Source organism: Nycticebus coucang, chromosome 22 (assembly GCF_027406575.1).
Source record: "Nycticebus coucang isolate mNycCou1 chromosome 22, mNycCou1.pri, whole genome shotgun sequence".
Taxonomy (NCBI): Eukaryota; Metazoa; Chordata; class Mammalia; order Primates; family Lorisidae; genus Nycticebus; species Nycticebus coucang.
In genome coordinates, this window is record NC_069801.1 from 34,035,073 (window position 1) to 34,147,784 (window position 112,712).

The 112,712-nt window shown below is 42.1% G+C and overlaps 1 protein-coding gene, 2 non-coding genes and 1 pseudogene across 7 annotated transcripts; 3 read left to right on the forward strand and 1 right to left on the reverse strand.

The window, feature by feature from the left end:
* Positions 1 to 17,395: 17,395 nt before the first annotated feature.
* Positions 17,396 to 17,500, reverse strand: LOC128575661 (U6 spliceosomal RNA). The gene has a single exon (XR_008377082.1). It is a non-coding gene; the product is annotated as a U6 spliceosomal RNA (small nuclear RNA).
* Positions 17,501 to 35,724: 18,224 nt separating this feature from the next.
* On the forward strand, positions 35,725 to 99,413 carry SMAP2 (small ArfGAP2). Of its 5 annotated transcripts, XM_053576258.1 has the most exons (12): positions 35,726 to 36,257; positions 44,363 to 44,467; positions 46,835 to 46,938; positions 75,544 to 75,677; positions 77,508 to 77,593; positions 78,681 to 78,759; positions 86,879 to 86,965; positions 87,968 to 88,049; positions 89,158 to 89,267; positions 90,366 to 90,531; positions 90,985 to 91,301; positions 98,033 to 99,413. In XM_053576258.1, the coding sequence occupies exons 5-12, from the start codon at positions 77,511 to 77,513 to the stop codon at positions 98,156 to 98,158; spliced, it is 1,050 nt and encodes a 349-aa protein (XP_053432233.1). In that variant the 5' UTR covers positions 35,726 to 36,257; positions 44,363 to 44,467; positions 46,835 to 46,938; positions 75,544 to 75,677; positions 77,508 to 77,510; the 3' UTR covers positions 98,159 to 99,413. The 5 variants fall into 5 exon arrangements, with proteins under 5 accessions (XP_053432231.1, XP_053432233.1, XP_053432234.1 ...); XM_053576259.1 differs by lacking the exon at positions 46,835 to 46,938; XM_053576256.1 differs by lacking the exons at positions 44,363 to 44,467; positions 46,835 to 46,938 and having other exon boundaries at positions 35,725 to 36,257; positions 90,988 to 91,301.
* Positions 79,164 to 81,159, forward strand: LOC128575019 (E3 ubiquitin-protein ligase ARIH2-like; annotated as a pseudogene).
* LOC128575633 (U6 spliceosomal RNA) lies at positions 88,460 to 88,563 on the forward strand. The gene has a single exon (XR_008377060.1). It is a non-coding gene; the product is annotated as a U6 spliceosomal RNA (small nuclear RNA).
* Positions 99,414 to 112,712: the final 13,299 nt, after the last annotated feature.

The following is a 112,712-nucleotide window of genomic DNA, read 5'->3' on the forward strand; positions in this document are numbered from 1 at the left end:
TTTAACAGGTCTCTATTCTGTGTATCATAGTCTTTTCTCTGGCCCTCAAATATTCATGTCTATCTCACATATAAAATATATTCACCTTATTCTAAGGTTCCCAAAGGTCTCAACCCCTTAAGAGTATCAACTCAAAAAGTCCACAGTCTCACCTAAATCTCTTCAGTTTGAGAATTTAAAATCTCATCATTGAAACAGTCTAAATTAGGCATGGCAAGAAGACTCAGAACACAGTCTCTTCTGGGGCAGAGTTCCTCTTCATCTGTGGACATGTGAAACTAGAAAACAAACTGCTCCTGGCTCAGCGCCCATGGCTCAGTGGTTAGGGCGCAAGCCACATACACTGGGGCTGGCAGATTCTAACCAGGCCCGAGCCTGCTAAACAACAATGACAACTGTAACAACAGTAACAAAAAAAATAGTTGGGTGTTGTGGTGGGTGCCTGTCGTCACAGCTACTTGGAAGACTGAGGCAAGAGAATCATTTAAGCCCAAGGGTTTGAGGTTGCTGTGAGCTGTGATGCTGCGGCACTCCACTGAGGGCAACATAATCAGACTCTGTCTCAAAAAAAAGAAAAAGGAAAACGAACTGCTCCCAAAATACAATGGTGGTATAAGATAACAGTTAAAGACATCCCCTTGCAAAGAGCAATTTTGAAAATTGAATTAGACAAACTCCATGAGGTTTCAAGTCCTAGGAATAGTACTTTGTAGTTCAAGGTTTTGACTTTGGGATTATAGCTCTACCCTGAGTCCTTCTTCCTTTTCCTTTCTTTTATTAAATCATAGCTGTGGACATTAATGCGATCATGGGGCACCATACACTGGTTTTATAGATCATTTGACATATTTTCATCACACTGGTTAACATAGCCTTCCTGGCATTTTCTTAGTTTTTGTGTTAAGACATTTATATTCTACATTTAGTAATGTACCCTTGTAAGATGCACTGTAGGTGTGATCCCACCAATCACCTTCCCTCCCCTCCCTCTCCCCCTTCCCCATATTCTTAGGTTATAACTGGGTTATAGCTTTCATGTGAAAGACATAAATTAGTTTCATAGTAGGAATGAGTACATTGGATACTTTTTCTTCCATTCTTGAGATACTTTACTAAGAAGAATCCATGTAAACATGAAAGAGGTAAAGTCTCCATCTTTCTTTAAGGCTGCATAAGATTCCATGGTGTACATGTACCACAATTTATTAGTCCATTCGTGGATTGATGGGCACTTAGGCTTTTTCCATGACTTAGCAATTATGAATTGAGCTGCAATAAACATTATGGTACAAATATCTTTGTTATGATGTGATTTTTGGTCTTCTGGGTATATGCCTAGTAGAGGAATTATAGGATTGAATGGCAGATCTATTTTTAGATCTCTAAGTGTTCTCCAAACATCTTTCCAAAAGGAATGTATTAATTTGCATTCCCACCAGCAGAGTAGAAGTGTTCCCTTTTCTCCACATTCACACCAACATCTCTGGTCTTGGAATTTTGTGATATGGGCTAGTCTTACTGGAGTTAGCTGATATCTCAAAGTAGTTTTGATTTGCATTCTGATGATTCTCTGATGATTAAGGATGATGAGCATTTTTTCATATGTATGTAGGCCGTGCACCTGTCTTCTTTACAGAAGTTTCTCTTCAAGTCCCTTGCCCAGCCTGAGATAGGATCACTTGTTCTTTTCCTGCTTATGCGTTTGAGTTCTCTGTGGATTCTGGTTATTAAACCTTTGTCAGAGACATAACCTGCAAATATCTTCTCCCATTCTGAGGGCTGCTTGCTTGCCTTACTTACTGTGTTCTTGGCTGTGCAAAAGCTTTTTAGCGTTTTTTAGTTTGATCAGGTCCCAGTAGTGTATTTTTGAAGCTGCTTCAATTGCCTGGGGGGTCCTCCTCATAAAATATTCGCCCAGACCGATTTCTTCCAGGGTTTCTTGAAGAAACCCTGCACTTTCTTCTAGTATTTTTATGTTTTTTTGTAGGTAATTTATTTTCTTCCTTTTAATTAATTATAACTTTAACATTATTACCATGAACATAGACAAAGTGACAAAAATTGTTAATAAAAATAATAAAAGTTGTTTTTAAGAAATATTAGTAATATGATCTATAATATAATTTATTTTACCATTCTTTCTTTGAATGTGTATACCCCAAATGACAGATACATTAACTGATAAAACTTTTACATGCTATTTTGTTTGCTGAGCATTCCTTTTAATGACTATAACTTTGTTCTAGTTAGTAGAACTTTCTATATCTCAAGTTTTATTACTTCACATAGATATTTATTTATTTATTTTTTATTAATATTAAATCATAGCTGTGTACATTAATGCGATCATGGGGTACCATACACTGGTTTTATCTTCTAGTATTCTTACAGTTTCATGTCTTAAGTTTAATTTAATCCAGTGAGAATCCATCTTAGTTAATGGTGAAAGATGTGGGTCCAGTTTCAGTCTTCTATAGGTTGCCGGCCAGTTCACCCAGCACCATTTGTTATATAGGAAATCTTTTCCCCACTGACTGTTTTTAATTGACTTGTCAAAGATAAAATAATGGTAAGTAGCTGGGTTCATTTCTTGGTTCTCTATTCTGTTCCATACATCTACCTCTCTGTTTTTGTGCCAGTACCATGCTGTTTTGATCACTATTGATTTATAGTATAGTCTGAGGTCTGGTAGCGTGATTCCTCCTGCTTTGTTTTTATTTCTGAGTAATGTCTTGGCTATTCAAGTTTTTTTCTGATTCCATATAAAACGAAGTATTATTTTTTCAGGATCTTTAAAGTATGACAGTGGAGCTTTAATAGGGATTGCATTAAAATTGTATATTGCTTTGGGTAGTATGGACATTTTAACAATGTTGATTCTTCCCAGCCATGAGCATGGTATGTTTTTCCATTTGTTAATATTTTCAGCTCTTTATTTTCTTAGATTTCATAGTTCTCTTTATAGAGATCTTTCACATCCTTTATTAGATAAACTCCCAAATATGTCATCTTCTTTGGTACTACTGTGAATGGAATAGAGTCCTTAACCGTTTTTTCAGCTTGACTATTGTTGGTATATAAAGGCTACAGATTCATGAGTGTTGATTTTATAACCTGAGACGCTACTGTATTCCTTGATCACTTCTAAGAGTTTTGTAGTAGAATCCGTGGTGTTTTCCAGATATACAATCATATCATCTGCGAAGAACGAAAGTTTGATCTCTTCTGACCCTATACGGATACACTTGATTGCCTTTTCTTCCCTAATTGTGATGGCTAAAAGCTCCATTACGATGTTAAAGAGCAGTGGAGACAATGGGTAACCTTGTCTGGTTCCTGATCTGAGTGGAAATGATTTCAATTTAACTCCATTCAATACAATATTGGCTGTGGGTTTGCTGTAGATGGCCTCTATCGGTTTAAGAAATGTTCCTTCTATACCAATTTTCTTAAGTGTTCTGATCATAAGGGATGCCGGATATTCTCAAAAGCTTTTTCTGCATCAATTGAGAGAATCATATGGTTATCGTTTTTTAATTTGTTTACATGCTGAATTATATTTATAGATTTACATATATTGAACTAGCCTTGAGATCCTGGGTTAAAACTGATTTGGTCATGATGTATAATTTGTTTGATGTGTTGCTGGATTCTGTTTGTTAGGATCTTGTTGAATATTTTTGTATCTATATTCATTAGTGATATTGGTATGTAATTTTCTTTTCTTGTTGGGTCTTTTCCTGGTTTGGGGATCAGGGTGATGTTTGCTTCATAGAACTTGTTGGGTAGTCTTCCTTCTTTTTCTATATTTTGGAACAGGTTGAGTAATATAGGTACTAGTTCCTCTTTAAAGGTTTGGTAGAATTCTGACGTGAAGCCATCTGGTCCTGGGCTTTTCTTTTTAGGAAGATTTTTGTATGGTTGATGCTATTTCAGAACTTGATATAGGCCTGTTCAACATTTCCACTTGATTCTGGCTAAGTCTTGGAAGGTGACATGCTTCCAAGTATTGGTCAATTTCTTTCAGATTTTCATATTTCTGAGAATAAAGTTTCTTGTAATATTCATTAAGGATTTTTTGAATTTCTGAACAGTCTGTTGTTATTTCGTCTTTGTCATTTCTGATTGATGAAATTAGAGATTTTACTTTTTTTCCTGGTTAGGTTAGCCAAAGGTTTATCTATTTTAAAGACCTTTTCAAAAAAACCAACTTTTTGATTTATTGATCTGTTGTTTTCAATTTCATTTAATTCTGCTCTAATTTTGGTTATTTCTTTTCTTCTACTGGGTTTGGGATTGGAATGTTCTTCCTTTTCCAGTTGCTTGAGATGTCCCATTAAGTTGTTAACTTCCTCTCTTTCCGTTCTCTTGAGGAAGGCTTGCAGTGCTATAAATTTCCCTCTTAGGACTGCCTTTGCGGTATCCCAGAGGTTCTGATAATTCGTGTCTTCATTGTCGTTTTGTTCCAAAAATTTGGTAATTTCCTTCTTAATCTCATCTATGACCCAGCTATCATTCAGTATAAGGTTATTTAACTTCTATGTTTTTGTATGAGTATGCAGATTTCTGTTGTTACTGAGTTTAATTTTTATTCCATGGTGGTCCAAGAAGATGCAAGGAATAATTTCTTTTCCATTAAATTTACTGAGGTTAGACTTGTGACCTAAGATGTGGTCGATTTTGAAGTATGTTCCGTGGGCTGATGAGAAGTATGTGTATTCAGTTTTGTTGGGATGAAATGTTCTGTTGATGTCTGTTAAATCCAAATGTTGGATGGTTAGGTTTAAATCTAAAATTTCTTTTCTTTCTTTCTTTTTTTTTTTTTGCAGTTCTTGGCTGGGGCTGGGGCTGGGTTTGAACCCACCACCTTCGGCATATGGGACCGGCGCCCTACCCCTTTGAGCCACAGGCACTGCCCTAAATCTAAAATTTCTTTGCTCAGCTTCTTTTTTTTTTTTTTTTTTTTGTAGAGACAGAGTCTCACTTTCTGGCCCTCGGTAGAGTGCCGTGGCCTCACACAGCTCACAGCAACTTCCAACTCCTGGGCTTAAGCGATTCTCTTGCCTCAGCCTCCCGAGTAGCTGGGACTACAGGCACCCACCACAATGCCCGGCTATTTTTTTTTTTTTTTTGGTTGCAGTTCTGGCTGGGGCCGGGTTTGAACCCACCACCCTCGGTATATGGGGCCGGCGCCTTACCGACTGAGCCACAGGCGCCACCCTTTGCTCAGCTTCTTATTGGAGGATCTATCCAACACTGCCAAAGGAGTGCTAAAATCTCTGACTATTATGGAGCTGAGGGAAATCAAGTTGCTCATGTCTGTTAGAGTCTCTCTTATAAATTGAGGCGCATTCTTGTTGGGTGCATAAATATTAATAATTAAAATCTCATCATATTGAGTATTACCCTTAACAAATATAAAGTGACCATTCTTATCTTTCCTTACTTTTGTTGGTTTAAAGCGTATTGTATCTGCAAATAGAATTGCAACACCTGCTTTTTTTTGATTTCCATTTGCCTGAAATATGGATGACCATCCTTTCACCCTGAGTCTATATTTATCTTTTAAGGTAAGATGAGATTCTTGTATGCAGCAGATATCTGGCCTGAGTTTTTGTATTCATTCAGCCAACCTGTGCCTCTTTAGAGGACAGTTTAAGCCATTCACATTAATGGAGAATATAGATAAGTCTGGTAAAATTTTGAGTACCAAGTTTTTCTAAAGTCCAGTGGACATTTTTAACCCTTTCGCCACTGTGGAAGTTGGAGTTTGATCAAAAGTTTCTGAGTGAGTTTACTTTTGTGGTAGAGGATTGGGCTGGTCATTATGGAGGATAGATCTGAGAATATTGTGAAGAGCTGGTTTGGTTATGGCACATTTCTTCAACATGTGAAGTCATTAAAGTATTTAATTTCTCCTTCATAAATGAAACTCAGTTTAGCTGGATACAGGATCCAGGGTTAAAATTTATTTTATTTTAGGAGATTAAAAGTTGATGACCACCCTCTTCTGGCTTGAAAAGTTTCAGGAGAGAGATCAGCAGTCATTCTAATATTCTTCCCCTTGTAGGTTATAGTTTTCTTATATCTGGCTGCTTTCAGAATTTTCTCCTTCATATTAACTTTAGTGAAGTTAATTATGATGTGCTTATCGTAACTATCAAATTATCAACTTATTGGGGTTGAGTCTGCTGGGGTTCTGAAACTGTCTGCTGTGTGAATTTCAGAATCTCTTGGCATGTCTGGAAAATTCTCTTTCATAATTTCATGGAGAAGAGCCTCTATGCCTTGCAAAGCCACTTCATCACTTTCAGGGATTCCAATGAGGCAGATATTAGCCTTCTTCGAATTATCCCAGAGCTGTCTGAGAGAATGATCCGTTTTTGCTCTCCATTTCTCTTCCTCTTTGAGAGTTTGGGAGCTTTCAAAAGCTTTGTCTTCAATGTCAGAAATCCTTTCTTCTGCTTGTTCCACTCTGTTACTGAGGGATTCTACTGTATTTTTTCAGATCTTTGAGGGCTGCAAATTCTTGCTTCAATGTGTCAAAATCTTTGGTGGTTTTGTCTTTAAATTAGTTGAATTCTTGACACAACTTTTGAATTGCTCCTTGAATTTCTAATTCCAACTTTTGAATTGCTTCTCGAATTTCTAATTCCAACTTTTTCTCCATTCTATTAATCTTGTTTGCGATCCAAATTCTGAATTCGATTTCTGACATCTCGGCCATCTGTTTATGAATGGGATCCTCAGTTACATCTGCCATATTTTTCCTTGGTGAGGGGTTGATCTACTCTGGTTATTCATGTCACCAGAGTTTTTCCGCTGATTCCGCCCCATGATTATTTTACACTGTTTGACTAGATGAGTGGATAAAGAAAAGTTGGGTTCAGGGCTCCAGGAGTAGTGATTAACCAGTCCTTTGCCCAAAAGCTGTGACTGGTCTCTGTAGCTTTTCCCCTGGAGTTTTGCCAAAGACCCATACAGTGCTACGGCCTGAGAATCTGGGGACCTGCTTGGTGTGGTGGGGCTAAGTGTCTCTGTCTTGTTTTCAGCTGGTATCTGTCTGACCCTAGTGAAACAGTTACTCTGGGTTGAAGTCTCAGTGTGGAGAAATACCAGTAATTAAGTCACCCTGCCCCCCACAGGCAACAATTGGAAAAGGAAAATCAAACCTTCCTACAACCACACACCCAGGGCACCACTTGGATAGTCCTTGGATGATTGGCTCAGTTCCAAAGGTCCAAATTAATTGTCTCAGTCAGCACCTGTCTCAGGTGGGAGAGTTTAAAAGGTCTCTGGCAACTACCCTGTTTCCCCGAAAATAAGACAGTGTTTTATTTTAAGGTGTGCTCCCAAAGATGTGCTAGGTCTTATTTTCAGGGGATGTCTTATCTTTCCTGTAATTAGGTCTTATTTTTGGAGGATGTCTTATTTTCAGGGAAACAGGGTAGATCCCAGGGGTCTGCTAACAACTCAAATATGACTTGCTGTGGTGCTCCATGAGGTCAGGAGGACCCACCCAGCAAATAGATTAGTCTGGGAAAGTTGATGCCTCCTTCCCCACCATGCACCTCTGTCACACTCAGTCACTGGTAACCCCACAGGGCTGTGACCCAGTTGCCTCCAATGGGCAGATACTCCAGGGTTTGCACCTGCCTGAATCACAAGGAGATCTGTCTCCTCAGCCAGGCCACTGCTCTGTGCCACTATCCGGCAGGGGGAGGTGAGGCCTGACAACCTTGGGCACTTGATGGAGTCTGGGGCTGTTCACTCAGTTCCAGCCCCACCCCTGATTGATGTTACTGACAGAACAGAACGACTTTGCAGAATTTGTTTCTGTCCCGGCTAAATTGCCCTGCAGAAGAGAAGCTGTTTTGAGTTCACAGAACCTGCGCCTGAGGCCCTATCTTTGCTGCTGCAGGTTTGTATTTGCAGCAGGGTTAGCTGTCAATTCTAGCCTCCTGCCCTCCTTTGTCTAGGTTGATGATCCCCTGAGGGCTGGGTGCATCTTAGGCTCAGTAAAGTGGTCCTCTGGGTCAGCCCCGCCCTGGGAGTGAGCCAGCACTGTGCATGTGTTTTCTAGGCCCCCCTCCCCCCGGGGCTCCACCCAGGCTGGTACCACCTCAGGCAAACCCTTTACTCACGGAGCCTGCGTTTCTGTCCCAGATCTGTTCTGCTGGTGGTTGCCACCTGAGTAGATGCCTGGCTTTCTCTGGTTGCCCAGAGAGACAGGGGGTGTGACTCTGGAATATCCAGGGGTGAGCCCTATTGTTGCCAGAAAATGGCTGCTGCTCTGCACCCTGGGTCACTGCCACTCCTTTGTGGTTCCCTCTCAACCGACCTTCCTCTTCTCACTCCCATGCTGCAGAATCAGCACTGACCAGCAGCAGTCCAGGCCTTGTGCATACCTCTCGAGAAAATACCCACAAATTGGCGGCGCCTGTGGCTCAAAGGAGTAGTGCACCGACCCCATATGCCGGAGATGGCAGGTTCAAACCCAGCCCTGGCCAAAAACTGTAAAAAAAAAACAAAAAAAACCCAAAAAAACCCCCCCACATATCTGAACTCCTGGGGGACAGGCCTCCAGACCTCAGAGTGAGAGTGGAGGGGAGTGCTGGGAGCTCAGAATTGCAGGTAGAGAATATATACAGTTTTACACAGTTTTATGCCTGGCAGGAGAGGGCCATGGCACCCTAGTAGGGGAAGTAGGTCCAGTTTTTAGAGGGTCTCTCCTGTGGAATATAATGGGAGGACTTTTGAACTCTGCTTGTTTGTTTATGGGGTACTCCGAGCCGTTCTCATGGGGGAGGGGACTCCCATCCGCTTGGTGATGGATTTTGTACCTTTTGTTTGTATCCTTGGAGTTGCAGCTCACCTCAGCAGGGTTGATGTGCATCCTTCAACCTTCTCTCTTGGCGCAGCTCTAATCCATCAGGTTACTTGCTAAATTTCTGTCCTTTAACTCTCCTTCTGAACGGGAGCCTCCATGGAAAGCTGGCTTCAGTCCCTTCTTCCTTTTTCTTGAAAGTTTCAGCACAAGTTTACAGCTGGGTAGTTTTATCAACTTGTCTCCTGCCTATGGAATTTTGAGGATCTTACAATGTTCTTTCATTTCATATTCTCTCTATTTCTTTCAGTCCAAGCTGCAGTGTTTCTGCTGGTATAAAATTCTCAAGAACCTTGTGGGTCTCTCCTATTATGTCCTGGGGATTCACTCCATTAGACAAAAGGCCCCTTCATAGATCTCCAGATAATCTCATTTCTTTCTTTTTTGTGTGTGCTAAGACATTTATAATATATTTTAGTTGTTTTGAAATGTACCCTTGCATTGTGTACATTAGGTGTACCCTCTCTCCCTCCACTTGCCCTTCCCGCTTTCCCTTCTCTCCCCTCCCTCCCTTCTTTCTTTCTGGACTATCTTCATGTTTCATCATTCGTATGAATGTGTAAGTATTTATATATTGGTTTCATAATAGTATTGAGGACATTGGATAATTTTTTCCATTTTTTTTTAATATATTCTTAAGTTTAATATCTACTGCTGAATCGTCCCATCAAATGACTTAGTCAGTGTATGTAAGTAACCATTTTCCTATAATCTCCATTTTTATAACAAGTGCCCAGATGATTTGGATGCAGGTGTCCCAGGACCGTTCGTTGAGGACAATCACATGGTGGTTGTGTTAGTTGACTATTGCCACAGCAACACTAGGCTCACAGAAGTTATCCTAAAACTCAAAGCCTTAAAATAACAAGTTGTTTTTGCTTTTGTTTGTTTTTTTTTATTTTGATAATATCCCGTTTTTTAATATCTTTTTTTTATATATATATATACATATATTTTTTTTTATTGTTGGGGATTCATTGAGGGTACAATAAGCCAGTTACACTGATTGCAATTGTTAGGTAAAGTCCCCCTTGCAATCATGTCTTGCCCCCATAAAGTGTGACACACACTAAGGCCCCACCCCCCTCCCTCCATCCCTCTTTCTGCTCCCCCCCCATAACCTTAATTGTCATTAATTGTCCTCATATCAAGATTGAGTACATAGGATTCATGCTTCTCCATTTTTGTGATGCTTTACTAAGAATAATGTCTTCCACTTCCATCCAGGTTAATACGAAGGAGGTAAAGTCTCCATTTTTTTTAATGGCTGAATAGTATTCCATGGTATACATATACCACAGCTTGTTAATCCATTACTGGGTTGGTGGGCATTTAGGCTGTTTCCACATTTTGGCAATGGTAAATTGAGCTGCAATAAACAGTCTAGTACAAGTGTCCTTTTTTTTCCTTCTGGGTAGATGCCCAGTAATGGGATTGCAGGATCGAATGGGAGGTCTAGGTTGAGTGCTTTGAGGTGTCTCCATACCTCCTTCCAGAAAGGTTGTACTAGTTTGCAGTCCCACCAGCAGTGTAAAAGTGTTCCCTTCTCTCCACATCCATGCCAGCATCTGCAGTTTTGAGATTTTGTGATGTGGGCCATTCTCACTGGGGTTAGATGATATCTCAGGGATGTTTTGATTTGCATTTCTCTAATATATAGAGATGATGAACATTTTTTCATGTGTTTGTTAGCCATTCGTCTGTCGTCTTTAGAGAAAGTTCTATTCATGTCTCTTGCCCATTGATATAAGGGATTGTTGGCTTTTTTCATGTGGATTAATTTGAGTTCTCTATAGATCCTGGTTATCAAGTTTTTGTCTGATTGAAAATATGCAAATATCCTTTCCCATTGTGTAGGTTGTCTCTTTGCTTTGGTTATTGTGTCCTTAGCTGTACAGAAGCTTTTCAGTTTAATGAAGTCCCATTTGTTTATTTTTGTTGTTGTTGCAATTGCCATGGCAGTCTTCTTCATGAAGTCTTCCCCCAGGCCAATATCTTCCAGTGTTTTTCCTATGCTTTCTTTGAGGATTTTTATTGTTTCATGCCTTAAATTTAAGTCCTTTATCCATCTTGAATCAATTTTTGTGAGTGGGGAAAGGTGTGGGTCCAGTTTCAGTCTTTTACATGTAGATATCCAGTTCACCCAACACCATTTATTGAATAGGGAGTCTTTCCCCCAAGGTAAGTTCTTGTTTGGTTTATCGAAGATTAGGTGGTTGTAAGATGTTAGTTTCATTTCTTGGTGTTCAATTCGATTCCAAGTGTCTATGTCTCTGTTTTTGTGCCAGTACCATGCTGTCTTGAGCACCATGGCTTTGCAGTAGAGACTAAAATCTGGTATGCTGATGCCCCCAGCTTTATTTTTATTACTAAGAACTGCCTTAGCTATACGGGTTTTTTTCCGGTTCCATACAAAACGCAGAATCATTTTTTCCAAATCTTGAAAGTACGATGTAGGTACTTTGATAGGAATGGCATTGAATAGGTAGATTGCTTTGGGAAGTATAGACATTTCAACAATGTTGATTCTTCCCATCCATGAGCATGGTATGTTCTTCCATTTGTTAATATCCTCTGCTATTTCCTTTCTGAGGAGTTCATAGTTTTCTTTATAGAGGTCCTTCACCTCCTTCGTTAGGTATATTCCTAGGTATTTCATTTTCTTTGAAACTATCGTGAAGGAAGTTGTTTCCTTAATTAGCTTCTCATCTTGACTGTTATTGGTGTATACAAAGGCTACTGACTTGTGGACATTGATTTTATATCCTGAAACATTACTGTATTTTTTGATGACTTCTAGGAGTCTTGTGGTTGAGTCTTTGGGGTTCTCTAAGTATAAGATCATGTCATCAGCAAAGAGGGAGAGTTTGACCTCCTCTGCTCCCATTTGGATTCCCTTTATTTCCTTGTCTTGCCTAATTGTATTGGCTAGAACTTCCAGCACTATGTTGAATAGTAAAGGTGACAGAGGACAACCTTGTCTGCTTCCAGTTCTAAGAGGAAAAGCTTTCAGTTTTACTCCATTCAGTAAAATATTGGCTGTGGGTTTGTCATAGATAGCTTCAATCAGTTTTAGAAATGTGCCACCTACGCCTATACTCTTCAGTGTTCTAATTAGAAAAGGATGCTGGATTTTATCAAATGCTTTTTCTGCATCTATTGAGAGGATCATGTGATCTTTATTTTTGCCTCTGTTAATATGGTGGATAACGTTTATGGACTTGCGTATGTTAAACCAGCCTTGCATCCCTGGGATGAAGCCTACTTGATCATGATCAATGACTTTTTTGATGATAAGCTGTAATCTATTGGCTAGGATTTTGTTGAGAATTTTTCCATCTATATTCATGAGTGAGATTGGTCTGAAATTCTCCTTTTTGTTTGGGTCTTTTCCTGGTTTTGGTATCAGGGTGATGTTTGCTTCATAGAATGTGTTGGGGAAGATTCCTTCTTCCTCAGTTTTTTGGAATAATTTCTGCAGTACAGGAATAAGCTCTTCCTTGAAGGTTTGATAGAATTCTGGAGTGAAGCCATCTGGACCAGGGCATTTTTTAATTGGAAGCTTTTTTATTGTTTCTTTGATCTCAGTGCTTGAAATTGGTCTGTTCAGGAGGTCTATTTCTTCCTGGCTAAGTCTAGGGAGAGGGTGTGATTCCAAATATTGATCCATTTCCTTCACATTGTCAAATTTCTGGGCATAGAGTTTCTGGTAGTATTCAGAGATGATCTCTTGTATCTCTGTGGGATCAGTTGTTATTTCCCCTTTATCATTTCTGATTGAGGTTATTAGAGATTTTACTTTTCTATTTCTAGTTAGTCTGGCCAATGGTTTATCTATTTTATTTATTTTTTCAAAAAACCAACTCCTTGTTTCATTAATTTTCTGAATGATTCTTTTGTTTTCAATTTCATTGATCTCTGATTTGATTTTGGATATTTCTTTTCTTCTACTGAGTTTAGGCTTAGATTGTTCTTCTTTTTCCAATTCCATAAGATCTCTTGTGAGATTGTTGATGTGCTCTCTTTCTGTTTTTCGAATGTAGGCATCTAAAGCGATGAATTTTCCTCTCAAAACTGCTTTTGCAGTATCCCACAGGTTTTGGTAGCTTGTGTCTTCATTGTTGTTATGCTCAAGGAAGTTAATGATTTCCTGTTTTATTTCTTCCTGCACCCATCTGTTATTCAACAGAAGATTGTTTAATTTCCATGCCTTTGGGTGGGGTTGAGCATATTTGTTAGAGTTGAGTTCCACCTTTAGTGCCTTATGGTCTGAAAAGATACAAGGTAAAATTTCAATTCTTTTGATTCTGTTGATATTTGTTTTGTGTCCCAGGATATGATCAATTTTGGAGAATGTTCCATGGGATGATGAGAAGAATGTATATTCTTTATCTTTGGGGTGGAGTGTTCTATATGCATCTATCAAGCATAGTTGTTCTAGGGTCTCATTTAAATCTCTTACATCTTTGTTTAATTTCTGTTTAGAGGATCTGTCCAACTCTGTAAGAGGTGTGTTAAAGTCCCCTGTTATGATGGTATTATCAGATATCATATTGCTCAGACTGAGTAAGGTCTGCTTCAAGAATCTGGGAGCATTTAAATTGGGTGCATAAATATTTAGAATTGAAATGTCTTCTTGTTGTATTTTTCCCTTGACCAATATAAAGTGACCATCTTTGTCTTTTTTGACTTTAGTTGCTTTAAATCCACATGTATCTGAAAATAAGATTGCAACTCCTCTTTTCTTCTGAATTCCATTTGCCTGAAAAATTGTCTTCCAACCCTTGACTCGGAGCTTTAATTTGTCTTTTGAAGCCAGGTGTGTTTCTTGCAGACAGCAAATGGATGGCTTGTGTTTTTTAATCCAGTCAGCCAATCTATGTCTCTTCAGTGGGGAATTCAAGCCATTAACATTTATTTATTGAGATAATTGATAAGTGTGGTAGTATTCTATTCGTCTTATTTGGTGAGAGTCCATTGCTTAGTTTTATCTTTTGCATCAGTGTGGAGGTTAGGTTCTGTCCTTTGATTTCTGAGTTCTTACTTTGCTGCTGATCCATTGTGGTCGTCAGTATGCAGAACAGGTTGAAGTATTTCCTGTAGAGCTGGTCTTGTTGTGGCGAAATTCCTCAATGTTTGAATATCCGTAAATGATTTGATTTCTCCGTCAATTTTGAAGCTTAGCTTAGCAGGGTACAGAATTCTAGGCTGACAATTGTTCTGTTTAAGTAGATTAAAGGTAGATGACCATTGTCTTCTTGCTTGGAAAGTTTCATTAGAGAAGTCTGCGGTAACTCTGATGGATTTGCCCCTGTAGATCAACTGGCGCTTACTCCTGGCAGCTTGCAGAATCTTTTCTTTTGTCTTGACTTTGGACAGGTTCATCACAATGTGTCTTCGAGAAGCTCGGTTAGAGTTGAGGCAACCCGGGGTCCGATATCCCTCTGAAAGCAGTGTGTCAGAATCTTTGGTGATGTTTGGGAAATTTTCTTTTCTAATATTCTCTAGTATGGCTTCCATTCCTCTGGGGCATTCTTCTTCCCCTTCTGGAATTCCTATAACTTGTATGTTGGAACGCTTCATAAAGTCCCATAATTCTGACAGTGAACGTTCCGCTTTCTCTCTCTTCTTTTCTGCCTCTTTTACTGTCTGAGTTATCTCAAGAACTTTGTCTTCTACCTCTGAAATTCTTTCTTCTGCATGGTCTAACCTGTTGCTGATACTTTCCATTGCATCTTTAAGTTCCCTAATTGACTGTTTCAGTTCCTTCAGGTCTGCTATATCCTTTTTATATTCTTCATATCGTTCATCTCTTATTTGATTCTGTTTTTGGATTTCCTTTTGGTTATTTTCCACTTTATTAGCAATTTCCTACATTGTTTCCATCATTTCTTTCATTGTTTTCAACATGTGTATTCTAAATTCCCTTTCTGTCATTCCTAACATTTCTATACTGGTGGAATCATCTGCAGTAGCTACCTCATGGTCCCTTGGTGGGGTTGTTCTAGACTGGTTCTTCATGTTGCCTGGAGTTTTCTGCTGATTCTTCCTCATGAGTGATTTCTTTTATCTGTTTCCTTGCTCTAATTTTCCTTTCACTTCCTCTTGCTCTTTAAGTTCTTGTGCCTGTGGACTAAGGGTTACAGGACCAGAAGGGTGAGAAGGTTGAAGAGCAAAAAAAGGGGATGAAAGAAAGGAGGACCGAGTGATAAGAAAAAAAGAAAGATAGAGAAAGGAGAGGGGGTGGGTATAAGGAATATTGACAAAAAGAAGAGAGGCACAGAAAGAGGGAGACAGGGCAATATAGGTGTACAGTAGGGTACTTTGACATAACCTTAAAAAACCCCACCTTCTGGGTTACCCAGTTGCGTGGTTCCCTTGAAGTCAGCAGCTCTTTGCTAACCTGATCAGACACAGTACCCCACCTCCACCAAGTAGAGAGGAAAGACAAAAATGCTATAAATCAAACCAAAACAAGCAAACAGAAAACTTTACGGGGATAAAATTGGGTGAAAAACCAAATGATATCGGTAGAAACACTAGGAAAAATGAAGTTGTAGTTATTAAAAAAGGCAGCAATGGGAAATTATAATTAAACTAGGAAAATTGAGAAAGAAAAAGGGATCTGTATGGAAAAGATTGAAATTAAAAAAACAAAAGAACATCAGCAACGTCAAAATAAACAAACAAAAAAAAAAACAACCAACAAAAAAAAAGAAAAAAATACACAACCAAAAACAAAGCAGTTTGTATATGTTATTGAATATTGTCTGGGCAACACGTGGTCTTCTGGGGTATGAGATGTTAGTCACAGTTCTGATACGACTGGAGGCTGCTGATTTCTCAAACCCCAGCCAGTAGACACCCTAAATCTCTCTTCAGCCTACTTAAAAGGCACTTTGAACTTGTAAACTTGCTGAGCAGAAGCTTTCCCAGCTTTCTCGCTGGAATCACTGCTGAAGTGGCTATCCACTTACCCAGTGTGCCAAAATTGGTCTCACTCTGCCCCTGAGGGTTAGGGCTGCAAGGCGGCTCAGACCCCACCCTTAGGCTACTTGGTTGCTGGGTTACCAGCTCCCACCTGTTTCTAGCTCTGCGACCCTGAGGGCGGAGCTTGCCGGGGCAGATCACTGACAATGGATCCGTGTGACCCACCGCCAAACACTATTAGCTCCGTCTGGCTCAGCGGCTCAGACTGGGGCCCTAGACAACGGCCAAAGTTCTCCGCACTCCTGCTCAGGCCTTCCCCAAGGCAGTTCAACTCAGTGCCATGTCCAAGGACATCAAAACAGTTCACAGGTAAGGCCTTTCTGGTTTGCAGTCTCGCTGCTACTGAACTTACAGTTGTGGGCGGGTTTAGACGGATTGAACACACGCGACCACTTGCCGGTTTTCCACTGTTTTAGTCCTCCTCTTGGGGTCCAGAAGTCTCTCGCTGACTCCCTCTATCCTCATAGGAGTGATGATAGGCAGTTCCCACCAGCCCGAGATGCCTGGAGTCCTATCTCCCCAGACTCACGGTGCCCAGATGCAAGGAAGCTGTTACTTGGCTGCCATCTTGCTCCACCTCTCCTTTTTTCCATTCTTGAGATACTTTATTAAGAAGAGTATGTTCTGGCTGGGTGCCTGTAGCTCAATGGTTAGAGCGCACTTGGGGATGGTGGGTTCAAACCCAGCCCAGGCTTGCTAAAAAAAAAAAAAAAGAAGAAGAAGAAGAATATGTTCCAGCTCCATCCAAGTAAATATAAAGGATGTAAAGGCTCCCTCTTTTTGTAGTCACAAAAGACTGCATAGTATTCCATAATATACATATACCACAATTTGTTAATCTGTTCATGGGTTGAGGGGCATTTAGGCTGCTTCCATGATTTGGCTATTATGAATTGGACTGCAATAAACATTCTGGTGCAAATGTTTGTTGTAAAATGATTTTTGTTCATGTGAGTAGATACCTAATAATGATGTTGCAGGTCAACTTTTAGTTCCTTGAGAATTCTCCACACTTCTTTCCAAAAAGTCTGTATTAGTTTGCAGTCCCACCAGCAGTGTAGAAGTGTTCCTTTCTCTCCACATCCACACCAACATCTGCAGTGTTGGGATTTTGTGATGTGGGCTAATCTTACTGGAGTTAGGTGATATTCCAAAGTGGTTTTGATTTGCATTTCTCGGATGATTAAAGATGATGTACATTTTTTCATGTGTTTGTAGACCCTGTGCCTATCATCTTCAGAGAAGTTTCTGTTCAAGTCTCTTGCCCACAAAGAAATGAGTTGTTTGTTCTTTTCTTATTGATTAGTTAGAGTTCTCTGTGGATGGATAATCTCATTTCTATTTTTGGCTTCTGTTGAGGTAGCTGAGGGGATAATGAGTCACATACTAATCTCTTCAAAAAGCCTTTTATGTGATGGAAGACTCTGACCTTTTGATCTTTCTAAGATATTAGCAAAAGGTCATCCAGCCATATTCTCAGCTTTTTCTCTAAAACACACATTCCTCTTTTTTTTTTTTTTTAATATGGAATACTTCATGAATTTGCATGATCCTTGAGCTGGGGCCTTGCTAATCTTCTCTGCATTGTTCTAATTTTAGTATAGGTTCTGCTGAAGCAAGCACGAGAAAGCCCACATCCTTGACAGTGAATTTCATTGTTCTAATATCTCTTGCAATCTGAACAGGCCGAGAATCCCCCAAATTGCCAAGTCCTGCTTCCTTTTTTGTTTAGCTGTTCTCTCAAATTATCTATTTCTTCTCACATTTTACTATAAGCAGCAAGAAGAAACCAGATCACACCCTTCAACACTTTGCTTAGAAATTTCCTCAGCTGAATCGTCAAATTTATTGTTTCTAAATTCTGTTTTCCGCATAACTCCCAGGCACAATTCTAAGCTTTTTGTCCCTGTGTAACAAGGATCCCATTTTTTTCCCAGTTGCCAATAACATTTTCCTCATTTCCTTCTGAGCCTTAACCCGCTGCATCTTTAACATTCATATTTCTATCAAGTCTGTTCATAATGATTTAAGTTTTCTCTGAACTGATTTGTAAATTTTTCTTACCATATTCCTCACTTATTTCTGAGTCCTCCCTGTCAGACATGTTCTTTGTTTTGTTTTGAGACAGCGTCTCAACTCTGCGCCCTTGGTTAGAGTCCTGTGTAGTCATAACTCACAGCAACTTCAAACTCTTGGGCTCAAGCAATCCTCCTGCCTTAGCCTCCCCAGGAGCTAGAACTACAGGCGTATGCCACCATGCCCAACTAGTTTTTCTATTTTTAGTAGAGAAGGGGTCTCGCACTTGCTCAAGCTGGTCTCAAACTCCTGAGCTCCAGCAATTCACCCTCTTCGGCCTCCCAGAGAGCTAGGATTATAGACGTGAGCCACCTTGCTCTGCCCCGTCAGAGATGTTAACATTCATATTTCTGCTCATAGCCCTGCTCGAGGAAACCCCTGTATGCTTTTTCTAATACGCGCCTTAAACTTTTCCTGCTTCTTCCCATTGTTTATTTCCAAAGCTATTTCTGGATGTGTAGGTTTTTGTTACAGCAGTGTTAGTTTTCTCTTGCTCCTATAAGAAATTGCAACAAACTTAGTGGCTTAAAACAATACACATCTGGGTCTCTGCAGTGCATTCTGATTACACGCCTCAGGCCCCGTGCTGAGGCGCTGCTGCTGCCTCCCTCACCACCACCGCTGCCATGGCTGACTAGAAGCATTTCAGGCATGGCTTATCCACTTAGAAGAATCAGAATAGTGTCCAATCACATTCTGAGTGTTATTATCCAAGAGGGAATGGAGGAATTCAACAGAAAAGCGACAGGAAGCACCAGAATCTAGGAGGGAGAAGGACACAAGGAGAGATGAAGCAGGAGCTGGGAGCGATTCCCAGTGTGGGGAGAGTGTGAGTGACAGTCTTTCTGTGGTCCGCTTTCCCACCATGAATCGTGCAGTCCAGGACATAAGAAAGCACGTGGACCCACTCAAAGCTTGACTCTAACTTTAGAAGCTGCCTGGAGACTGTGAGAAGGAACAGCTCCAGTATGGGAGCTCTCCCGGGTCTACACCCTTTCTGAAACCTAAGCAAGATGGCACTTTTGAACCTAGCTTCTTCTTCTTCTTCCTTTTTTTGGGGGCTTATGCGATTCTCTGGCCTCAGACTCCTGAGTAGCTGGGACTACAGGTTCCTGCCACAACACCTGGCTATTTTTTTGTTGTAGTTGTTGTTTAGGAGGCCCTGGCTGGGTCTGAACCCGCCAGCCTTCGTGTATGTGGCCAGTGCCCTAACCACTTAGCTACGGGCGCTGAGCCCAGCTATTTTTAGAGATGTTGTCTTGTTCTGGCTAAAGCTGATCTTGAACCTATAAGCTCAGGCAATCCACTCGCCTTGGCCTCCTAGAATGCTAGGATTACAGGTGTGAGCCACCTTGCCCAGCCCGAACCTAGCTTCTAACAGACTGTGTGCTGGGGTTCAAATGCCTGGTCCTAGGTATTAGGGACATTCAGGCTGTTACTTGTAGAACTGGAGCTTGAGTGAGAGATGAGCCCCGACAGGCCTGAGAAGTGAGTGTGGTGTGGTATTGGCTGCGGGTACTGTCACTGGAGAGAATAGTGTCCAGACAATCACATTTTGAGTGTCTCTGTAACTTGGGTGAGCCCATGAGTTTCCACAGAGGCCTAGTATTGAGCTGGGTGGGATCACTTAAGGCCAGGGATGAGTTACGGCTAGGCACAGATGGCTGGGTCTGATGTGTGAACCAGTTCTTTTATGATGGCCAGGACTAGGGAGAGAGCCCCACTGGGACTGAGGCATGAGAGGGACATGTGTTCCCCACCCACCAGCCAATGCTGTGGTGCTGGGGCCAGCCTCACCCTTTCCTTGCCAGGACCAGACCACAGTGTGGTGGCTGCTGCCCCTCACCTGAGCATTCCACCAGGAGCCTGATGATTGCCTTGCTCCCATCCATCAAGGTGGTGCATGCACTTGCCATTTGGGGGTCTGAGCTCAAGCTTGCCCAGTCTGGCTTTACCCAGCTCTATGTCCCTTCCCAGAGTGCATGGCCTAGGGCTCTGGGAATTGCACAACTTAATCTACCTATCCCCCAGACACCTAAGCACTGCTCCCAGGAGACTGAGGTTGGGCCCAAACACTTTTCCATTACCATCCCAGCTAGCTCCCACCTGCCAACATAAGCACACAACACTTGGGATGTAGGAGAGCATCTCACCATTGCTACCACCATCACCCAGCCATGCTAGCCACCCCGCGGCTTGAGAGCCCACTCACTTGCACAGCCCACTACTACCAAAACTAGCATTCGAGAAAGACACCTAGAGGCCAAAAATCAGCCCACCTAGAACCACAGGAGCCAGCGTAGGCCACCCTGGAGCACAACAGACATGCTTAACCCACTGCTGCTAGTGCTAAAGCCTGGAGACAGGCTCATTTGGCATTCCAGTCCCCAGCATAACTTCCTCACAGCCTCTACTTTTTTTTTTTTTTTAATTATTATTATTATTATTTTTTTTTGTAGAGACAGAGTCTCACTTTACTGCCCTCGGTAGAGTGCCGTGGCGTCACACGGCTCACAGCAACCTCCAGCTCTTGGGCTTATGTGATTCTCTTGCCTCAGCTTCCCAAGCAGCTGGGACTACAGACGCCCGCCACAACGCCCGGCTATTTTTTTGTTGTTGCAGTTTGGCCGGGGCTGGGTTTGAACCCACCACCCTCAGCATATGGGGCCGGTGCCCTACTCACTGAGCCACAGGCGCCGCCCTACTTTTTTTTTTTTTTTGAGACAGAGCCTCACTCTGTTGCCCCAGGCTAGAGTGCCCTGGTATCATAGCTCATAGCAACCTCAAACTTTTGGGCTTGAGCAATCCTCTTGCCCCAGCCTCTTTAGTAGCTGGGACTATAGGCATCCACCACAGTGCTTTCTTTCTTTTCTCTCTTTCTTTCTTTCTTTCTTTCTTTCTTTCTTTCTTTCTTTCTTTCTTTCTTTCTTTCTTTCTTTCTTTCTTTCTTTCTTTCTTTCTTTCTTTCTTTCTTTCTTTCTTTCTTTCTTTCTTTCCTTTCTTTCTTTCTTTCTTTTCTTCTTTCTTTCTTTCCTTTCTTTCAACATAGTCTCACTCTATCACCCTGGGTAGGGTGCTATGGTGGCATCATAACTCATAGTAACCTCAAACTCTTTGGCTTGAGCAATCCTCTTGCCTCAGCCTCCCAAGTATCTGGGACTACAGGCATGCACTACCATGCCTGACTAGTTTTTCTATTTTTAGTAGAGACAGGGTCTTGCTCTTGCTCAGGCTGGTCTAAACTCCTGAACTCAGGCAATCCACCCACCTCGTCCTTCTAGAGTGCAAGGATTACAGGCGTAAGCCATTGTGCCTGGTCCACAGCCTCCACTAATAATCACACCTAACACTGAGGAAACCATAGACATAACTAGTGCTATCTGTAGACAAATCAGAGACTTCACCCCTGCATGCACTGAGAAGCCAAACTAAAGGGCTGGCGGCATCTATAGCTCAGTGGATAGGGCACTGGCCGTATACACCAAGGCTGGCAGTCAAACCTGGCTGGGGCCTGCCAAACAACAATGACAACAACAACAGAAAATTAGCCGGGCATTGTGGCAGGTGCCTGTAGTCCCCACTACTTGGGAGGCTGAGGCAAGAGAATCACTTAAGCCCAAGAGTTTGAGGTTTGAGGTTGCTGTGAGCTATGATGTCACAGCACTCTACCCAGGGCAACAACTTGAGACTGTCTCAAAAAAAAAAAAATGAAAGAAAGAAAGAAAAAGCTAAAGGGCGGTGGCGCCTGTGGCTCAGTGAGTACGGCGCCGGCCTCATGTACCAAGGGTGGCGGGTTCAAGTCCAGCCCCCGGCCAAACTGCAACAAAAAAATGGCCAGGCATTGTGGCGGGCGCCTGTAGTCCCAGCTGCTCCGGAGGCTGAGGCAGGAGAATCGCGGAAGCCCAAGAGCTGGAGGTTGCTGTGAGTCCTGTGACGTCATGGCATTCTACCAAGGGTGGTAAAGTGAGACTCTGTCTCTACCAAAAAAAAAAAAAAAAAAGAAAGAAAAAGCGAAAGGGCTCTACCCAACCAACACCGTAGCCACATCTTCAGGAAAAAGTTCCAACCCTTGGCAACAAAAGGAAATTCAAAAATAGGAAGAAACAACTGATACAGCAGTTGTGCAGATAACAATGTAAAGACACAGGGAACAAGAAAAAGCAAGGAAATAGACACCCCCGAAAGGAACACAATAATTCTTCAGGAATTGAGCTTAACCAAAAAGTAATTTTTGAAATACTAGATGAAGAATTCAAATACTTACTACTTTTTAGGCCAGGTGCAGTGGCTCACACCTGTAATCCTGGCACTCTGGGAGGCTGAGGCGCGTGGATTGCTTGAGCTCACAGGTTCGAGACCAGCCTAAGCAAGATCGAGACCCCAGTCTCTAAAAAGAGCTGGGCATTGTGGTGGGTGCCTATAGTCTCAGCTACTCTGGAGGCTGAGGCAAGAGAATCACTTGAGCCCAAGAGTTGAGGTTGCCGTGAGCTATGACTCCATGGCACTCTACTGAGGGCGATAAAGTGAGACTGTCTCAAAAAAAAAAAAAAAAAGAAAAGAAAAACTGGTTTTAAGGGAGCTCAATGAAATGCAGGAGAAATTTGAGAACAAATACCAAGACCTCAGAGAAATGATTCAGGATGTAAATGAGAAATTTGCCAAAGAGATAGATATTTAAAACACATACACACACAGAGAGAAATTCTGAAAATAAAGACAGCATATTTTATTCTGTTGTCAATGTGATTTTTATAAAGTAATTTCTGTTTACAAATATTGTCTACCCTGAGAGTGCAGGCCCTTCTCAGGCAGGCTGCACTGGCAGGAAACTGTGGGGAGTGCAGTTTGCTTGAGACTTGGTCTCATAGCAGCCAGCTGTGGGATGGTGGACACACCTCCAGATGTGTGCTGAAAAGCCTCGTTTCCTTGGTCCTCCCCAACCAGACATGGGCTGCCACTATGTCAGCTCAACCAAAGTCAGCCCAAAGGCAGGGTGCATACTGGTGTCAACCTCTCAAAATGGTACCTTGGACCTGCAACCGGAAAGGTTGGGTCCTTACCTAGGCAAGCAAGATGGGCCAGAAATTGGAAAATGTTGTCTGTTTACATCTCAGTGTTGGCAATAGCCTGCAGCACAGTGGCGGGGACTTCCAGGAGTGTGTGAAGCACCTGGGCTCCTCTATGCTCCTTGGAGCCACTCAGTGGGTGCAGGAATGCCCGCAGTTCCCTGGTATCTAGGATCTCAGAATGGCACCTGTCTCAAGGTGCTCTAGGCTCAGATGCCTGTGGGATTCCATGTGGGTTCCCTTTCTGGAGCAATGTCTCTGTGCAAGCTCCAAGTAGCCCTCTATGCTAGGCCCAAGAACCACGCGGGCCAGGGGATTCTCCTGTAGCCTACTCATCTCAGAGAGTAGAACCCTGGGGGGCTCCTCTCTTACTGTTTCCCCACATCCAGGACCTTCTTCCAGGCGTTAGCCAGTCCCTGGCCAGGCAAGTTGCCCTGAACCCTTTCCTCACCCATTTTTGGTGCTTCCTATCACTTCCCTAGTGAGTCCTAGCGTTCTCTCTAAGACAATCTGTTCAAATGTGAGAATCTGCTTACCGTTTTGGTTCCTGTCTGTGGAAAAGGCTCATAATATCTGTGTCTAGTGGCCATCTTGATCTTCTATTGTGTTATTTAATACATAAAGTTACAAAACTTTATGGACATAAAATACAAAACTTCATATATTAACAGTGATAAAGCCAGGTAAAAAACAGGCCTGCTGTTCATAGTTAGTAATAATGACAGATACTACTTTTAAGCATGTCCAATATTCCAGATATCTTTTTTCCTTCTTTTGTCACCTGGGCTAGACTGAAGTAGTATCATCATAGCTCACTGAAACCTCCAACTCCTGGGCTGCAGTAATCTCTCTGACTCAGCCTCCCAAGTAGCTGGGACTACACACACACACCCCACCACAGCTGGCTAATTTTTCCATTTTTTTGTAAAGACAGGGCCTCACTTTCGCTCAGGCTGGTCTTGAACTCCTAGTCTCAAGCAATCCTTCTATCTTTGCCTCCCAAAGTGCTAGGATTACAGGCGTGAACCACCATGCCTTGCCCAGATGTCTTTCAGATACTTCTCATATATATTATTTGTAATAATAATGGATGAGGAAATTGAGACATGTAGAGGTTACATGATTTGTCCAAGGTCACCGTAAGTGGCAGAGCTTTTTATTATTAATATTTTAAATCCTTATGACAACTTGTATAGAATTACTTTCTCTGAAATCCGAACAGTAGTCTTCTATCCTATCCAAGTTCATTTTCAGGAGCACCTTGTTCAGTGCGATAGCTCCATGTTAGCAGTTGATTGGAAATGACAGAGGGCTGGTGACTAAAGTAAAAGGCGAGAATACTCTCCTACCTTCCCACTCAGTCAAGGCTGGTGAGTGGACAGTACCACCAGGAGATTGTGACAGTCCTCCCCTTGGAGGCTGGGGCGGGGTGGGGGGTAAATCTCCCACCAGTAAGTAGGAATAGATGTGTGACCATGAGTTCCCAGTTCCAGGAAGCTATGGAACTCAGCTGGGTGCTCTGAGTTCACCGAATAGGTCACAAGGGGAAGTCAACAGCTAGATTTCATTAGTGCCAGAGACCAGGCCAGATGAGCCAACAGAGAAGAAGCCACTGGTTTCCTAAGTCATGCACAGCCTTCAGCAGGGCCAGCAGAGTACCCCAACAGAAACACTTGTACCTTAGGGTCTACCAGCACCAGATGCGTAGGACTCATCTACACAGATCAGACCTACCGCACCTTGTTGGAGATTAGCAAAGGGTACATAGGGCAGTGCGCAAACCTGCGGTTTCTACCCCATGACACCGTAAGAGCATGATCATAGGAGGTCTAGGAATCAGTTAGGACCTCAAGAACAGAAGAAATTGGGCTGGCAACAGTGGAAGACTGTTTCCTGATAAGAGATAAAACCAGAAAGAAAACTGTATTCTTGATGCAAAACCGAATTTGTGCAATGATTTGCAAATCTGGGTCACTTCCTGTTTAGGAACCAGCTGTACAACATATTTGGATAAGTAGGGCCTCAACTAGTGAGTCAAGGGAAGTTCCCACCTAAATCAAGGGCCCTAACAAAGTTGGGGGGGCTTACAGTGTCTCTTGGATGACGGTTTCAGGTTTGTGGCAAGTAAAGGGCTTCTTAAACTCAGGCATTAATTGGAAAGAATAAAAATAGCACGATTCGCAAACAGGTTTAGTCATGTGAAGAACATTTCTGTATCTTCTTCCAAAACCATTTTTTTTCTTTTCTTTCTTTTTTTTTTACACTTTTTGGCGGGGGCCAGGTTTGAACCCACCACCTCTGGTATATGGGGCCGGCACCCTACTCCTCTGAGGCACAGGCGCCACATGCAAAACAATTTTTAAAAATACTCTTATTCAACATGATTTTTACATAGTAATTTATCTTAAGACAAAGAAAAATGTGATGATCTTCTTCCCCCACTCTGCTTGTTAACTCATTACAAATAATGATTACAAGCCTCTAGAATTAAGATTCTTATGAAGACTCCAAGTTGGAAGCACACCCAAATTATCCTGCTTCTTACCAGGAGTCACAGGGACACATTATAGGCAAGACGTTCCCTAGCACTCGGCCCACTCTCCTTGGAAAAGTCTGCTCCCGTTCAGTTTTCTGGTGCCTTCCTCGGGGTGCCATGCAGGAGCTTTGTTCACTAATGTCCCACCTCTTCCTCTTTCATCATTTAGAAGTGGTGAGAGAGCAGGACTGCGAGGTTATTGGGTAGAAGAGGGACTCTGTGACCTGGCATTTCTCACATCATGGGAGAAGGGGATACCCGTCTCTCTCAGAACTTGTTGGAGATTGTCCAACGCCGACACTGCACAGGAAAAGCTCTGGAGCAGAAGACGGAATCCTGACTCTAGTTTGAACTCTGTCCTGTTCTAGTTAACCTGGATCTAGAGTCTGCTCTGAGTCTGAATTTCTTCTGGTGATGAATACAAAATGTAATAACTAACTTCTTGACTGCTTAACCAAGTGATTTTTTTTTTTTTTTTTTAGTGACAGAGTCTCACTACTGCCCGTGGTAGAGTGCCATGGAGTCACAGCTCACAGCAACCTCCAACTCCTGGGCTTAGGTGATTCTCTTGCCTCAACCTCCCGAGTAGCTGGGACTACAGGTGCCACAATGCCTGGCTATTTTTTGTTGCAGGTTGGCTGGGGGTCGGGGTGTTTCAAACCCACCACCCTCAGTATATGGGGCTGGCGCCCTACCCACTGAACCACAGGCGCTGCCAGTTTCTTTTCTTTTAAAAAGAGATTCTTTTAGAATAATGAATTATGATCAAGACCATTTCATAAGAGGCAAATAATATTAATAAGAATGAAATCTGTCTCGTAGATCCTCCCATCTAAAGAATATGAAAGTTCTAAGTTTTGTTTTTTTTTTTTAGACAGAGTCTCACTTTGTCACCTTTGGTAGAGTACCGTGGTGTCATACTCACAGCAACCTCAAACTCCTGGGCTTAAGCGATTCTCTTGTCTCAGCCTTTCAAGTAGCTGGAACTATAGGTGCCCACCACAACATCTGTCTAATTTTTAGAGATGGGGGTCTTGCTGTAGCTCAGGCTGATCTGGAACTTGTGACCTCAGGCAATCCACCTGCCTTGGCCTCCCAAAGTGCTGGGATTACAGATGTGAGCCACTGCACCTGGCCCTTTCTTTTTTTTTTTTTGCTTTTTAGACAGAGTCCACTCTGTTGCCCTGGGTAGAGTGCCATGGTGTCATAGCTCACCACAACTTCAAAGTCTTGGGCTCAAGTGATCTTGTCTCAGTCTCCTGAGTAGCTGGGACTACAGGTGCCTGCCATGATGCCTGGCTAGTTTTTCTATTTTCAGTGGAGATGGGGTTTCGCTCTTGCTCGGTCTCAAACTCTTGAACTCAAGTAATCCACAACTTTTGCTTTCCTAGTACAAGGAACATGTAGGACTGGTAAAGCTTCTTTTCTCTGCTTTCTTCCTTGGTAGTTTATGTGATGTTTATAGCTATGGTAACCGTCATGTGACCATGAGGTGATTTGCATGGGCAGTGGTTCTCGAACTTGAGTGAGCATCCAGAGTTTTTTTTTTTTTTTTAATTAAAAAAAAGTTTTTAATGGACATATTCTCACTCTGTTGCCCAGGCTAGAATGTAGTTGCCCTACCTGAGCTCAAGTGATCCTCCTGCTTTAGCCTCCCAAGTAACTGGGACTATAGGTTAATTTTTTATTTAAGATCATTTTTAGAGGCAGGGTCTTGCTATGTTGTTCAGGCTGTTCTCCAATTCCTGGATTCAAGTGATTCCCTCATCTCAGCCTCCTAAAGTGCTGGGATGACAGGTATGAGCCTCTGTGCCTGGCTCCAGAGGTCTTCTTAAAACACAGACTGCTAGGCCCAGCAAAGTGACTCACACCTGTTATCCTAGCAGTCTGAGAGGCTGAGGTGGGAGGATTGCCTGAGCTCATGGGTTTGAGATCCGCCTGAACAGGAGCAAGACTCCGTCTCTAAAAATAGCCGAGTATTGTGATGGGTGCCTGTAGTCCCAGCTACTTGGGAGGCTGAGGCTAGAGAATCTCTTGAGCCCAAGGGTTTGATGTTACTGTGAGCTATGATGGCCACAGCACTCTACCAAGTGTGACAAAGTGAGACTCTGTCTCAAAAAAAAAAAAAAAAGAAAGAAAAAGAAAAAAAAATTAAAACAGACTGCTGAGTCCTATCCCCAGAGTTTCAGATTCATAGGTCTAGAGGAGGCCTGGGAATTTGCATGTTCCAGGTGATATTGATGCTGCTTGTTTGGGGACCACACTTTGAGAACCATTGAATATGAGGATGAAAATACAATAGGTTCAGGATGGCAAAGTAAAATGATAGAGTCTGGGGGCTAATAGCCTTGTTAGGTAGCTGGATCACTGTAAACCACTGCCTCGCCTCTGGATTTCGTGTTCTGTGATAAAATGAACCACTAGTTGGTAAGCCACTATTAGTTGGGTTTCTTATGACTCCCATTCAAAGGCATTCTGAATTTACAGAAAGCTGGGCTCTGTGGGGAGGGCACAAGGAGAGAAAAATCCAGAAGGATGCTCATTTGAGACTGACTTCAAATGGAGGGAAAATTGCCTCAAAAGAAAATGTTTTAAACTATCTCCTAGAGTCCATGAGTGTCAATAATAGTAAAATTGTGGGTTTAAAATATATTAAATTAATATAAAACAAATTTATCAAGGTAAAACACGTACATAATTTTAAAAGTCAAGTAGTTATAGAAGACTTATAATGACAAATAGTAAGGCCCTTTCTCACCCTTCCCCATACAGGTCCCTACTCCTCTGAGTCAACCATTCCTGGAAACTCTTATTTATAGCAGTTTCTATTAAAATTTATGAATTTATCTAAATGACATCATATACCACCATTACGTACCTTTCCAACTTTGTTTATTTGCTTCCTGCTATGGAAGATGAAGATTTAGATTTCTTTACATTAACATCCACCCCCTCAGACTTCAACTCCCCATTTCCCCAATATAATTAAATAACAGCACAGTATTTTGTTAAATTAGTGCTGGATGTTTATAATATTATATCTAGATATTATTGACAGCTGAGCCTTGTATTTATTCATTGATTTTATTTTTTCCAGGTTAAATTTTTTGTTTTCCCTGGAATCAGTAATTGTTTCATTTTGGGGTGCTTAATTCTCTATGAATATATGATTAATTCATCTCCTAAGCCTCTGGCAGAAGAGAATTTGGTCTAAGTTCCAACACATTAGCTAACCCACAAATTTCATTTTTCTTGGCACTGACCACTCTGAAGCTTCTGCCCCGCTGCTCCTATCTGGAAGAGGCTTTCTTTTTTTTTTTTTTTTGTAGAGATAGAGTCTCACTTTATAGCCCTCGGTAGAGTGCCGTGGCCTCACACAGCTCACAGCAACCTCCAACTCCTGGGCTTAAGCGATTCTCTTGCCTCAGCCTCCCGAGCAGCTGGGACTACAGGCTCCCGCCACAACGCCCGGCTATTTTTTGGTTGCAGTTTGGCCAGGGCTGGGTTTGAACCCGTCACCCTCGGTATATGGGGCCGGCGCCTTACCGACTGAGCCACAGGCACCGCCCTGGAAGAGGCTTTCTGTTATATACCCGTCACCCTGGAATTTCCCTTCACTATCACACTAGAATTAACCTTTCTCTTTTTCTTGTCTTGAGTGGTCTGTTTTCTGGATATGGGGCTCTCCTCTTTCTTGATTACATTGTCATTTTTGACAAAGTATACATGGGAAATGAACTGGTTAGGGTTCCAACAGGAAGCACACAGCCAGCGCAAAAGAGGCGTTTAATGAGAATTCAAAGGAGCTGCAGGCAGAGTTATAGAAAACCAACAACAAGCGCCATGTCCTTTGGGACCCCAGCAACTGCAGAAAGCTGTTACCCCCAAAGCCTGAAAGGGCAACAGGAGAGGGTGAGAAGCCTAGCTGTAGGAGTGGGCCACCTTCATTGGCACTCTGGCTGTCACAGGAGAGAGACAGTGGCTTTGCTGGCAGGAAGAGAGTAGAGAAAATAAATAACTCAACTTCCTCTTCCTGATCTCTGATTTCCTATTTGTTTCTCCTGTTGACTGAAAACAACCAGTGTTGATGCCTCTTGCGGCACAGAGCTTTTTAAAGGGCGGAGAGAAGATGTGGAGGGCAGTGGAACATAGCAGGCATAGGAGGTAAAATTTTGAAATCTACTGTATCTGAAAGTGTCTTTATTTTACACTGCCTCTAGAATAATCGTTTGGCTGGTCTGGCATTCTGAGTTGGCAGCTCTGTTTTTCTCAGAACTTTGGAGGCAATGTTCCATGGTCTCCCTGGCTTCCAGAGTTCCTGTTGAGAACTCAGTGTCCTTCTGATTCCTGATCCTTTTTCTTTTTTTTATGGTTTTTGGCCGGGGCTAGGTTTGAACTTGCCACCTCTGGCATATGGGACCGGCGCCCTACTCCTTGAGCCACAGGCGCCGCCCTCCTGATCCTTTTTCATGTGATTTGTTTCTCTTCTTTAGAAATGTTAGATCTCCCCTCCCCCAGTGTTGTGCTGTTTCAAGTTGATGTCCTTTGGTGTGGGAGATTTTCTTTCTTTCGTTTCTTTTTTTTTTTTTACATTTTTAGTACAAATTTTTATTGACATATAACAGAAATACAGAAAAGTATTCTACTCACAAATGTACAGTTCTTTGGATGTGGGAGATTTTCTATCATTATACTATAAAGTCCCCAGAGACGGCTTTGCCAAATATACTTGATCAGTCCCTTCTAGGCCCTGAAAATGCAGAAACTGTCTATATAAATGCCCACCCCACTCTCCTGTGTTCGTACATGGTTGCAATAAATACAACTGCTCCTGTGTGATATCTGGTCATTATTATGCACCTCTGGACAATGTAGTAAGATTGCCATGACTGTGAGTTGAGCTAGGATTCAGAGACTGATAGCACAGACAACTCTGCCTCTTCTCCCAGAATCTGTATTGTTTGATAGTCATGGAAGGGTTTTTTTTTTTTTTTTTCTTTTTTTTCCCAGGTTCTGGAACTGCTGGTGGAATCATGGAAGTTTTTATTGTGAAACTAAGAGAAGGGGAAATGGAGAAGTTTCATAGAGGTAGGGGCACAAGTTAAGAAAAATGGTGGACTGGGATGGCATGAAATCTCTTCCCTTTAGGCTCCTTAAGCCTCTGTGGTTAGAGGGAGAGGTTGAAAAGGTGGCCAAGCTGTCTTTAAGACCAATTTTTTTATTTTCTTTAGAAACAGAGTCTTACTTTATCACCTTTGCTGTGGCGTCACAGCTCACAGAAACCTCCAGCTCCTGGGCTTAGGTGATTCTCTTGCCTCAGCCTCCTGAGTAGCTGGGACTTCAGGCGCCTGCCACAATGCCCAGCTATTTTTTTGTTGCAGTTTGGCCTGGGCCTGGTTTGAACCTGCCACCCTCGGTATATGAGTCTGGCGCCCTACTCACTGAGCCACAGGCACCGCCAAGACCAACTTTGTAAGACTGCACACAAGCAAGGCTAATTTGGGGCCCAGAGGACAATGTGTGAAACAGAGTTGATGAGAAGCCATTTTCTCCATCTTGACTTTTTTTTTTTTTTTTAGAGACAGAGTCTCACTTTATCACCTTTGTTTGAGTGCTATGGCATCACAGCTCACAGCAACCTCCAACTCCTGGGTTTAGGTGATTCTCTTGCCTCAGCCTCCAAAGTAGCTGGGACTACGGCGCCTGCCACATTGCCGGGCTATTTTTTTTGTTGCAGTTTGGCCAGGGCTGGGTTTGAACCCACCACCCTCGGTATATGGGGCCAACACCCTACTCACTGAGCCACAGGCGCCGCCCTTGACTTTTTTTTTAGCCCCACCTCCATGCTCCCTCTTTGTAAGGGATTGGTGACCAATGTCACTTGGAATCCCCGTTGATAAAGATAGTGGTAGGCTCGTCATAGTGGCTCACTCCTGTAATCCTGGCACTTTGGGAGGCTAAGATGGGAGGATCCCTTGAGACCAGGAGTTCAAGACCAGCCTGAGAACATAGTGAGACTGTATCTCTACAAAAATTAAAAATTAAAAAAGACAATGGCTTTCCTGCAGCAGCAGGCACTATCAGCAATGGCACATGAAGTCTCTTCCAAGGGTGTCAGACTGGAACTGGACATATGGGAACCAGACTAGGAGAGGAGAACCACGTGGTTCATTCCCAGGACTCACAGAGCTGCTTACATGGAAGATACATGTTTTCAAGGCTGCAAAAGCAATCTACTGTGAGACAGTAAAGGCATTTATTTATTCATTTTTTGAGACAGAGTCTCACTGTGTTGCCCTTGGTACAGTGCCATGGCATCACAGCTCACAGCAACCTCCAACTCCTGGGCTTAAGCGATTCTCTTGCCTCAGCCTCCCAAGTAGCTGGGACTACAGGCGCCCGCCACAACGCCCGGCTGTTTCTTGGTTGTAGTTGTCATTGTTGTTTGGCAGGCCCAGGCTGGATTCAAACCCGCCAGCTCTGGTGTATGTGGCTGGCGCCTTAGCCGCTTGAGCTACAGGTGCGGAGCTCAGTAAAAGCTTTTAAATAACCACGACAAATTCTCTAGCTGAAAAAAAAGTTTTCACATTAGTTGAAGAGAGTTGATTTGCCTCCCTTCCTTCATTTACATGAGACCAGTAATACAGAGATGACAGCAAAATGAACAGCATAATTATCCAGTTGTTTTTTTTTTGGAGACAGAATCTCACTATGTCACCCTCAATAGAGAGCTGTAGCATCACAGTTCACAGCAACCTCAAACTCTTGGGCTTAAGCGATTCTCTTGCCCATCCTTCCAAGTAGCTGGGACTACAGGCTCTTGTCACAACGCCCAGCTATTTTTTTGTTGTAGTTGTCATTGTTGTTTAGCAGGCCTGGGCCGGATTCAAACCCGCTGGCCCTGGTGTGTGTGGCTGGCGCCCTAGTCGCTGAGCTACCAGAGCAGAACTTTTTTTTTAATGAAAAAGTTGTTTTGTGACTATTACCCTGAACACAGCAACTGGATCAGAAACTGTTTTAGATCAAAAGGTAACTCCAGAGATTTGGTCTCTTTGCTAAAAGATACACTAATGAAAATGTCCCATGACAATAGTCCAAAAGTACTCACCATACCACTTTTTTGTAGTATTCCGAGCATTATACTACAGAGGTTACCCTAATACAACAGTTTAAAAAGAAATAGTTGCAATTTTATTCTCTTATTTAAAGTGAGTTAGGCTTTTGTTAGTCGGGGACCAAATCGGCACGTGGCAGATGCAGGCGGGGTGGGGGCGGGGTGGGGGCGGGGCTGTTCTTAGGGGTAGAGAAGCCAGGGACCAATCAGGGAAAAGGACTGCGGGAAAATGCAGAACACTTGTCATTCTTGTACATCAATCACCTGGTAACACCTCACCTTCGGTAAGCCCTCCCCTAGACCAGGCCAGTAGAAAGAAACCACCCGGGAATTCTCAACGTCTTTCTGTACTGTGGAGCTGACCTGTTCCTCTCTCCGGAGTGTATTTTTGCTTTGTATAGTTTCCTTCTTTTCTTCAGTAAAAGTTGTTTGTGTTGAATTGCTTCCTGTCTGCGATCACTCCCATCACTCCGTGGCACTGGCCTTGCTTGTAATTCTTCCAAGCAAGGAACCCCCCCCACCCACAAACAGACAATAGTCTGCCAAGAGGCTGGGACCTGACAGTTTCAAAATACTCTGAAAAAGGGAATCATCTGGAAGTTGGGCTTGAAATGTGATGTCAGGATTCCAATTTTCTGAAATCCATAGATACATAATGCAATCAAACAGTGCCCAGTAGCCCCTGGGACAGATAGAAAATCTTATAACCTAATGTGAAAGAGTTGTATGATAAGATAACACAGTACATTGTGGAATAGAGTGAACATTTTTGCAAGAATTGAAGACAAAATTCAAGGCAGAATTCAAAACTTCAATAAAAAGTATTTGTACTTGCCATGAGAAAAGTTTTGCTTTGTCCATACCATTACACCTGGAATATGTATTCACTTCTTCTGCTATTAGTAGTGATAATACATAGTAAAAAGAGCTATTAGCCAATGTATCAGTTAGGACAGGCTAGGTTATGCTGTGGTAAATAAATAAAAATCAGTGACTTAAGGCAAAGAATGCTTATTTCTTGCTCTCCCACTCCTGGCCCCAAGTAATCCTCCCGTCTCAGCCTCCCACAGTGCTAGGATTACAGGCATGAGTCAGTGAACCAGACTGCTCATTCCTTGCTCATGTTACATATCCTTTATGGGCTGGCAGAGGGCTCTTGCTTATCAGCTACTCAGGCATCCAGACTAACAGAGCAACCAATATCTTTGAATGTTGATGGTTGACATGCCGGAAGGAAAGAGAATCAGAAGAGTCTCAAAGCAGCAAATAAATGCTTCAGACATAAAGTGACACATCTTTTCTATTCAAAATCATTGTCCTTTCCCAACCACGTGAAGGCCAGGAAATAAAATCTTAGCAGGTGCTCAGAGGCAAAAACCATGACTATTTAGTGAAGAGTATTAATTGTCTATTATTTGCTATGTTCCAAGAGTTGTTCTAAATATACTCCAGGCATTATCTTAACTAAGACTGGAAACAATTTGATGATATAGGTACTATTAACATAATCATTCCCATTTTATAGATGAAATAACTGAGGCACAGAGAGGTTAAGTAATCCAAAATCACAGACAGTAAGTGGTTAAGCTGAGGATTTAAACCCAGACATTCTGGCCCCACAATCTATGTGCTTAACCACCAGAACATGTAATCTCTTCCTAGATGGAAACATTTGACAAGCACTGTCATAGGTAATGGAGAGCCACTAAATGATTTTTAAGCCCTAGAGTATGATTCAATCAGATTTGCTATTTAAAAGCTCTCTGTAAAGAGGAGGGTAAAGGATGAATTTAACTAGATTTAGATTAAGGCAGGAAGACTATTTGCAGAACGAAGGGATGATGATGAAGAAGGCTTGAACTAAGGCACAATCATCATAATTAACTGGGTAATTTTGATCCTCTGTTTCATCAACTGGAAAATAGAGATGGTAATACCAATTTTGAAGAGTTTTTCTCAGGAAATACATCTTAATGAACTTGTGTGTTCATGGAAGTGAAGCCTCTTAGGCATGGCTAGAAAGATGAGATTTGGATACAGAATTGAATCGATGAGATGAAAGTAGTGAGTGGAGTCTGGTCTTGGGAGAATGTAAAGAGAGGAGTGGGTTTCACTAGAGATAACTCCAAGTGCCTTCCCAGAGGATCCTTTAAAAGCACACATTGCAGCATATCGTTACCTTCTTCCTTAGTACAGGGTCTGATACTTAGAAGTTTCTCTGTTAACAATGTACTCAGAGAATGAATGAATGAAAACACAAGGCAGATGGCAGGTGGATCTCTAAAGAAAAGGACAGCCACTGAGAAATTCTCTGAAGCAAGGGTGGCTGTGGACAATGATTTTGTGGTTTTAGATCCATGGACAGGAGAACAAAGATGTTTAATAATTATTTCTAAGTAGTTGCCTGTTCTGTGCTATGCTGCAATCACTTCCCCCAAAGTAACTCAGAAAAATTCTGCTACTCAAAACTCATTGTTTTGTGAGGATTTAAGGAATGAAAGAAGAAACAAACTGTCTAGGCACCCAGTCTGAACAATGTCCAAAGAAGTCCATAGTCTCAAGAGGAAAGCTATGAATATCGCTGGGAGCCAGAATCCTCCGAAAACTTGAGGAGGGTGTGACGTCCCTTTATCCTGGGTTATGGGATTAAACCCTTCTATTTGACTGTTGGAGGAAAAAATAAGCTGGCGGGGGGACTTAGAAGCCTCCACAACTCTCAGGTTACATAAGGATGATAAATACTGAACTCTGAGTTGTTGTGAAGATTATATTGGGATAATTCATGTAAAGCGCTTAGCACAGTGCCTGGTGCATAGTAAGAGCTCAGTAAATATTAGTTGTTGTTTTCCTTCAGTTTGTTGCATTCCTTCCACTCCCTTTCTGCCGGGCCCCATTCATTCTTTTCCAAGGACACGCAGGGGGCGTGCCCATCCTCCCTCCACCCCCACTTCAACCCCCGCCTCCGTTTCTACCCGAATTGGCGCCTGAGAGGCGGAGCCGAGGGTAGAGCCCAGGGCGGCACGGTGGGGGCGGGGCGCATGCGCGGGCCGGACTGGGCGGAGGTGGAGAGGAAGAGCTGCCGGAAGTAGGCTGCGGAGGTGGTGGCCCAGCAGGCAGCAGCTGCCAGGGAAACCGCAGCGCGGGACGCACGACCCGCAGACAGGCTCGGAGGTCATTTCTGTGTCCAGCACCCAGGAGGCCCGAGAGCTCTCTTTGTCTGGGCCAAAGGTCCCTGGTCCAGCAGCTCCCCTGGACTCGGGCCTTTCGCTAAGCCCGCCAGGGGGCGCCACACTGAGGGGCTGCAGAGTTGGGGGCAGGCGCCGCTGACAGGAGCAGGGGCGCCTGGCGGGGCAGGAGGAGAGCACTCTCCCCCGCTCAGGAGGTACCCCTGGGCGGGGGACCCGGTGTCCTCACCCCAGACTGAGGCAGGGGTTTCGGGGTGCAAGAAGGGCGCCTTGCCCTCTGCCCCCGCCGGCACCCTGGCCATGACCGGCAAATCGGTGAAGGACGTGGATCGGTACCAGGCGGTCCTGGCTAACCTGCTGCTGGAGGAGGATAACAAGTTTTGTGCGGACTGCCAGTCTAAAGGTAGCGCATCCCTCCTGGCGGGCGAGAGGTCCAGCCGCCGGGCTGCACCTTGGGGGTGGTCTGTGTCTGGGAGGTTTCTGGAGCTTAGGCCGCCCAAGTCATCTTTAAATGGTGACGCGCGCTCCTCTTGCTAATTGAGCCTGCTAGGTGTTCTGTAGCTTGGTTATTGCTGTGGAGAAGGGTTTTGAGGGTGTGTGGATGTGTGTCGGGTGCGGCGGAAGGTGATGGTGGGGGTGAAAGTGGCCTGGTGTGTTCAGGTGAGAATGTCTGTATTTCAGGACTCTGAATGAGTTCTGGCCCAGCTGTCAGCCCAGAGCTCACAGCCTTTGACTTGCAAAGCTGGGGATGAACTGCAGAAAGAGAGAGAGAGATGGGAGAAAGAGGAGAGGAGGAGGAGGAGGGAGGTGAGATGGTGGAGAGGAAAACTGCTGAAATGATTTTTAAAGGTGGTGATTGTTGCTGCGTGCTATGTGGTTAGCAACTCCTGTGATTTTGCAGCCTTGCTGAGATCTCACAGAGTGCTTCGGTGGCTTCCTTCTTCCTGGATGTGTGCAGTGGGAAACTGCCTTAAGCAGTGACACAGCGCGGATTTCTAGACAGCCTAGCCCTGGATTGTGGAGTGCGTTTGAGGCCTAATGTATGTGTAGTGGCAGAAACTAGCAGATTTTGGCTGTAGTGAATGATCCAATTAATTAGTGGAAAGAAGGGGAATTCGATGAATTTGTTGCCTCTCTGGTGATTATACTTCTAGAAGTCAAATACGATTGGTGTAAATTGGCAGAATCAATTAGTCTTTGTTTTCTGTGCCCTCAAAGATTCATTATTTGATACAATTAGAAGTCAGTAGAATAGGAAAACTTAGTGAAATGCTGGTACTTGACATTTATAGATACAAGCTTTTATACATATTTTGTTTCTTTATTTTATTTTTTAATTCTTTGGCAGGTAATGGAGGAGTGAGGAAAATTCTTTTCTCTTTGGTTGAGAAGAACCAGTTATATTTCGAAGGGTACTATTTATTTTTGTTCATAATGCCATGGATTTGCCAGGGTTGTTTGCCATATATCATCTTGGACATATACTATAAAAGATTTAAATGTATTTCTTTTTATCTGAAAATGAAATTCCTGCTTAATCAATACTTTCACTTAATTTTTATTTTAGAAAAATTAGATTATATAAGAAGAGAAGGGGAACGATACATAATTTAGGTGCTCACTAGTTTGTTTTACTGACCTTTTCCAGTAGACAAATGGAATTTGTCATTAGGAAACCAGGTCCCCAGACTTCTTTCCTGAATTTTTGGATTAGTATGAATTCATTTTAAAAAGTACTTTAGAATCAATTTATGTTGAGTAAGTTAATTTCTTATAGGTTGATTCTTGTGAGATTTTGTGCTAGATCTGTTGGAAGATTCGATTTAAAATTTAGAAATGTATCTTGGCTTTACTGAAATTCCCTTTGTCCTTAGTTGACAGATCTTGAGTCACAGTGAAATAACCCACTGGAATGAGCATTTTTACATTTGGGAGTGAGATGCCATTTTGCTGATTAGTGTCACCCCCTGCCCCCTCATTTCTCATATTACCCTTATACTTATTCATATTCCAATAAAATATAGCACATGGAAGAGAGAGGTTGATTCATCACTTCTTCCTCCAAATTTTCTGTTGCTTTTTATCCCTAGCCTTACTGAGGATCTGGTAATGAAACATCAGTGAATTCTTATTTTTTTTGAGACAGAGTCTCACTTTGTTGCCATCAGTAGAGTACTGTGGCGTCATAGCTCACAGCAACCTCCAACTCTTGGGCTTAAGTGATTCTCTTGCCTCAGCCTCCCAAGTAACTGGGACTATAGGCAGCTGCCACAAAGGCCAGCTATTTTTAGAGATGAGGTCTCGCTCTGGCTCAGACTAGTCTTGAACCTGTGAGCTCAGGTAATCCACTCACCTCGGCCTCCCAGAGTAATAGGATTACAGGCATGAGCCACCGCTCCTGGCAAACATTAGTTAATTCTTAATGAGAACTCGTAACTGCTGGCTTGTAAAGTTCATTAACTGCTGTTGGTGGTGGGAATCCTGGATCCTGAAATAATTTCTCTTTTTTTTTGAGACAGAGTCTTTAAGCTATTGCCCTAGATAGAGTGCCGTGGTGTCATTGCTCATAGCAACCTCCAACTCTTGGGCTCAAGTGATCCTCTTGCCTCAGTTTTTCAATATTTAGTAGAGATGGGGTCTTGCTTTTGTTCAGGCTGGTCTTGAACTCATAGGCTCAAGCAATGCATTTGCCTCGGCCTCCAGAGTGCTAGGATTACAGGCATGAGCCACTGTACCCAGCCTGAAATAATTTCTTTTAAAAAGTTAGTTTTACATTTTGCTGTGGTGGCTTTAGTGACTTATTTGGCCATTGTATTGAAAATAAGATGACATTGTAACAGTCCTCTTTAATTTATGTTAAATAGGCATTTGTTGTGGCCTCAGTTTATGAATTACCTAGTCCATTCCACCCTGCCAACCCCTTTCACTCATTTTCCCACTCCTATTTTCTAATTTTGGTTGTTGTAATGATCATATGGACAACTGTCAGATAATGGAAGGAAGAAACATTTGCATCACTAGATTAAGTTACCTGTTAGCTCTGATAAAAAATACATTTCATTGCAGGAGGAATCGAAAACCTGTTGGCTAAAGTGAGATTTGGGTTGAAGCTGGGTTCCATTTTTGGATATGGATCACAATTCCCTTATAATTGGGATCATACTGGTCCAAGATTTAGTCTCTAGTTCTACAGTTCCAGATGTTATCATTGTGCCTGGAATAACTACTAAGCAGCTTCTTCAGAGAGTGGTTTAAAGTAGATATTATCTTATTCACTATGAAGGAATCTACAGTTGTCTCTCAGTTCTGTGGAAGATTTGGTTCCAGGACCCCTCTAGTGTACCGAAATCAACAGATGCTTAAGTCTCTGATTAAAAGTGCTATAGTATTTGAATATAGTCTAGGTATATCTTTCCTTTAAATCATCTCTAGGTTTCTTCCTTTCTTTTTTTTTTTTTGTTGAGACAGAGTCTCAAATTGTCACTCTGGATAGAGTACTGTGGCGTTACAGCTCGCAGCAACCTCAAACTCTTGAGCTTAAGTGATTCTCTTGCCTCAGCCTCCCAAGTAGCTGGGACTATAGGTGCCTGCTGCACAACACCTGGCTATTTTTTTTGTTGCAATTGTCATTGTTGTTTTAGCTGGCGTGGACTGGGTTCAAACCTGGCAGCCTGGGTGTATGTAGCTGGCGCCCTTACCCACTGAGCTATGGGCGCTGCCCTATCCCTAGGTTTCTTATAATACCTAATATAGTACAGATGCTGTGTAAGTAGTTGTTACACTGTACATTGTGTAGGGGAAAATGGCAAGAAGAAAAAGTCTGCACGTGTTCAGTAAAGACAGAACCATCCTTTCTTTTTTTTTTTTCCTTAATATTTTTGACCTGTGGTTGGTTGAACTCAGAGATGTGGAACCCATCTGATGACCAGAATACTGTGTCCAGTACTAGAACACTCCTTCCTCAGGGTCAAGTTTATGAGTGATTGAGAACTGTTTAATGGGCAAAGAATTAAAATGGAAGAAATTTGATGGTCTTGAGGAATATGTACTTCAGACTGGGAAACATGGCAAGGAATTCTGGAGTCTGACAGAAACTTTGTAATAATTGTTTACTTTTCCTTTCTGCTACATCCTGTCTCTGCAGTGTTTCACCTCAAATCACCTAAACCAGTGCCTCTCCAACTCTGATTATGTATTTTTAAATTAGAATTTACTTTTTTGAAAAAGGTAGCACTGGGCGGCGCCTGTGGCTTAGTGAGTAGGGCGCCGGCCCCATATGCCGAGGGTGGTGGGTTCAAACCCAGCCCTGGCCAAACTGCAACAAAAAAATAGCCGGGTGTTGTGGCGGGCGCCTGTAGTCCCAGCTGCTCGGGAGGCTGAGGCAAGAGAATCGCGTAAGCCCAAGAGTTAGAGGTTGCTGTGAACCGTGTGACGTCATGGCACTCTACCGAGGGCGGTAAAGTGAGACTCTGTCTCTACCAAAAAAAAAGAAAAAGGTAGCACTTTCATGTGGTTCAGAATTCAAAATTTCCAAAAAGGAATGTGTACAGTGAAAAGTCATCCTGCTTTTCCTGATCCCTTAGCCACCATTTTCCCTCTCTGAAGGTAACCACTGTTGACAGTTTCTTATGTGACTTTTAAGAGATAATAATATACGTAGAGAAACAACTACATTTTATTTATTTATTTTTTTGAGACAGAGACTCAAGCTGTCGCTCTGGGTAGAGTGCTGTGGCATCACAGCTCACAGCAACCTCAAACTCCTGGGCTTAAGCGATTCTCCTGCCTCTGCCTCCCAAGTAGCTGGAACCACAGGTGCCCGCCACAACGCCTGGCTATTTTTTGATTGCAGCCGTCATTGTTGTTTGGCTGGCCTGGGCTGGATTCGAACCCCCAGCTCAGGTGTATGTGGCTGGTGCCTTAGCTGCTTGAGCCACAGGCACTGAGCCAGAAACAATACATTTAAATATATTTCTTTGGAGTGATTTTATGCAAGTAGAACCCTATTACCCACAATTCTTGACACCTGCATTTTTCAGTCAACAGTATAACATGGAGAACATTCTCTTTCCATGTGTACTGAGGAACTTCATTCTTTCAAGGTATTGTCTGAGGTTATCCTGATTAAGTTGAAAGATATTCTTAAGTAGAAGACAGCTGCTCTCATTGAAGGTATCTTAAGAAGTATCCCACACCCATAGGCACATATAAGTTGAACCGCATGTTCCAACATCAAATCTCCAGCTCCTTCTGCTACTCTTTCTTTGCCAACTGAAAAGTAGGCTTATATATACCCATGGGCCTACAACATGTTTTAAGATGTCTTCAGGGAGAGCAGCTGTCTTCTAAATTACTTGAGAATATCTTTCAGCTTAGTCAAGATAATGTGGGGTTAGCCTTAGAAAATACCTTGAAAGAATGAAGCTTGTGAAAGGTGGTATGCCACAGAAAGCTACAATAAGCAGAATAAAGGAATTTAACAGGCTGTTCCAACATCAAGTCTGCTTAATTTTCCTAGTTTGAAAAATAGAAGTGCTTTGTTTGGGAAACTGATGTGTTGTTCAAACATATGCATTATTTTCATCACTGCTGGTCATATTTGTTTTATCTTGACTTTATTAGTTTCACTTTTTGACTTTATTTCCTTAGACTATTCTAGTTACTGGAAGCCACAGTTTGAATGACTCACCCAATAATTCCCTAGTCTTTGAGCCAAAGGCATTTCCTATACATGGGAGTTTTGGCATTTTTGCACATGTACTTTATGATACCCTTGAGGATGGTCTCTGGATGTTTCCTGACTTTTCAAACATGTATAAAAGATTAGACCAGGGAGCTTACTTGTGTAGAAATTTTCTGATACATAATAGTCCTAAATTTTAACTCATGTAAATTAATTTCTAGTTTTTTTATTTTTTGAGGGAGAGTCTTACTCTGTTGCCCCGGCCAGCGTCCCATGGCATCAGCCTACCTCACAGCAACCTCAGTCTCCTGGGTTCAAGTGATCCTCCTGCCTCAGTCTCCTGAGTAGCTGGGACTATAGGTGCCCCTGCCACAATGCCCAGCTAATTTTTCTTTTCCTCTTCTTCTTCTTTTTTTTGGAGGGGAGGGGGGACAAGAGTCTTCAGTCTATCACCCTGGGTAGAGCGCTGTGGCATCATAGCTCACAGCAACCTCAAATTCCTGGGTTTGAGGGATCCTTCTTGCTTCAGCCTCTCTAGGAGCTGGGTCTAGAGGCACCTCCCACAATGCCAGCTAGTTTTTTTTTTGTTGTTTGTTTGTTTTTACTGTTTTTAGTAGTGACAGGGTCTCTTGCTCAGTCAGGCTGGTCTCAAACTCATGAGCTCAAGCACTGCACTCACCTTAGCCTCACAGAGTGTTAGGATTATAGGCATGAGCCACCACGCCTGGCCTAATTTTTCTATTTTAGTAAAGACAGGGATCTTGCTTTTGTTCTGGCTGGCTCCAACCCCTGAGCTTAAGGAATCCTCCCTCTTCAGCCTCCCAGAGTGCTAGGATTATAGGTGAGAGGCCACTAGCTGTTTTACATTTGTTTTCCATTGATAGCTAAATCATTGCCTGTTCAGTATTCCTTCGAACATGAATTTTCCTATCAATTTTACATTATTTTAGCTTTATCTGTGGCACCTTTTGAGAAAAAAAAATGCACTAGATCTAGACAACAGAAGGAGTTCTGCTTCCGTTTCTAGTTGTTTGTTTGTTTTTTTTTGTAGAGACAGAGTCTCACTTTATCACCCTCGGTAGAGTGCCACGTCATCACACAGCTCACAGCAACCTCTAACTCCTGGGCTGAAGCAATTCTCTTGCCTCAGCCTCCCGAGTAGCTGGGACTACAGGTGCCCGCCACAACGCCCAGCTATTTTTTGGTTTGCAGTTCAGCCGGGGCTGGGCTTGAACCCGCCACCCTCGGAATATGGGGCCGGCACCTTACTGACTGAGCCACAGGCGCCGCCCTGTTTCTAGTTGTTAAATGCTGTTCTCTAGCTTAGATCAAATAACTTTCTTGGTTTTTTACAGCAAATATACTGTAACTCTGTCACGCCTAGACCGACACAGTTTTACTAGAAGTACCTTACATCAAAGTCCTCTTTAGGTTGTCTTTTAATATCAACATGGTTAAAGTTATTCTCTAGGAGATGTTTTCCTATTTGTTCTCCTTGTCTTTTAAATATCATTGAGTGACAGTGAAATAGTAAGAAATACCATATCTTTAGGGGGGGAACTCTTCACAAGCCTAAGATCCCACACTACACATATTCAGAAAATATTTCTTAAACACCTACTTTGCATCAGACATTGTATTAGGATGGGGGAAGCAGATGTGCAAACAGATAAGTGATGTAATGTAGTAATTATATTATTATGGCATTATATATGGGGAGAAATGAAAGCATTGAAGAGGGCAAACAAATCTTAGGAAGCCATGACTTCAAAGAGACGATTAGGCTGTGTTTTAAATGATAAACATGACTTTGCCACATGGATTTAGGGCACTTTGCATTCTAAGAAGAGGATACAGAATGTGCAGAGCCTCCAAGGTGTGCTGTGTTGTGTGCGCGCGCGCGCGCGCGTGTGTGTGTGTGTGTGTGTGTGTGTGATTCTTTAGTATATTCTGGCTACGTGTTGGGGAGTGTGAGGGCTAGAGTTTGATAGGTAGTCAGGAACCAGGGTTGACTTGCTCTGTGGTATTGAGATTATGAACACTAACTGTGCTTCAGACTCCCTGTCGTGTAAGAAGCCCATAGTATTGTAGGTCCACCTACTACTCCAGTGGAATTAAAAATATCTCAGGCATGAAATGTGTTCTAATTCCTAAATAGTAAGAAAGGTCTTGAGTGTTGTGGCTGCAAGATCATCATTAAAGTGTACCTTCATGGGTACATTAAATTATCTTAGAAAAGTCTAGTGAAATGCCAGCAGTAGATATTATATCATTTCTGGAGCTAGTGATGATGATTTTTGAGGCTGAGCATCCTTGTATGCTCAGGTGGGTCATATTTTGAATATTTGATGTATGCTCAGGATGTGTAAACAGGTAGCTGTAGTCACATCTCAGTATACTTTTCATCTAATCTTTTGTTTCCAGATAAATCAGAAAACAACCTTCTTTTTGCATTTTTATGTGATGTCATTATGGTATGTAGGTGGCAGCTTTCTTGGGCATAGTTGTCTATATAACTGTTCACCACATGAGTCATTGTCTGTTTCTATTCTTCTGCCTAAAAATTCCATCTTGGAAATAATATACAGTTGTTGACTGGAACACTACTGGTTACGTACATTTCAGCTGGCTTTATATGTTGATAGAATTTACCTGTGCCATAGAGAAGGCATAGAATTACTTACTTACTGAGTCAGACTCAATTCCTCTGAATAATATCCCCTGTGGAAAAGATGCCAAGCAAGAATCTGCATAAAACATGTTTTACATGCTAAGCCTACAGTGCCTAACTTTTGTTATTGTGTCTGCTTGAATCCTTATCACAGTTATACTTCTGTTTGAGCAAGTGGCCAGTTTAAGTAGATACTAACTTTGAAGAAGTTCTGTATTGGCCCCTGGAATGTGACAGTTCAGCATACCACACTGAAAAGGTAGGAACCCAGTCTATGTAGAGTAGAACACCTTATAGTTAATTCACTTTTGCCAAATCCTCTGTAGTTAAACAACATTCCCATGTTGGTTAATTTTTAAGATCATGATTTGCCACACTTCCCATGTCCACTAGAATGTAAGCTCCATGAGAGAAGGGGGAGGTTGTGTCTGTTTTGTTCACTACAATATTCTCAGCCCGTGGAATAGTGTTTGGCACAGACCAGGCTCTCAGTAAATATTTGTAAATAAATGAATGAATTTTGTCATCTATACATCTCTTGTTCCATATTAGAAGAAATCGGTTCTAGATTATCTGAATAATTATTTTAATTCTTAAGAAAACTATTAATTTTCTAATTTTCTGGAAAATAAGTTTTAAAATATGTTTAGAAGGAAAAAAAAGAAAAGGTAGGAAAGGAGGAGAGAAAGAAAAAATGTTTAGAAGGCTCTATGTCAGTTAGGGATCATCAGGGGAACACAAATCACTGTTGGTCATATAAGCAGAGGGAATTTAATATCCGGAATAAGTTGCATGGCTAATATAAGAGCCAAGAAGCTAAATGGGCTGGTGCTGCACCCCAGAGATTAGCAACGTCTGGGAGCTACTGTACCCCTAAGGAAAAAAGAAGGTATATATGCTGTGTCACCAAGGGCTAGAAGAGGGAGCTGTCAGGTGTGAGCTAGAAGCATGCAAAGAGGAGCTGCCTGGTGACAGCTGGACCCCAGGCCAAGTAAGAGAGAGCATTACCCTGACTTCTCTCAGCTCCTGCCTGTTATCCTCACCAGTGCCTCCTGTTGACAGAATTTATCCAGAAATCAGTTATCAAGGGAGCCTGAGAGATGCAGTTCCCTGTGAGTGGAGCAAGGAAGGGCAGGTTCGCAGCGAGAAGAGGCAAGGATATGATGGCACTTCACGATGTAATGTCTATCCTGTTAAACAGAATTTGAATTATTTTGGACAAGAGATAAAAAGGGTTTTCAGGCCGATAAAACCCTGTATCCTTCTAAAGGATCTTGACTGTTGTTGAAACAACAATTAGTCCCAGGAAGTAATGTAACCACTCAGTCATAGCCTGTGTAATTAGGGAGTATGACTAAGGCAAATTGGTTTCTGTTGAATCTGTATTTGAGTATTGGCCACTGCCAGGAGTGTTTTATCATTTGGTTGGTCAAAAAGTTCTCACCCTGTCAATTCTGGGAAGCCTTAGATATGGTGTATCTACATTGAACTGTCTCATCTACAACTGGATGACTTGAGTTGGTAACACAGAAGATATATAGGGAATTTTAAGGATTGTAGCCTTAAAAGAGCTTAGTTTTTTCTTGACAGTTAAGGTAATCTCAGTGGAGCTATTTTTCCTTGTGCTGCACATCATCTTAACTAGTCTTACTGGTTGGTTGGTTGGTTTTCCCCCACAACTTCAAATAGGTTAGCTCTAGGTAAGGGAGGTGAGATCACTGGATCTAGTTTCTTCTACTCTGGACCTGAAAAGCATGTCTTACAAAGAATATTGTTGCTGCTCTCTTCAAGTCAAAACTTCCGAAGTTATTACTACTAGTTTTCTTCTTGACTGTAGGAATGTTTAGTGAATTACATGACAGAAGTTCAGCACTTTCTAGAAGTGCTTTTTTTGTCAATCGGGTCACCTGCATTTGGGCCTTTGCTACATTAATGGAATTAGTGGAACTAGGGCAGCAGAGGTTTTTCCATGTAGTGTGAGTATATTTGCTTTTAGGCTGTTACTTCCCAGAGAGGCCATGGGTAAAGGACCCAAATATGAGCGAAGTTGCCAACTGTAAAAATTGTATAGATTATTTTTCTCTTTTCCCCCCTAAATTAATGTCCTCTTGGCAGGTATTACTATAACACGTAGATGTAATTTCAGTATAATTGGTATATTTTAAAAGCATATCAGAGAGCTGGGTGCAGTGGCTCACGCCTGTAATCCTAGCACTCTGGGAGGCCAAGGTGGGTGGCTCACTTGAGCTCATGAGTTCAAGACCAGCAAGAGTGAGACCTCCCCTATCTAAAAAATAGCTGGGCATTGTGTCCCAGCTACTCAGGAGGCTGAGGCAAGTGAATTGCTTGAGCCCAGGACTTTGAGGTTGCTGTGAGCTGTGACAATACGGCACTCTATCTGAGGCAACAAAGTGAAACTCTGTCTCAAAAAAAAAAAGCATGTCAGACTACTTCCTAGAGTACTGGTTCTTTTCAGCCAGTCCTTTTCAACATAAAAGGTACATTTAGGCATTTTTGAAGCCTCATGTTTACTAAATACAATATTTCGCTACTCTGTTTGACTCTTCCTTTTCCCAAACTTTCTTCTTCCCTACCCTACTCTTCTGGATCCTGTATTTCCCCACAGGCTTTGTGAATGCTGGTCCATTGATGGCTGAACTGCAGGTCTCTCCCCAGTGGAAAACCCCAGAGATGAGCCAAATCTGCCTTCAGCTGTGGCCATCCATCAGCGTAAGGTTGCCCTGGTGGTTGTCTTCAGTTTGTTCAGTGCTCCCCGTAATTCCATCCTCCCTCCTGTGTGGTGGAAACTCGCCCTGGAATTATGCCTTTGTAATATGTCATTGGGTAGTGGTAGGATTTTATTCTTGTTGCTTCTTTTCCTTTTCAATTGATGTTAAGTGATTCTTTGACAATTTTGGTTGACCACAGCCTTCTTTTTCCTTCCATTTGTATATTTCCGATTGGTTTTCCAGTTCGCTTTTGTTTGTTTGTTTGTTTTTGAGACGGAGTTTCATTCCATCACCCTCCGTAGAGTGCTGTGGCGTCACAGCTCACAGCAACCTCCACCTCTTGGGCTTAGGCGATTCTCTTGCCTCAGCCTCCCAGTAGCTGGGACTACAGGTGCCCGCCACAACACCCGGCTATTTTTTGTTGTTGCAGTTTGGCCGAGGCCGCGTTTGAACCTACCACCCTCGGCATATGGGGCCGGAGCCCTACTCACTGAGCCACAGGCACCGCCCTCCACTTTGCTTTTTAATAGATGTAGAAAACAGTTTAAGTTCTGGATTTCATAAGCCCATTGGACAATATAATACTTAGTTGAATATTTATTTATTTTGAGACAATGTCTCACTCTGTTGCCCTCAGTAGAGTGCCTTGGCGTCATACCTCACAGCAGCCTCAAACTCCTGGGCTCAAGTGATCCTCTTGCCTCAGTCTCCCAACTAGCTAGGACGACAGGTGACCACCACAACGCCCTGCTAATTTTTAGAGATGGGGTCTCACTCTTGCTCAGGTGATCCACACCTCAACCTCCCAGAGTGCTAGGATTACAGGTATGAACCACCATGTCCTGCCCTTTGTTGAATTTTTAAAAAAAAATATTAAGTTAAGGCCAGGTGTGGTGCCTTTAATCCTAGCACTCTGGGAGGCCAAGGTGAGTGAATCACCTGAGTTCAGGAGTTCAAGACCAGCCTGAGTAAGAGTGAGATCCCATCTCTACTAAAAATGGAAAGAATTAGCCTGGCATTGTGGCACCCATCTCTAGTCCTAGCTACTTGGGAGGCTGAGGCAAGAAGATCATTTGAACCCAAGAGTTTGAGGTTGCTGTGAGCTATGATAACACAGCACTCTACCCTGGGGCAACAGAGTGAGACACTGTCTCAAGAAAAAAAAAAGATAAAAAAATCGTTAAGTCAAAACTTTCAAAAACAAATTTCTTAATCCAAAACAACAAGAACTGGGTCCCTCAGGGTTCATGTCATTTCTCTTTACCCAAAAATCAAACGTGTAATGCTCTCATTTTATGAGGTTTTAAAAATAGTGAAACAAATGCAAGAGAGAGACTCTACTTTCAGCGGTTGCTAACAAGCCTGTCCCAGCATGGTGATTTGAGCAAACAGAGGACCTTTTTTTTTCCTTTTTCAAATACCCATGCTGTCTTTTGCAGCAGTTGCTGGTGATGGAAAGGCCATAAATCCCCAAGTTTTTACCACAAAGCTTACATCTTTAGATGTGGCTTTGCATGTTAATCTCAAATGTTACTTCACTTCATTGGCCTGAAGGGCACACACAGTACTTTTTGTTACTTAACTTCCTCTTTTCTGGTCTAACTGGAAGTCCCCGAATATGTAGATTTAGAAATGAGTTCTGTAGCGTTTCTAGCTTTGAGTTAAAGACATTTGTCTTAATATTATTTAGAATGTTGTTTTTGTTCTTAGGATTTTGAAAAATCATTTCTTTTATACTGTAATAGAATTTCGTATGTGAGCTGGTAACACCATGTGCTGTAGTAGAACAAGCTCCTGGGGAAAGAGGAATTGGTGTCCTTTTGTTGTGGATACTTTACTACTCAAGTTGTAAGTGACACAAACCTTCCAAGGAGAAGTAGGAAGGAAACTTCCTGATATATATATATATTTTTTGTGAGACAGAGCTTCAAGCTATCGCCCTGGGTAGAGTCCTGTGACATCACAGCTCATAGCAACCTCCAACTCCTGGGCTCAAGCGATTCACCTGCCTCCGCCTCCCAAGTAGCTGGGACTACAGGCACCCGCCACAATGCCCGGCTATTTTTTGGTTGCCGCCATCATTGTTGTTTGGCTGGCCTGGGCTGGATTTGAACCCACCAGGGCCAGTGTATGTAGCTGGTGCCTTAGCTGCTTGAGCCACAGGCGCCGAGCCAACTTCCTGGTTTTAACCATGATGTGTTTATTCAAAATAGCTGTCAACAGCAGAGCTAATCGAAACCAATTTGAGTGTGAAAGCTGATTTGAGAAAGAAAGAATTAAAAGATTGAGGCTCTTCTGCAATGTTGAAAGCATTTTTATTGAAAGAATATCTGTTTGGGACAGGGGTTTGACTTTTCTTTCTGAAAGTAGGCATGAAGCATTTGGTTAAAGAGACTATTGCAGACAGAGGAGAAATTTTTGAAGAAAGGCTTTTCCCACAGTGTGACTGCTGAATTAATGTTCCTAACTTGTATGAGAGAGAAAGCAGGCTTCATTAAATGCAACATTGGAATCAGAAGACTCCAGTTTAGCTCCTCTGAGCGTTCTGACTTGGTTCTGAGCCTAATCTGAACAGAAGCAACCTAATACAAATGATTCAAATCAAGGGTTCATGTTATGGGTAGAGTAAAAATAAGTCCCAGTTTCATTAGACTTCTCTTGCATTTAGGGGGTAAAAAAAGATTTGTTACCATAGAAACAGACTCCCAGATCAGTTGTTTTTTATCTTGTGGGAATTAGGGAGGTGGCGGGTCCTTGTGCTTATTAATTGCTATTTTTTAAAAAGACAAAAACTTTATATTTTCTGATTTCAAGCATGAAGAAGTATGATGTAGAAGATATTTCCCATAACCTTATCACCCATTATTTACTTGAGTTAAACCATTATGATTTTATGTCAGTTGTTATCTTGCTTAGCATTTATCATAAGCTTATTTCATGGCAGTAAAAAATTTTAAATACCTATGTTATAGTCTATCATTGGAATATATCATTACTTATCTTGCCTAATTGTTGGATATTTGGATTTTCAGTTTTTCAGTATTAAAATAACAGTGCAATGTACTTTTCTTTTTTGAGAAAGAGTCTCACTTTGTTGTCCTTGGTGGAGTGCTGCGGCAGCAACCTCAAACTCTTGGGTTCAAGTGATTCTCTTGCCTCAGCCTCCCAAGTAGCTGGGACTACAGGTGCCCGCCACAACGCTTGTCTATTTTTAGAGATTTACAGGTGCCCGCCACAACGCTTGTCTATTTTTAGAGATTTACAGGTGCCTGCCACAATGCTTGTCTATTTTTGGAGCTAGGTCTCTCTCTGGCTCAGGCTGGTTTGGAACTCATGAGCTCAGGCAATCCACAAACCTTGGCCTCTCAGAATGCTAGGATTACAGGTGTGAGGCACTGCACGTGGCCTGCAAGGTAAATTTTTGTGTTCTTATTAGATGGATGGGTTATTTGTGTGTTCAGATTTGAGTAGTGGTCGTATGGGCCCTCTGATTTAAAAAGTTGTCAAGGGGGTCCTCTGGGTTGAGCCTGTGGAGAGATGGCCTTCCTATGGGGGCTGTCATTGTGAACCACTTCTTTGCAGCAGACATCTGTTTGAGGCAAGGAGTAGAGAGCTGGGAGAACCCTGGCTTGACCATAAAGACAGCTTTATAGTCATAGCACAGCAAGATGGCCAGCACTTGTGTGGAAGGAAGTATTGTTGTACCATTAATATCTTCGGTTGTTCATACAGTCCTCCTTCACTTAAATTTAGTTCACTGGGAAGTTTGTTTAGAGTAGCAGTGGGGTAATAGCTACTGCAATTTTTTTTAAAAAAGGGCTTTCCTTAGACTGTAAATGAGGACAGGGACTATGTCTTCATGTATATCTGTATACCTGATGCACAGTGTCGTGTCCCTGTCATGAACAGAATTATTCTGTTAATGTCTGTTCAGATCCTATTCTTTCCTGGGTCTTTTTTTTTTTTTTTTTTTTTGACAGTCATATTCCTACTATTAACTCAGATATTTGAAGATCTGTGACATTCCAAGAAGCTGAGCAGGTGCATCTCACAGTTGCTTTGTGGTAATTGCTTCTTTGTGCCTTTTCACTTGCTTGCTGTTGTCACCTGTGCTGCTTTGAAAGCTGGAGCCAGTCACAAAGCTCATCCTCTGCCCTCTCAGTAGAAGGCTTCAGTGTGACACATCCTCTTGGAGAAAATGTAGTCTGGGGTGTGAACAGGAAGCTGAAATAGCAGTCCTTTAGCCCTTTTGAGGGATGGGAGTAAATATTTAGACACTGTTCTCAAGTGCGATAAAAATTAATACCTTGAAGCAGTTTTAGAAATCCTCCCCATACCCACTGGAACAGGTTTATTTAACTTAAAGAACCTTACTTTGGCTCTTTTGAGGTTGTGATTTTTTTTCCTAGAGAGCTGCCCTTAGTTCCTCTGAATAATGTCCTTTTGCGGGATCTTTCTAACCTTAATTCTAACTCTTTTTTTTTAGAGACAGAGTCTCACTTAGTTGCCCTAGGTAGAGTGCTGTGGCATCACAGCTCACAGCAACCTCTAACTCCTGGGCTTAAACAATTCTCTTGCCTCAGCCTCCCAAGTAGCTAGGCCTATAGGTGCCTGCCACAATGCCCGGCTAATTTTTGGTTGTAGTTGTCATTGTTGTTTGGCAGGCCCAGGCTGGATTCGAACCCGCCAGCTCTGGTGTATATGGCTGGCGCCTTAGCTGATTGAGCTATAGGCACTGAGCCCTAAATCCTAACTCTTAACCCCACCTTCTTGGGCTACACCTTTTGACTTCTGCCTCATTATGCTAAATTCTGAAAGGCCTAGGTTTTGAAACATTGTGAAAGGGCAAATCTCAGCTTGGCACCTGTAGCTCATCGGCTAGGGCGCCAGCCATATACACTGGGGCTGATAGGTTCAAATCCAGCCTGGGCCTGCCAAACAACAATGGCAACAACAACAACAAAAAAAGCTGGTCGTTGTGGCGGGTGCCTGTAGTCCCAGCTACTTGGGAGGCTGAGGCAAGAGAATCGCTTAAGCCCTAGAGTTTGAGGTTGCTGTGAGCTGTGATGCCACAGCACTCTACCAAGGGCGACATAATGAAACTCTGTCTCAAAGAAAAAGAAAAGAAAATAAAGGGCAAATCTCACTTTTTGCTTTCCCCTGTTAAGCCAGGGCTGTTGTGATGACTAATATGTGGCATGCCACTGGACCAGCGAACCATCTGTACTTTGATCCCAGAATTCATTCCTGTTTTGCTTTTTGTTTAGAGATGAACGTTCTCTAGCTTGTTTGGATATTGCTGTGATTCTATTACAATGGCACTGATTTTCTGTCTATTTACCTGGGTTGGAACTCCCCCAGGGTGTTAGGAAAGCAGCTGCACTGCAGCCAGGAGAGATCACACATCTGTGGTTTTGCACAAGGGCTCATTTGCTGGCTGCAAAGGTTTGGTGTAGAACCTTTGCCTGGGTGAAAGGCATAAGCTTCCTTGAAAACAGCTGAAAAACATTTTCTGCCTGGTCATTTGGTCTTGAGCTGTAGTGTGTTACACTCTTCAACCCTTGTGGGCTTGTTTTTGAGGAAGGGGAGTATGGATGGGGATAAGTCTTTACATGCAGTCTCAGATGTTGAGCTTCCCCAGCAACAGAGAGTGAATTGTATGTTGTAATAAAAAAGAATATCTAAAGAACAAGGTAACAGTTTAGTGATCATTACTGAGCGTCTAATCTACAAGGTATAACACACATTTTGGGGTGTATAAAGACTCTAATTTTTTTTTTTTTTAGAAGCAGAGTTTTACTTTGTCGCCCAGTCAAGTGCTGTGGAGTATAACTCACTGCAACCTCAAACTCTTAGGCTCAAGTGATTCTCTTTCCTCAGCCTCCCAAGTATCTGGAACTACAGGTGCCCAGCTGTTTTTAGAGCCAGGGTCCCACTCTTGCTCAGGCTGGTCTGGAACTCATGAGCCCAAGCAATCCACCTACCTCAGTCTCCTAGAGTGATAGGATTACAGGTGTGAGCCATTGTGTTTGGCCTTAGAATGCGGAATTTTTTTTTTTTTTTTGTAGAGACAGAGTCTCACTGTACCGCCCTCGGGTAGAGTGCTGTGGCGTCACACGGCTCACAGCAACCTCTAACTCTTGGGCTTACGCGATTCTCTTGCCTCAGCCTCCCGAGCAGCTGGGACTACAGGCGCCCGCCACAACGCCCGGCTATTTTTTGGTTGCAGTTTGGCCGGGGCTGGGTTTGAACCCGCCACCCTCGGCATATGGGGCTGGCGCCCTACTCACTGAGCCACAGGCGCCGCCCAGAATGCGGAATTTTTTAATACCAATTTTTGTAATGTTGCTCTGCTGTTTATTACTTATTCAATCACCATATATGTATCAAGGGTTTATTGGTTAGTGTCAGCACTTGCTTAGGAGAGAGTTTAATGATAATACTATGTTTTGAAATATTGGCTCCACCTGGCCAACTTTGCAGTGGCTGCCCAGGTACACAGTTCATCAGTCCCTCCCTGTACTTACTTCTGCTGACCTGCTATTAGCTGTTGGTTAAGGGAGTGATTGAAATGGGTGGTTTGCTTGCAAAGGGTATCAGGTCAGCAGTTTCAGAAGCCCCAGGGTTTGTAAGTTATGAATCAGACTTGCATTTATGCGTCTGGAATCTAGTATTTTTATGGCAGTTATCCCTTCAGCTACCCTGGGGAAGAAATCAGTCTCTGGGTAGTGTGGTGGGGTCAGGAGTCTATCCTAGGGATGGAGGATGAAGAGCAGTCTCACCAGACAGTGGCCATATCACCCATCTTGAGTAGCTTCTAAACATAGGCATTCCCCTGGGGCTCACTTGGTCAGACTCACTTGGCAGCTTCAGTACTTTTTTTGAGTATATGAGTAGATATCGGTTGTTGCAATGAGGAAGTTAAGGCTTTCACCTGAATTAACCTAAAAATGTAAAGTACTGAATGTCTCAGGGGATGAAGAAAGTAACTTCTTGAGAAGCAAGTTTGCATCTGTTATCTGACATGAGGTTGTGAGTGCTAGGAAATTAGTTTGACTATGTCAAGTTTTGAAATATCAGATCCACCTGGCTGACTTTGTTTTCTTTTTTGTTTTTGTTTTTTGAGACACAGCTTCAAGCTATCGCCCTGGGTAGAGTATTGTGGCATCACAGCTCACCTCCAAATACTGGGCTCAAGTGATTCTCCTGCCTCAGCCTCCCAAGCAGCTGGGACTACAGGTGTTTGCCACAACACCTGGCTATTTTTTGGTTGTAGCCGCCATTATTGTTTGGCTGGGCCTGGGCTGGATTTGAACTCACCAGCTCAGGTGTATGTGGCTGGCACCGTTAGCCATTTGAGCCACAGGCACCGAGCCTCACCTGGCTGACTTTGAAATGTCTACCCAGCTGTTAGCTCAGCAATCCTTCCATATACACCTATTCCCCCAGCCTATAGTTAGCCATTGAAGTGATGATTGAAGTGCATTACATTTCTTGGGAGAACTGAGTTTTGTACTTGTTACATTTGCTGTAAAATGTAGGATTAGGTTGAATAACTTTTTTTTTCTTTTTTGTTTGTTTGTTTCTTTTGGGACAGAGTCTCACTTTGTTACCCTTGGTAGAGTGCTGTGGCGTCACAGTTCACAGCAACCTCAAACTCTTGGGCTTAAGCGATTCTCTTGCCTCAACCTCCCAAGTAGCTGGGACTACAGGCGCCCGCCACAATGCCCTGCTATTTTTTTTGTTATTGTTGTCATTGTTGTTTAACAGGTCCTGGCTGGGTTTGAACCCACCAGCCCTGGTGCATGTGGCCAGTGCCCTATCCACAGAGCTACGGTGCCGAGCCAAGGTTGAATAACTTTGAATTTTCTCCCACTGCCCCCAATATTCCTCCTCTGTTTTAAATCTACATTTTTCACTGAGTCAGTTGCAGAAGGTGTGCTGCTTGCAGTAGAGTGTGTTCCCTGAGCATCCTTACTGGGATGCTCTGGGATGGCAAAGCCATGATGCAGACACATAAGGCTGTGTCAGTCTATCCTTGGGTCCTGGCAGGCTTTGTGTTCAGCTGAGCCTTGCTGGAGTAATTGCCCACATGGAGTCTTCAAGCCAAACAATTGTTCGTACTGAGATAGTCTTGCTGTTTGGCTCCTAATGAAATAATCTCCTTCCTGCCCCCAATGAAAGCAGCTATTTTTTTATTTCTCCCTCCCCTTTTCAGAGAAGCCCTGTCTCAGCTGCCACTCTTCTAGTTTATTCATCAATGGTTTAAGCAGGGTCTTTGTGCAGAGGAAACTGGCGAGAGCCAAAATATCATGGGCTGACCAGGAGACAAGGGACACTGACACCCTTTCCTCTGACTTTCTATGGAGGATACTTAACTTACCTTTGTGTGATTTTTCTATAATAAGCAATTTAAAACTTAAGTCCCTATAAGAAAAATACTCATACGAGATCTTTTTAAACACATACTAAATTAGGCAATTTTGTTATCCGCAGGAATTTATCTAAAAATAAACAGAAACAAAAATAAAACCCAACAACAGACCAAAAAGATGAGTGAGTACCATAGGAAAGGAAGCAAAGTACTGTGGAGTCAGAATGGGAGGGAGAAAAGGCTTCATGGAGAAAGTGGCAAACCAGGATTTTCACAAAAGGATGTTTTGCAGGTATAGAGAATAGGCCCTATAAAACTATTTGTGATAGATCTTAAGTTGATCAGGAAAGTGTAAGTTCTTCAAGCCTTATTAAGGGAACAGTTAACAGCGTCAATGAGTTTCTTCTGATTGACTTCTGAGGGTAGTCTAGTTCAGCGGTTCTCAACCTGTGGGTTGCAGGTTTAATACCACAGGAACTGTATTAAAGAGTTGCAGTATTGGGAGGGTTGAGAACCACTGGTCTAGTTGGTCTTCATTTTCTGATTCACCTTTTTTTCAATTCCAAGTCACTGTTATCCATGTAATTAGCTCTAAAGAGAGCAGGCAGATTTATCATCTCCAGCACAGTTTCAGTCATAGGTTTTTAGCTGGCTCTCTTTTTTTTTGTAGAGACAGAGTCTCACCGTACCGCCCTCGGGTAGAGTGCCGTGGCGTCACACGGCTCACAGCAACCTCTAACTCTTGGGCTTATGTGATTCTCCTGCCTCAGCCTCCCGAGTAGCTGGGACTACAGGCGCCCGCTGCAACGCCCAGCTATTTTTTTGTTGCAGTTTGGCCAGGGCTGGGTTTGAACCCGCCACCCTCGGTATATGGGGCCGGCGCCCTACTCACTGAGCCACAGGCGCCGCCCTTAGCTGGCTCTCTTAACGTACTACATTCACGTTATTTGCTTTGTCAAGTGTTTTTTTGTTCAGTTCTAGCACTCTTTGCTTCCATCCAAAGGTTTATTGGGAATGCAGTTCTAGTCTTTTCTGAAGAGAAATGTTTCAACCACACCATCCATTATTTCCCTTAGAAGTTGTTCTCCATTCTTCTGCAATGCTTTTAGGGTGTTTTGGGTGCCAGTCACTAGGGATTGGAGGGATTTTGATGCCCTTTCAAATGTCCGTGTGTGTCCCTGAAAGTGAGCCTTCGTCATTTCACTCCTTAAAGTTCAGAGGACTCACTTTTGTTCTTTTTCAAGGAAGGCTACTATTTCAAGTAAAGAAGTGGACCTGCTCTGATTTTTATTAAGTTTTGCCACATTTGATGTTTATATCAGAGGACTGGTCTCCACTGGAAGCAACTGGAGGGCTTCACTGGCTTTGTAGTCAGTCAGTCTCACTGACTTTACAAGATTCTTCAACACCGGCAGAAAATCTTTTGGCTAGCTCTTTTTCTCTCCCTAAAATATATTGGCTCTGTACTATAAAAACAATCATAGCCCGTGAAGGCTATGTTAACCTGTTTGGTGAAAATATTTCAAATTATATATAAAACAAGCACATTGTACCCTACGATTGCATTAATGTACACAGCTATGACTTAATAAAAAAAAGAGAGAAAAAAATGAAATGCATATAAACTACAAGAAAAAGAAATCATAGCAGCACATACTGAAATCTCTCAGGGAAACCCAAAAAGACTTGTGCTTTGTCTGAAGCTTTCAGACAGCCCCTCCAAGAGCATTGCATGGCTGCTTCAGGACCAGCTGGAAAGACCTTAAAATTTTTTTTATTAAGATGTTATTAACAAGTGAAAGTTGTATATATTTATAGTATACAATGTGATGTTTTGATATATGTATACACTGATTTTTTTTTTTTTTTTTTTTGCAGTTTTTGGCCAGGGCTGGGTTTGAACATGCCACCTCTGCCATATGGGGCTGGCGCCCTACTCCTTTGAGCCACAGGCGCCACCCCTATACACTGATTTTTGTGGCAGTCAGAAGCCCTTCATATCCTGTCCCCAGATCAGGAAGAGGGCTCTGTTCTTTGTGTGGCAGGAACATGACAGCTGGTGTCTGTACACACAGGTTTGGTTTTTTTTTTTTTTTTGAGTTAGTGTCTCAAGCTGTCACCCTGGGTAGAGTGCTGGGTGTCACAGCTCACAGCAACCTCCTCAAACTGTTGGGCTTAAAGGATTCTCTGGCCTCAGCCTTCCAAGTCGCTGGGACTACAGGCGTCTGCCACAATGCCCGGCTATTTTTTGGTTGTAGTTGTCATTGTTTGGCAGGCCAGGCTGGATTCAAACCCGCCAGCTCCAGTGTATGTGGCTGCTGGCCTAGCTGCTTGAGCTACAGGCGCTGAGCCTTTTTTATTTTTTTTAATTTCAGGTTAATATAGGGTACACACAACCAAGTTATAATATTTGAATTTGTTAGGTAGAGTCTATCTTGTAGTTATATCCTGCTGTACACACAGTTTTAAGGGAAAGTGATACCATTGTTGGTGTATAGAGTGAAGAGTAATAAAGATTGATTCTAAAGAGGCCCAAATCATGGGAGAATTTAAGCCATACTTAGAATTTGAAGTTCAGATGACACTGGGGGGTGGGTGTCCAGTTACATGTTCTTGAATGGGGAGATGATACCATCAAACATACACTGGCAGAATGTCCTTTTCAGAGCCAATAAAAAGTCCAAATTAGGACCCTGTCCTTTCCCTCCAGTAGTCTTCTGGGGAGTAGAGTTGAATAATAATGGTACAAGTTGGTTGATTCGATAGTTATTTAATCCCAGAAACATCACTCAAGTATGCACTAGTTACCATCCATATTGGGAGAGACGGAAAGGAAGCGTTACAGCCTAATATACAGCAAATTCCTACCTACTAATAATAAACCAGGGAAATAAGATTGATGTGGATCTAAATGTCCAGAAAGTTAATTGTTCCCTGATCATTTATTTTGGAGTTGTTTAATGAATTTTAGAGGCACAGTTACTATCTTTTAGAAGAGATAGGTTTTAGAGATAATCCAATCTAATTAAGGAAATTAATTTTCAGAGAAGTGAATTGACTTGCCTATAGTCACTCAGCTAGTTAGCGAACTGTTTAGAAAATCAATATCTTTAGCTCTGTAGATAGCTGAGTCTGGTTAAATAACACCAGAAAGATAAAGGATGTCTCCTTCCTTTGTTCTACTAGACCTCCTTCTCCTTTCTTGTTGATTTCCTAGTGTTACAGGCTTTACTATTTTTTTGAGAAAAGCCATTTTAAGTTACCTGCTGAAATAGGTTTAGATGTACATTGACTAATCCAAGGGTGGGGAACCTGTGGCTTTCTAGGTCCTTAAGTGTGGCCTTTTGACTGAATCCAAATTTTACTGCACAAATCCTTTTATTTTTAACAATAGATTTTTGTTTGTCTTTTACTTTTTTGTCTTATTTTTTCAATGAACACATTTAAAATGCCAAAGAATAAAATAAGTTTCCATGAAGTAATCTTCCCAGATTGACTGGCACAATTAGAACATTAGTAAGCCATAAGGGCTAAATAGATGGCTGCTACGTTTGTGATTTAGTTCTAATTTCCCTGCCTGACTGGCACCACTACCACATGAGGCAGGCTGGTGAGAGTTCAGGGGGACAAGTATGCCAGTCTGTTATCAGCTTCTGACAAGAATGCATTGTTTCTGTTTGAAGTGGAATTTGTCAATAGTTGCACATCTCAACGGTATTTTTTAATTCTATCTGCTTAAGTATAAAAGAAGACTAAGAAAACACTGAAGGAAGAAAGCAGATTTTTTTGAGGATTGAGAATTGCGTTATTACTTTGTTTCTGCTAAAGATAAGATGATTTGCTTGTATTATTTAGTATCAACATTAAAGAAATCAGTGCTCATCAGCATTTAACACTCCTAAGAACCACAAATATTTTAAATTAGGGGGAGAGGTATGAAAGGTTGTATTGCAGAAATTAAAAATGAAAACAGAAGGACGGCGCCTGTGCTCAGTGAGTAGGGCACCGGCCCCATATACCAAATTCAAACCCGGCCCTGGCCAAACTGCAACAACAACAAAATAGCCCGGTGTTGTGGCAGGCGCCTGTAGTCCCCAGCTACTTGGGAGGCTGAGGCAAGAGAATCACCTAAGCCCAAGAGCTAGAGGTTTCTGTGAGCTGTGACGCCACAGTACTCTACCGAGGGTGACAAAATGAGGCTCTGTCTCTAAAAATAATAATAATAAATGAAAACAGAAGCAAAGACAATTCTTTTTTATTTTTATTTTTTTATCACCCTCGGTAGAGTGCCGTGGTGTCACACAGCTCACAGCAACCTCCAACTCCTGGGCTTAGGTGATTCTCTTGCCTCAGCCTCCCAAGTAGCTGGGACTATAGGCGCCCATCACAATGCCCAGCTATTTTTTTCTTATGGTTTGGCTGGGGTCAGGTTTGAACCCGCCACCTTCAGTATATGGGGCCGGCACCCTACTCACTGAGCCACAGGCGCTGCCCTAGCAAAGACAATGCTTTCAAGTAGCAATAAAACCTGGAAATATTGCCACTGAAGCAATTTATGAAGTAGCTTATATACTCAGGACAAAAGGGAAGCCATTCAGTGATGCAGAAATTGTGAAAGAATGCATTGTTGAAGTTGTAGGATGCTTAGACCCTGATAAGGTTTCAAAGGACAAACAACTACCTCTTTTTTTTTTTTTTTTTGAGACAGAGTCTTATTTATTTTGAGGCAGAGACAGTAGAGTGCTGAGGCATCATAGCTAATAGCAACCTCAAACTCCTGGGCTTGAGGAATCCTCTTGCCTCAGCCTCTCTAGTAGCTGGGACTACGGGCATGCACCACCTTGCCCAGCTAGTTTTACTTTTTGGTAGAGATGGGGTCTCGCTCTTGCTTAGGCTGGTGTCATACTCTGGGCTCAAGTGATCCACCCGTCTAGGCCTCCCAGAGTACTAGGATTACAGGCATGAACCACCCTGATGGCCACAACTGCCTCTTTAAAGGAAAACCATAACTGCTGATGCAGCATGAATTAGCCTTCAGTTTAACAGAACAACTTCAAGCAATACTTCAAAAGGAAAATGTGTATTATTCAATCACTTTGGATGAATCAACTGATACTACTGGTTCTGTGCAGGTTTTATACTTCATTTGGTTTATAACAAGATTTTCTTTGGTATAAAGAGTTATTTGCTTTAAGTACTCTTGGGAACAGAACATGGCGAATAGATATCTTCAACAACTCTCAAGATAAATGTGAAGTTGGACTGAATTTGGTAAATTTAGTGAGTGTATGTACAGACAGTGGACCTTCTATGACAGGAAAACATGTGGGGTTTATTTCTTGCAGGTATTAAATAAAACTATTAACAGATCCAGATGATCTCATTTCTTTTCATTGTATCTTGCAATGGCAAAATCTGTGCTAAAGCTACTATTTTAAGTGATAGTTCACAACAAGCTGTGAGCATTGTTAACTATGTTCAGGCAAATGCAACATGGAATCATGAGTTTGCTAACACACTAAAGTTTAGGTATTCAGTGTGGGTTGGATTTGCCATATCATTCTTAAGTACATTGGCTATTGCAAGGGCTGGTGTTAGTCAAAATTTTATCTCTGCAGGAACAGATAGTTAAATTTTGTGAAGAACAGAATCAGCATTGTGAATTATTGAAAGAAAATTTATGTAGCAGAACGTAGTGTTTCTGTATGATATTATGTCAAGTCAAAACAGCTTGAATATTTCTTTGCAAGATAAAACTAAGTCTATATATGATAGGTAGCAGAACTCTAAGCTTTTTGAGAAAGAGGAAATTTCACATAAACTTTTTCCCCAATTAGCAAAGGTCATTGATGAGCAGGGTGATATATATGAATCATTGAAGAATACACAGCTTTTACAGACCTGGTAACTGGAGAATACAGTGAAAGGTTCACTGACTTTGAGAATCATGACATCACCCTCAAATTAGCATTTCAGCCTCACCTAGTTGATATCATCAAGGCACCTAAAGAAATACAGATGGAAATGATTGAGCTCTCAGTAGATGACATTTTAAAGTCATTGTCAGATACTAAGAAAGATTCAATTGAAACACAGAAAAACGTGGTAGAGTACCCATGCCTTTGGCAACATGCCTAGAAAATGCTTTCTTGCTTTTCAACCACTTAATTTCTGTAAATCTACATTCTCCTACCTAACCCAAATCAGATGCCTTTAAGGTCACAGATGACTGATATTCATCCAGAGGATCATCTGAAACTGTGGACCTTCATGCTGCCACCAAACATTCAGATGCTTTCCAACAAAAAGCAGACACAACAAAGTCATTAAAAGGTTAACTTTAAAATTAACAAATAGTTTTTATTTTTTGAAATTATTAAGTACATAGTAGTTAGATTTTTTTCAAAATAATGTACTTTTTTTTTTTGGACAGAGTCTCACTATGTCGCCCTGGGTAGAATGCCGTGGCGTCATAGCTTACAGCAACCTCAAACTCTTGGGCTTAAGTGATTCTCTTGCCTTAGCCTCCTGAATAGCTGGGACTACAGGTGCCTGCCATAATGCCTGGCTATTTTTTGGTTGCAGTTGTTTAGCTGGCCCGAGCTGGGTTCAAAACTGCCACCCTCAGCGTATGCGGCTGGTATGGTAACTACTGTGCTGTGGGCGCTGAGCCTTCGATAGAGTGCCGTGGCATCGTAGTTCACAGCAACCTCAAAGTCCTGGGCTCAAGCGATACTCTTGCCTCAGCCTCCCAAATACCTGGGGGTATAGATGCTTACCACAACACCTGGCTATTTTTAGAGGCAGGGTCTTGCTCTGCTCAGGCTGGTCTCCAATCTGTGAGCTCAGGCAATCCACTTGCTTCGGCCTTCCAACTTGCCTTATATGATTACAGCTAAGTTAATGAGGCCTTCAGATATGAAATGGCTCCCCACTCCTGGACTAATCATTTCAACAGTGAGTATTCAGCAGTATTCTACTTTACTAACCTTCTTTTAGGTACCTGGTAGAAAGATAATAGTACTTTGCTTCACTGCCACTGATACGGCAGTCTAATTGTACATCTTTTCTATCAGTGATCTCCTGGATGAATTTGGCTCAGCTGACTTACATTCTGTTTGGCTGAGTATATGAGTAGCTACTCCAAACCTCCATTTTTATATTGCATACTTTGGTATTATATATAAACATAGAGGGAATAAAACACACCAGAAAATTAAAGTGGTAAGAGGACAGATTAATAGGACTCAGTCTAAGGAAGAGCTCTCTGATAATCAGTGCCACCTAACAAGAGAGCTGACTACTTTTTTTTTTTTTAACTGAGTACTTTTTGAAATAGCACATAATTGGGTGGCGCCTATGGCTCAGTCCATAGGGCGCCGGCCCCATATACAGAGGGTGGAGGGTTCCAACCCGGCCCCAGCCAAACAGCAACAATAACAAAAATAGCTGGGCGTTGTGGCAGGTGCCTGTAGTCCCAGCTACTCGGAAGGCTGAGGCAAGAGAATCGCCTAAGCCCAGGAGTTGGAGGTTGCTGTGAGCTGTGTGATGCCACGGCACTCTACTGAGGGTGATAAAGTGAGACTCTGTCTCTACAAAAAAAAAAAAAAAAAAAGAAAGAAAGAAAAAAAAGAAATAGCACATAATTGACTTAGCAATGGATATGCCAAGTAGTCACTCATAGAGGATTGCCTGCATTCAATGAGAGATTTGACCCAATGATTTCTAAGATTATTTTCCTTGGTGTAGTATTTACCTTTAGTCTTTAATCAGCCTCAGAAATGTTTTAATTTGTTTTGTCTCGACAGTTTAACAAGCTTACCTTTTGCTCTTTTTTTATATGTATGAAAGTGCAATGTCTCTTTTTGACAAATGAAAACATTCTTGCAAGATGGTCCAGATGAAAAGGGACTTCTCTTGCAGAGCAAGTATTCTGAAAGCAGAGGTTGATTGAGTAAGCCTTTATTTTGGTCTCGTGGTTCCTTAAAATGTTTGGTCTCGTGGTTCCTTAAAATGTTTGTACTTACAGAAGTTATTTTGAAATAGGGAACTAGATGCATTCTCCTTCATACAGAGGAAAACAGGATGTTAGCCGGGTGTGGTTGAGCACGGTGGCTCATACCTGTAATCCCAGCACTTTGGGAGGCAGAGGCAAGAGAATTGCTTGAAGCCAGGAATTACAAATCAACCTGGGCAACAGAGCAAGACTTCTCTACAAAAATTTTTAGTTTTGTTTTTGAAACAAAGTCTTACTGTGTTGCCCTGGGTGTAGGGTAAAGTGGGATGGCATCATCATAGCTCACAGCAACCTCAAACTCCTGGGTTCAAACAGTCCTCCTGCTTCAGCCTCCTGAGTAGCTGGGACTACAGATGCCCGCCACAACACCAGATAATGTTTCTATTTTTTTTTTGAGACAGAGTTTCAGTATTTTGCCTAGGTAGAATGCTGTGGCATCGCAGCTCACAGCAACCTCAAACTCTTGGGCTTAAGTGATTCTCTTGCCTCAGCCTCCCAGGTAGCTTGGACTACAGCCACCTGCCACAACACCAGCTTTTTTTTTTTTTTTTTTTTTTGTAATTGTCATTGTTTGGCAGGCCTGGGCTGGGTCTGAACCTGCCAGCTCTGGTGTATGTGTCTGGCGCCCTAGTCGCTGAGCTACAGGCGCTGAGCCGACTTCCAAATTTTGTGTCAGTTAATGACAGGCTCGGGTAAAATCAGAATTTGTTGATTTAGGTTTTTCCTTATGTGTGTATCTTATTTAGACCAGTATTCATTGCCTATCCAGGCTCCATGTACTAAATATTGTTCAGTGTTTTAGGTTGGTCAAGACTTAACATCTTCATAAATTGATCGTTTCATTGTATGTTTTCAGAACCATTCAATATTAAGCCAGAAAGGACCTAAAAATTACTTATAAATCATCTACTAGAACTTGATCAGCCTCTGTTTGAGCACTGCATTCACTGGAATTGAGCTATTTTGGAATAGCTGCATTTATTTTCACACAAACGTGTTAGAAATTTCTTCCCATGGGCGGCGCCTGTGGCTCAGTGAGCGGGGCGCCGGCCCCATATACCGAGGGTGGCAAGTTCAGACCCGGCCCCAGCCAAACTGCAGCAAAAAAATAGCCGGGCGTTGTGGCAGGCGCCTGTAGTCCCAGCTACTCGGGAGGCTGAGGCAGGAGAATCGCCTAGGCCCAGGAGTTGGAGGTTGCTGTGAGCCATGTGACGCCAAGGCACTCTACCGAGGGCGATAAACTGAAACACTGTCTCTACCAAAAAAAAAAAAATTAAAATTAAAAAAAAAAAAAGAAATTTCTTCCCTATCAACTTTGACTCATTGGTGCCTGTTCTGCCTTTGAAACCTCTCCAAATTACCCTGCTCCCTTTTCTGTGTGATAGCTTAGTTTTTAAGGTATTTGGAAACTTCTCCCTTCATTTTGCGGAATACAAAAAATTATATATTTTTATGTTGCTTATTGATGAATTCCAAATGTTTATTGTATATCATCTTCTATCTACTAACATTGTGCTATGTGTTTGGGATTTTAAATGATAAAGGGATGTGATCCTTATCTTCCAGAGCTCATAGTCTATTTAGGGTGAGACTTGTAAGTAACTGACTCTAGCATGGTGTTAAGTATTAGAAGAGCAAAGCTTACAGTGGACTGTAGCTGTAGAGAAAGAAGGTCAAGATTTATTCCACTGAAGCCTGCACAGAAAGGTCACTTTGGACTTGATTTGATGTTTGTGAAGCTGGGAATGGGGAAGCCTTTCTGGGTAGAAAGAATGGTTTGAGAAAAGAGGCATGAGTGGCATATTTCAGAATGATAACTTGCTCAGCATGTGTAAAGCGCTGGCTCTCTTAACAGGCTTTATTATGTCGTGTTGAGGAGTTTCAACTTATCCTGCAGCTGGGAAGGAGACTTGAAGGGCTGTGTTGTATTGCTTTTAAGATATCTGTACTGTTTTTTCCCCATTACAATATTAATATAAGCTCATTGCAAACAATTCAGAGAGTATATAAAAATCTAGAGAACAAAACAGTTATTTGACAACCCCGTTATTTAGAGACAATAGCTTTTAATATTTTATATACTTTTTGACTTTTTTCAGTGTATACATATACACATATACATTTTTAAACAAAAATAGAATTATAACATGTATTCAGTTTTATACTGGATTTTAAAAATTAATATATCATGGAGTTATTTCTTTTTAGAGGTAGAGTGCTGTGGCATCACAGCTCACAGCTGCTTTGAACTCTTAAGCAATTCTCTTGCCTCAGCCTCCCAAGTAACTGGGACTACAGGCGCCCACCACAACACCTGGCTATTTTTAGAGGCAGGGTCTCACTCTGGCTCAGGAGGCATGGAGCTATTTCTATACCAAATAAAGAGCTATAATACTTTTCCCCATTTTATGATACCTTAATTACTTTATGTAATCTATTGATGTTTCTAATTTGTTTTTTTTTTTTTTTAGGAGACAGAGTCTCACTTTATTGCCCTCGGTAGAATGCTGTGGCATCATAGCTCACAGCAACCTCCAACTCTTTGGGCTTAGGTGATTCTCTTGCCTCAGCCTCCCGAGTAGCTGGGACTACAGGCACCCGCCAAAACGCCTGGTTATTTTTTTCTTGCAGTTTGACCAGGGCGGGGTTTGAATCTGCCACCATCAGTATATGGGGCTGGCACCCTACTCACTAGCCACAGGTGCTGCCCCCAATGTTACTAAATTTTATAATGATGTAGTAATGAACATTTGAAATATACAAGATCTGACAGTTAAGTTCATGAACTTGCCACCGTGTGCTATGTTGGCAATACTCAGTATACAAACAACTCGGTGAAGTTTCATAACCTGGGTCTGTCAGTGTCTCATGGCTGTTCATGTTGATGTGTGGCAGCATCTTGCAGAGTGGTGTTCATTATTGTTGTTGAGTGGTTTTGTGTGCCATTCATAAAAATGTTGGAGCTTGAATTAGAGCAATGAACAAACATTCTTAAATTTCTTGTTACACTTGTCTCACTTTGTTGCCCTTGATAGAGTGCTATGTCATCATAGCTCACAGCAACTCAAATTCTTGGGATCAAGCAATCCTCTTGCCTTAGCCTTCTGAGTAGCTGGGAATACAGGTGCCCACCACAATGCCTGGCTAGTTTTTTTTTTTTTTTTCTTTTCTAAGAGAGTAATTCTTCTCCCTCTTTTTTTTTTTGAGACAGAATCTCAAGCTGTCACCCTGGGTAGAGTGCTGTGGCGTCACAACTCACAGCAACCTCAAACTCTGGGGCTTAAGTGATTCTCTTGCCTCAGCCTGCTGAGTAGCTGGGACTACAGGTGCCCGCCACAACACCTGGCTATTTTTTTTGTTGCAGTTTGGCCAGGGCTGGGTTCGAACCTGCCACTATTCGTATATGGGACTATTTTTTTGGTTGTAGTTGTCATTGGTGTTGGGCAGGCCTGGGCTAGATTTCAACCCACCAGCTCAGGTGTATGTGGCTGGTGCCCTAGCCACTTGAGCTACAGGTGAGCCATGTGGCACTTTTTCTAGGATGAGTTCATGAACTTAATTGAACTTAATGTCAGACCTCATATATCTTTATGTAATAGACCTGTTGTTTCCCTTATGAATTCTTACATGTGGGGTCAAGAGTTTTCTTAAGTTTTTGTTTTTGAAAAGGGGTCTCACTATATTGCCCAGGGTGGCCTCAAAGTCCTGGGCTTGAGTGTTCCTTCCACTTCAGCCTTCTAAGTAGCTGGGACTATAGCCATGTACCACCATACCCAAAATACTTAGTTGTAATTAATTTTTAAACACATTTTGCCTCCCTGCTATGTGCAAGGAACTGTGCTATGCCCAAAGAACGTGACAGCAAATGTCACATCTCATGTCAGTTCTTGTGGCACTTATAGTTTATTGGGAAAGAAATGTTAAACAATCATAAAAATAGACATATAATAACAAAAATGGTATACAAAATAGAAAAAGTAAAGAGTACATGAAAGTTTATAACCTTTAAAAAATCCTTATCTTTTAGAGCTATATGGTGAATTATATATGCAGATGAAATGGTATGATAATTTTGAATTTGCCCAAAATAATCCTAGGCTGGGGTGAGGGATGGTAGGTGGAAATATAGCTGAAGCAAAATTGACTAGGTTGATAATTGCAGAAGCTAGTGGTTAATTTTACTGCACTTTTGTGTGTTTGAAATTTTCTATAATAAAATGGAAAACCCAAAAGGAAGGGTGGAAGATAAATTACAGTTTGGATTAGATTGGGGGCCCAAGGAAAGGCTTGTTTGAGGAAGAAACATCTCAGCTGAGACCCTCATGATATATAGGAGTTGGCCAGGCTACAAATAGCAGGTGGCAATTGGGGAAAGCTCTTTAGGTAGTGGGACAGTGTGCACAAAGGCCAAAAGCCCTAAAGGAGGAACATGTCAGTGCCTGAGGAAATGAAAGAAGACTGGTGTTACAGACTTGGGAGGCTAGGGAAGTCAGTGTGGGCTAGACATTTGAGATCTTGGAGACCATCTTAAGTATTTTGTTCATTAGTACAACAGTAATAGAAGGAAGCTTTCCATAGAAGAATGTTAAGCAGCAGAATGACAAGTTGACTTGCTTCTTTAAGAGTTCAAGTTGGGGCAAGTTGGGGGCGGCGCCCGTGGCTCAAAGGAGTAGGGCATCGGCCCCATATACCGGAGGTGGCAGGTTCAAACCCAGCCTTGGCCAAAAACTGCAAAAAAAAAAGTTCAAGTTGGCTGTTTTGTGGAGAATGGTTTTGGTTTGGGCTTGGGGCAAAAGAGAATGGGGAAGTAAAAATGTAGAGAGACCTCAGAAGGTTATTGTGCTGGTCCAAAAAATTTTGGTGACTCTAGCTTAGAGAAATTATATTAGATGGAGAGAAGAGGTACTCGTTTGACAGACCTCTTTGTGCTTGATCCTGGGGATGTGGGAGTTGAGGGAGAGAGATTTCAAAGATAACACATACATTTCTGTCTGACTCAATTGAATGGATGGAGGTGTAGTTAGCTAGATGAACAATAGAAAAAGAGCAGATTTTGTGGCAAGACATTGAGAGCTCTGCTTGGAATATGCTATTCAGAATTTTACCAGTTTACCTCTTTGTCTGAAACTGCATGGAAGGTTCACATTCAGAGGTCTGATCTGTACAGACTTGTGTTTTAGAAAGGTTATTCTGATGGGAGTCTGGAGACCCACTAGTTGTTAAGTCTGTGAGCCATTTCAGTCAAGGAATCCTTATTGTCTTCTGCCTTTGTATTTCCTGTGCTTAACATAGAGCGTGTGGCACATAAGTTCTCAGTAAGTAAGACTAGTGCTTGTAGACTAGAGATGAGAAGGTCTGAAATGTGTAGATTCCAGAAAAGCTTCCAAGGTAGATTCAACAGGGCTTTCTTTGCCTGTTGAACTTTTCAACAACCCCATAATCCTAGCAAGTCTAAATATGAGTAACCATCAATTTATCAACATTTTTTTCCTCAACACTTGTTTGGAACACTATACATTAGAAATCAGCACTGTAAGTATCATAATAGTAGCTTAAAGCTCTGTCATTCTAATCTCTTTGCTCTGCTGAGTTCTCAATCCCAGAAACCTTCCAATCTTGGCAGCTTTGGAAGGGGGAAGTTTCAGCAAGGGCATTTTGCCACTGGGCAGCAGTAGTTACTCACTATGGAGAAGCTGTCCAGAAGTTGCATATAAAATGGATATTAATTATTTGTTTTTCCATTTAACAAATGAAGATATAAGCCCTAAAGAGACTTTTCTGAAACACATGCAACAGGTCAATGTAAACTCAGGTTTCCCTGATACTGGGCTGATATCCAATGATTGATTTCTTGACTGGTCAACCAAATCTGTATCTTCATTTTCACTGATTCCTTATTGCAGAGCGATCATATGTTAATTTTAACATTGCTTAGGGCCGGGCACTGTGGCTCATGCCTAGAATCCTAGCAATCTGGGAGGTCAAGGCAGGTGGATTGCCTGAGCTCATGGGTTCGAGACCAGCCTGAGCAAGAGCAAGACCCTATTTCTAAAAATGGCTGGGTGTTGTGGCAGGTGCCTGTAGTCCCAGCTACTTGGGAAGCTGAGGCAAGAGAACGACTTGAGCACAAGAGCTGGAGGTTGCTGTGAACTGTGACGTCACAGCACTTTACCAACGGTGACAAAGTGAGATTCTGTCTCAAAAAAAAAAAAAAATTTTTTTTTTTTTAGCATTGCTTAATGCTGCCTGAGCCTGACCTTAGGCTCCCGTTGAATATGTTCACTTAGCTGTGACCTTGTTCTAGTGTAGTGTTAATCATTACCAGTTTATACCACTTGTTTATCCTCTTTACTTTCACAATTGTTGGGAATATTGTCTCTCAGTGTCTTATTCCATTTTCAGCTTCAAAATGATATCTTTCATATTTTCTTCTTGATTGCTATGACAAGTATATATTGAATAATTGGTTTATCTTTTTTCTTACTGAAATATAATTAATGTATATGTTTTTGGCAGGTGCATGTGATATTTTGATACATTCACATAAAGTGTAATGAGATCAAATCAGGATAATTGGGATGTCCATCACCTCACACATTTATCTTTTCTTTATGCTGGGAACATTGAATTACTCTCTTAGCAAGATGAGAAAATGGAGGAAAACTTTAAGTATCTCTTTTGAAATATGCAATAGATTATTGCTTACTATAGTCATCTTATTGATTTATTGAAAAGTAGGTCTTACTCCTTCTATCTTGCTATATTTTTGTACCCAGTAATTAACTTCACTTCATTCCCCCAACTGCCCGCCCTTCTCAGCTTCTGGTAACCACCAATAGTCATGGACATCCTCTTCTTTCACTTCCACAGCTACATAGAAGGAGCTGGAGGCCATTAAAAGCAAGATAGTTGGTTTATCTTTGCAAGTATGCCAGATTTAAGAAGGCTGGCCTCGTAACAGAAATAACCAGGTACTGTGAAATCCAGGCCTTCACCACTCAGGTTGATACCTTTGGGCCTTCTTTCTCTGCGTGTGTACCAGAGGCATGTATGGTTACCAGGGCAGGGTGGGGGTGTATGGAAGTATTTTGAGAGTGATAAAGGAAGCTGCTTAAAATTCCGTGTTTTCTAAAAGACTTTGAAATCGGGTCTAGGGTAAATTTCTTCTTTCTCATATTCAGTTAGTTTTGGTTCTTATATTTTAGGACCAGAACTCATTTCTTTTCTTTCTTTTTTTTTGAGACAGAACCTCAAGCTGTCACTGGGTAGAGTGCCGTGGCCACATGTGATGCCACAGCACTCTACCCAGGGTGACAGCTTGAGGCTCTGTCTCACCCAGCAACCGCCAACTCCTGGGCTCAAGCGATTCTCGGGCTTCCGCCTCCCAAGTAGCTGGGACTACAGGTGCCTGCCACAACGCCCGGCTATTTTTTTAGTTGCAGCCGTCATTGTTGTTTGGCGAGCCTGGGCTGGATTCGAACCCTCCAGCTCAGGTGTATGTAGCTGGTGCTTTAGCCGCTTGAGCCACAGGTGCCAAGCCCACAACTCATTTCTTTCTAAAAAGAAATACTCTGTGGTGTTGCATAAAGTGTTGGTTTATACATGTGAATGAGGTGGCGGGCCCTGATGATGATGAATGGGAAATGGGTCCTAGAAACCGCCTTCTCTTGCATGTTCTTTTATGTAGCTCTCATTTATTGTTGTCTCTCTCTATTCTAAGCACCGTGACATGGATATTATTGTACATATTTTTATAGATGAGGAAACTGAAGCTTAGTGAGTATAAGTAACTCTCTGAAGGTCACAGAGGTAATCATTGATGGAGGTGCATTCAAACCTAAGTCTTTTCTAGCTACGAAGATTGTATTTTTAACAACTACACCATTTCTGCACACTTTCAGCCACATAAGTAACTTTTGCCCCTTGCATTTTTTTCTCTTCCATTTTAGGATCTTTTATGGAGCATACAGTTATTCAATAATAATTCCAGTGGCTCAAAACTAAAAGAGACTGGATGTCTAAGATAGAACTATCACTATCACACAGGGGAAAGTTTGTAGTAGGGGTGTCAGGTGGGGGCAGTGTGGAGGGTTGGGGAATGAAGAGAGACATCCTTTAGCTTATCCTGAAAATATCACCTATATTTCTATACTGGGTCCTTGTCAGTGGCTCCAGGGTTACTCTAAGTTTTAGTCTTGTGTTCCTCAGAGACAGAAAGACTTGTTAAGTACTCTGTAGTGGAAGCTGGAGAGATTCCACAGCTGTTGACAGTGGTTTGGGTAATTGGGAATTGCCCTCTCTGACCTTAGGGCCAGGGAGCAAACTGCATAACATTCCACAGCTAACCTTATTTATTTAACAAAATTTTTTAACTGCCTTCCTAAGAGAAGATACCACAGTTTACTTCTGAGGAATGCTGATTTTATTAGCAAACACATCTTAACTGTCTTAAGAGTTGTAGACTCTAGAATCTAAGCAGGGGTCCTCAAAATGCGGCCCGTGGGCTACATGAGACGGTGTGATTATATTTGTTCCCATTTTGTTTTTTATACTTCAAAATAAGATATGTGCAGTGTGCATAGGAATTTGTTCATAGTTTTTTTTTTTCTTTTCTATTCTCTTTACTGTAATGTTTTTCCTCACTCCCTCTTTTTTGTGTTTTTTTTTTTTTGGCCGGGGCTGGGTTTGAACCCGCCACCTCCGGCATATGGGACCGGCGCCCTACCCGCTGAGCCACAGGAGCCGCCCAGTCACTCCCTCTTTTTAAAAAAACCTTTAGGCTTATTGATAGTCTGGTGTCACTGGCCTCTGCTTTATAATGAAGAGAGAAAGTCACAGAAAAGCATAATTTTTTTTTTCTTAACCTATAGTCCGGCCTTCCAATGGTCTGAGGGACAGTAAATTTGCCCCCTGTTTAAAAAGTTTGAGGATGCCCGAAAAGGAAAAACACTAAAAATACATGAAATATTAGCTTTTGCTCCCATTTTTAATCCTGTACACCTTAGATCTTATCAGAGATCGTTCATGGATACTGTAGCCTGACATACACATACAGCACTAAGAAACTTCAGTCACATCTGTTTACATTTTTCATTTTGTGATTTTGTAACACCCACCACCAAAGACAAATGTGTGAATCATTTGTGTGCTTATTAGCTATATGGCAGACCAACTATGTAAATCCATCTAGGAATTTGAAGGGAGTAAAGTTCTCTTTAGAAGAAAGACAATTCTGAGCCTGAAATAACAGTCCTTAGAAGATATTGGGATAAAATTTCAGGCAGGGAACACCACCTGGTGGTAAGAAGGAGGATTTGCACCTTCCAGAAATGTACGTGTATTTGTCACAGTAAATAAGTGATATTTTTGTCAAAAAATTACATTCTTATTTGTAATAATCATGTATTCAAATTTCTAAGGATAACTTTCTGCCAAATTATTATAGCATTATTTTATTCAAACTTCTGTTAATTTGGGCTGCGCCTGTGGCTCAAGGAGTAGGGCGCCGGTCCCATATGCCGGAGGTGGCGGGTTCAAACCTAGCCCCGGCCAAAAAACAAAAAAAAAAACTTTAAAACTTATGTTAATTTCTTGATAAAATATTATGCTTAAAAACAAAACCCGTTGTCAAAACCGGCATACTAACTAAATAATTGTCTGTGTCTTACTGATCTGAAGTCTTTTTTCTTTTTTGAGGCAGAGCCTCAAGCTGTCACTCTGGGTAGAATGCCATGGCTTAACAGCTCACAGCAACCTCCAACTCCTGGGCTCAAGCTATTCTCCTGCCTCCGCTTCCCAAGTAGCTGTGACTACAGGCGCCCACCACAATACCCGGCTATTATTTTGTTGTAGCCGTCATTGTTGTTTGGCCCGCCTGGGCTGGATTTGAACCTGCCAGCTCAGGTGTATGTGGCTGGCGCCTTAGCCGCTTGAGCCACAGGCGCCGAGCCTGATCTGAAGTCTTGTGTTCCTTGTTGTTCCGAACACAGATCCCACTTTTCTCTGCAGAAAATCCATTAGTGTAGCTGGGTACAGTGGCTCACACCTTTAATACCAGCACTTTAGGAAGCCAAAGCAGGAAGATGGCTTGAGCCCAGAATTTGGAGACCAGCCTGAGAAACACAGACCCTATCTCTACCTTTTTTTTGAGACCTAGTCTCAAGCTGTCCTCCTGGGTAGAGTGGCGTGGCATCATAGCTCATAGCAAACTCCAATTCTTAGGCTCAAGTGGTCCTCTTGCCTCAGTTTTTCTATTTTTAGTAGAGACAGGGTCTCACTTTTGCTCAGGCTGCTCTCGAACTCTTTAGCTCAAGCAGTCCACCTGCCTCAGCCTCCTAGAGTGCTAGGATTATAGGCGTGAGCAACTGCGCCTGGCCTCCTATCTCTATCTTAAAAAAAATTTTTTTTTAATTGAGTGGTGTCTTTTCACCTCTTTATTGCATTTTCTAATTTTGATATGCTTATTCTAGTTGGTAACTTTCTGCCTAGTGGAATGATGGAGAAAGAAATATTTTTGGGTTTTTAGTAAGTTTTTGGCAGATATCATATACAGGGTGGCCATTAAGTTCATGTGCAACCTTAAATTGCAACTATTTTTTTTGTTTGTTTTGTTTTTACAATAAAAGTCTCACACTATTTTAAATTGCACACAAACATTATGGCCACTTTGTATAAGTAAGTCACTTTTTTCCCCTCTATAAAAATTATGAAGAAGGGCTCGGTGCCCATAGCACAGTGGTTACGGCGCCAGCCACATATACCGAAGGTGGCGGGTTCAAACAGCCCAAGCCAGCTAAACAGCTGCAACCAAAAAATAGCCAGGCATTGTGGCAGATGCCTGTAGTCCCAGCTACTTGGGAGGCTGTGGCAAGAGAATCGTTTAAGCTCAAGAGTTTGAGGTTGCTGTGAGCTGTGACACCATGGCACTCTACCGAGGGTGACATTGTGAGACTGTATCTCAAAAAAAATAAAATAATGAAGAAGAGTGATAATTTTTCACAGTGATTCCTAGGATGAGTAAAGTTGATGGGATAGGAGATTCTGTGACCATTTTTTATTAAAATTCATATCTGAAACGTCTTTTTTCTTGCAATAAGGATCTTTCTTCTTTGGCAATCTTGAAAGTAGGTAATTCTGTAGTTGGGTAAAGTAGGGACATCAGCCTAAGGAGAAAAGATCCTGTTAAGTTAATAAGTATGCATATTTTATACGACTGGAGGGGAGTGAAAGATAAACGGAGTTTAAAATTTCAGGTTGAGCCTTAAGTAGGCATACCTTGTCCTGGTAGAAAAATTGAATCCAGGCCCCACCACCATTGAAAAGTATCTTGGGAGAGGACTGTTCATGTAAGGTGTTAGGCTAAGTAGAATACGACATGGTTTTGCAATGGTTTCCTAGGATTTTTCTTAATATAAGTAACAGATGTATTATAATATCTATGTTTTGACACTCATATTTTTAGGCACTGTAAAAAAAACTGTGCCATGCACAAATGCTTACGTATTATATAATTCCATTCACATTAAGTATCCAGAATTGACAAATCCATAGAAACAAACAGTAAATTGTAGTCGTTAGGGGCTGTGAGAGAGGAGTTGGAAGGAAATGGGGAGTGCCTGATAATGAGTTTGGAATTTCTTTTGGGTTGCTGAAAATGTTCTGAAATTAGTGGTGGTTGTTGCACACCATGTTAATATACTAAAAACTACTGTACTTTACATTTCAAGAATTAAAACTAAAGTAAAAAAAAAAAACTGATCCATAGAAGAATGAACAAAGTCGATGAAAAAGTGGTGATGGTAAAAATCCTTTCACTTAGGTTCTAGCAGAAATGTTGTCTGACTTGGCTCGGTGCCTGTAGTACAGTGGTTAGGGTGCCAGCCACATACACTGAGGCTGGTAGGTTCGAACCCAGCCTGGGCCAGCTGAGCTACAATGACAACTGCAGCAGAAAAATAGCTGGGCCTTGTGGCAGGCGCCTGTAGTCCCAGCTACTTGGGAGGCTGAGGCAAAAGAATCGCTATAGCCCAAGAGTCTGTGGTTGCTGTGAGTTGTGATACCACAGCACTCTACCAAAGGTGACATAGTGAGACTCTGTCTCAAAAAAAAAAAAAAAAAGAAAAAGAAAAGAAATATTGTCTGATAATCTAAATATTATATCTTAGGCCCTGAATGTTATAATTTGTACTTTATTACCCTGTTCCTGATCTTCACAGGGCCACGATGGGCCTCCTGGAACATTGGTGTGTTCATCTGCATTCGATGTGCTGGAATCCACAGGAATCTGGGGGTGCACATATCCAGGGTAAAATCTGTTAACCTCGACCAGTGGACTCAAGAACAGATTCAGGTACTTACACGGCCCAAGAGTGAGCCAGCTGCTCCCATATGTCCGTGTAAAAGTAGTTTCAGGTGAATTTCAGTCAAACTAGACATAAAAGTGAAGATTTAGCTATTAAATAATCATGTTAAATTTCCACATCTTAATAAAGGAATGTTTAATTTTTCTATTAAGATAAATTAATACATGCTCACGTAAGAGAAAAACTCAATTCAAGGTGGAGAGCGGGGGAACAGGGAGCAAGGAGAGGGAAGGGAAGAAGGGGATGAGTGCGCCCACTTCATGGGCACAACGTTAGGGGATAGGGCACACCTCTTGGGGATGGGACATAATTATAATAGGGACTTTACCTAACAAATGCAAACTTTGTAACCTAATTCTTTGTACCCTCAATTAACCTGGAACAATAAAACCAAACAAAAAATATACAAGTTATTCTACCTATATTTTACCTCCTTCAAAACACAAATAGTCTATGGGCAAGGACCACATAGGTCCGTGGAGGTATTAAGAAAGATACTGGGGGGCGGCGCCTGTGGCTCAGTGAGTAGGGCGCCAGCCCCATATGCCGAGGGTGGCGGGTTCAAACCCAGCCCCGGCCAAACTGCAACCAAAAAATAGCCGGGCATTGTGGCAGGCGCCTGTAGTCCCAGCTGCTCGGGAGGCTGAGGCAAGAGAATCGCTTAAGCCCAGGAGTTGGAGGTTGCTGTGAGCCGTGTGACGCCACGGCACTCTACCCAACGGCGGTACAGTGAGACTCTGTCTCTACCAAAAAAAAAAAAAAGAAAAGAAAGATACTGGGTTATCTTCTAAGTCCCTTGGCATTTGCAGATCTGACATTTTTAGGTATCATAGACTTATAGAAAGAAATCGTAAACTTTTTTTTTTTTTTTCAGTTTTTGGCCAGGGCTGGGTTTGAACCCGCCACCTCCGACACATGGCGCCGGCGCCTTACTCCTTTGAGCCACAGGTGCCGCCAGAAATCATAAACTTTATTATAGAAATATTTTATTGCTAAAACAACTATATGGATTGTGCTTGCTGTTAGCTTGGTGATCTTGAAATGAGATACTTAAAGATACGTAACTTGAGATACCAAATGAGATACCAAAGATACGTAACTTGTAGCTTCATTGTTCTTTATTCTTTTCCTACCTTGAAACACTTTAATTTTTAAATTTTTTTCTTTATGGAGGATAAAAGGGAGCCTCTGCCCCAAAGAAAACCAGTTGCTAAAGTTGGTGATGGAAATAAAGTTATTCTTAACCAGGAAATGGCTTTAGAAATCACTTCAGACTACATTTACAGACTCACATAGAATTACGTTTTGCATTTGTGCTTTACTCTGTCTTATGAAGGAAATTATATACCATGAAGGTTTGGGGATTTATCCCTCACAAATATTAAAGGATCCATTTAGAAGGCCAATGGGAAACATACATTTATTGCCAATAAAGCTGAATATATTAATTAATAACACATGGTATAAACTCCGAATTTTAACACTGATTATTGCCTGTCAAGTAGACATTTTGATTGGTAGCTGTGTATCTTAGACTTTCAAATGAATTATTACTGAATTAAAAAAGTATCTTGGCAGACAAATCTTTTAGTAAAAGGTTAGGTCAGCAGGGGAGACAGCTGAAGGGAGGCAAAGATTGCACATTCCTAGAGAGTGGAGAAAACCGTGGATTGGAAATTAGAATATGTAATTTTAAATCTTGGTTCTGCCAGACTCGAGTTTGGTTCTTCAATTGTACAGTGATAGGATTGGTTGAGAAGTTTTTCAGTTTGTTCCTGATCTAACAGTCCATGTTTCCACGTGCTCTTTGTTCACAGTGCATGCAGGAGATGGGGAATGGGAAGGCAAACCGACTATATGAAGCCTACCTTCCTGAGACCTTCCGGCGACCCCAGATAGACCCGTATCTTTTCTGAAGCAACTTAGAAAGCTCAGTGGTATTTTGACATCTAGGGAGAATCAACACAGACTTAAGGCTGTGATCTAACTGGTTCATCTCCATGTGGATTAGTCAAAGTCCTAGCTTTTCCTTTGTCCTGAAAGCAAGATATATAAAAAACACATGTAAAGTTGCTAATGTCAGGTAGTGTCACATGGGGGAAGATTCACTTGGGATTTAAGATTGCAGTTATTTCATTGTGAATTCTTCCATAAAGTTACATTTCCATTAGTTCATTTGGGATGTCTGAAACTCTTGTTTGATAAAAAGAATAGTTTACTATGCTTTGTTGAACCCTAGCAATTAGCAAAACTGCCATTTTTGCCTCAGCCTCCCAAGTAGCTGGGACTACAGGTGCCTGCCGCAACGCCCAGCTATTTTTTTGTTGCAGTTGTCATTGTTGTTTTAGGTGGCCCGGGTCGGGTTTGAACCCGCTAGCCCTGGTATTTGTGGCCGGCCCCCTACTCACTGAGCTATGGGAGCTGCTGAGCAAAACTGCCATTTTTAATGTCTTTTTATGTTCCATGTGAAAAAATTAACTGTTGTTGACTGGTTTATCAATAACTTTCTCCATCTGCTCAACAGGTTGCCTAAGGGCATAACTTCCCAAAATGTGGTTTGTAGATCATGTTAGTTTTTTGGTGGGTGCAGTTTTTGGTGAGGCCCTGCAGAAGGCATGCTGGTCAGATTCTGGCAGTAGGCACAAGGGTTTATATTTTTAAGGGACACTGAGGTGCCATTGTGTGATAATTGACTACCTATATTCTAGAACAGCCACAGATACCTCTCGTGTCAATATGAAGGTTAATCCCACTCGGTGCTGTCATCACTCTGAAGGTGATGATAGCAAACAGTGATTCCCTGCAGTCCCCCTGGAAGACGCCCTTCAAGGTTTTGGTTAGGGAAGCTGCATATGAAGAGACAGGAGTCATGTGGGGAAACCAGGTGAGAGGGAGGGAGGAGAACAGTGCTCCATGGGGTATAAATTGACTTTTGATATTCTTATTATTGGAGAGACTTGTTTGATTTATCCTTAATGAGCTTTTTGCAGAGCTGTCGAGGGATTTATTCGAGATAAATATGAGAAGAAGAAATACATGGACCGAAGTCTGGACATCAATGCCTTTAGGGTTGGTTTTGTTTATTTATTTATTTATTTAGAGACAGAATCTCACTTTATCACCCTTGGTAGAGTGCTGTGGTGTCACAGCTCATAGCAACCCTAAACTTTTGGGCTTAAGCAGTCCTCTTGCCTCAGTTTTTCATTTTTAGTAGAGATGGGGGTGTCTCACTTTTGCTCAGCTGGTTGAGAACTCATGAGCTCAAGCATTCCACCTGCCCCAGCCTCCTAGGGTGCTAGGATTATAGGTGTGAGCCACAGTGGCCAGCCTAGGGTTGGTTTTAAATCTTTTAAGTTTTGTTCTTAAAAAGTAATTTGCGGGGCGGCGCCTGTGGCTCAGTGAGTAGGGCGCTGGCCCCATATGCTGAGGGTGGCGGGTTCAAACCCGGCCCCGGCCAAACTGCAACAAAAAAATAGCCGGGTATTGTGGCGGGCGCCTGCAGTCCCAGCTGCTTGGGAAGCTGAGGCAAGAGAATCACGTAAGCCCAAGAGTTAGAGGTTGCTGTGAGCCGTGTGACACCACGGCACTCTACCCAAGGGCAGTACAGCGAGACTCTGTCTCTACAAAAAAAAAAAGTAATTTGCGGACCAGCGTAGGCCCATGGCCTGCCTCTGCTGGTGGGCTCCAGTCTGACTCCTCTGGCTGGATCTGACCTGATCTGGCCCACTCAGGCTCAACAGATGCTGGGCCGAGGCTCCAGATGCAAATCATATGACCTACAATACTTGGGTGACATCTGCATGAAAGATCATCAAGAATTACAGATGAGGGCAGCGCCTGTGGCTCAAAGGAGTAGGCGCCGACCCCATATACCAGAGGTGGCAGGTTCAAACTCGGCCCCAGCCAAAAACTGCAAAAAAAAAAAAAAAATTACAGAAGACAAAAATACTAATGCATTTGAGAAAGCAGTAAAGTTGGGAGGGAGGAGAAAGATACAACTGCTTTCCTGATCTGCAACTTGGCTGGATGCCAAGATGTCCGTGGACATGAATAGCCAGGGTTCTGACAGCAATGAAGAGGACTATGTACGATCCAAATTGTGAGGAAGAGGAAGAAGAGGAGGGTGAGGACCCTGGAGACATAGAGGACTATTATGTGGGAGTAGTCAGTGATGTGGAGCAGCAGGGGGCGGATGCCTTTGATCCAGAGGAGTACCAGTTCACCTGCTTGACCTATAAGGAGTCCAAAAGTGCCCTCAATGACCACGTGACAGGCTTAGCCTCTGTCCTAAAGGTATCTCATTCAGTTGCTAAACTTGTATTAGTTAATTTCCACTGGCAAGTCTCAGAGATATTGGACAGATACTAGTCCAATTTGGCTCACCTGCTTGTTGAAGCTCGAGTTCAGCCTAATCCATCAAAACATGTCCCCACAGCCCATCCCTCTCACCATTGTGCAGTGTGTACGCAGTTTGTGCACAAGGAAAATCTACTCTCTCTGGCCTGTCAACACCAGTTTTGCCACAGCTGCTGGGAGCAGCATTGCTCAGTACTTATCAAGGATGGCGAGTCTCTTGTATGGCTCAGGATTGTCTACTCCGTACACCAGAGGACTTTGTGTTTCCATCGCTTCCCAATGAAGAATTGAGAGACAAATACAGGCGCTACCTCTTCAGGGTCATTACCAGCTCCAACTGTGCCCTGGTGCAGACTGCCCCATGGTTATTTGAGTACAGTGCAATTGGTGCAATGAGGTTTTCTGTTTCAAGTGTTGTCAGATGTATCATGCCCCCACAGACTGCGCCACAATCCAGAAATAGCTCACAAAGTGTGCGGACGACTCTGAAACAGCCAACTACATTAATGCTCACACTAAAGATTGTCCCAAGTGCAACATCTGCATAAGAAGAATGGGGCTGCAATCATATGCAATGCTCAAAATGTAAACAAATTTCTGCTGAATGTGTTTAGGGGATTGGAAAACTCCTGGCAGTGAGTACTATGAGTGCAGCCGTTACAAGGAGAATCCTGACATTGTCAATCAGAGCCAGCAAGCCCAGGCCAGGGAAGCCCTCAAGAAGTACTTATTCTACTTTGAGAGGTGAGAAAATCACAACAAAAGCTTGCAGCTAAAGGCACAGACATACCAGTGGATTCCTAGAAGATTCAGGAGAGGGTCATGACCAACCTGGGAACGTGGATCGACTGGCAGTACCTACAGAATGCTGCCGAGCTCTTGGCCAAGTGTCGATACACTTTGCAATATCCCTACCCATATGCATACTACATGGAGCCTGGACCCAGGAAGAAACTGTTTGAATACCAGTAGGCTCAGCTGGAGGCTGAAATCGAAAATCTCTCATGGAAAGTGGAACGTGCTGACAGCTATGACAGAGGGGACTTGGAGAACCAGATGCACATAGCAGAACAGCGATGGAGAACTCTACTGAAGGATTTCCATGACACCTAGTTGTGCTGGGGTGAGAAAGATGTGGCTGCAAGGTCTCCCAGCGGCCATACTACCACCCCAGGCAGCAGCCAGGGCCTCATTCCTGAGAGACACTGGCAACACCTCTTAGTTGATTTCTGTTTTCTTCTCATCTTTTCACTTTTCATTTCTACCAGGGTAGAATTGGCCATGTTGAATTGGCCTCTTTTCAGGACTTTTAATTTCCCCCTGGATTGTTGTTGTGAGGGAGGGAGAGTTTTTTCTGAATGGCTATTAATAGTGTTAGATCATTACAACTTATGTAATTTTCAAAGGTTGTACGATTATACAAAAAAAGGCAAAACATAGGATAATGCAGAGCCCTTTTAAAAAATAAATTGGCATTGGAGTGTTTAAAAAAAAAAAAGTAATTTGCTTATTAATCAAGCCAGGGAAGAGTATGAAGAACTGCTACCAAAATATGTCAAAACAATCATTAAAAACTGCAAATAGAGGGCAGCGCCCGTAGCTCAGTGGGTAGGGCGCCGGCCACATTCTCCCAGGCTGGCAGGTTCGAACCCAGCCTGGGCCAGCTAAACAACAATGACAACTGCAACAACAACAAAAATAGCCAGGCATTGTGGCGGGCACCTGTAGTCCCAGCTACTTGGGAGGCTGAGGCAAGAGAATCACTTAAGCCCAAGAGTTTGAGGTTGCTGTGAGGTATGACGCCACGGCACTTTACCAAAGGGGAATAAGTGAGACTGTCTCCAAAAAAAAAAAGAAGTGGGAAAAGCAAAACATCAATGAATTCTCTGCTGTCATCTCTATTTTTTTTTTGCAGTTTTTTTGGCCAGGGCTGGGTTTGAACCCGCCACCTCTAGCATATGGGGCCGGTGCCCTACTCCTTTGAGCCACAGGCACCACCCGTCATCTCTATTTTTATTTATTTTTTTGTTTTGTTTTTTTGGAGACAGAGTCTCAAGCTGTCACCCTCGGTAGAGCGCTGTGACATCATAGCTCACAGCAACCTCCAACTCTTGGGCTCTAGCGATCCTCTTGCCTCACTTTTTCTATTTGTAGTAGAGATGGGGGTCTCTCTTGCTCAGGCTGGTCTTGAACTCATGAGCTTAAGAAATCCACGTGCGGGTGGCACCTGTGGCTCAAAGGAGTAGGGCGCCATCCCCATATGCCGGAGGTGGCAGGTTCAAACCCAGCCCTGGCCAAAAACTGCAAAAAAAGAAAAAAGAAAGAAAGAAAGAAAGAAATCCACGTGCCTCGGCCTCCCAGAGTGCTAGGATTACAGGTGTGAGCCACCTTGCCTGGCCATTCATCTCTATTTAGAAAGCTTGTTTGGAGGTTCTAGCAGGGGAGTGCAGCTACTCGGATACCCTTGACCCAAGAACGGTCCTCCTCTATCGGGGAAGGTCGTCCTCTTCGATCGAGAGCGCAGCTTCCAGAGGGACGCACATGGAGCGGTGAGGGAGGAAGGGGACATCCGCCTAGCCAACCAGATCAGCCAAATCAACCCTGGCGATCAATGGAGTGGCAGATGTCACAGCCAGATCGCCCTCACATCCTCATCTCTATTTAGAAGATGTTCATGGGTCCTAGTACCAAATTATTTCTTGAAATGGACATGTTGGGTATACTAGATCAAATTAGAATAGCATTTGTGTGTGTATGTACTATAGATGTATCTATCTATTGCTATATCTACACATAATTTTTTCCATAAATGAAATCAACAAAACTAGGTGTAATTAAATTATCAGAGTTTTCTTTAGTTTGACCAATGTATATTTTTGGCCTTATCTGCTGATAACCAGTATGTTGGTAGGCTGATTGCCACGGAGACCCTTGTTCTCAGAAGCGTTTCAGATGGAGATTGATTACCAGTTACCACACATACATTTCATCCTTGGCATGTTTGGAATCTGATTGTAGCTCCAGGGTGCAATCAGTTAGCACATGGTACTTATATGAAATAGTGTGGGAAAACTAGTACAAAATACAAGAGGAAATGCATCATGGTTTCTGGAAGAAGAAAATATCCCTGACTAATGACAACTAAAAGAAAACCAATAAGTATGACTATTTATACTTTTTTTTATACAGAGTCCCACTATGTCACCCTCGGTAGAGTGCTATGGCGTCACAGCTCACAGCAACCTCAAACTCTTGGGCTTAAGCGATTCTCTTGCCTCAGCCTCCCAAGTATCTGGGACTACAGGCGCCCACCACAACAGCTGGCTATTTTTTGTTGCAGTTGTCATTGTTGTTTTAGCTGGCCTGAGATGGGTTTGAACAGGCCAACTTTGGTGTATATGGCTGGTGCCATAACCACTGTGTGATGGGCACTGAGCCTATACTTTATAAATAGACTTTGACAAGATTCTGTAGTAAATTCTTTTAGGATTAATTGATTTTTTCTAAAGCCACAGAAATATAGAGTATGGGATTCTCCTATCACCTGTTCTAGCTATTTATTTTAATCAATGATATAATAGTAAAATCATTGAGTTTTCACAGGGTTCTAAGCCCTTCCAGATAACTAAAATTAAGCTAATTGGGATCATCCTCAGCTTGAATGTTTTTGTACCTCTGTGTAAGGGGCATTACTTGATAGGCGAATTTCAACAGTGGCAAATAAATGCAAGGTAATACATGTAGTTGGGTAAAAATACCTCCTCAACTCAGTATGAAGGACTCTTACTCACAGTCATCCAGAAAAGAAAGTTCTTAGTTATCATAGATGTTCCAAGGAGGAACCTAGTGTGCAGCTACAGCCTGGACAGCACTATCAAAAAGGGTTTAGAACCAAAGCACATACGTTCCTTTTTATCTGTAGAAAACTGCTGTTTGGGGTGGTGCCTGTGGCTCAGTGAGTAGGGCGCCGGCCCCATATACCGAGGGTGGAGGGTTCAAACCCAGCCCCGGCCAAACTGCAACAAAAAAATAGCGGGGCATTGGGGTGGGCGCCTGTAGTCCCAGCTGCTCGGGAGGCTGAGGCAAGAGAATCGCAGAAGCCCAAGAGCTGGAGGTTGCTGTGAGCCCTGTGACATCAAGGCACTCTACTGAGGGCAGTTAAGTGAGACTCTGTCTCTACAAAAAGTAAATAAATAAAAATAAATAAAAGAAAACTACGGTCTATCTGCCTAACACTGTTCAGTGTTCCTGGAGATGTGCAATCAGATGAGGTCCGAAGAGGGTATCTGAGGTAATTCAGAAGATGGAGGAGGAGGGGAGGGCTGCTGTTTATACACAACTGTTGTACGTTGAAACAGCATCTCTCCTCTTAGGTGTTCGTAATAATGAAGTGTACTTTCCCACGAAAGCAAGCCTGTTTTACTCACTGGATGTTTTCACTTAGGAAGGAAATACCTCCTGTTTATCAAAAAGGTATTTCAAAAGTTTTTATTGGGCTTTTTTTTTTAAATTAAAAAAAAATTCTTGTGATTTTTTTTTTTGGGGGGGGGGCATGGTATGGATCTGGAATACTGAAGGGAATGTGAGCTCTCTTAAGGAGAGAATTAATCCCCCAAAATGTAGTCTGATACTCTTGCAGGATAGATGAGACACAAAACAGGTGTAATAGAAAACAGATACAGGTGTGCAGGGTTTTTGTTCCAGAAGGTTGGAAAGCTTGCAGCAACTGCAGTAGGTGGGGGCTTTCTTCTCCCTCAGATTTCCGGTCACAGCAGCTATGTTCAAATCAACTGGAAAAGAGTTGAAAAAGATGTAAACAAAGCAAAAAGAGAGATTAAGAAACGAGCTAATAGGGAAGCACCTGTGGCTCAAAGTGGTATGGTGCTGGTCCCATATGCCGGAGGTGGTGGGTTCAAACCCAGCCCCGGCCAAAAACCGTGCACACACACACACAAAAGAAATGAGCTAATAAAGCAGCACCTGAAATCAACAATATAATTGAAGAAGCCACAGAATTTATCAAACAGAACATCATGATATTCAGTGGATTTGTGGGAGGCTTTTTGCTAGGCCTTGCATTTTAAGGAATGAATGTTCTACTGCAATGGATTTGATAATGAAAAGAGAAGTGGTGGCAACAAGCTAGTCTCTCAACAGCACGTGCTGCCAAAGTCTGCAGGGCAAGGAGAAACCAACTAGCTGGACAATACTAAACTTAACAACTTAGCATTTTACCATCTGAAGCTTGGCAAACTTGTACCTGCTTTTAAATAACCTGTATGTTATGTGAAAATAGTATTCCTGAGTAAAACACAGCTTTCATCAGTTTTTAAAAATTTGTTTGGAAATTAACCTATAAAATATCATCATTGGGCATAAATATGAAGAGAAAAAGTCTGTTGGATTGAAATATGATTCTCTTTTTATTTAAATAACATGTTCTTTATTGTGGTTTATGGTATAGTGCTGACTTTTTGTTTCAGAAGATGTTTGTAATAAATTGAAGAACTATAATGCCCTTTTGTGGAAAGCTTTAGAATATTATAATTATTAAATTAAACAGAAAAGAAAAATTCTTGTGATGATTTTTAATGCCAAGAATTAATATTTGCTAAGTGAAGACATTTAATATCAAATGAAAAGAAACTGGGTTTGTCAATTAAAGAATATTTTCCCCTTTTTTTGAGACAGAGTATCACTTTGTCATCCTTGGTAGAGTACTCTGGTGTCATAGCTCACAGCAACTTCAAACTCTTGGGCTCAAGTGATTCTCTTGCCTTAGCCTCCCAAGTAGCTAGTATTACAGGTGCCTGCCACAATGCCCAGCTAGTTTTGGGGGTTTTTTGGTTTTGTTTTGTTTTTAGAGATGGGGTCTCACTCTTGCTCAGGTTAATCCTGAACTCCTGAGCTCAAGCAATCCATCCACGTTGGCCGCTCAGAGTGTGAGGATTATAGGTGTGAGCCACCGCACCCAGTCTCTGTTTTACATTTAGCTGTTTATTTAATGTTAAAACTTAATTTTTGTCTTTATGGTTTTTAAACTTGAAATTACCGTTTATTTTCCAATTTTTTAGAAGGGAGATGAGGCTGGGTGCAGTAACTGATGTCTGTAATCCTAGCACTATGGGAGGCCAAGTTGGGAGGATCACTGAGCTCAGGAGTTCAAGATGAGCCTGAGCAAGAGCAAAACCCCGTCTCTACAAAAGGTGAAAAAATCAGCTGGGTGTGGTGGTACATGCCTATAGTCTCAGCTATTTGAGAAGCTGAGGCAGGAACATTGCTTGAACCCAGGAGTTTGAGGTTGTAGTGAGCTACAGTGACAACATTGCACTGTAGCTGGGGCAACAGAGCAAGACTCTGGTTTCCAATAAACGAGTGAATGAATGAACAAGATCAATATTCAGAGGACCTGTGATTAAATTTATAAAATCACAAAGGACATAGTTGAGTAAGATGAACATGAACTAATCAATATATACCAAGAGATGAGGGGGACCTCTCAATACATGAGCAAGTTAAATTTGGGGCAAAAATGGGCAGCAAACTGGTACAACTTTTAGCCTATGTAGATAACCTAGACTACAAATTTTAAGAGCCATGAGTAGGTAAAACCAGGAGGGCAAGTGTTTGGAGGACGCCTCAAACAGCATCGAGCCTAACATTGGAAGAGGCCAGCTCTCACGTCCCACAAACCACTCCCCCAAGTTTGTCAGACACCTGCATCACCGTCAATAGGGATTTGGGGTATCTTCTTTGGACATATGAATTATAATTTATCAAATTTATTCACCATGGATCCTTTGTTCTGTTTTGTTTTGTTAAATTATTATAGAAAGAAAAAGATGACAAGTGGAAAAGGGGGAGTGAACCAGTTCAAGAGAAAAAAATGGAACCTGTTGTTTTTGAGAAAGTGAAAATGGTAAGTGGGAAAATATTTGCACTATGTGAGTGGCCTCAGGTATTTTTATATGTGCGGAGGGGAGGGGTGATACTGATACCATACTGCGCCGTTGCACCTTGGATGAAGGTTTGCACATCTGGATCCCACCACCTGCTGCCATTTCTGCTTCTCATTACCTGTGGCCTAATCTGCTCTGTTACACTTCTCTTGGGGGAAATGCATCTGTCCACCTAAGCAAGAGGCATGTTCCAAGCAGAAAGCCAAGGCTGCCTGCTGTCTGGCACCTTCTGAGCAGATGCTACCTCCCCATTAGCCCTTCTCTTGTCAGACCTTCTGAATCTCATTTTCTTATTTCAGTTACAAACCGTCTAGAGGTCAGGGCATACTAATGCACTTTAAATGATCCTTTCTTTTATTCTTGCTTTGACATATGAAGTAAACACCTTTCTTTTTCCATAGGACATATTGTGGCTATAGTAATAGAGACTCTCATATAAGAAATCTTGGGCGAAAGCATTCTATTTACTGTTGCATAAAGGAAGAGTCTTTTATCATCATTGTGAATCACATTGTGGACACAGTTACTAGTGATGTTGGCAGAATTAGGTAATCTTTAAACTGATCTCCCTTTTGGTTTTAAAGTAAAAGGTGATGTAACCACTGGGAGATTTGTTGGCTCTTGGTTCTTGTACCATCAGACACCTACCTTTAAATTCTTGGCTTTTCTTGGTACCAAAAACTGCTATTTCTGTTGGATCCCCTGATCTGTGGTTGTCTTGGTTTCAGAAAGGTTCATCTCTTCAGAATGCCAGACAAGCACAGATGAGACTTTGCTTTTTCTTGGAAAGTTTGGTTTATGCACTCATGCCTCTTGACTTAACTCTTTCCCCTGATACTTCCAAGTTTTGTTTCTTTAGTAACAACAGCCATACAAAAGAATACCTGTGGCTTTACAGTGGAGAGCGGGAAAAGAGTTCAAAAACACCTGCTTATTTCTTTCTATGACATATTTTCACTTAGCCACAGAAAAAAGAAGATCCACAGCTACCTCGGAAAAGCTCCCCGAAATCCTCAGCACCTGTCATGGATTTATTGGGCCTTGGTAAGAGTTAGACTTTTCAGCTCCTGTATTCTTATAAATTTTGATGAATTGTCAGTGACCCTGGGAAGATAGGATTCTCCAGTTTGTGTCTTCACCACCAAGATTGTTCTCTCACATTCTTCCTGTTATGTTCTGCATCTGAGCAGCTGCTTTAAAGAAGTGTTTACTGTGACATTTTTCACAGTGACAGTCCAGTGTAGTGGCTTTGGAGCTAGAGTCCCAACTGTGCTGCGTACTGTTTCTGTGACTTTGGGTAGTTTCCTTAACCTGTGAACCTTACCTTCCTAATCTACATGGTGAGGATAGGACACTTAAAAGATATTGTTGAGAAGATTAAATGACATGATGCCTTTAAAGCTCTTAGCCCATGCCTGGTTCATACTAAGCACTTAATAAATGTTAGTAGTTTTGTGCTCGCTTTGGCAGCACATATACTAAAATTGGAATACAGAGAAGATTAGCATGGCCCCTGCGCAAGGATGACACGCAAATTCGTGAAGCATTCCATATTAAAAAAAAAAAAAATGTTAGCAGTTTTGCTAAACAGCACCTTGAGCCTCCTGCCATTTCCCTCCACTCCCTGCCCCATCGCTTTCATTTGTCAGGTGCAGTCTGTTTCTGAGATGGCTTGTTACCTCCTGGTCATTTCCTCCAAAACTTTGAAATCCTGAATTAGTGTCTCTGCTTTCAGAAAGCAAGCCTGTTTTCTACTTTTCTAAGCACGGATTGTTATACTTTGTTTCAATTCACTTCTGCTGATTGAGATTATTGCCTGTTTAGGCTTCTGATTTCTATATCTTTTATTACTCTCTGCAAATGAATCCTATACACCTTGCCCTTCAGATAACCAGCTGTAGTGCCAGTGAAGCCTTCAGGCCTGAGTTTCTGCAGCCTGTGCCTGATAGCTGGGCTTCCTCAAAGTGCTCTTGGGAATGTGGGGTGAGGCCTCTTCTGAAAAGCCCCATCTAAGCTAGATGGTTCCAGAACTCCAGATTTTCAGGTCCACAATGGAGCTTATGGGCCTTCTCTGTCTGCTTTTTTCTAGACTAGAAGGAAGGTTTGGGCTTAATGAGCTCTGCTACCTTTCAGCTTTGATCTCTCTTTCTAGATGCTCCTGTGGCCTGCTCCATTGCAAATAGTAAGTCCAGCAATAACCTAGAGAAGGATTTAGATCTTTTGGCCTCTGTTCCATCACCTTCTTCTTCAGTTTCCAGAAAGGTAAGTCTTAAAGATTATAGGCTCCTCAGGATTAAAGAGCATTCCAGAAAGAGTGATTTTGATAACTAATTTTTATAGAACCAATTCATGCCCCCTTGGTGCAGTTGGATTTTAGTTTTCTTGATTCTTCCCTTAACATTGTGTCATTTCTGTCATATTATAAGATTACTGTTCATACCGTTTTGTCTCTTTCCCGGGAAGGGTAGACCCTTTGAGTTGGCCTCTATCTATGGTGTCTGATAATGTGAAGGCTAACATTTTAGGCTAGCACCTCAGCCTGAGTTACTGCCAGAGAATCAGATATGAAACACTTGAAACTTTCAATGGCTACCATTTGTGAAGTACCTGCTGTATCCTAGGCATAGTGCTAGGTGTTTTTTAATATCATTTTGTATATTTCATTAATAATTTCAAATCTTAGGCCTAGGCGAGGTGGCTTACACCTGTAATCCTAGCACTCTGGGAGGCCAAGGCAGGTGGATTGCCTAAGCTCAGGAGTTGAAGACCAGCCTGAGCAAGAGCAAGACCCTGTCTCAACTAAAAATAGAAAAACTAGCCAGGGGTTATGGAGGGTGCCTACAGTCCTAACTACCTAAGAGGCTGAGGCAAGAGGATTGCTTGAGCCCAAGAGTTTGAGGTTGCTGTGAGCTATGATGCCACAGCACTCCACTGAGGGTGACAAAGTGAGATTCTGTCTCAATAATAATAATAATAATAACAACAGTAATAATTTCAAATCTTCACCCCAAATCTATATAATGGATATTTTACGGGTAAGGAAACATTAGTTCAGAAAAGTTATGTGACTAGCCTCTGGTTATACAACTGGGATTGAATTCAGTTCGGTCTGCTACATCATTTGTGGGCTGTTTTGTTTATTTGTTACTGCCAATCATGCTGTTTTGCTGAAGAGGAAAGACGTGTACCAGAGCTTAACTATCAAGTGTTTTTAGATACTTATATGATGAAAATGTTAACTTGAGCCATAAATTCTTATTACAAATGCAAGAAGCAAAAAAGAGGTGAGGGAAATTCTCAAAGAGACCCTCACTCTCATGAAAACCATTCCAATTCTCCCCCTGCCCTCTTTGCCCTAAGGTTGTAGGTTCTATGCCAACTGCAGGGAGTGCCGGCTCTGTTCCTGAAAACCTGAACCTGTTTCCGGAGCCAGGGAACAAATCAGAAGAAATAGGCAAGAAACAGCTCTCTAAAGACTCCATCCTTTCACTCTATGGATCCCAGACACCTCAGATGCCTACTCAAGGTAGATTTCATGATCGTGATTCCCAAATTGCCTCTTCTCTCTACCTGGCACATCAGCAATAATTCCTGAAGATTCAGGAATTGTTTGTTCTGACAGGGGACAGTTGCTGTGGGGGCTAGGATACCATATACCAAATAAGCCTGAATGTGAATTCTTTTTTTTTTTTTTCCTTTTCCACTTCAGCTCTCTAACATTTCTTGTGAGGCTACAAAGTATTAGCGGATAGATATTAATGTAACTCAAAGCCATACTCCTGTGTGACATCTGACTTAGGTCTGGATTTGATCCAAAGGAGAAATTTTGTGGAGACCCTAACTACTTTACCATGTAAAAGAGCATACTGAGTTCAGTCATCCTGACAAATTCTAGCTGGAAAGGAGTATCTGGCGAGAATTTGGGCTGCCTTTGTGTTCTTTCCTCTTTAACACACTTGTATGTATGTTCTCTTGGCAGCAGTGTTCATGGCTCCTGCTCAGATGGCATATCCCACAGCCTACCCCAGCTTCCCTGGGGTTCCACCTCCTAACAGCATAATGGGGAGCATGATGCCCCCTCCAGTAGGCATGGTGGCTCAGCCAGCAGCCTCTGGGTTGGTTGCCCCCATGGCTATGCCTGCAGGCTACATGGGTGGCATGCAGGCGTCAATGATGGGTGTCCCAAATGGAATGATGACCACCCCACAGGCCAGCTACATGGCAGGGATGGCAACCATGCCCCAGACTATGTACGGGGTTCAGCCAGCTCAGCAGCTACAGTGGAACCTTACTCAGGTAAGCAACCCCATTTTACATGGGACAAGAATTTTGAGCCTTCCTCAAGGTTGTCTCACTTTATGTCTCTCTCTTATCCTTTGAATCCTTTCCAAGTAGATGAGATAATGCCAGAAACATTCTTAAGTTTGCTTTTGTTTTTTTACCCCCTAAAAGGTCTATGTAAAGTCAGACTTTCTGGGGAGTTCTGTGTTCCGGTAGAATAAAGGCAACTGCTTAAACCTGAATCTTTCCACACATTCTCAGAAACAAAAATAACACAAAACATATACAAATGAGAATGAAAATATTCTGACCACATCTAGTAGATAGAATACTATAGGTTTCAAATGACATGGCAGTGGGCTTATAAACACCCCAGTCCAGCAGAGCCAGCATCAAACAGGAATCTCTGTAAAAAGAAGAAGAGCAAGGGCCACGTGGTGACAGCACCTCCTACCGACCCAAAGGAGAAAGACCTGTCCTGATCAGAGATGTACTGAGAGCAGGTGTAAGAGCTGCACGGTTAGAATTCCAGTTACTTGGAGGACTGGAGGGGCTGGAGTATACTGGAGTATAGAGAGTAGCCTTGGGAAAGCATTGCTTCTGGGGCAGATGGGTATGACTTAGAAGAAGGAGATGATCTGACGCCAGGCACGGTGGCTCACGTCTGTAATCCTAGCACTATGGGAGGCTGAGGCAGGTGGATACCTTGAGCTCACGAGTTCGAGACCAGCCTGTGCAAAAAAAAAAATGAGACCTTGTCTCTACTAAAATAGAAAAACTAAGGCAAGAGGATCGCTTGAGCCCAAGGGTTGGAGGTTGCTGTGAGCTATGACACCACGACACTCTACCCAGGGCAACAGTTTGAGACTGTCTAAAAAAAAAGAATGAGATAATCTTTGGAAACCTGGTGGTGAAAGGAAAGAAAGAAATGAGAAGCAGAAACAAGAATCATGAGAACAGAATATACAACATCCTCCTTCCTCTAAAATACTGATTTTACTAATAGAAGATGGTGCTCTTGAATTAAGAAATTTAGCAAGTCTGCCCAGACCCTCACAGCTGTCTATTATTGCTGATTTGGAAAAACAAGACACTACCAAAATAACTGTATGGCACATCATGGCCATACAAAACACTATCAGAAGAAAATAGAAAATGAAAATCAAAACATATCAGGTAATTACAAATTCTCTCTTCCAAAACAGTTGTGAAGCAGAAGAAAATTGTTATGTAATCCACCAACCTTAGTTAAATGTACTTAAGCAGATATTTACAGATCAGTTTAAATCAGAAATTCAAAAAGTTAGAACCAAAATGGATAAAAAGAAAACAGGACTTTGAGAAATGAAAGAAAAAGACAAAATTATCTTAGAAATAAGCCTAGCACAATGGCTCATGCCTGTAATCCTAGGACTCTGGGAGGCCAAAGTGAGAGGATCCCTTGAACTCTGAATTTGAGACCAGCCTGAGCAAGAGTGAGACCCCGTCTCTACTAAAATAGAAAAATTATCCAGCTGTTATGATGGATGCTTGTAGTTCCAGCTACCTGGGAGGCTGAGGCAGGAGGATCATTTGAAACCAGGAGTTTGAGGTTGCTGTGAGCTAGGCTGATGCCATGGCACTATAGCCTAGGTACTGAGTGAGACTCTGTCTTGAGGAAGAAAAAAGTGACCTTAGAAATAAAGACTGAATTACAAGGTATCCAAAGGAGAGTAGATTCAGTTGAAAACATATTTGACATTGAGGAAAGGCACAAAATAGCCAAGAGAATGAAAACTAAATATACAAAGGAGGCTTGGTGCCTGTAGTTCAGTGGTTGGGGTGTCAGCCACATATACCGGGCTTGGCGGGTTTGAACCTGGCCCATGCCTATTAAACAACAATGACAACTACAACAACAACAAAAAATAGCCCGGCATTGTGGTGGGCACCTGTAGTCCCAGCTATTTGGGAGGCTGAGGCAAGACAATCGTTGAAGCCCAAAAATTTAAGGTTGTTGTGAGCTGTGACAGCACAGCACTCTGCGACATAGTGAGACTCTGTCTCAAAAAAAAAAAAAAAAAACCCGACATAGATATTTGGAATACCCAAAGAAGTAAAGCAAAATATGGAACAGAATTAATATATTTAAAATTATAATACAAGAAAACTTTATAGAAATAAAAAACTTGGATATAGTATTGAAAGAGCCCACTATGTGTGTAGGAAAATTGATCCAGAATAGTCAACTCTAAAATACATTCCAGTAAACCTTGAGACTTTAAAGAACCAGAAAAAAAAAAAGATCCTTAGGATTCCAGCCTTCTTCATACCTCCTACCAACAAAAATCTATCACTTACAAATAAAAAAGAAAAAGGAACACCCAGGTCAACATCAGACCTCTTAACAGCAGAATACAAAAAAAAAAAAGGCTCAGCACCTGTGGCTCAAATGGCTAAGGCGCCAGCCACATACACCTGAGCTGGTGGGTTCAAATCCACCCCGGGCCCGCCAAACAACAATGACGGCTGCAACCAAAAAATAGCCGGGCATTGTGGCGGGTGCCTGTATTCCCAGCTACTTGGGAGGCAGAGGCAGGAGAATCGCTTGAGCCCAGGAGTTGGAGGTTGCTGTGAGCTGTGATGCCACAGCACTCTACCCAGGGCGACAGCTTGAGGCTCTGTCTCAAAAAAAAAAAAAATGGGGGTAATATTTTCAAGACACTCAAGTACATGCAAGACAATTATTTTAAGGTCAGTCCAGCTTTCTTTTAGATACTGACACTTCAAAAAAACCCTAAATATGCAGGAAGTCAGGGACAATCATACTTCCAAGCCTTTCAGGAGGTCTTCAACAGAAGATAAAACTTCATTCATCTACGAGATAGCTGGGGTCATTTTTGGCAAAAGTACTGATGGTGAGCATCAAATGTTTACTTGAGAATCCTAAAACAAAGGTGGGTAACAAGGATGGCAGAATATGCATTGTGTTCTGACAAACAGAAATACAACTAAAAATAACAGGAGGAGAGCAGCACCTGTGGCTCAAGGAGTAGGGCGTCGGCCCCATATATAGGGGGTGGTTGGTTCAAGCCCGGCCCCGGCCAAAACTGAAAAAAAAATAATAATAATTATAAATAATTAATTAAGTTTTTTTAAAAAAAAAAAGGAGGAAATTGTGGAAGTCAAAGATTCACCTGTGGTTCAGTCCATAAGGTGCCGGCCCCATATACCAAGGGTGGCGTGTTCAAACCCAGCCCCGGCCTAACTACAACCAAAAAATAGCCGGGCGTTGTGGCGGGCGCCTGTAGTCCCAGCTACTTGGGAGGCTGAGGCAGAGAATCACTTAAGCCCAGGAGTTGGAGGTTGCTGTGAGCTGTGTGAGGCCACGACACTCTACCAAGGGCCATAAAGTGAGACCCTGTCTCTACAAAAAAAAAAAAAAATAATAAAGATTCTAATAAGCTGACCAATCAAATCATGGAAGCTTAAGTAAGGAAAAAGGATGCTTAGAAGTTTTATTATTTTTATTTGTTTATTTATTTTTTTGAGACAGAGTCTTACTATGTTGCCCTCAGTAGAGTGCCGTGGCGTCTCAGCTTACAGCAACGTCAAACTCTTGGGCTCAACCAATTCTCTTGACTCAGCCTCCCAAGTAGCTGGGACTACAGGCACCCACCACAACACCTGGCTATTTTTGGTTGCAGTTGTCATTGTTGTTTAGCAGGCCTGGGCCAGGTTCGAACCCACCAGCCTAAGTGTATGTGGCTGGCGCTGTAACCACTGTGCTATGGGTGCCGAGCTACTTAAAAGTTTTAGATAGCAGTAATCACTAGAACAAAAATATGAAACTTTATATATACCCAAATAATTTTTTAGCATAGACTACAAAATGCAGCAAATATTATAAACACAATAGAAATATAATACGATGCAATTGAGACTAAATTTATTAGTCAAATCAGGCAACTCTTCTGTCAAAAGAAAATGATGTTCAAAGTGGCTGACAAAACAATGCCTAGTTTTAAACTAAGTACAAAGGAGTGTACCTAAAACAGTGATTTGACATGAAAATGAAGAGCTAGATGAAGGAATGACAAAGGGTGGTGTTTGTATACCATGTACGTGCAGACACATGCGTGCTGTCTTACTGGGGTAGTGTCAATGTGATGCTTCATTAAAGTATTTTTATGTTTTTCCTTGTGGTCTGGAATAAATTATGTAGTATTGGTCTTTGAATATTTTGTAGAATTTCCATGTGAAATTGTGTGGCCCTGTTGTTTTCTTTAATAGTAATTCTTTAATAATTTTCTCTGTTTCTTCTATAAAAGTCGGTTTTAGAAAACTGCATTTACCTGGGGTGGCGCCTGTGGCTCAAAGGAGTAGGGCACCAGCCTCATATGCCGGAGGTGGCGGGTTCAAACCTAGCCCTGGCCAAAAACTGCAATAAATAAATAAATAAAATAAATTTTAAGACAACTGCATTTACCTAGATTATCCATTTCATCAAGGTTTTTTGTTTGTTTGTTTTTCCATTTCATCAAGGTTTTAAAATTTATCTACAGTTCTGCCAAGCAGTCCTGTTAATTCTGTCAAAGAACCAGGATTTTGATTTATTCTACATTTTTCTGTTGGCTATCTCAATTTCTGGTTTATCTTCACTATTTCCTCCTATATGTTTTCTTTTGGTTTATTTTGTTATTCTTTTTCTGGCATTCATAGTTAGGGTTTTAATGCACCTGTTTTCATTCTTTCATTTTTGTTTGTGTAAGAAAGTTCTATAAAACTAAAGAGATCATGTCAAAGGGACACATGAGCCATCTTCTAGAGGTTCTCACTGGCCAAATGTGGGATGATTTGAAGATCAAAAAGAATACTGATAGTAGTGGGTTATAGAACTTTGTTGTTTTTTTTTAATGTGGAGTATATTCCTTTGCAAATGTTTTATTTTTTATTTTATTTATTTATTTATTTTTGAGAGAGAGTCTTACTTTGTCACTCTTGGTAGAGTACCGTGGCATCATAGCTCACAACAACCTCAAAATCCTGGGCTTAAGCAATTCTCTTGCCTCAGCCTCCCAAGTAGCTGGGACTATAGGCACCCGCCACAACACCCAGCTATTTTGAGTATCGAGGTATCGCTCTGGCTCAGGCTGGTCTCGAACCTGTGAGCTCAGCAATCCACCCCCTCGGCCTCCCAAGGGCTGGGATTACAGGCATGAGCCACTGTGCCTGGAGGTTATAGCAATTTGAATGAAAAAAAAAAATCCATTAAGTTCATAGTGATATTTTTAAAAAAGGATATGGAATGGAGGGAAAGAAAGCCTTTTGTACAGAAGAATGACAGCTAATAATTGTAGAAAGAAAAACATATTCACTCATTCTCAAAGAAGTAGCCTTCAGCTTACTTATTACTTACAACAAAAAAAAATATTGCTGCTACTTTAGCCAAGTGGCCATAAAATTATGAAGGAGACAAGTTAAATCATGTACTTCCTGATATGTTGTATTAACAGGATATAATATCATCTACATAGAATTCTTGCCAGAAATATTAAACTTGGATCCAATCATTAGAAAACATAAGATAAATCCAGATTGAAGGATATTCTGTAAAATAACTGGTCTGGATTCTTAAAAATGTCAGTGTCGGGCGGCGCCTGTGGCTCAGTGAGTAGGGCGCCGGCCCTATATGCCAAGGGTGGTGGGTTCAAACCCAGCCCCGGCCAAACTGCAACAACAAAAAAATAGCTGGGCGTTGTGGCGGGCGCCTGTAGTCCCAGCTGCTTGGGAGGCTGAGGCAAGAGAATCGTGTTAATTGTATTGTAGTTAAGTGTTCATTCTTGTGAGAGGCCTCCTGACTTAATAAGGGATGGAATGTCATTATCTGCAACTTATCATGCTCATCAAAAAGTTTTGATGCTAACAGTGGGTGAATTTAAGAAAGAGATGTATGGGTTTCATTGTATTATTTCAACTTATAAGTTGGAAATTTTCTTAAAAAGTTGATAGAAGAAAATAATTAAAGAGCTTCTCCTAAAAAAAAAAAAAGAACTTAGAAAATAAGCAAATAAGCTAAGCTCAGGAAATTCAAGGCATTTTTCTTTGATAAACTTTCTTCTGTTTGCTGTCAGAGGCCAGTTTTTCAATCTAATTGGTGGAGAGGGCCTACCATTCCCCTTCCAGGCCTTATTCCTCTGATGCTTTTCTCCCAGCTCTTTCCTTTCTCATTACACTGAAGGCAAGTTGGTTTGTTATTGTTTCTTTTTTTTTTTTTTCATTTTGAAACGTCTAAGTTCCTTTTTATTGTTGTCCTCTGCAAGCAAGTGAGTGTGCACAAGCATTTTCCCTGACACTGACAGTATTAGCTCTCCACTGGAAGTGTGGCAGGAGTATCAAGTGAGGACTTTTCCTTCAGCTGTCAGGGTTGGCTGGGCAAGTTAACAACAGGCCCCTTCTATTTAGCATGAGGGACTGGAAAGGAAAAAGAGAACTTCTCTTGCTGCTTTCCTGCCGACTAGATCCAGATGTCTTCTTCCCCTCCCTGAGCATTCATCTCTGTAAGCATCACATTCCTGACAAGTCCTTCATGTACATGGTCTAGAGACAATCTTGACTGCTAAGGTCCAGAGTGTACCACATATAACAAACTTTCCCTTTGTCTCATTCTCCCTGTCTCTGCAGACAGAAGGACTCCTACCCTGCCTTTTGCACTAATTGGCTGATTGCCCACAGCCAGATCTGAAAGTCTCCTCTCTCCCTTTCAGATGACCCAGCAGATGGCTGGGATGAACTTCTATGGAGCCAACGGCATGATGAACTATGGACAGTCAATGAGCGGCGGAAACGGACAGGCAGCAAATCAGACTCTCAGTCCTCAGATGTGGAAATAAAAACAAAACACCTGTATGGCTGCCACTCTCCTCAGCCCTCGCTCTCCCTCTTTCTCTCCTTTCAACTCCTTCCACCACCACCCCTCCTCTTTCCTGACTTTTCTTCGTTTGGTTTAGAAATTGCTCAATAAGTCATTTGGGATTTGGCATCCTGCCCAGCCCAGCCATTTCCCAAACATGAAGACCTCTCTGTTGCTTTATGTTGTACATGCCTCCCTAGCCATCCTGACTCCCTCCCAGGCTCTCAGCCCCTAGTCCTTCCCTGGCACCAGCACCTTAGAAATTGTTGGCAGAAGGCACTTAAACTGCAGGAGAAACGTGCATACCCTTGAGTACCTTCCTTCAAGGTTAAATCAGACTCTGGGAAAGGTCTGCAGATGATGCATATAGGGAAAGAGGGTAAAGTTTAGAGGTCCTTCTATATGTATCAATAAGCTATTTCTAAGTTTTCAGATTTGAAGAGGGAGGAAACGTGTGGCTCATGATTTCATAGGATTGAAGAAAGTACTGAAATCAAATACTCCTTGGGTTTTGGATCAGGTTGGCCGTCCCCTTGGAGTGGAGCAAGCCCCCTTCTATGTGGAAGAGCAGAAATATTAGTCTCTTTGCCCTCAGTTGCTTTCTGGATCTGGGGGTTCAGGAGTTGCTGCTTCAGTCAGCCTTTGTCAGCACCAAAGACTTCATGAAGATCACAAACATGCATCCCTCCCCCACCTCCTCACTGCCTTCCATGAGATCTGGCTCCTTGGCTGGAGGACCAACCTCTGCAGTGGGAATGCACAGCTTAACATGTATACTCTTCATGTGTGTGCGTGCACATGTGTGTGTATGTGTGTGTATGAGCGTGTGTACTTTGCCTCCCATCCCCTCCCCATCTGCTCTGGGTGTTTTGTTTTTTTTTTTAGTTTTAGGTTTACAACAGAGAGGAGTTAATTTATCAAGCCTAAAACTGTTGCCAGTTTTTCTTGTAGGTTAAAAAAATTGCCGTCTCATCCATAGCTCCCCTCCTCCTTTTCCTTCTCCCAATCTGCCAATCACTTTTACATGCCTATGTATCTGGGGTGCTCTGTATCCCACCTTTCCAGGTGTGTGAGGCACAGGGCCCAGACCGCTTTCCTCTCAGTCATTGTTCACCTCACTTGAAAATTCAAACAAGAAGACTTTGCTTAAAAGATTTCATGTGTGGGAACCACAATTCCCTGGTTGCCTTTCTCCTGTGTATGTGTAAATTCCTTAATAAATATTGCAGGGAAGGTGTTTGCTTTGCTGTCATTGTGTGTCACTCTTGAAGGAGGGCAAGTTACATCTAGGTTTTCTGTTTTCCAGGGGCAAGTTACTTTGCTTCTTGTATTTTAGAAAATTCTGTACTTCTCATACCCAGGGACCAGGGCAGACTCTAGCAGTCAGAAAGGGAGAACCTCTCCATGTATCCAGAGTTGCAAACTGAGGGAACTGTGAAGATCTCTACCTGCCAGAGTCATGGAACATCAGAACAACCATTTTCTCTATGCTCCATGCTTGGCTGGAGTAGCTGAGAGGGAGGGAGAGGAAGCAGGTGGCCAGGGCTCTGCTGGAGAACCCCTGGCAGAGCCAGTAGTCGGCTTCAGGGGTCTGCACTTCTAGCTCCTTATCCTTTCCCTAATCCATGACAATTAAATAGTTAAATTCCTCCCATCAAGGCAGGAGCAGTTTTAACTGGAAAGGTAATTCCACCCTCTCTGACCCTTCAGAACAAGAAATAGGAGCTGGGCCTCTGAGCCCATGTCAGGAAATAGAGACAGAACATGCTGGAAGTGGTGTGAAATACAAAAGGCAAATAGTTCTTGGTTCGTTTTCTCCTCCAGGATAGCACAGTGGCTAAGATAGCTCTGGATCAGGCTGCCTGTGTTCATGCTCCTTCTTACTTTGGAACCTGAATAGCTACTAAACGCCTGTGTCTCAGTGGAAAGTGTAGCTAAGGGTAGTAATTAGGGTGACAGGAGGCAATTCCTATGGTGTGTTTAGCACAGTAGTAAGCCTTAGTGCTCAGAGCTTAACAAGTATTATGTGCCACACCTCTGTTGGACATTAATTTGTTCCACAAATACTAATATTTAATAAATGTTGAGAGTGTACCAAACATAGTCTTATGCTCTGGAGATAAAGCAATGAATAACTCCTCCCCCACAATTTCATGGGATAGTGTGGTAGGAGAGATGGACAATAAATAAGTAAACAAATTGATTTAATTCAGACAGTAATAAGACCAGATAATGGGGGAGAGTGGGCATGGAAGCTATTTGGATAGGGCAGTCAAGAGGAGGTTGCACTTGAACTGAGACCTGAATAGGCAGCCAGTCATGTGGAAATCTGGATGGAGAGCAGATCCAGTGCAAATGTCTGCACTGTTGGAAGTGGTTTGGCTGGAGACATCAGTTTGGGAGGCATCAGGGTATGGATGCTATGTAGAGCCAGGAGACCCAGTGAAGTCACCTAAGGAGAAAGCATAAAGAAAAGAGGACTGAGCCTTCGACCCCATCAGCTTTTATAATTTGGGAAGAATAGAATAGATAAGAAAAATAAAAAGAATTTGACATTGTTCCTGCTCTTAAGAAGCTCACAGTCTCACAGGACAACAATTTTATAATTTCTTATACAGTGGATTATGGGAGATGGGGTGAGAGCAGCTGGCCCAGTCAAGGAAACCTTCCTAGGACAGTAGCACTTGAGCTGAGTCTCAAAGGGAGAGGTAGCTGTTAACCAGTGGGGGGGTGTGGTGGAGCATTCTAGATCAATGGTTCTTAACCTTCCTAATGCCTCGGCCCATTAATACAGTTCCTGTGGGTCACAACACACAGGTTGAGAACTGCTATATCTAGACAGTGTCATGTGAACAAAGATACAATAATCTACAAGAGCATAGAACATTTTTGGAAGCACAGATAGTTCAATAGTTCTAAGGTGTGATGTGAGTCAGGGTGTGGTGTGAGATGTGGCAGAGGTGAAGTTGGGCCAGGTCTTGGGAAGGGGGGTTTGTAAATTCCTAAACCCAGCAAAGGATTTTAGCCTGAAGTGTGAATAGTGGAATGACAGGGTCAGATGTGAGTTTTAGGTAGCTCATTCTTATATCACTGTGAACAACATATGTGGAGAAGCAAGACCACATGTAGGGGCTTGGTGCCTGTAGCACAGGGGTTACAGTGCCAGCCACATACACCAAGGGTGGCAGGTTCGAACCCAGCCCAGGCCAACTAAACAACAATGACAACTGCAACAAAAAAATGGCTGGGTGTTGTGGCAGGTGCTTGTGGTCCCAGCTATTTGAGAGACTAAGGCAAGAGACTCGCTTGAGCCCAGGAGTTTGAGGTTGCTGTGAGCTGTGATGCCACAGCACTCTACCAAGGGCAACATGGTGAGACTCTGTCTCAAAAAAAAAAAAAAAGATGAGGGCGGAGGCAAGATGGCCAACTTTCCACAGATGCTCCATCCAGAAGGAGAGTTAAAGGACAGAAGTTTAGCAAGTAAGCTAATGGTTTGGAGCTGAGCCGAGAGAGAAGGTTGAAAAATACATCAACCCTGCTGAGGCGAGCTGTGACCCCAAGGATACAAACAATAGGTACAAAATCCATCACCAAGAGGATGGGAGTTCCCTCCTCCATGAGAACGGCTTGCAGTATACTTTCTACAAACAAGTGAGCAGAGTTCAAACGTCCTCCCATTTTATCCCATGGGAGAGACCCTCTAAAAACCGGACCTCCTCCTCTTACTAGGGTGCCATGGCAATCTCCTGCCAGGCATAAAACTGTATATATTCTCTACCTGCAATTCTGCACTCCCAACACTTCCCTCCACTCTCACCCTGAGGACTGGAAGCCTGTCCCCCATGGAGTCCAGATTCTTGGGCATTTTCTTGAGAGGTGTGCACAGGGCGAAGGCTATTGCAGGTCTGTGCTGATTCTATGGCATAGGGGTAAGGAGAAAATGGTAGACTGAAGGAACCAGGAAAGGGGGAAGCAATGCCCCCCAGCACAGAGCAGCAGCGGCAGCAGTGGGAACAATAGGGCTCACACCCCTGAGGATATTTTGCAAAGACACTCCCTGTCTCTCTGGGCAACCAGAAAAATCTAGGTATCTTCTCTGGTGGCAGATGCTGGTGGAATAGATCTGGGACGGTAATGCAGACCCTGTGAGCAAAGGGTATGCCTGAGGTGGTACTGGCTTGGGCAGAGCGTGGCAAAACGGAGAATTGAAGATGCATGCGCAGAGACGGCATACTCCCAGGGCAAGGCTGTGCCAGAGGACTGCTTTAGTAAACCTAAGAAACTCCCGGCCCTGAGGGTATCATAGCTGAGACAAAGGCAGGTGGGAAATCGAAAGCTGAGTGTAAGCTCTAACTGCACCCACCCCAACACAGACTGCAGGGGAAACAAACAACAGCTCTGGGCAGCGGCACAGACCAGGGCTGAGACACGGTTTCTGTGAACTCAAACGGTGCCTGGTCCACAGGGGAATATAGCCAGGACAGAGTCACAAATTCTGTGCAAATATAAGTGTCAGCAACATCAATCAGGGGGGCTGGAACTGAGTGAACCACCCCAGCTTCCATTAACCACCCGAGGTTGTCAAGCCTCAGCTTCCCCTGCAGGATGGTGGTAGAGTGTGGAGGCCTGGCCGAGGAGACATAAGATCTCTCTGTGACTCAGGCAGGCTCAACCCCCTGGAGCATCTGCTCATTGGAGGGAACTGGGTCATAGCCATGCAGGATTACCAGTGACTGGGTGTGACAGAAGTGCAAGGTGGGGAAGGAGGCATCAACCTTCCCAGACTAATTCATTTGCTGAGGGGGTCCTTCTGACTCCACAGAGCACCAGAATGAGTCATACTCGAGCTGCCAGTAGACCCCTGGCAGTTACTAGAGACCTTTTGACTCCCTCACTTGAAACTGGATGCTTACTGAGACAATTGATTTGGATCTCATATTGGACCAATCACCTGAGGACTATCCGAAGTTGTACCCTGGGTATGTGCTTGTGGGAAGGTTTGATTTTCCTTTTCCAGTTGTTGCCCGTGGGGGGTGGAGTGACTTAATTGCTGGTATTTCTCTACAGCTGAGACTTCAACCGAGGGTTTAACTAATTCACTAGGGTAGGACAGAGACCAGTTGAAAACAAAACAGAGCCACTTAGTCCTGCCACACCAAGTAAGTCCCCAGGGTCTCAGGCCGTAGCACTGTACAGGTCCTTTGCAAAGCTCTAGGGGAAAAGGTATAGACACCAGTCACAGCTCTTGGGAAAAGGGCTGGTTAATCACTACTCCAGGAGCCACCCCAACCCAACTTCACCTTATCTGTTCATATAGCTAAACAGTGTAAAATAACCATGGGGTGGAATCAGCAGAAAAACTCCAGTAACATGAATACCAGAGTAGATCAACTCCCCCAAGTAATGATATGGCAGATGCAACTAAAGATCCTATGCATAGACAAATGGCTGAGATGTCAGAAATCGAATTCAGAGTTTGGATTGCAAATAAGATTAATAGAATGGAGGTAAAGTTGGAATTAGAAATTCAAGAAGCAATTCAAAAGTTGTCTCAAGAACTCAATGAATTCAAAGACAAAATCACCAAAGATTTTGATACACTGACACAAGAACTTGCAGCCCTCAAAGATCCGAGAAATATAGTAGAATCCCTCAGTAACAAAATGGAGCAAACAGAAGAAAGGATTTTTGATATTGAAGACAAAGCTTTTGAATGCTCCCAAACGCTCAAGGAGGAAGAGAAATGGAGAGCAAAAACAGATTACTCTCTCATAGAGCTTTGGGATAATTCGAAGAAAACTAATATTCACTTTATAGGAATTCCTGAAGGTGATGAAGTTGCTTCCCCCTTTTTTCACGAGATTATGAAGGAAAGTTCTGAAATGCAGATAGCAGACAGTTTCAGAACCCCACCACAACTCAACCCGAGTAAGACAACCCCCAGACACATCATAATTAACTCCACTAAAGTTAATAGGAAGGAGAAAATTCTGAAAGCAGCCAGACATAAGAAAACCATAACTTACAAGGGGAAGAATATTAGAATGACTGCAGATCTCTCTGCTGAAACCTTTGAAGCTAGAAGAGGGTGGTCATCGACTATTAATCTCCTAAAACAAAATAACTTTCTACCCAGGATCCTGTGTCCAGCAAAACTGAGTTTCATTTATGATGGAGAAATTAAATACTTTAATGATATTCACATGTTGAAGGAATTTGCCATAACTAAACCAGCTCTCCAGGATATTCTCAGACCTATCCTCCATAATGATCAGCGCAATCCTCCACCACAAAAGTAAACTCACTCAGAAACTTTTAATCAAATTTCAACTTCCAGGGCGGCGCCTGTGGCTCAGTGAGAAGGGTGCCGGCCCCATATATCGAGGGTGGCGGGTTCAAACACAGCCCCGGCCAAACTGCAACCAAAAAATAGCCGGGCACTGTGGCGGGTGTCTGTAGTCCCAGCTGCTCGGAAGGCTGAGGCAAGAGAATCGCCTAAGCCCAAGAGATAGAGGTTTCTGTGAGTCCTGTGACATCATGGCACTCTACCAAGGGCAATAAAGTGAGACTCTGTCTCTACAAAAAAAATAAAAATAAAAAAATTCCAACTTCCACAGTGGCAAAAGGATTAAAAATGTCCACTAGACTTTTCAAAAACTCAATACCCAAAATTCTACCAGGCTTATCAATATTCACAATTAATGTGAATGGCTTAAATTGTCCTCTAAAGAGGCACAGGTTGCCTGACTGGATACAAAAACTCAGGCCAGATATCTGCTGCATACAAGAATCTCATCTTACCTTAAAAGATAAATGTAGACTCAGGGTGAAGGGATGGTCGTCTATATTTCAGGCAAATGGAAATCAGAAAAAAGCAGGTGTAGCAATTTTATTTGCAGATACAACAGGCTTTAAACCAAAACAAAAGTAAGGAAAGATAAGGATGGTCACTTCATTCTTGTTAAGGGTAATACTCAATATGATGAGATTTCAATTATTAATATTTATGCACCCAACCAGAATGCGCCTGAATTTATAAGAGAGACTCTAACAGACATGAGCAACTCGATTTCCTCTAGCTCCATAATAGTCGGAGATTTTAACACTCCTTTGGCAGTGTTGGATAGATCCTCCAATAAGAAGCTGAGCAAAGAAATTTTAGATTTAAACCAAACCATCCAACATTTGGATTTAACAGACATCTACAGAACATTTCATCCCAACAAAACTGAATACACATACTTCTCATCAGCCCATGGAACATACTCCAAAACTGATCACATCTTAGGTCACAAGGCTAACCTCAGTAAATTTAAAAGAATAGAAATTATTCCTTGCATCTTCTCAGACCATCATGGAATAAAAGTTGAACTCAGTAACAATAGGAATTTGCATACTCATAGAAAAACATGGAAGCTAAATAACCTTATGCTGAATGATAGCTGGGTCAGAGACGAGATTAAGAAGGAAATTACCAAATTCTTGGAGCAAAATGATAATGAAGACACGAATTATCAGAACCTCTGAGATACCGCAAAGGCAGTCCCAAGAGGGAAATTTATAGCACTGCAAGCCTTCCTCAAGAAAATGGAAGGAGAGGAAGTTAAAAACTTAATGGGACATCTCAAACCAACTGGAAAAGGAAGAACATTCCAACCCCAAACCCAGTAGAAGAAAAGAAATAACCAAAATTAGAACAGAATTAAATGAAATTGAAAACAAAAGGATTATACAACAGATCAATAAATCAAAAAGTTGATTTTTTGAAAAGGTCAATAAAATACATAAACCTTTGGCTAACCTAACCAGGAAAAAGAGTAAAATCTCTAATTTCATCAATCAGAAATGGTAATGATGAAATAACAACAGACTCCTCAGAAATTAAAAAAATCTCTAAGGAATATTACAAGAAACTTTATTCTCAGAAATATGAAAATCTGAAAGAAATTGACCAATACTTGGAAGCATGCCACCTTCCAAGACTTAGCCAGAATCAAGTGGAAATGTTGAACAGGCCTATTTCAAGTTCTGAAATAGCATCAACTATACAAAATCTCCCTAAAAAGACAAGCCTGGGACCAGATGGCTTCACATCAGAATTCTACCAAACCTTTAAAGAGGAACTAGTACCTATATTACTCAACCTTTTCTGAAATATAGAAAAAGAAGGACTACTACCCAACACATTCTATGAAGCAAACATCACCTTGATCCCCAAACCGGGAAAAGACCCAACAAGAAAAGAAAATTATAGACCAATATCACCAATGAATATTGATGCAAAAATATTCAACAAGATCCTAACAAACAGAATCCAGCAACACATCAAACAAATTATATACCATGACCAAGTGGGTTTTATCCCAGGGTCTCAAGGCTGGTACAATATACGTAAATCTATAAATATAATTCAACACATAAACAAATTTAAAAACAAGGACCATATAATTCTCTCAATTGATGCAGAAAAAGCTTTTGATAATATCTAGCATCCATTCATGATCAGAACACTTAAGAAAATTGGTATAGAAGGACATTTCTTAAACTGATAGAGGCCATCTACAGCAAACCCACAGCCAATATTACAGGGGTCCTCAAACTTTTTAAACTGGGGCCAGTTCACTGTCCCTCAGACCATTGGAGAGCCGGACTATAGTTTAAAAAAAAAAACTATGAATGAATTCCTATGCACACTGCACATACCTTATTTTGAAGTAAAAAAACAAAATGGGAACAAATACAATCACACCGCCTCATGTGGCCTACGGGCGGTAGTTTGAAGACCCCTGCAATATTGTATCGAATGGAGTTAAATTGAAATCATTTCCGCTCAGATCAGGAACCAGGAAAGGTTGCCTTTTGTCTCCATTGCTTTTTAATATTGTAATGGAAGTCTTAGCCATCGCAATTAAGCAAGAAAAGGCGATGGAGGGTATCCACCTAGGGTTAGAAGAGAACAAACTTTCACTCTTCACAGATGATATGATTGTATATCTGGAAAACACCACGGATTCTACTACAAAACTCTTAGAAGTGATCAAGGAATACAGCAGCATCTCAGGTTATAAAATCAACACTCATGAATCTGTAGCCTTTATATATACCAATAGTCAAGCTGAAAAAACAGTCAAGGACTCTATTCCGTTCACAGTAGTGCCAAAGAAGATGAAATATTTGGGAGTTTACCTAACAAAGGATGTGAAAGATCTTTATAAAGAGAACTATGAAACTCTAAGAAAAGAAATAGCTGAAAATGTTAACAAATGGAAAAACATACCATGCTCAGGGCTGGGAAGAATCAACATTGTTAAAATGTCCATACTACCCAAAGCAATATACAATTTTAATGCAATCCCTATTAAAGCTCCACTGTCATACTTTAAAGAGCTCGAAAAAATAATACTCCGTTTTATATGGAATCAGAAAAAACCTCGAATAGCCAAGACATTACTCAGAAATAAAAACAAAGCAGGAGGAATTATGCTACCAAGCCTCAGACTATACTATAAATCGATGGTGATCAAAACAGCATGGTACTGGCACAAAAACAGAGAGGTAGATGTATAGAACAGAATAGAGAACCAAGAGATGAACCAGCTATTTACCATTATTTCATCTTTGACAAGCCAATTAAAAACATTCAGTGGGGGGTGGCGCCTATGGCTCAGTGAGTAGGGCGCCAGCCCCATATACCGAGGGTAGCAGGTTCAAACCCAGCCCCAGCCGAACTGCAACAAAAAAATAGCCGGGCGTTGTGGCGGCCGCCTGTAGTCCCAGCTGCTCGGGAGGCTGAGGCAGGAGAATCACAGAAGCCCAAGAGCTGGAGGTTGCTGTGAGTCCTGTGACATCATGGCACTCTACCGAGGGCCGTAAAGTGAGACTCTGTCTCTACAAAAAATAAAAATAAAAGAACATTCAGTGGGGAAAAGATTCCCTATTTAACAAATGGTGCTGGGTGAACTGGCAGGCAACCTGTAGAAGACTGAAACTGGACCCACACCTCTCACCATTAACTAAGATAGACTCTCACTGGATTAAAGATTTAAACTTAAGACATGAAACTATAAAAATACTAGAAGAAAGTGCAGAGAAAACTCTTGAGGAAATCGGCCTGGGCAAGTATTTTATGAGGAGGACCCCCTAGGCAATTGAAGCAACATCAAAAATACACTACTGGGACCTGATCAAACTAAAATGCTTCTGCACAGCCAAGAACACAGTAAGTAAAGAAAGCAGACAGCCCTCAGAATGGGAGAAGATATTTGCAGGTTATGTCTCTGACAAAGGTTTAATGATTAGAATCCACAGAGAACTCAAACATATTAGCAAGAAAAGAACAAGTGATTCTATCTCAGGATGGGAAAGGGACTTGAAGAGAAACTTCTCTGAAGAAGATAGGCGCATGGCCTACACATGAAAAAATGCTCATCATCCTTAATCATCAGAGAAATGCAAATCAAAACTACTTTGAGATATCATCTAACTCCAGTAAGATCAGCCCATATCACAAAATCCCAAAACCAGAGATGTTGGCGTGGATGTGGAGAAAAGAGAACACTCCTACACTGCTGATGGGAATGCAAACTAATATTATGTTTGAAGAACACTTAGGGATCTAAAAATAGACATACCATTTGATCCTATAATTCCTCTACTAGGTATATATCAAGAAGACCAAAAATCACATTATAACAAAGATATTTGTACCAGAATGTTAATTGCAGCCCAATTCATAATTGCTAAGTCATGGAAGAAGCCCAAGTGCCCATTGACCCATGAATGGATCAATAAATTGTGGTATATGTACACCATGGAATATTATGCAGTCTTAAAGAAAGATGGAGACTTTACCTCTTTCATGTTTACATGGATGGAGCTGGAACATATTTTTCTTAGCAAAGTATCCCAAGAATGGAAGAAAAAGTATCCAATGTACTCAGTCTTACGATGAAACCAATTTATAGCTTTCATATGAAAGCTATAACCCAATTATAGCCCAAGAAGAAGGGGAAAGGGAAGAGGGAGGGAAGGGAAGGGGGAGGATGGGTGGAGGGAGAGTAATTGGTGGGACCACACCTATGGTGCATCTTACAAGGGTACATGTGACATTTACTAGGTGTAGAATATAAATGTCTTAACACAATAACTAAGAAAATGTCATGAAAGCTATGTTAACCAGTTTGATGAAAACATTTCAAATTGTATATAAAACCAGCACATTGTACCCCATGATTGCATTAATGTACACAGCTATGATTTAATTAGAAAAAAATAAAAAAAAAAAAAAGATCACACCTAGGGAACCAGAGAGGCGAGAGTGGAGTAGCTCAGAGCAGGTCATGAACTGATCATGAAGCATGTGAGATGGCAAAAGGTGCTCCACAGAGATGTTAAAATAAGCTTGGCAAAGACATCACCTCATGCGTGTCTAGAACAGCGGTTCTCAACCTGTGGGAACAACCCGTTTTTAACAACGAAAATACATTGCAGCATTAGGAAGGTTGACAACCATTGGTCTAGAATATAGTACATAGTAATGGCTCTGAAATATCTTATGGTAAGGACTTTCTTCATAGTTTTCTAGCATTTTCCAGTACATTTTACTATGGAATCTATTTTTCTGGACTACGTAATAACCACAGAATACTATTTGAGAAAAGCAGAAAATGTCTTTATGAGGTTGAGTTTGGAGATCTCAGTATTGAGTAAGATGTAGGTTGAAGCAAGAGGAAAGAGTCAAATTTCCCATGGTTCTACATCATGTGAAGGAATTTACAAAAAGACATGTTGCGTGAGGGATCACAGAGTGGCTGTCATCACAGGTGTAAGCCTGCTACTGAAATGGTGTGAAAGCAAGGAACAACTACAAGATCATAGTGGCAAGTGGTGATATTCTTTATTTCCAGCCAGCTTAAATAGCCAGCTAGTCACATACACACTGTTGATCTATAATCACACAGCACTTTACATAACATATTGTAAAACTTGATTAACCTTTTCTTGGTGCTTGCCAATCTACTGATTAACTGATATACATTTTTCTAACCCCAAAATAACTATCACATGAAACATATATCAGCTGCTTTGCTCGTGAGCCGATAAGTCACAAGACCACAATAAAGAAAGAGTAGATTGTTCTTTTAGATCTCTGGAAATCCATAATGACCTGAGGGGCAGAAACTTAGTATCTCGCTTAACCATGGTACGGAGGCCATTCAGCTTATTGATTACATGACTTGCATGCATCAGCCTCTGGGCTGTATCTCTGGGAGTGGAGTTTTCTGCTCCAAAGCCCCCAGGCTTAACAGCCACATAGTTGTGTCCCTGAGGTTGGGCTTCTACCTCCAAGCCTCAGGCTTAGCAACTCTGTTTACCGAGGCAGCCAGGCCTGCAATGAAACCCTTTTGTCAGCGAGAAACTGAAACTGCTTTTCTCAGGCAGCTTGGGCACAGAGCATATAGGCTTTTAGCCTATAAGGAGAAATTGGTTTTTCACACTGGGAGGGGAGAAGTGGATAACTAGGAGTTTGGTTTTAGTCATGTTGAATTTGGGTTGCCTATGATACATCCAGCTTTGGTAGGCCAGCTGGAAATTAAAGTTAAGAGTCTAAGGTTAAGGAAGAGGTCTGGCTGGAGAAATTAATTTGGGAGTTAGCCCATGGAGGGGGGAGGTTGATGCCACAGGAGTGGATGCGATCACATAGTGTAGATTTGCAAAATAAGAGCAGTGGGCTGGGACAGAATTTGGGGGGAAATATTCATTTTTTATAGGAGTTAAGGAGCGGTGGTGCCCGTGGCTCAAAGGAGTAGGGTTCAAACCCAGTCCAAATATATATATATATATATATATATATATATATATATATATATATATAGTTAAGGAGGAAAGGCCCAATCAAGAGAGGCAGTGGAGTGGAGATGTGAAACACTAACCAGAGACTTATGCAAACCAAATAAAACCCCAGGAAAGTACAATGTGAAGGAACCCTAGGGATTAGGGCATCTTGAAGGACAGATAATCAGAAATGTTAAATCAGTAGGGATCCAGTGAGAGAAGGATTGATAAAAAAGCTATTGAATTCAGCATTTGGAAACTTCTGGCTGGGGCACAGTGACTGATGCCTATAATCCCAGCACTTTGGGAGGCCAAGGCAGAAGGATCACCTAAGGCAAAGAATTTGAGACCAGCCTAAGTAACATAGCAAGATCCCTGTCTCTACAAAAAAAAATGTTTTATTTATTTTTTTTGAGGCAGCACCTCACTTTATTACCCTCAGTAGAGTGCTATGGCATCACAGCTCACGGCAACCTCAAACTCTTGGGCTCAAGTGATTCTCTTGCCTCAGCCTCCTAAGTATCTGGGACTATAGGTGCTTGCCACAACACCCAGCTACTTTTAGGGATGGGGTCTCGCTCTTGCTCAGATTGGTTTCAAACTCCCAAGCTCAAACAAGCCACCTGCTTTGGCCTCCTAGAGTGCTAGGATTACAGACGTGAGCCACCTCACCCAGCCCTCAAAAAAATGTTTTAATTAGACAGACATGGTGGCACACACCTATACTCTCAGCTGCTCAGGAGGCTGAGGTGGGAAGATAACTTGAGCCCAGGAGCTGGAGGTTGCAGTGAGCCGCTCAACTCTAGCCCAGGCATCAGAGTGATACACTCATAAATAAAGAAAGGACAGAAGGGGCAGCGCCTGTGGCTCAGTGAGTAGGGCGCCGGCCCCATATGTCGAGGGTGGTGGGTTCAAACCCAGCCCCGGCCAAACTGCAACAACAACAAAAAATAGCCGGGCATTGTGGCGGGCGCCTGTAGTCCCAGCTGCTTGGGAAGCTGAGGCAAGAGAATCACATAAGCCCAAGAGCTGGAGGTTGCTGTGAGCCATGTGATGCCACGGCACTCTACCAAGGGCGGTACAGTGAGACTCTGTCTCTACAAAAAAAAAAAAAAAAATGAGGGAAAAAAGGACAGAAGGGAGCAAGAAGGGAAGGAAGGGAATTATGGAAGGGAAGGAAGGAAGGAACAAAGGGAGGGAGGAGAAAGAAAAAGAAGAAAGAGAAGGAAGGAAAGGAGGTAGGGAAGGGAAGAAGGAAGGAAAGGCAGAGGGGAAAAAAGGAAAGAAAAAGAAAAAGGGAAGGAAGGGAGGGAGGAAGTTAGTTGATGCCCTACTTTATGCCATAACAAAAAATGCATTCTATATAGGTTGTAGATCTAAATGTGAAATTCAATAAAATAAAGCTCCTAAAAGATAATATGGGAGAAAATCTTCATGACTCTGTAAAGGAGAAGATAGGAGTTAAAAAGCACAAATCAGAAAGATTGACGATTAGGCTAAAATTAAGAACTATTTGTCACAAGTTTCCATTAAGAGGGTAAAAAGGCTTGCCTGTGGGTAAGAGGAGGTATTTGAACAACATACGATAAAGACATTGTATCCAGAATATAGAAGAACATAGAGAGTATACGAGAGTTCTCTTGTGAAGAACTCTGGCAAAATAAGAAAACCATGGATTAATAGAAAAATAGGCAATGTCA

Coding starts and splice junctions, on each gene's coding strand:
- SMAP2 (XM_053576255.1), top strand. CDS start 36,155: ATGACCGGCAAATCGGTGAAGGACGTGGATCGGTACCAGGCGGTCCTG. Junction 89,268..90,365: donor CTTCTTCAGTTTCCAGAAAG/GTAAGTCTTAAA, acceptor CTTTGCCCTAAG/GTTGTAGGTTCTATGCCAAC. Junction 91,302..98,032: donor TACAGTGGAACCTTACTCAG/GTAAGCAACCCC, acceptor TCTCCCTTTCAG/ATGACCCAGCAGATGGCTGG.